This window comes from Thermobia domestica, chromosome 9 (assembly GCF_964235325.1).
Source record: "Thermobia domestica chromosome 9, izTheDome1.hap1.1, whole genome shotgun sequence".
Lineage (NCBI taxonomy): Eukaryota > Metazoa > Arthropoda > Insecta > Zygentoma > Lepismatidae > Thermobia > Thermobia domestica.
Window position 1 is genome coordinate 116,411,277 of NC_137462.1, and position 144,179 is coordinate 116,555,455.

At 35.7% G+C, this 144,179-nt stretch overlaps 4 protein-coding genes across 5 annotated transcripts; 3 read left to right on the forward strand and 1 right to left on the reverse strand.

The window, feature by feature from the left end:
• Window positions 1–2,602: 2,602 nt before the first annotated feature.
• LOC145694958 (uncharacterized) lies at window positions 2,603–12,602 on the forward strand. The gene is made up of 2 exons (XM_081771769.1): window positions 2,603–9,780; window positions 12,527–12,602. Exon 1 carries the CDS (start codon window positions 4,031–4,033, stop codon window positions 5,399–5,401), a length of 1,371 nt encoding a protein of 456 aa, XP_081627895.1. The 5' UTR covers window positions 2,603–4,030; the 3' UTR covers window positions 5,402–9,780; window positions 12,527–12,602.
• A 9,901-nt stretch (window positions 12,603–22,503) lies between these two features.
• On the reverse strand, window positions 22,504–24,180 carry LOC145660968 (uncharacterized). The gene has a single exon (XM_081726416.1). The coding sequence runs from the start codon at window positions 24,178–24,180 to the stop codon at window positions 22,504–22,506; it is 1,677 nt and encodes a 558-aa protein (XP_081582542.1).
• A 23,559-nt stretch (window positions 24,181–47,739) lies between these two features.
• Window positions 47,740–117,946, forward strand: LOC145694957 (uncharacterized). 2 transcript variants are annotated; one of them, XM_081771767.1, is made up of 14 exons: window positions 47,740–48,194; window positions 51,631–53,761; window positions 56,284–56,455; window positions 58,110–58,199; window positions 63,564–63,665; window positions 71,015–71,156; window positions 75,994–76,193; window positions 83,945–84,054; window positions 92,593–92,629; window positions 101,704–101,954; window positions 107,196–107,364; window positions 111,710–111,874; window positions 115,267–115,370; window positions 117,759–117,946. In XM_081771767.1, the coding sequence occupies exons 2-14, from the start codon at window positions 51,660–51,662 to the stop codon at window positions 117,856–117,858; spliced, it is 3,744 nt and encodes a 1,247-aa protein (XP_081627893.1). In that variant the 5' UTR covers window positions 47,740–48,194; window positions 51,631–51,659; the 3' UTR covers window positions 117,859–117,946. The 2 variants fall into 2 exon arrangements, with proteins under 2 accessions (XP_081627893.1, XP_081627894.1); XM_081771768.1 differs by having other exon boundaries at window positions 47,740–48,086.
• A 15,729-nt stretch (window positions 117,947–133,675) lies between these two features.
• LOC145660969 (zinc finger MYM-type protein 1-like) lies at window positions 133,676–134,467 on the forward strand. Its single transcript, XM_081726418.1, has one exon. The coding sequence runs from the start codon at window positions 133,676–133,678 to the stop codon at window positions 134,465–134,467; it is 792 nt and encodes a 263-aa protein (XP_081582544.1).
• Window positions 134,468–144,179: the final 9,712 nt, after the last annotated feature.

A 144,179-nucleotide genomic window follows, 5' to 3' on the forward strand; every position in this document is an offset into this window, starting at 1 on the left:
AAACTCCGATAAACAAAATGTATCCTTACGCTTGTCAGAAATACGATTGGCTAGTGATGTATCACTCCCACTCCCCACGGGGAGGAGCAAATTATACACGTCCATTTTGACAATACTGTCTCGTGTTGTCCAGATACTTACAGCAGCAGCAGAAAAGAAAGAAAAGAAACTCGAAATATTAAAAAAAGTATTTGAATTTCGCTCGTAAACAATTGTTGCTTAGTGAGTAAAGGTTTTCCTTGTTGGTGTTTCACCACAACACTCGCGGAACTGGGATTCATGCCAGTTATCTTTCAGACTTTAAAAGCAGAACAGCCGTCCACAGTTGAGTTGGCGCCATAATTACTGCGCATGCTTAGTGTTTATTTCTATTGTTTCATTAACCACACTCGATTGCAGTATTATTAGATAATCTGTTTTATATTTTTGTCATTTATAATAATATAGGAGTTTTATATGAAGCTCCATAGTAAAAGTAATAGTGCAATCACATGAACTATTTTGCGAAGGAGTACAAGCGTCGGTAGGACAACAGGAAATCAGCGAGATGTAGTTTCACATGGCTTTGTTTATCGCAGTTTAGAGCTTATGCCGAATAATGTTTAGATAAACGTTGGGCGAATGGACGAGAAAACATATATATATATATAGACAGTTAACTGACAGATAGCGACTGGACTTAACGTAGCTTGGAATGTCAGCAAACTCAGCGAGAGGAGCAACGTTAAGCTTATTTACTTTAATATAGAATAACCCGAAGGCGGACAAAACTTCTGGAAACGTGTAGACACTATTTAAACTAACCTCTGTAACGTGGCAACCTTACCAATATAAACATCAATTCCTATAACAAATAGTGTGAAGCACTGGTAAATACCATCAATCTATGATATACGAAACTTACTTAAACTGGAGCTTTAACAGTAGATAATGAACTAATAAACTGATAATTCGGTTTAATACAAGACTTAGACATCACAGCAGAGAGAGAGAGAGATTAACACAACGTATGACTTACATGATGAGAGGGCTGACTAGGACTGTTCGAGGCCGCGCACGGGCCGGGCCCCCTTGGGAGAAGGTTCCTCCCAAAGGAACTCTTTACTCGGACATCGTGTCGTGTGTAAGATACAATCGTAAACTATACAGTTTAATACCCACAAATATCATTTTGTACATCTGGAGAACACCAGTGCTTTAATTTCGTTATCTCAACTTTAATTAAACCACTATAGCTCTTAAGAAGAAATAATAGTTTCCTTTAGTACGATCTTGTTCCGTAATAGCTTAACTGAACTACATATATATACATTAACTTCCCACGGTTCTAGTTTTAAGATTCAAGCTTTCCAATAAAGAAAGGTTAAATTCACTTCACTTCGATGTTCCAATGCAGAACAGTCAACGTAGATAGTCTGAAAGTTAGTCACATTACCTGGAATGCAGCTACAAGAGAAAGGAAAATGTCATTATCACTGCATAACTCCGAGGGCGGACAAAGAAATCACCGTGTGCTTAGCTGGCCTCCCCTCTTTACATTAGAATTATTTGCCTTTCATCCACAACTCAGGAAGAATAATATTATCTTCGGTTGCTTGACTCCCTCGAGAATACTGTTATGCAGAATAGAACGATGAAATAACTTTCCATACTTCAAAGAATTGAATTTCTTTCACCAAGGAAAGAAAGCACAAAACACAAGTTTTTTCCGGCGTGGGTGAAGTACACAGTATATATAAAAGGAGTCATTTCACCGCATCGCTTCTCTCTCATTCTCTCTGTAGGAAATTTCGGTGAAGTCTTTACCAACGCTTGGTTGAATGAAACAAGAATAGCTTACATAAAATACAAACATTAATGAACAAAATATATACAAAAGAAAGAAACTACAACATTAATTCGAACTATAAATCAACACTAGAGACTGGCCTCATTCCGTGATGCCCCTATGCCTGTATATTCTCCTACCCTGTGCGACTCAAAAGAAGAAGAAGAACATTGGCAAAACAGACTCAAGAGCAGTTTACCACGAAAACCACCGTCCAAACACAACAAAATCTGCATAACAACGCAATGTTTGCGAAAGAATAATAAACATAAGAACACTTTAAATTGCACTATTATAAAAATACGATAATAATATGAGTAATATAATCCAAAATTCACATTGAGCCTATTAGCTTGTTTGTAACAAACAAGGTATGTTACATATGTTCAAAAACAAAATGATAATAGTTTTATCATTCACAACTTCCAGTTGTCCTTACACTTACGCCTTAGTGTTATAACTTTTAATTATTATTAAATTTTTACTTTCGGACAGTAATAGGGAAAAGACTATTTGAACTTATGTTTTGGCCTCTGAACACTGCATTTACGGATGCCGAAATGGAATGGAAGAGAATTAAAATATTGCTAGTAGCTCTATAAGTAAAATAGTTTCTAGGAACTATAAGCCATAATGTAATAATATAGTATCAGTGCTATAAGCAGTATTATTTGCAGAATATTCGTGTGAAGTCTTGCTAAGAACACTAAAAACTATTATTTGCACTTGGGACAACTTAGTTCTCAATAATTATTGAACAACGATTTTATGAACTTTAGTGTATCTAGTGAGATACAAAACTACTTCAGTGTATATTAGTAAATTTACTAAGATAAATTGTTTACAATGTTCCGTTTTCAGTAGAGTGGAGAAGAATATAAAATCAGTTTCTCTTAGTCAATGGTATTGTAATAAGTAGCTTAATGGATAGAAGGCCAATAGACAATTACATTCATGTTGATATACATTAATTATTTATATACAGAAACAAGTGATCATGATTTGGATGTATACGCTCAAGAATATTGCTGTTTAGAACTAAGTACCAATTGCATGTTGCAATGACTTGAGAGTTGGAAATTTGGATGAGATATTTCCTGAGAAAGAGCAAGGGACTATTATAAGTTAAGTATGATGTGTACAAAAAGCTGCAGCTATTTTAGTTTACAACTAATTATATTGTGAAAGTGCACCTCATAGAAATTGTACAAAGGTTTCAATATTTTAAAGTGTGCTTCTCATATATTATTGAATCTGCAGCTATTTTATATTACAAATAATTATATTGTAAAAGTACAAAAGATAGAAATTGTATAAGGGTTCATTTCAATATTTTCACGGGTACTTGTCATAGATTATGAATAAATTCAATCGAAGTTCATCACTGACCTCTGGTTGAGTATAGTTTGGTTAGTTCACATTCTGTGAACAAGGGCGCAATTATTGTGATTTGAGTCCTCACAAAAGTTTCTTCCTTCATCTACTATTCTGTGTAAATATGAGGCAAAATAATTTTATTCGAGTCCTCCCTAAATTTTACAACGATTGTATAGTTTCTATTTATTCCTAAATATTGTTTCTATTTACGGGCGAAAAGTGCTGTTTAAAGGACACAAGCTATCAAGAAGGAGAAGAGAAGAAGAAAGTAAATGAAGAAATAATTTAAGTATTTGTATCATATCGAGATACTTCTTTTTTTCGTTGGTATGACAATTGTTTATCTGGTTGATATGATAATGTAGAAAGATGGATGAAGAAGGAAGAACATGGCGGATTAATGAAGGATCTGCGTTCGTTAAGTGTGTACAATAATTGGTGTTGCCAAGAAAATGATTTGAGTTGTGACCTAACGTCTTGTTTTTTTGGAAAGTGAATAGTTCATGAAAGATTTGACTTCTCAATAAAACACAAACAATTATTTAATTACGGGTTAAAAGACTAGATTAGTGTTACAGTGAAAACAAACACTAAGAAAAAGTGACTACACGAAAAAAAAAATTTGAAATTCTGTATCACAACTCCTGTTTGTGGTGAGATCTAAGCCTTTTAATCTATTCTTATTCTTGCAGTTCTCAGTGTTTGTGTGTGTGTTTGCCAATTGTGTTTCTTATTTTCTAGTTCATTAATTTTGTGGTTTAGTTATAAGTTGTAAATTTCTTCACTTGTCCTATAACATGTTTGTATTTACCTAACAACCAAAAAATGGCGGAAGGTAATGATATGGAAATCTCCATACCGGTAAAAGATTTAGAACATAATGAAGTGAATATAGAAAAAGGTATTCAATTAGATACTACTGGTTATCAAAACATAAACACGAAAATAGATACGGTTACATGTTCAATTGAAGAGCAGTCAAAACAATGTTCAGTTTCCTTAAGAGAAAATCAGAAGGAAAATAATGACCTTATCAATAGGTATACTTTACTACATACAGGTCCTTTTTTTGTCTTTATTAAATCAAATAAAGAAGATTTAGGTCGTAAACATTTAATGTCCATCAGTAGGAAACTCTATCTGGCAGGCATAGAAGGCATTACTAATTTTCAAACAATAGGGAAAAATCTAGTAAAAATTTACTTCAACAACGGCATGAAAGATAATAATTTCTTGTTACATCCCATCCTCAAAGAACAAGATTGGAGTGCATTTATACCCAATCACGCCATTTATACGATGGGTGTAGTTAAAGATGTTGACCCAACAGTAGAAGTAGATGAACTACTTCAGGAAATCAAATGTGATGTACCAATAATTTCAATAAGAAGAATCTACAGATTTAATGAAGAACGTAAAAAAATATCAACCCCGACTATAATAATTACATTTAATTCCCAAAATTTACCACTTGAAGTAAAAGTATTTTATCTTAAACTGAGAGTTGATCCATACATACCGGCAATTAGACAGTGTAAACTTTGTCTACGATATGGTCACACTGATCGCACATGTAAAGCTAAAAGACACTTTTGTCACAAATGTGCACAAGATCACCAATCCCAAACATGTAAAAACACGGTCAATTGTTTCCATTGTGGTGAAGGTCATGATGCCTTTTTTACCGACTGTCCAGAAAGACAAAGGCAAAAGAAAATCATGCTGATTATGGCACAGCAGCATATATCCTTCAACGAAGCTAGTGCTCAAATAGGTAAAATCTCTCAAAATAAAGGGATATCACTCTACAGCAAGGTAGTCAAGGACTCACCAATGAATCGTACGGAAATCTCAAATAAATTTAGTATTACAAATCCTGAAATGCAAACAATGAAGTCTCCTGTAATAACCAGCTCTCAGATAGTACAAAGGGATCACTTCCCTCCCCCATGGAAGCGACGTAGAAATGCTGATAATTCAGTAACTGCAACAAGTCATATATTTTCAAATGATAGAGTATTAAAAGGTATAACTCTAATGTCAGCAATAAAAAAGAGCAACCAGCGCTTGCTCATACAAGCAAAAATTCTGATAATAAAAATATATTACAAAATTGGGATACTAACTACAAGTTTGGTTCCACACAGGGACACTTCCCGAAAGATAACACGTACCACTCTAAAGATCAGCGAGTAATCTCTAATCAGATAGGAGAAACAAAAGGTCTCAAAGGGAACACTAATTTGGATTATTCGAAAAGATTATGGTCATATTCGAAAAATCAAACCTCTCAAGAATCTACAGAGCTATCATATGAGACAAATGAAAAAACAAATTTTCACATAACAAAAACAAAGATAGCTATAAAACAAATTTTAGGAAATATACTTACCTCAATCAATGGTGACATCAATAGTGAAACAATTGAAAAACTAGCACAACCTCTCTATAATCTGCTCATCTCCATACATGATTAAAAAAAAGTTTCAATTCTAGACATAGATTATAGTTATCTTTCCGATATGTATATATAATTTATTTAAAAAAAGTGTTCAATACTCGATAATGGATAGTATTTTTAGGAAGAGTTTGGTAATAATTCAATGGAATTGTCAGAGTTATTTTACTAAACAATATGCTATAAAACATATTCAAACGTATGAACCAGATATTTTGTTTATCCAAGAGACATGGGGGAAACCCAATATACCAATTCATATTAAAAATTATGTAGTATTAGAACATTTAAGATCAGATGGTTATGGAGGTTTGGCAACCATCATCCATAAGAATATTTCGTTTAAACAGATAAATTCACAATTTGCTCATACATATCAGAATATTCAAATGCATGGCATTGAAATAGCGAACACAAAATTTTTAAACTTATATGTACCACCTGATGTTATTCCTAATAGTAAATTCTGGACTGATATTTTTCAACATCAGAATAAGTTTGACTATATCTTAGGAGACACTAATACACAATCTTTTCTAACTGGTAGCACAAAAATAAATAAAGCTGGAAAAAATTTTAATCAAGCAATATTAACCTCTTCGTATTTATTGTTAAACGATGGAACTCCCACTAGAATAACATTAGAGGGTGTGAGTGTTCCAGATATTTCTTTATGTAAAATTTCACTATTTATTCAAGCTTCATGGAAAGTACATTACGATTCATTTGGCAGTGATCATTTGCCTATAATCATTTATACGCATCCTATATCTGTAAAAAGACATGATCAATTTCTTCAGGATAAGATACACTATTCTATGGTAAACAGAATTGAAACTAAATTAAATTGGTCAATTTATAATAACATGATATCCAGAAATTTAAATCAGGACAACATAAGACAGGATAATTTGAATGATCTGAATAACGTAATAATAAGGTCAGTTGCAAATACAAAATCGGAATATCTTACAGACAAGGCTCAGGCTGTCCATAAAAAATATCATAAAAAACAAAATAGCAAACCCATTTGGTGGAACATTGAGGCACAAAAAGCTATCAACATGAGACAAAAAGCTTTTCGGAATTTCTACCAAACTAGAAGCAAGGAAGACTTCCTTCAGTACATAAAAATAAAAGCAAAAACCACTAGAATTTTAAATCAAATTAAAAGGAGTTGTTGGATAAATTTTTGTAATTCACTTACGTACCAAACACCTAAAACTACAATATGGAAATTTTTCAGAAATCAGTTCAATAGATTCAATAAACAACCGAATTCTAATTCAATGCTCGAGCAACAATGGATAGAAGATTTCCACAGAAATCTTACCCCAGATACGTCTCACACGGATAGATCATTTTTACAAGCATATTTCAATTTATCAACCTCATCGGAACTTGAAGAATCTTTTACAAAATTAGAATTAAAAATAGCATTAAATAAACAAAAAAAGAATTCTGCCCCGGGCATTGAAGGGATTCATTACTGGCACTATAAAAATTTAACAGAAGAAGGAAAACAAGTATTACTTAACGCATTTAACCTAATTTGGGATACTGGAAACATTCCAAAATTATGGAAAAAATCTTTAGTAATTCCTATTTTAAAACCTAATACACAATGTAACATAGCTAACAACTACAGACCTATAGCATTATTACCATGCAGTCTTAAAATTTTTGAACAACTTATATTGAACAGACTACAGTGGTTTGTGGAACATAATCAATTACTGCCAGAAAATATGTCGGGGTTTAGAAAAAACAGCTCAACTTATGACGCAATAGCTCCATTAATTCTAGACATTTGGTGTTCCTTTCAACAACAAAAATTTCTAATAGCTATCAGCATTGATTTCAAAAAAGCATATGACTCTGTTAACTTAGATATATTAATACAAAAACTAGTACGACAAAAAATACCAACAAAATTTACTAGAACAATTCATAACATTCTCTTTGATAGAAAAGTCCATATAAAAATAAATAAATACATGACTAAGGCAAGAACTACGTCCTTAGGACTTTTACAAGGAAGCAAATTAAGTCCATTATTATTTAATTTATTTATAAGAGACCTAATATATCAACTAAAACAAAAAACCAATGTTCAAGCTTATGCTGATGACGTATTAATTTGGGAAGCGTCTTCAACAGTTGATGCGGCGGCAGAGAGATTGAACAAAGCGTTGGAGATCCTTCAACAATGGAGCTTCCTAAATGGTTTAGATATCAACTGGGCCAAATCTTCTTACATCATTTTTACGAAAAAAAAAATAAAAACAGTTCCAAAATTCAAAATTAAGGATTCTTATCTAAATTACACGAAGCAATTGAAATATTTAGGACTCAATTTAGATCAACAATTAACATGGAAAGGTCATTTAAAATACTTACTCAATGAATCGCAACTTTATATGAATATAATGAAAAGCCTAAGTGCAAGAAAATGGGGCATAAATCCTGTGATTCTGAATAAAATAATAAATAACACCATAATGGAAAAAATACTATATGGAAGTATATTTTATTCTCAACAATTATCACAATTCTACGACAAAATTCAGCAATTACAATATGAAACAGCGAAGATAATTTTCTCACAACCATCATATTGTCCAAAGAATGCACTTTTAGAAATTTCTAATAATATTCGTATTGAAATACAAATATATAAACTTGCTGCGAATTATTTACTTTCAAGAATGGGCAAAAACTCGACTCTATTATTCAAAGACTTGGACAAATTAATAATAATAAATACAAAGAAAAACACGCCATATCAAAATAGACTTCCTTGGATATTTCATGTATATACTGAATACAACCAATATAAGACAAGTATATCTAAAGTTCCTTCAATAATTCCATTTATATTTCAGTATAAAGTAAACTTAATTAAAATACCATCAATAATACCTAACTACATACAATTTCATTCAAAAGAGAAATTGCCAAACATACATAAAAACATATGGAATTATTATAAATTCCAGTTGTCAGATGATTGCACATTCATCTTCACCGATGGATCAAAACAACAAAATAACCCAGTTGGTGCTGCGGTTATCATTCCTAAGTTCAAAATTGAAAAACAATACAAATTACCAAAAAATACGTCAATATTTGAAGCAGAAGCGTTTGGAATCCGTCAAGCTTTCTTATTAATCAATACGCTACAAATAAAGAATGCATGTATATGTACCGATGCTTTAAGTTTTATAACAGCCATAAATAATCCTAAATGGTCAGCTTCTACATCATGGAATATCATGTTAATTAAATCTAGCTATTTCGCTCTAAAAAACAAGAATTTTCAAATCCATCTATTTTATACCAAGGGTCATGTAGGCATAAAATTTAATGAAGCAGTAGATGAATTATCAAGAAAAGCGACTACAACTGGCATTATATACAACATAAAACTTCCATTCCACAATTTCAAGTATATAGTTAAACAACAACAAAAAAGGAAAATAGACTTATGGAAAAACAAAATCAGACTTGGTCCTGGAAAACACTATTGGGAATTAATGGAGATTAACGATAAACCGTTATACAATATCTTAGAAAAATGGTCAAGATACAAAACGATATTACTCATCCGAATGTTTCTTCATACAATATTAACTCCTATAAAATTACATCAAATTAAAAAAAAGAGAATAATCTATGTTGGTGTGAAAAAGATCATGGTTCGATCAATCATTTGATATTTCAGTGCGAACTATTTAATAAAAATAGAATTATTTTTTGTCAACAAGTAGTAAAAATTATGCAAACTCTGCCAGTTAACATTAGTATGATATTATATTCAAAAGATGTTGATATATTAAGCTATCTCATCACATTCATGATTCAGAACAATCTAAACTTATAAAAAAAAGGAAGATATATAACAATCAAGGAATTCATCAGATATTATTACACAATTCTGCGAAGATAGTCAAGAGCAAATGAAAAAAAAAGAAACAGTCATATAGTGTTCAACCTTAAAAATTAAACATACTATTTAACAATAAATTTTATTATCTCAATTTCAGGATATAGGCAATCAAGGATGCAAGATCTGTGCCTTCAAGAAAAAAAAACCTCGTTTGAGGTAGAAGGAAAGGTAAGAAGATGGATAGAACAAAGAACCATATTGTTGTAATTGGATGTATATTATTTTAATGTGAAAAATAAGGCATATGTGGAAAAGTATATAATCTAAAAGTGCATAACTGTGGTGCAATTCATTTGTGATCTCGTGAAATTTATAAGTATTCAAAATATATTTGAATCAGGGAAGGTGAAGAAATAATGTTACATTTTTAACTCTCATTTCAAAGTTTGAAACCAGCTGCATGTGTGTACTTGCTTATTTAAATATATTGTTTACGTAATGAGAAAGTCAATAAAACAACAAGCTAAAGTTTGATGTGCGAAGATTCCTGAACTAGAACCAAGAATGTTAAAACCCCTTTTATGTAACGGGAGGATCATCTGTAAAGTAGGCTAGGCACGTGGGTTTGAATTCATCTGACCATCTTTGCTGAGCCTTTTTTTTTTTAAATTTCTAGGTCTAGTCGGACAAGTTTTTCCATTTTATATATACAAATTTGACGGTGTTAAAATACTTAGACACTAGATATTGTATAAAGAAAAATACTTTTTCCTACATTTCTCGTAATGAATCCCAGTACAATTATTCTATAAAGAAAGTTCAGGGCCTCTAAAGATTTTTACTACATTCACTTACTACCTACAGTGTATTACCCATTTGTTTTTCATTGATTTTGTAATTTACACTTTTATAGAGGCAAAAATAAAGTAATTTGTAATACAGTAAGTCAGTAATGTTTCAAAAATTTAGTATGCAAAATATCCAAATAGAAACTACACACTTTTTAAAAGAGCAATGTATCCTTAGAGATATATGAAATTTATAATCCCAAATTATCTTTCTATCCAGTGGGATGCACCTTATATTTCAATGTTCCACTGACGTTTTTGAGTAAATTAATACAAACATTATATTGATCTATTACCTTACCAATCTAAGGGTTTCATAATTTTCTTATGATAGGAACTTAGTGTGCTTCTTGAAAGGATTATTTGATATTTTGACGCATTCATAATTTACACTATTACAATCCTGGTGAACTTCCATATATTTAATTTTCTCTGCATTTACTTTTAAGCCAATGTCGTTGTAAACGTTAAATAAGGCTCCTTCATTTCTCCATACAGTTATTAATAATCTATCAGATTTACATAATCAGCATACGCCATAACTTGGTGAATAACTTCAGCTTTAGGCTCTGGTTGCTACGTTTGAGTTTCCTTATAACGTGCTCCAGAACAAAGTTGAATAATAATGGCGACAACTCATTTCATTGTTCAGACTATTCTCGACGTGGAAGTTCGTGGACAGAATTTTTCTACTTGGACTTTACTTTGGGATTCATTTAAACACATTTTAAAAATCTAACTAGCTTTTTCGATATTTCAAATTTTGCAAGAATGTCGTATAATCTTTCCCTTTTAACCAAGTCGTAAGCCATTTTAAATCAATAAATAGTTGGGCTCAATCTTGCTAATAGAATCTTTGACATGGTTTTATAAGAAGTTGAATTATTACAATCAGTTCGGTCGCCTTTCTTTTGAATTGGAACAATTATTGATTATTTCCATTCTTATGGCAATTCCTCCTTGTTCCAGACAGGGAGAATCATTTCATGTATCTTGCTGCACAATTTTTCTCCTTCAGAAAAAAATAACTCAGGTGGAATTTCGTCTACACCTGCATACCTGTGTATCATTAATTTCTTTATAACGAATTCTAATGTTTTCCTAGGTTCTGGAATATACAGTTCCCGGCCTCTAAAATATATGTAATGATTACAACCTTTAATCAGAAAGATATCTATTCCAATAAACATACAGCAAACAACAATTCGGAAGGTATCAGACAACAAATTTCTAACATGGACCACAGATCTCGTAAGGCAATGAAAACTTGACTCATAAACCCAGCATCCACCGTGACCCTCTGTGACCTTCTCCTACGCACCGCCCAACAAAACCCATAGTCATCAACTCTGACTCATGATCCATGCCCACCTCTCAATTGAATAAAGAGTTTACGCATATAATAAAACAAGGCTGTGAACGTATCACTAATCGGAGTCTGAATTTCTATGGTTAGTCGCTTAAGTACCACTCTGTTACAATACCGGTAGATCTTATCTTTACGATATAAAATGGTAAAGTGTTTGTCATGGGCCATATTACGATGAATTTCAATTTAATTGTTGTTTATAATTATTTCCTTGAATTACAAATACTTTCAGTAGAAATTAAGATGAAATTTGAAAGTTTCAAATGAAGGTAAAGTATGCAAAGGTAAAGGAAAAAGTGTAAAATTCGACTGTCTGGAAAGCCAAGTTGTAAATCCTATTGCTACTATTGCAATTATAAACATCAATACCCAAAAGTGTCTGAAGTTTTATTTCCACTTAGATATAGGGTCAATTGTAGTATTGTGAAACGGAAAACCGTACTTTAGAGTGTACAGCAAAAGTTGCTTGGGTTAGAAACATGAAAAAAAAGCATTATCTACTTTACACAAACATCTTTGAAAATAACTCAGGTGTTTTTAGTAACCACATTTAGTATCTCTGGAGAAAATGAAAAGATGTGCTTCAAAATAGCCCCTGCATTTGGAATGTGTGTTAAGACCGTGGTATTTGTTCTGGTTAGGATTGTTGTGAACATGAATGTAACACTCATTCTTATTTTTTTTACATAATTTACTTTTTTATTTTTAGCTGTTACGATGAATTACAGGCCATTTAATATTTATATTTTTATTTAAGCCGGAGCTGGGAGCTGCAGGCAAGAATATAAGTATTGTAAAGTGAAACTATGCATATAAAATTTTCATTAAATGTAAGCAACAAGTTAGAAATTAATTTTATGTATAAATAATAAAACCTGATTTAAAATATATAGTATATATAATGATACTTAGAACGAATTATACTACATTTAGCATAACATTAAGATTATAAGTGAGCAACGTTATATTTTATAATATTTATTGTCGTTATTGATTTAGATTTTTTGGTGGTTTTGTGGCATGGTTAATAGTTTAAATTTTATTATATTTACAGTGATTTTTTACCGATTAATTTATTTGAGGTTGTTGTGGTTTTGACGTTGAGTTTTAACTAATTATATGAATTTCATAAGCTTTATAGGTGATGATTTAGTTACGCGTATCCTAATATATTTATGGGTGCGCAATTTCCATTGTGTCTTTTACTTGCAAAGGTTTGAAACGATGTGTAATTATTGAGTGAGCAGGAATGTATAAAAGTATTATAATATGACAAAACAATGTATAACACACGATATGTAAAACTTCGTTGACTAAACTGCTACTAATAGTTTACAAACTTACTTTGAGATTTGAATATGCGTTTTAATTTTTAAGTTAATGTTTTGTTCGTTTTTTGCCACAAAATATAAAACTGGGAGCATCATGGCCATGAAGACCCGGCGGTTTCGGCTGGAGAGGCGCGAGTGAATTAGCTTGTTTAATCAACTTTCACCTATAGCCATGCGTGGGCGAAGGGTAGCAGTTTTGAAATTTAGATACAAAGTGGCAGTTACCAAACATGTAGATATTATGTGATTAGGACCCTATTTTTGACCATATATGGTCGTAGGATTGAAGTTAGACGTACCAACACAGACACAGACCTATTAAACTGGTGAGAGAAGGCTTTGAGATTTTTAGATACGAGGCTTTGTTAAAAAATTTTAAAATTAACATTGTTTTTATTTTGACTTAAATGCGGTAAATGGACTTGAGAGCCGGTGATGTTTTTTTGGCTCCCGCATGTGTCAATTTGCGAAGAGAACCCTGGCCGTCAGAGAGTGTATGTTCTATTTTAAAGCAGTGGCGTAGCCAGGACGTGTGTTTGGGGAGGCCCAAGTGCTGTTATAGGTTCATATAGAAAAGTTACAAACAAAAATATATAAACAAAAATATATAAAAAATTACAAACATCAAACTACCAAAGTACATTGTCAGACCTCTTTGGGGGTCCCGGCCTCTCTGGACCCCACTTTCCTACGCCAGTCTATTACAGTGTCTTTGGGAAATTACTATGTTTGGAACACTTTGTATATGAATTTAAGTTACTGGAAATTTACTACGGCAATCGGTATATTGGGACGTTACTCTATATAATACAACATATTTTATTTATTAAATGTAAGTTTATTTAGCCTGTATGACAATAATCCACCTTTTGTTAACACCATTTTTTTATATTTATAAAGCCATCATTAAGCTACCATTAATAAAATGTATATTATTATTTTTTTATATTTGCAGTTTATATTTTCATTATTTATTTATTGTTTTCCCTCTTTTTTGATTATTGTGTTTTCTCCAGGAATAGACATTTCGATCAGTTTTTCAATGCTTTTTCATTAAACATACTGTACAACTTATTTAAAATTATAAAGATTATATTAAATTAAATGAACATGCCAATAAACATTAACACAAAAATACTATATTACTAAACAATAATAGAAACCATTTGTAATAATTTCGGACGTGTTGCCTGACAACGGTTCAAACGGTAATATCGAAATTCGCACTACGTGTGTATAATATAGTGTAATGTATGTATGCACCTTTTTACACAAACCTCCTTATTCGAATGAAACTTATTTTATGACCTTTAAATACCAAACGTAAACATCTGATGTAACAAAAAATTTTATCTAAAATAGCATACTTATATATTCATACACATGAAAACATTAATATAGCAAAATAATTTTTACAACAAACATTTTGTAAAATAATTATGACATTAATTATATATTAATTTTTTAAAATACTATATAGTGTAATTTACTAAATATCAGAGAAATACTGAAAACATGAATAATTATATTGCTCAGTTGACAAAACGGAATATAATTGAAAACATTTTAAATAAATTGAGAATTATGGTAACTGACGAAATATTTTTTAAAATTATTATCTAAAACCATTACTGAAACATTTTTTTAAAAATTAATAATGGAAACAACATGAATTTACATTTTTACCAAATTATCAATGTTAATGGAAACATAGAAATGGGAATCAGTACTATAGCACCGAGTTTTACATTGGCAAAAACGCGATTATTGGCTGATACAATTTTTGCTTAACCTTGTTTTTAGAAGACTATTGGCAATGGCAAAGTAGAACCGTACTAATTTATTTTAGGGCAATAATTGCAAGCAAACATTTTAAGATGGATATACTATTTACCTTTAAAATTATTAAACACTTAATATTTTTTCTAATTTAGTTTTTCCACTAGGCATTTAAAAATAAAGAGGAATAATTACATTTGAACGTGAGCCGCTCTCTTATGGCCTTTGGCATTACGTTAATATGTACATACGTTATAGCAAAAAATTTACGTAAAGATGCCACTCTACGACAGCCGTTTGGAATCTATAAATAGCACTAAATCGCTTATAATTCCTAATTGCAATTCGGTTAAACTTAAACGCGTACTGCGTAAAGATACTTTATACGTAATAATTTTTGTTAGCTCGATGAACATTATTAATATTCACGTTCCTAGTTAATTTATGCCTGATTTCATTAACAAACCAAAAATTTTCTTGTGATTTGTTTTTAATACGAAAATTTTTAAATTTAATTTAAATTTTGTTATATTGTATTATTATTGTGTGTGTTTATTGACAAGTACTAGTTTAGAATAAAATTTTTAATTAATAAACATAAAAACAATTAGTTAAGCAATAAAATAATTCTTTGGTTACGAATATGCTATTTGTATGAATGATGTAGCGAAAGTTTTAACTATTCCTTCCTTCGTATTGAAGTAAATAAAAACTTTAGTAAAATTAATTAATTACATTTTTTACCTGTATAAATGGTTAAAACAAAACGAAATAAAATTTGTTTTTATGTGAGTTGTTGAATAATAGACTTACGAAAAATTATGAAAGCAAGACTTTTTAAAAATGCTTTTCACACTAAAATAACTGTTTTTATTTTGATATATACTATTTAATAAAGTAATTGAAATATACTAAAACAATATATTGATATACATATTAAAGTATACTAACGAAACTTATGTGGCTTATCTGACTTTTAATATTTTATTATGAAGGTAAAAATTTAATAACTAAAAATTTAATGTGTACATATACATTTATATCTATAAACTACAATGATACCTGACTTTTTATACATTTTGCATTACACGCAAAACGATTAATATTTATATATATACTTGCATTGTATAACATAACTAATAGCCCTTTAAACTTTTTAATCAACATAAATAAGTTAAAAAGTGGTTAAGTCTTGCAAGGTGCTACTCTGTGCGTCACTGACTGACAGGTCAGGATGTGTTATTTATAAAAATGTAAGTTAGTGAATTGGTTCTGAAAACCAAAGGCGCTAACTTACAAACTTTGAGCTGAAGTGTGCAGGGTTGCTAAATTTCCTGACAATTTAAGTAAATCGCTTTTACACTAAAATTTTATATACCACCCTAGCTGAATGCTTTTTGCATTCCACGTATGACACGTTCGAGAAAATTTTCAGATCCCATTGGGGTGTTAACATTTAAAACTTTAAGACATTTTAATATATATATATATATATATATATATATATATATATATATATATATATATATATATATAATGAAAAGAACAGTAAGAGATATACCCTGGGGATGAATTTTAATGTTACAGCCCTGCATTTTAATTTTATCGATCATTTGATTATATTAATGTTGCTCATATTCACATCATATATGAGATGTTAATATTTACAAAATTAGTAGGTTTACAAATATAATTTTTGAAGAGCACCGGCCGATATAGATGTGCCGCCTAACTCACAATTGCACTTGTTACTATCAGTACAATGTAATAACCACGAATATTATCGTAATCAGATTTATTAACTTTATTTTTGACAAATTTAGTTCACCATTGTCTAAGAGTTATTATAAAAAATTAAAAGTAATGTTTATTTATTTATTTTTATATCTAAAACTATCAAACTAATTAAATTTGAATGTAATGGGGGCTTGCGGTGGCTCAGTGGTAGAGCGTTCACCTCTGGTGCTAGGGGTCTCGGGTTCAAACCCTGCTCCCGCCAAGTGAACTTTGTGGTGGACAAACACCGTGTGCGTGGGTTTTCTCGGGGTTCTCCCGTTTCCTCCCACTTTCTTCATTCCACCATTTCATTCATTACTCATTATCACCGTCTCCTTTAGCCTAACCGGCATAACCGTGGGACGTAAAACTCAAAATTTCATTTCATTTTCATTGAAAGTAATGGCTAATACACAATTACCAATACCGGACGCGTTTCCCGCAACATGAGTTATATTGGCGAGGTCAATGTAACGCATGTTGTGGGCAAAGAACAGGTCGTGGAAAAACTCAGGTAGCCATAGATAAGATATAAAGAAAACATACTCCGGTGTTATTTAAATATAAATGCTGTCTGAAAGCAATCCCGAATCGCCATTTTGTTAACATTATTTTTTGTACTTTTCTTTAAGCTATAAATTACATTACATTAATATCAAAATTCAAACATTAATTTTGCTGGTTATGTACTGGCCGAAACAGAATTTAGAAATGTAGTACGCAAGCTAAAAGTACTGCATAGCTTGGGAGCTAATAGGGCGCTAGTTTAATTTTATCGTTTAATTTTGAAAAGTAACGACGCCCCTAAGGGGATGAAATATTTATATATATTAACTCTTAAGTCTTCTTGACTTACAATATTGTTTTTTAATTTATTTAAATTTTAAGTTTCATTATGATCACAGCGAATACATGTTGACTTTTATGGTGCACATCATATATAAAGATATTCATAAATAACTTTGCTAGACAACATTAATTATCAATTACTTTCAATATGGCTTCAAACTATTTTTAATTTACATTTCAACGCTAAATTAATATTTCATTACGAATTTAGCATATTTTTACCATTATTCAGTAATAACACCAAGCAGAAATATTTATTAGCTAAGGAACAATGTTTTTATACCCAATATTTAAGGTTCGTAATTAATTGTGATAGTTACTAATATTTCTCTAAATAGATTTGTGAATATCTCTAATTGCCTAATATTTCTTTAAATATGTAATTGCATGGGAACAGCTATACATTTATATAAATATGAAGGAAAATGAAAACTCGAAACAAGATTAAATAATAAAATTTTATTATGAAGTCTGGTACCAAAGCTGGAAACAACTGAAAAGAAAGAAATACAAAACAATCACCCTAATAAGAATTTGATACAAAGATTCCATATCCATAATGGGATAGCTATACTTTTTAAAACTGGTGGAGCATTATTAAAATTTTTAAGTTTGAATTCGCGTTTTAAATTAATTACCTGTTCGAAATTTTTAGTCTTGTCTTTCCTTAAATGTCTTTTGAGTTTTTGAAAAATTAAACTGATGAAGTGTTTGTACAAAGACGATGACGAACATTTATCAACGTTTAAAGATACGCGGATCGATGCACAATGTACTCCAATAAGAAATATGGTTTAAATGTTATATCATATTCTTTGTGGACTTCTCGTGATGCGGAAAGTATCTGATAACTTCTAGATAAAGTTAAAAAACAATGACATGGCATAAATTGAAATATACTTTTTATGCCAAAAAGAACAAAAAACATACTGAGTAATTCCTGGCTAAATCAAGCCAATTTATGAAATATACTGACAAGTAAACCTTACGTTTGGGTGAATCGAGTTGCTGACTGAGACACATATGAGAAAGTAGTACTAAATGTGGTCAGTATTTCAGTGAAGTTTTAGGTGCGAAGCTCCAGGGGTTTAGGAGATACACCTACCAGAACATCACATGGAAGTACAGAATAGTCTTCATACAGTTGGAGGTAAAAGCTCTGTAAGACCTCTTGTAACGACAAAAGATAAATAACAAATATATGGGTACATATTAGGACTAGGAGGAAGTCATATAGTAAGGGTATATCTGACGGCGGCCATCTTGAAATCCGCCATTTTGAATTAAGGTTAAGTTTTTAAAATAGGAATAGGATCATGTGATACATGATTTAAGGCGCAAATTTAATCAGAAGAACAATGGTGACGTTAATTTTGATTTACGCGCAATTGGTAAAAAGTTACAGGGAAATTAAATATTGTTGCTGCATATGTATTAGTCCTTTACCCCACCTTGTAAATTTTGTTTTAATGATAATAATTAAATAAAAAGCAGATGGATAAATATTAGGTCTATGGTAAGAGTTGCCTTGATGGCGGCCATGTTCAAATCCGCCATTTTGAATCAGACAAAAGTTTTAAACAAAACGCATAACAGTGACACCTTATTAATAGCAAATTTTACCATAAATCCAACGGTATAACCATTTTTGCTTTATCATTAACCAGCATTTGTTATCGCATAAACAAGTTGCTAATTTAAATAAAAATGACCAAAGTGGAACTGAGTCATAATTGAACTTGGGTCTTTGGTGTTTTCCAGAAAAGTCCTCAATTAGTACAATCAATATGTAGTTCAGAAAAGAGTGCATGACTTGCACAAATGCTCTGCTCACAGTGAGCACACCTGACACAGGCAATCGAGTTACACTTGACACATTTGTCGTTAACAATTCCGTCAAAGCAGTAGTCGTAAGAAGCGATCCATTTAACTTTGTGCTGGTTAATGATAAAGCAAAAATTGTTAAAAATGGTTATGGTAAAATTTGCTATTAATAAGGTCTCATTGTTATGCGTTTTGTTTAAAACTTTTGTCTGATTCAAAATGGCGGATTTGAACATGGCCGCCATCAAGGCAACTCTTACCATAGACCTAATATTTATCCACCTGCTTTTTATTTAATTATTATCATTAAAACAAAATTTACAAGGTGGGGTAAAGAACTAATACATATGCTGCAACAATATTTAATTTCCTTGTAACTTTTTACCAATTGCACGTAAATCAAAATTAACGTCACCATTGTTCTTCTGATTAAATTTGAGTCTTAAATCATGTATCACATGACCCTATTCCTATTTTAAAAACTTAACCTTAATTCAAAATGGCGGATTTCAAGATGGCCGCCGTCAGATATACCCTTACTATATGACTTCCCCCTAGTCCTAATATGTACCCATATAATTGTTATGCACCTTTTGTCGTTACAAGAGGTCTTACAGAGCTTTTACCTCCAACTGTATGAAGACTATTCTGTACTTCCATGTGATGTTCTGGTAGGTGTATCTCCTAAACCCCTGGAGCTTCGCACCTAAAACTTCACTGAAATACTAATCACATTTAGTACTACTTTTTCATGTGTGTCTCAGTCAGCAACTCGATTCACCCAAACGTAAGGTTTACTTGTGAGATTGCACATCAATCAAATGATCAAGTTTTTTTATTTTTATTTTTAGCGCAACGGTTATCAAGAATTTCTATCTATAAAATATAATACACACCAGCATCCAAGTCCTTGATGGGATAATATTCCAGTAGAGAACTCCCTATATTATTTTAGTAATTCAGAATAAAAGCAATTTTTTATCCAATTCGCATCTAGTATGTTATTTGAATAATACATTTTAAATTCCGATTGTAACTCTTTTATTGGCTATTCTCATTTCAGGTAGCAAGAATAACATACAATACACGCTATGAAGTTTCGTTAATATGAGAAAGGAAAATATCTGTACAGTATTAACTGTTATAGTTAGAAATTTGTTACATGTCCAAATATATTTTGATTATTATTCAGTTTTATTGTATTTCTTTTTTCAATAAATAAGATCTTGTAAATATTATTATATTTGCTCTCTTTTGCTAATTCAAACACTTGAATTAAAACGCAAATCCGTGGCTGAAAATACCAATTTATAACAACTTATTTTTGTATATTTTTACAGCGTTACACTATAGCCCACAGTTCGAATATGTCTAACATCTAGTCTAGTATTTTACCAAAATTCACTTAAAAACTCCATCTTGATATTACCTTTTTTATAATACGTAATGAAGGAAACATTTACACCTTTTAAATAATATACATGTAAATTATACAAGATGGATCCTTTCTTGTATCATATTTTTCCTTGCTATGACAATTAATAACACATATCATAAGATTGTTATGTTAACAGAACGTCAATCATTATATCAGAAAGAAATTAATTCTATTTTCTTTTTATATTTTCTTCTTCCTTTAGCTAGCTTGTGCATATTTTAATAAAGCACATATTACCCGTAAATACAAGTAAAGATGTTAAAAATACACAATGTCATTATATGTCACCCGAACAATAGGACTTTTTTGTTTACAATAAATAAAAAAGAATCCTGGATTACATATTGATTTTCTAATTTTTTGAGTCACTCTCGTATATATAAAAAGTACATTTCATATAATTATGTATAATATTAATTTTATATTAACAACATTTTCTTATTTATTCTAATTCTCATACTTAATTTCACTTTAAATATTCGTACAAATCAACGACGTAAATAGAAGGTACAATTTTTAAGTCCTTTCGAGGCCATTAATACTTATCGTAAGTTAGAAGTTAAAAAATATATATTATTTTCTCGGGCATAACTAAGAATATTTTGAAAAAAGATATTGTGACATTCATATAATTGTTATTTTGAAACGAGACAGGATCAAATACATTATATATTCAAACAGTATTCAAATTACAAATTAAATGTCGACAATGTTTAGAACAAAACAAGATAATCAACATCACAAATAAAGAATTTATCATATTAAGAAATAATTTAAAGATTAAATGTCATTCATGTTAACTTTGGATACAACTTCAGAAGGAACCAGTGTCTTAACTACCTGCATCCACTTATTTTAGTATATTTTGAAGGACGCCATAACTTAACTTCATCAATATTGCATAAACCCAAAGGTTTTCCAGTTTTCATGTCCATTAATTCCAAAACTTTAGGATTAATTTGTTTGATACATAAATATGGTCTTATATGCTGGACTTTTACCATATTAAGAATTAGCATAGTTATCAGAACTTTGATAAGCTTTATCCATATTCTAGGTCTTTTGTTATATATCGTGAAATTCTTAACACTGATATTTATTTATGATGGACTGTATCACACAAACGCTGGTTCGTTCTTTAATAATTCGGTTTAATAATATTGTTAATATTTCTTACAATTCCCGAGTTAAAATAAAATGCACATTGAACACTACAATGTTGCAACTATAGGCTACGCGCTCACTCACACACTGCTGCTATGCACAGTTTCAATAAGCACCTACCCTTTCTTCTTCTTCTTCTACAGCTAACAAGTTACATTAAACAAACATCTTTAAACAAATCTAAACAATTTAAATCAACAAGTTAGGACTAAACATAGCCCCCACCCTTGAACGATCTAGTTCAAGATACACACAAAAGATGAATTAGTAATATATTGGAAGAACTGCAAAAATTGAAACAATATATAAATGGAAAAGTTCTGTTACTATAAGTGGACCTGTGTTCGCTCAAGTTTTACCAACGATGAACAATTGCCAATAATGGAGGTATCAATATGAACATGCATAGAAACTATATGTTTTCTTTTCTCTTGATTGACTAACTTTGAATCCACTGTATATTCATTGTACTCTGGTAGAATGGGTTTTTTGAGCCACTCTGGACCTAAGAACTATAAGTGATGTGCAAGTAAAACAGAAGGTAATAAACCTCGAGAACCACAGTCTGCTGGATTATTCTTTGAATCCACTTTGAGCCACTTCACTGATGGCAAAAGTTTGAATCTTTGCTAAACGATTCGCGACAAACACTTTCCATCTGCTTGAATCCGAATTCAGCCACAATAACACAACAGTAGAGTCAGAATAGGCAATTTCATCACGTAATGAATTTAATATGAGATCCATCATTTTAGCTAATAGCAAGGCACCACAGAGCTCTAATCGGGGCAAGGACACTTGTTTGATTGAAGCAACCTTCGTTTTTCCCATAACAATGTTCACACTCACTTGGCCGTCTTGAGATACAGACCTCATATACACCACTCCACAATAGGCCTTTTCGGAAGAATCACAGAATCCTATTAACTCTCTTCTCGTAGCTTGAGTGATAGTGATACACCTGTTGATTTTGATGTTTTTCAATAAAGAAAGCTCTGAGTAGTAATTCCTCCATTTCCTCAAAATCCATTCAGGAACTGGACTGTCCCATTCTAAATTTAATTTCCAAATTTCTTGCAATAATATTTTTGCAATAATAGTAGTTGGAGAAATCAAATCTAATGGATCGAACACCTTTGCACTTTCTGATAAAATATTACGCTTAGTTACAACTGACTTAACTGACACAAGATTGGCATTATATGAAAATACATCATTTGATGGATACCACAGAATTCCTAACGTTTTCACTGAATTACTACTATCAAAGTCTAAACTACTCGTTGCTTGTTTCAAATGGGAGGGTACGGAGTCCAAAACGTTGGGACTGTTGGATGCCCATTTTCTCAGTTCAAAACCTCCTTTCTGCAATAATGCACTGAGTTGTTCTTGTAACTGAATTGCTTCACTAACTGAGTCGGCACCACTGATTAAGTCATCAACAAAAAAGTCTTGCATCACCACAGCCGCTGCGATAGGAAATGATTCTTCTCCATATTTCGCTAATTGCTGCAAACTTTTCACTGCTAAATATGGTGCTGAAGCTGTACCATAAGTTACCGTCACAAGCCTGTAATCTTTGATCGGAAGATTAGGTTTCTCACGCCACACAATTCGCTGGAAGTCTCTATGTTCTGGTTGGATTCTCACCTGTCTATACATTTTCTCAATATCAGCAGTCAATGCCACATTATGTTGTCTAAAACGCACAAGTAATGGAATTAAGTCACACTGCAACCTAGGTCCGACAAGTAACTTATCATTCAATGACACATTAGATGACGTTTTACAACTACCATCAAAAACTACTCTCAGTTTTGTTGTAGAACTGGAATCTTTCAATACTGCGTGATGAGGTAAATAACACACTTCACTGTTTGGTTTCAATATTTCACTTTCTGGAATAATCTCCATACGCCCAAGTACCTCATACTCGTGCATAAAATCTACATATAATTGACGCATTTTAGGCCTCTTCTTCAAACGACTTTCTACTTGCTTAAGGCGTTTAATTGCCACTTCACGTGACTCGCCAAATCTTGCACTGTTGTCACGAAACGGTAACTGCACATGAAACCTACCTGTCTCATCTCTTTGGTGGGTCTTCTGGAAATAAATTTCACACTGTTTTTCTTCTGGCGACATTATTTTTTGTGTAGGAATATCTTCCAATTCCCAAAATTGTTGCAAAATTCTTTCACTGTTGCACTGGATATGATATGTTGACGCTGTGAATTCTTTACGTCGCATTTCGTAGTCGCCAATAGAACCAAACAACACCTATCCTAATTTGGTATTCACTGCTACGGGAGAACCATTAACACCATTACACACACCCGCCAATAGCAATTGAGGGTAAATATCTGCACCCAATAACAGATCGATTCTGTCAGGAACATTAAAATTCGGATCTGCTAATGTTAACTTGTTAACATGCGACCACTGCTTGCTTTTATGAATATACCGTTTTGGTAGCATACCTGTTACCTTTGGCAACACTAACGCTTCTATAGAAAATTCTGATTTAACATCATAACTTGATGTAAACACAATATTAACAACACCTTTTGCCCGAGCAACATTACTGGAACTCAATCCCGAAATATGTACATACACCGGCTGTTTTTGTAAACCGAGTCGTTGTATGCAGTTTTCTGACACGAAGCTTTTTTCACTGGCTGAATCTAACAAGGCTCTCACAGATTGTAAATTACCATATGAATCCTTCACCATCACTACTGCAGTTTGTAATAACACTGCATGTTGCACATTAGTTTCACTTGAAAAATGAGTCCCCACTGAAACACCTGAGTTCTGTTTATTTGGAAAATGAAGTAAAGTATGATGACGTTTGCCACACTCACGACACGATGCTGATTTGCAACTGGACAGTTTATGATTAGATTGTAAGCAATTAAAGCATAATGCTTTGTTTTTCACTAAGGAATGACGTTCGTCAACTGACAGCGAAAGAAAGTCATCACATTTATGCAAAGGATGATTTTTGCTTTTGCACTGGCAACACGAAAATTGAGCTGAAGCATGATGCGCTATTGTTGATTTTTTATTACTCTTGTTTCGCTCACTGGGTGGGATTGATTTTGCATTGGAAGTGCTACTTGCTAATGCGCGACACCTATGATCTATGAATTTCACCAATTGGTCAAATGTTGGTAGTTAACTGTCTGACAATGAAAGCTCCCACTGTCTAGCTTCTCTGTTATATGAAATATAAGCAAAGGATCCCATTCGTTTACTTTTATGTCCAACACTGATAACGATCGCACACACTCAACACTTGTATCCAACAACCGACGCAACGCGCCAGCTGATTCTTGCTGCACTTGACCTTGACTTACAAACCGCCGCAAGATAGACGTGAATAATTCTCGTTTATTTTGATACCTTAAATTTAACAGGTCCCAAGCTTCTTTATAGTTATCGTCAGTTATTTATATAGATTGAATAAGTGTTGCTGCTTCACCTTGCAGACTAGTTTTTAAGTACTGGAGTTTTTGTGCACCCGTCAATTTCTCATTATTATGCACTGCTGCGATAAACAAATCACGAAACGAAAGCCAATCATTTAAGTTCCCGCTAAAGCATGGCAATTGCAATTTTGGAAGTCGAATTTCTGTTGTGTTTTTTGATTATTCACATCACTAGAAGAAGCGTGAGATATTTTACCCTGCACTTCCATTAATTTCACGTTAAACTTTGTAAGTCTATCTTCAATAGCAGCAAGCTCTTCTTCTTGCACCAAATAAATTTCTTCTTCGGCACACAAGTTACTGGCTAGAAACAAAAGCTCATTTGTTTCAAGTGACAGTTCACTCACTTTGTTTTTGTAGACTTGAACTACACTAATATCTTCCTGTTCTGTGATATTGTTTATGCAGTTTTCAGCACGAGTGACCTTGCCTTTTAAAACACGCTTTCGGGAATTGTAAGTTTCCATTGTCGCCCACACAGTTTTTTCTTTCTTGTTAACACACAAGTCCTAGCACGTAGGTCACATAAAACACATAAACACGTATTAACATCTGGGTCGGAGGACCAAATCTTTATGATGGACTGTATCACACAAACGCTGGTTCGTTCTTTAATAATTCGGTTTAATAATATTGTTAATATTTCTTACAATTCCCGAGTTAAAATAAAATGCGCATTGAACACTACGATGTTGCAACTATAGGCTACGCGCTCACTCACACACTGCTGCTATGCACAGTTTCAATAAGACTTACCCTTTCTTCTTCTTCTTCTACAGCTAACAAGTTACATTAAACAAACATCTTTAAAAAAATCTAAACAATTTAAATCAACAAGTTAGGACTAAACAATTTATATTATCTTCATAGAATTAAAATAAAGTACAAATAACAAACAAATCATAACGGTATTTACAGCGAAATGAAATAAGAATCAATTGAATATCTTCTTTCGGAGGCCACAATATTACGTTAAGTTGCATGACCAACGAATTCGTTTAATTTGCATTGAAAATCATAAACCGGAATACAGTCTTGCGCGTTATTTACTTCTATAGTTCACTTCCGGTATTCCGAATCGAAATACGTATGTATTCACATTCTATGAATAAATTTAATTTTGGAAGGGAAGTTATGGGGTATACCTAATTCTCATTATTAAAATCACATAGTTATTAATAGTGAAGAATAGAGCACGTTACAAAGCATAAACGTCCAAATTTAAATATTTATACGAAACAAAAGTGTAATTTCTGGTTACAGAAGAAGTCCGGAAAACAAACCTGTTACGACTAGGAAGTACAGCAGATTATAAACTAAAATTTTCCTCTTTTGCAAGATAGAAACGTAATGGTAAGCACTTTCACGAATCGGATTATCGTTCTCAGATAGTCCTAGTAATTTAGTAAAAAGATGTATTAAATACGTATACTATATATTTCATATAATAAGGCATATGGCCGCTTTCCCTAAATCTTGAAGTCTCACGCTATGTTTCATTAGTAAGAAAGATTGTATTTAACCATTAGTGCATTATAGGAATAACTACACGAATATCGAAATGGTATCTGCTCAGATTTAGAACAAGGGTGCTGCTTATCCGGTTAGTTTCATTATTCACTCACGAAAACAAAACAAATGTTGTTACGTAGTCAACTTGAATTTCAAAAACAAGGCGTACAGGTGAAAACTAAGGCTATAGAACTGGTAGGATCTTAAAAACCTTAGTGGGTGGTAATCGGAACTGTCCGAACAATCATATCCTCTTACTAGTGACATTGTAACTTAACTTATGTTGAACGACGTTGCCATAGCTTTGGTCCCCATTACACTGTGATTAATGGCTTACACATTGGGTTCTTTCTTTCTATATAGAGAAAGGGAAAATAAACAAACACTGACCAATTTGCCTGCATATATATAAAATACCAATTTGCCTGCATATTTAGATCATTCCGTCTCAATGGAAAAAGAAATATTTTGTTGAAAGCAGGTTGAAAGTGTCAAATAACAGCAACATCAAGCACTCTGAGTTTCCAGACTACTTTTTTCTTCGCCAAAACATTTGAGACATTCCATTCCATATTCATATGACGGAGAAGATAAGCTTTTGCTCACCCCCTATTTTTGCTGAGAGCTGCCATCCAGTTCGAATTTTGTTCCTCTCCAAAGGAAGGAGGAAGATTTTTCCACTCAAAGTGTCAAATAACAAAACAACACAAACCATTCGGAGTTTCTACGCTACTTTTGCTTTCTTTTTCACCAAAACCTTTCTCAAGTGACGGAGAAGAATACTCACCCCTCAGGTCGAAAATTGTCAGCTAGCTTGAATTTCTTGGCAACATCGGATTTCGGAGAAAATATCGGTTTCAGTCCATGTAGTAGGAGGAGAAGGTTAATAGGTCAATTTTCTATACCTCTCCCCAAGGTTTTTAAGAAGTTTCTAAAAGTTTACCATAACGCCAAAAACAAAAAAATCAAATTAATTAACTTGAAAACAAACACCTTAACATATAGTCACGCAACAACAAATTAATATATTTTGGCACAGGTTGATTATACTCCGACTTCGTACCACAATATAATACTACCGGAAGGTAACGTTACAAAATTTTAAACAAAGTTTTAAAACAAGACCGGAACAACTATTTCGAGAATCGAGACAAGACAGCTTTATTTCTCTTCTACACTAATCATGTTAAACTTGAACTCGATCAAAGGAAGAAAAACTTTTGTAGTTAGTAAAACGTTTGTTCTCCTTTCTCAAAAAAATAAAGCCAAACTCCAATCAATCAAGTAAATTGCCTAAATTATACTGTTCTATGTCTACTGCTTTTTAACTTCGTTAATTAATGGACTCGAGTTATACTTTAGTTTCGACAAGTACATAATTTCGGCCTTTGCTTGGATCTAAGTTTCCCTACGAATAATAAGTGTTTCAAGCTTTTTTTTATTACAATACAGTTTATTGTAAAATATGTATTAGTCAAACTCAAGGATATTTGCCCCCACCTGCTCCAAATGACGCTCCTGAGTATTACATTGATTTCATTAACAGATTAACTATCACTACGTTAGTAAATCAAATAAAACACGAGCATTTCATTTTTTATACCATGAGTACCTGTATGCCGGAGAGAAAATTATGTCTACATGATTTTAATATCATGGACCAATTGTAAGGAATTTATATGTTTGTATTTTAAACAAAAAAGAAAGAAAGAAAAGAAATAAGTAGATTATGAAAACTATACTGAGATTACAATATGTATAGTCACTAAAAAAAGTTTTCTAAGTATTATGCTATACATTGCAAGGTCAAACTGCAACATTCCGTAAGAATACATATTCCGTAAGAAAAAGTAATTAAGAAAATGATAAACAAAAATAACCAAACTCTGCTCATAGCTTTCGAATCTTATCTAAGGCCGCGCCTCCATTGTATCCGAATGCGACTGCGAACGCGAATGCGAATGCGAACTGCGAATTCATGTGCCTCTACTACATCCGAAGTTTTGTGAATGCTTTTGCTTGAAAATTCATATCTTAAAGTTTTCAGAGCAATAATAATAATAATAATAATAATAATAATAATAATAATAATAATAATAATAATAATAATAATAATAATAATAATAATAAGAAGAAGAAGAAGAAGAAGAAGAAGAATGTATTAATTTCCTTTGTGTGCAAAATAGAGTGAATGTCGCAAATGTCGCTCCTGTTATTATTATGCTTCTGTGGTAACCGCTATGTTCACTTTAAAATAAATAAACTAAATAAAATTAGAGATTGCAAAATCAACCAACTTTCTACGAAAATTTTCTCCATGAGTAAAAAACCCGTTTTTGCTATTTCAAACATATTAGTCAATAATTATATGTATTCGTAAAATCATTATTTGAGGAACAAAGAGGAAATATAAATTGAATAAAAAGTTGTGGTTCGTGTATTAATTAGATCTTCATATTTTAAAGAGAAAACAAATAAAATTATAAATATCTTCCACTCCAAGTTCTTTACTTACATCTGCCCATAATTTGTTCACGACGTGTCGTTTGTGGTAATCTGGATGACCTTGCATCCACAATGGAACTTTATAAAAAACACAATTTATTAAAACATCAACATCTATTTCCATTATTATTTTCATTTTTATCTCCGCACCTCGCACCGTCGACTACTTTCACGCAAAAAGAACTTTCTTCTCTCACGTAGCGCTCAATTTCTCTGCAGACGACGCTCCATTCGCATCAATTCGGACGAACAATCCCAACATGTTGGGATCGTTCGCATTCGCATCTTTTCGTCGGTTTTCGCAATTCGCAGGTCGGAAATAGTCGAGGCACTCCAATTCATTTACACGTGCTGGGAAATTCGCATTCGCATTCGCAATCGCATTCGGATGCAATGGAGGCGCGGCCTAAGAGTCAGCTTTTAAAAAAAGTAAAATTCGTGAGTGAGTGAAGAAAAATTCAAGAGAAGTTACAGTTCAACACAAATATAGTCTAAAAAGATGGGTAATTCAGAAACAAAATTTCTAACGAAAGAAAATTAACTTCAAAACCGAGCTTTCCAAACTGGCAGAAAAATACTGCCTCGTCATTTTTTCGTTTATCGTCCTTCTCGTGTCGGATTTTCAATTCTTTGCTAATAAGTTGTTAAACTTACTTCTGGTAGATAATTTCCCAAAATTTCTACAAAATATTTTCGGGGAATTAGACTCGGGTTTCTGCGCCGAAGACACGAAAGCTAACCGTATAGTCAGAAGAAAGGGAGCTATTTCTTGAGATCATAAAATGTATGTTTATTCATATTCCGAGAAAGAAAAGTTATAATAAAGTGGCATTCGCGTTCATCTACATTAGAAGTAACTTTATTCAAATAAAGACTTCCCATTTTTAATTTGTTATAAACGCATGCATATATATATACAAACAAACAAGAATGCTCCTCACATTTTTCAATCAGCATAATAATAGTAACCATACTCCAAGTCATTTTTCTTTAATATAATTCAATTTTCCACACAAAACAAGAGCATGGATATTTTGCACAAAATCATTCGCTACCTTTTAACACACGACAGCGCGGCGCAACTTGTACAATACGAATGTGGTTTTCCAGCCACGAGATTCTAAGGTCGTTACGAGTTTAGCTGCCCAGCTATAGAATCGAACTCGCATTCTTCGAGTTGGCTTTTCCACAGCCAGGATTGGCTGGTTTCAAGTTCGGCTTCCCATAGCCGGAATCCAACGTTACGTCTCAACTTGACGACCCAGCCTAGGTATGTTTCAAGTTGACAGCCCAGTTCTTCAGGATTTTAAGGTAAAGTAAACTTATGACGTTTCAACTTTAGCATATCGATGATACGATTTTACTACGATAAATGCTTCCGTCTGAAACTAGCCTAAAGCCATAGACATATCATAAAGCTTCACAAAAGTCTTAAAATGTCGTTCTAGAAAGGGCATCCCTAAGCTGTAAACACTTTTCAGTGCCCGCCGAAGTTAGTGAAGCAACCTGCTAAGAGAAAAGAATATTTCGTCAACGCGGTGTTTTAAATCTTCATATGTGAAGAGAGGGAAATGGATAAAATTTATTAATTGAACGTTTTGAGTAAAATTATAGGTCCGTATGTCTAGTCATTTATTATTGATCAGACTCCAAGCATATTTTGGTTTTATGATTTGTTCATTGCTTATCAGAGACGTAATGAAGCGCATACGGGAGTATGCGGCCTATACCCACCTAAACTTTTTATAATCCAGCCTATACTCACTTGAAATTTACGAAAGAATGAGCGTATATTTGGGTGCGTTTACGGCAAGTAGTCTTACGTATATGCTGTACTTTAGAAAACGATGGACCGTATTCAAGCAGTACACCACTGTTGCTTATGGAAAACTGCAAACAAGTTCTAATGTTATTAGATAGGGAAAAACGCAACTCTAGGAAAAAGTAGCAGGTGTTTCATTTGCAAAACCGATTATCGCAAATTTTTCGTTGCGTTGCCACAGACCCAGTGGTCGAAGTGGGACAGTATGCGGTTGTATGCCTTACCGCTTCTGGTTTTTCAGTGATGAAGGCATATCGTCTCTGGTTATTTAATGATTTAAACATACCGTCACTGGAAAGTAGATGCTAAACACCTTTAATTTTTATAGACCGCAATTGACGAATAGCTTCGCACGTAGAAGGATTGCATTTCTTATGTATAATGCTGCTTGTAGACGATCCAAGAAAGCTTGAACAAGACCATTCAATATCTCAAATTTACACGTTCAAAGGGGCATTGTTTAAGACACGTGAACAAGAGTCTCGAATGGTCTTGAAACAATTTTACACGATCATAGAAGTATTGAATCATGTTTTATATACTTGTTGATAAGTGGCAGTCCAAAACAAGTGACTGAAACTATGAAAAGAAATAACAGCGAACCTGTGTACTGATTTTTTTTCAGACATGCGCATGAACAGCTATAACATTAGCATATCTTTCCTAACTTCCTGCAGGCATTTGGAATTTAATAGGTTACCGGTTTATTAAATTACTTAGAAAAGAGGTCAATTGATTTTGTAGCAACCTCTTCGAATTTTCACTAAGTATTTTGCCACTTTTTAAATTAAATGTGGGTTAGGTTAGCTTAAGTTAAAAGTGTAAAGTGCTGCTTAGATATAAAATCCCTGTACTAAGCTTTTTAAAAATCTGATTCTTCTAATGGCGTACTGATGGCAGAATCACACTCATAATGAAATAAACAAATTGTTTCCCAAAATTGAATTACGAGGCAATGACTACCTTTTGATGTTATTTATGCTATGGCATCGAAGACTGTTTAAAGAAAATGCTGAAAACGCAGGATACCAAACGAAGCAATGATAATATATTTTTTTCAGCTACTCGACTTGCCGCCCACATCTACATTAGACTTTCTTCACAAACCTATCCCATGTTTGGTACTAGTTAAGAATAAGCCGTCAAACAAATAGTGATTTTACTGTTAAAATGTATGAGTGCATATGAAAGAGGATTGTTTGGGATAATAGTTTGCACTGCCGGAACATACCTGTATAATGTAGGAAACAATTATGTTTAGAAGTTTTAATGTTACCAGTATCAAATCATTACAAAGGGTATAGTTGAGTTCAAATGAATGCATACGATATCAAGGGTTTGTTACACTATTCTCATGTTTCTTGAACTATAACCTCCGTCGATGACGAGCCTGCTCCCGACGGACGTACTTTCGCGTAGGCCCCTTTCTATGTTCATGCCCTGACACTGTTAAATAGCATTCTCGATTTTAATGGGGTTTGCACTTTCGTATATGTGGCATATGTCTGGATGCGCATTTGTACAAGTCCTCGTAAAATTAACCTGCACGCATGAAAGCAAATCGTATCTCAAGAAAAAACTCCTGAAATACAACGTGTGAATTACGTAATAAAACAATTGCATATTTTATAATAGGATAACATGTAATAATTTCCAGGGTACTTCAGTTTGCGAGCATAATATCAATCTGTACGAATTTTTATTATCCCAGATTAATAAGAGTACAAAACGTTTTATTAAATCAAGAAAAGTTAATTATATTTTTTTATTTGATGGACTCTTCTTTCTTAAGAGTCTTCATCCCGGCGAAATTAAAATACCACTAATTTTACAGTAATTATGTGATATCTTCAAATAGATAAAAGATAATTCAAATATGGAACAAAAGCGCCCTAGACAATATTATTTTGCGTGAGGTATCGTTATCACAAGTCACCTAGTGGCTTTCCGTTTTCAGCTGTTTAGAAACGCGAAAATAAATGCCGATTTTCAAAATGGCTCGAAATCGAAAGCAGATAAGTGAGTCGTGATAACGGTTTCTCATGTAAAATAATATTGTCTAGGGCGCTCTTGTTCCACATTTCGATTATCTTTTATCTATTTGAAGATATCACATAATTACTGTAAAATTAGCGGCATTTTAATTTCGCCGGCAAGAAGACTCTTAATCTACACAAGATATTCTTGTATATTCTCAAATTAATACTTTTCATTGCCTCAAAATTTAACAACAGTTGCAAGCATTGTAACTATATAAATCGTGTATATTATCAGCAGAAAATACTAACAATATCTTAAATTGCAGATATTAGCTTTTATCTATTATTATAAGCACACTTTGAACATCAGATAATTATGGGGAAAGGGTAATAAAAAGATATTTATTCAACAATTGCCGGTCTGGCTAACGACGCCATCATAGTTGTTTTGTATTTTCCTGCACTCAATTCGAGCGCAGATTACCTATTGAATGATCTTGAATTGGATTGTTTAGAATAGGATCGAAACAAAATCTTTGTACGAACCTATTGAATTCAAGACAAAAATTAAGTGCTGATGTCTATTTGATCAAATAGTCTTGAATGGTCATGAACAAGACTTGTTCAAGCTTTCTTGGATCGTCTACAAGCAGGATAAGTAATTTCTAAGTTGACAACACCGATATTTTTATTATCTGTTTCCTAATTTTTTTGTTTTTAAAATGGTGCGTCCTAAAATAAGTTTACGTAATTTATATTTTGATGTCCATTTTGAATTTCTTCTCTTTTTATCTATATATGTGTGTGTCTGTCGTCTTGCTTTAATGCATATAAATGTGTTTTGAGCATGGGTGGATTTAGGGGTTGTCTGCTGTGGGGGCGTACCTTCCGGGGGTTTGGCATAACCCATAGTAAAGTGGAGAGACCAGAAGTTTTTCCTGCGGGAAATTGTTCATATCCTCATTCGGTTTTTCAGCATTTTCGTGTATACTTCTCTATAATATAACATAAAGGGGATACTTTTTAATTATTTTTTTCAGAAAGTTGTTAGCGGGGGATCAGTTTTTCCATATCCCTCCTCGTTACTACAGAGAAGTTCTCCAATGGTTTTCAGTCATTATGTAAATTGAAATGCAATGTTTTAGGCAACATACCGTTACTATATTTCAACAGTTATAGCTCGTCCAGAGTTAAGTCTGTACTGTGGTTGCTTATGGACTTTTACTTCTGGGTACTTACCCCCTTAAAGAGAACAGATTTCACTATTGTAGTTTATCTTAAAAAATGTTAAATATTTACCGACGACACAAAAATAATTTTCGCAACTTTTCTTTTCCTTATAAAGTATTTAAGGTTGGTGTAAAGCGACAAGCTTTGCCGGTAGATGGCTCTGCAGTCTCCGTATCTCTGTCATGTATTTTTTACCTTTCACGAAAATTCACGTTTTCTCTTACAAGTTTCCACCTAGAGACTTCAAATTTTTGCAGGAGAAACTTCATAACCTATCGAAGCCAACAATCCGTGCCGATTTTTTATTTAGAAATTTGTTCATTGTTGAAATAGTTATATTATTAAATATTTGGATATCCATTTCAACAATGAAGAAAATTCTAAATAAAAAGTTGGTACAGATTGTTGTCTTCGATAGGTTATGTGAACTTCCTTCTCTAAAAATTTGAAGTTTCTTGTTTGAAATTTGTAAGAGAAATCGTGAATTTTTGTGAAGGGTAAAATGTACATGAGAGATATACGAAGAATGTAGTGACATCTCTCGGCAAAACTTGTCCCTTTAAACCAACCTTAATTAGTTTTAATGGCTAGTTTTTTTTTTGAACTCGAAGAGGGAAGACACGATAAATGTAACGGCTGCTAAAACGTTGCCGGTGCATTTTCACGTGACTAAAACTGTCTGCTCAAAGATACCGTTGCCAACTGACGAGAAATTTCACCGTAGTGTCAACATACATTTATGCGCTCATTAGTATTGTTACTTCCACTAGTCTGAAGTACAAAAGAACAACTTCGATCCCCAACGGGAATCGAACCCAGGATCCTTTAATTACAAGGCAGCGAGCGTAACCACTCATCCATGGGGGCGCTCTGAATAAAAGGCATTAATAATTTCAGAGGATGGTCTGCGGGCAGTTTTTTCAAGTGTTTCAGTTTTATTAGGTCTATTATTATTATTATTATTAATATTATTATTAAATCAAGCTACAGTGTTAAGCCGTATCTTTGCAAAACTATTAACTTATTTGTATTAAACATAAACGCTATAACTTCTTAGGGCAAACGCCGATTCATAAAGTGTTTCTCGGAACATCTGAGTTCGATTAATTATATATAGGTCTATGTATTCCTTGTCGGGATGGAAATTTCAGCGAAAATTGCTACAAGACGCATTTCATATTTCTTTTATCTTTCGTGCACTTAAATTTCTTTGGGAGTTCATAACTGACAGATTTATGTTGGGTTTCATAATAGCATTGGTTTCAGAAACTACACCAGGAAATAGAGAGACAGTTTGGTGCGGATGGCGCGGTGGCTCAGTGGTAGAGCGTTCACCTCTGGTGCTTGGGGTCCCTGGTTCGATCCCAGCTCGCGCCGTGTGGACTTTGTGGTGGACAAACACGTGCTCGTGGGTTTTCTCGGGATTCTCTCGTTTCCTCCCACTTTCTTCATTCCACCATTTCACTCGTCTGTCCGTCTCCTGTAGGCTCACCGGCATAACCGTAGGACGTAAAACTCAAAGATTTCATTTCATTTCATTTACAATTTGTTGCGGTGGGTGGGGCAAATGGCATACCTACCTACTGTATCGTGTGTTGTCGCGCTAGATGACTCATGTCAGATTCCAGACGAGTTATTCTCTGTTGTGTCTTTGCTATTGTGTAGTGTGTAGCGGAGTGTGGTGGTGGTCTCTGAACAGTCGGCTTTTCGTGATTGTGTTCATTTACTTACTGTGCTGTTCTGAGAACAAAATCGCGCCGTCTTCGTGTGCATAGGTGCGTGAGTTTGTGTTAATGTATCAAAATGAAAGAAATTACAGCCAGCACTTCTTTTAAGCGTAAGAGTGGTCAAGTGTTGAAGAGCAAAGAAAGGGCTATTGTTAAGAACATGTTTAATTATTTAAAGCAGAAAAACCCGTGTAAAAGTTACAACAGTATTAGGGTTCGAGTCTTGTAAATCCGTGTTCGGGATAAGGCAATTTATAACAGTATGAGGGTTCAGCCTTGTATGTACCTGTTTGGATAAGTTATTAATCATGGTTCTGTTAGTTTCTAACGTCCTAGGAGGAAAGGTCACGTAATTATGAGGTCGAGTTCCAATTCTTACAAGGAAGAAAACACACTCACGGTCATCAGGTTCGGGTGCATTCAATAACCACAAGAAGGCTGGGTCGTGTGCCCACCGTCACTGGAGAGCCGAGCACTTTACGGCTATATTGATAATACATCTCTCATCGATGATTTCGAAAAGAACACTTGTGGGGGGGGGATAAAAGACAATGCTGACACCGGATGGTTGCAGAGACAGAGAGAGAGAAATGTACCTTTGCACTGTGCCACTTTCAATGTGCTTTACCTGTAACCTAATAAAATATTAAATCTAATTTTTATCCTGTTCCACAACAGAAAAGAACACGAGAAAATACACACAATAACACTATTTAGTAGTTGTTGCCAGGTTTAAAATAATTACACTGAACGAATATATTTGATGTATATATTTTCAAAGTTTAGGTAATTAGAGACATATTTGTACACTTCACACAAAATAGATTTTGTTACGAAAATTATGGCCCTAGGCATCGATTCGAACACGCACGAAACGGTAACGACAAAAATGCACGGAAATCGCGATTACGGAAATTCAAAGAATTTCATGAGGATTCTGAAGACACTATTTATATTCTTCTTTTCACCATCACTGGAAAAAATATTTCTTGCAGCTTCCAACAAGAAACTCCTCCTGTATGATAGTTCCATTTTTGTTAGTACTGGACTTTTGCTACGTTTTTCGTGGGTTTAGTAGAAAATTATAACTCAGAGGCCTTTACATAACAATATCTGGCTTTTGACTCACTTTTAGTTGAAACATTACTGAATCGTTCGTCGAGTGCTCTAATCTCTTTTGTTATCCAAGTTGCACTCTCCGCGCCAAATCGTGGCTGCTCTCTTGGCTGACACAATGGAGGTTCATTGATACGTTGTTGGAATAAAAAATAGTTCGCACAAAACATTTAGATTTTATATAACTGCTTCGATAGTAAGAAGCAATTAATTAATTATCACTTGATTGAGAGTACATTAATTATATTGAGACACATAGTAATGTAAATAATTAATAATTATTATTAAAAATGCACATTATGACGTATGGTCCACTGCTGTTGCTCAGGAATTCAGTTTTGTGTAGGTGTGAATGAGGGAACGAGCAAATACCTTCCCAAATATGGTTCGGCGAGACGTGCTGAAATGTCTTGAGGAAAGGGGCACCTTCTAGGTAGAAAAATTCCATTGTTTCGCTCTTCTGCGCAGTGTTGCCAACAAGTTGGTACAAAAAGTCGCTAAATAGGAGATGAAATGACTCCAATTTTGGGTGAAAAGTCGCTAAAAAAATTTTCGTGAAGTTTTGCCTCTTTTATAATATATATATATGTGTGTGTGTATAAAATACGTGATCAATTCAAGCCACAATACTATATACGCTAAAAGAACGTATATGAAAGACTCATATACAGGGCCGGATTTAGGGGGGTGCAAAGGTGGGAAGTTTTGCAAAATCGTTAGTTTAAGTCAATTTTCTAAAAGTTGAAAGAAAAGGATTTACCGAGAACAGACACTTAGCGCATGGCTAATCATAAGCGTTCGCCACGCGTTTTTATTACTCATGCGTACACTTGGAATACGCTGACCATGTATTTAAATGTGGGTGGCTAATCACAAACGCGAAAGCAATAAAAAACGTGGAGAAAACGTTAGCTCGAGCGTATTTGGTGCGTTTCGGAACAATAGACCGCCTGCTGTTTAAAAGATGTCTAAAGGAAGGGGAAAAAAAGGAAAGACTTGTTGCTAGGCAAGGGGATTTTAGCAAGAAACAGCTATTTGGAAGATGCTTTGTGCAGAGTATTGGAACTCTGCTATTATAGACCTGGACCTGGCAAAAAAGACCTGGGGACCCTGACTGGTTCGCAGTATGATTTATAGCTCTGGAGAAAGTAAAATTACCGAATAGCCACTATGGTCGCGCTCGCTACGGATTGTAACTTTTAGAAAACGCATTCTCAAATAGCCTAACCCTTAGCATTTCCAGGGCATTTTCTCACTCACACTACAGATGCCTAAAGGCATTTTAAAAAATCCAACTGAATTCAAAGGTACTGATAGTTATTGGTGCACTCCCCCTCAGAAAATCCTGCATCCGACCCTATTCATATATAACGAACAATAATTTCACTTTATATATATATATATATATATATATATATATATATATATATATATATATATATATATATATATATATATATATATAACTTCATGATCAATTTTGCTTCAACGAAATCAAAAATAAGTTTAGAAAAACGAACTAAATTCAAGGTCTAGGAAAAACCTTACTTCACTTCTACTCACGCTTCTGCAGATAATCTGTTTGCTATCGTTAATGAAATATGTGTGCTTCTAAACGGAAGTTCTCTAAACTAAAGGATATTAAAAGCTGGAGTTGGTTCCCGTTAGAAGGTAAGAGATAACAGCACTGATTCAAGTAAGCCAAAGGAAAATAAACATATATCTAAACTGATTCGAGTTAATAGTACTTATTTTATGATAAGTTATTCGCAGTAAAAAAGTCGCTAGATTTGTAAATAAGTCGCCAAATCGTCATTCCAAAATCACCAAAAAAGTTGCTAATCGGAAAAACTATTTTTTGTCGCTATTCTGGAATGTGAATTCCCTAGATTTAGCGACTTTTCCCCCAAATTGGCAACACTGCTTCTTCGAATATCAACTGGCTAGGTATTAGTTCCAGGAATTGACATTGAAAATACGAGGGTTGGTTAAAGAATACACAACTTTACTGTCACAAAGTATAAAGCCTGTCTCAGACGGGACTGAAGTAAAGCTGCGATTCACGATCTAAAACTCACGACCTTACTTAACGATCGTGTGAGAGGTAACTTGCCCTTAGATCAGGTTGAAATTTTCTGCTGTCTTTATTTGGATCCTGACTTGGAAGAAATAGAAGCAGTTTCTATTTTCTTCTAGACTTCCATACAACTACCAATCAGAAAAGAGTAGCGCCTGACGACATTCAACTTTTTACTCGCTGTAATTTCTAAACAATGCTGCCTGGACAGGAGAAACATTAAAGATATTAATTGAATCATATGAAAAATATGAATTTTTAGATAATGTGAAGCACGATTTATATTATTTTTAATAACTGCAAAAATAAAGACCTTATAGAAGGTATGCAGTGAAGTAAGTAGTGTTCGCCCGAACACAACAGGTGTGAACGAATGTAATTGCATCTTACCAAAACTGTAAAATGTTTTTAAAAAGCATGCAGGTTTACTTTTGGCGCACTACTCGAAATAATTATTCGAAAATTAGAATTCCTTTACTTATTTCGGAGTATGTTTAGTACAACGGGTCCAGAAGCACGTAAAAAACACAAAATTTACAGGAGAAATGAATGATGCAAGTACTTAGACGTAACATAACGTAACCAAATCTAAGCTGACCTAACATAAACTAACCTAAACTAAACTTATATTAGTAGAAATAAGCGAAATTCTATGATTTTTGGAACATTATGCGGGACTCCTACAATAATATAACATAAACTAAACTAACCTAACCTAATTTAAATTAACCTACCCTACCCTAAACTAATCGAATGTGAACAGAAATTACCAAATTGTAACATTTTTTAGATAAAAGAGCTGGACCTCTTCTGCTAAACATAGACCCTAATTTCCTTCTTATTTCTTTCTAAATGATTTGTGCTGGGCGACATAAAATATCCACAATGCGTAGTCAAAATTCAAGGGGGTATCATAAGCAATTGTTGAAAAATTATAATTCTTGTACTATTTGCCTATAAATACAGCGTCCGGATGCATGCTTAAAAACTACAGCCCAAAAAACACAAAACAACCTGCGCTAGGTCGCCACTAAAAAACACGAATGCTATCTAACCGAAGCTGGAGGGCCCGAGTGTTAGCGAAGGGGTGCGTCAGTGAAGGTGGGTATCCGCTTAAGCGAGGGTAGTGGAAACGAATGGGTTTTGGCAATGATACGAGTTTCAATAGCATTTGTCATGGTTTCATACCAGTAGCATTTCACTTGTAAACAAAATACAAATTATGTACACTTCTGCAGAAATTCACCGCCGGTGGAAATTAGTTTCTATACAGGCATCTTTCATATGAACTCGCATATTTTATCCGTCGTAAAGTATTTGTAATAATTTTACACTAGTAATTCTACACATATAAACATAAAATTGAGGTGTGGTACGTGAAAAGTAAACCAGCACCAGAAACAATGAGAGTTAATTGTTATCAATGTTTGTGTGGCCTTCGTACAATTTTAGGGAACAGTTCTGCAATACTGGCTTTATTTTAGCTTTCCGCGCCTGATAACTGTCCTCATTTACACATGCGGACAAGTCATTTGATTTACAGTTCTACAATCTGGTGGATACAAGGATCTACAGACCTTTCTTCAGCTGATACAGACTCCCTCTTTTTTGTAACTCGCTGCCGAATTTTCGGAGTTACTAATTTCAATAGCGTATGGAATTCTGGATAGTCCACTGTGTTGATTTTTTTTATAGGAACGAGGATATTCTGTATGTAGTTCATTATTCACCATTGAAAATACGGTGCTTTACTCTGCATTATTGGGACGAAGTATTCACTCCCTGATCAACAGCTTCTCTTTACTCTTTCTTTCTCGTTTTTTGGAGGAGGGGTGGGCGGATTTTGTGTCAACAACGGAGCAGATATCACTGCTAGGGCTATTTCATCTTCGGATGAACTCATATTCTGAAATAGATAAACAATAATATTTACAATTACGACAGTTGAATTGCCCTGTGCGTAACACATTCTTCAAGTGTTTTTGTCTATTTAATACACCGACAACGATAGGCTCTGCTGGTAAAACCTACCTAGTTTTAAGGATCGTCTGAGACCACTACATTACCTCAGGATAAAAGAAATTGTATGGAAGTTTGAGTTAAGTAACACTGTTAAGTTGTAGCCTGGATTGAGGCCTTAGTTCAGATCCGTGTGAGACAGGCTTAAGTTGGGTTGGGTTGATAATGATGATATGGAAGGAATTGATTCTTTGGAGTGCGATTGATTCAATGTGGTAAGTTGTTTATTATTATTATTATTATTATTATTATTATTATTATTATTATTATTAGTAGTAGTAGTAGTAGTAGTAGTAGTAATAGTAGGATTCATTGATTTATTAATCGTTGTGGTGTGGATTTCTTTTTTTAACTACTTGAGTTGGCAACATCAGTCGGCAGTTTAATAGAGGCGCCATCTGTTCTGCATTTGTTTTTAATGCTTAACTTGGCATCGCTGTTCCCATGAGACCAACAGTCGGACAGTTTAATTGCTCTACCTGACGTGCATGGTGTGCGTGTGATAAAGTGGTTTCTGGACAAACTTACGTGTGAAGTGTCGTGTTTTAGTGCGTGTGCCTTGTACAGTAGTGACATACACGTCTCGTTTAGAGGCAACTGTAAACAATGGCCGCCGCTTCGGGCGGGAATGATGTAACTTTTGACTCTACTACTTCACTTCCGACGTCAATACCGATTCCACCTTTAGCAGACCTGCACCAATCTCCTAGCCCCGCTATGGAAGTTAGAGTTATTACCGACTCACCTAACCCCCCGCCAGTCGAACTCACGTACAAACCGCACCATATGGCTCCTTACGTTATACACATTACATCCCAAAATCCCGCCAAGCCTGGGGGCAAAACTCATCCCATAGCTCTGGGACGGACATTATTTAAGGCAAATGTGGCTGGAATACAGCATTTCGACACCATTGGGCGAAATCTAATTAAAGCTACTTGTGACACCGTCACCAATGCCAATGCTTTATTGCACCATGAGTTACTGACACAACAAGGATGGAAAGCGTATGTTCCCCGTTATGCTGTTACCTTCATGCGTGTGATTGAGTGCTGTGTGACGGACAATACTATGACGGATCTTATGGCGGACATCCAGTGTGGTGGAAGAAAGATTACTCATGCCAGACGCATCGAACGTCAAGTGGGATCTCAACAACCTGCACCTGCTTCTTCTGATACAGCAGTATTCACATCGGCGTCTTGCCCAACAACTACCCTTCCCTCGGCTCAATCTTCTACCAGAACTCCAACCACTACGGTCGTTTTGACGTTTGACAGTCAAATTCTACCATTGGAATGTACTACTATCGATTCAAGGTCACCCCGTATGTTCCTCTCACTAACCTGTGTCGTAATTGCCTTCGATACGGGCATTTAGCCAGGTCGTGTAAATCAACCAATAGATGTCGCCACTGTGGCCAATCCCACGCCTCTGACAAGTGCACCAACGCGGTAGTGTGTCTTCATTGCGGTGCTGCACACTCTGCTGATGACCCCACTTGTCCAGAACGGAGGCACCAACAACGCCTTCAGGAACTCATGGTCAAATCCAAAATATCCTACAATGAAGCTCGCCGTATGCTCCCACGGCACACCTCTTATGCCCAAATGGCACAAGGAGCTCCTACTTCGGATGTTGCTTCTATTGCACCACCTCGCTCTCCAACTTTTCACTGATCTGCCACTCCTAGACAACCATCGACTTCTCCCAGACGATTATTTTCTTCAGCGACCTCTTCTACAATAGCTGCAGGACGCGCCACATCCGTGGGCATCCTTCCAGATGTATCGTCTTCCAAAAGACGTAAGGGTCTTTCCTTCTCCGCCGTATTGTCTCCTCCGCGACAAAGCGCATCATCTCAAGAGCAACACGTACCACGTAAAGAACTTGCAAATACGAAGCGCTCTTCTCGTTTGGATTCTACACTTATTACTACGAACCATTATAAAGCCATTCGCGATGTCCTTTTCCAACAACTACGAATCTGCTTACTGATGTCGATTTACAACCAGCGTTGACCACCATATCTCGTATTCTCGGATGGCCAGACAAAAACTGATTAAAATATTACAATGGAACATTCGGCAGGCACGAGGAAAAATTTCAGCTTTACGGCGTCTCTGCTCTTTGTATCAACCCACAGTCATTATGCTTCAAGAAATTTGGTCCTTCCCGAAATTCCACCTAACGTTACCTGGTTACAACATCATACAAGAGAATCGCCAGGATTGTTACGGCGGTATAGCCTTTCGGATTCGAAGAGGATTGTCATATACGGCACTTACGGGATTTCCTCGACCACCTTCTATGTTCAACCAAATCCAGGGAGTTCACATTGGTGCGATCAATTTCCTGAATATGTATGCTCCACCTGACCACCCTCTTCCAGCGCCATACTGGATTCAACTGTTCGAGAAATTCCCAAGGAACACTATCATTGATGGTGATCCCAACACCAGAAGCCTTCTGTGGGATGAGATCACTAACGACGCGGGTACGGAGTTGGTTACTGCCTTAAACCGTTGTTCTTACTTAATAGCAAATGACGGTACCTATACCCGCATGCCCTCACTACATGAACGGCCCAGCGCTCCTGGTATCACACTCCTCAGCTCGCAACTGTACCTGGTTCATACATGGCAGGTCCATGGCTATACCTACGGCAGTGATCACTTCCCCATCCTCTTGTCTATTCACCTGGCACAAGATCTTTACCAACCGCTCGATATGGAACACCTGCTACCGAACGCCATGCCTCACGTACCTCGTCAATTTCAGACAACTACGTACGCTCAAAAGATTCAAGAACACATACGGGACGAGAATCCAGCTCCTTTTCCACAGACCGCTAGGAGTTTGCAGGTTGCAAATACCTCCGCAGCGCGAGCTGCGTCCACGATCTCGACTCTTCGTCGTCTCCGGCTCGTACACGCCGTACGCCTCTTCGAGATCCACCCTGGTGGGATGTCGAATGTCAACGCCAATGCAACTATCGGCGACGCTGCCAAAAAGAGTACCTCCGTCTTCGAACCAGAGACTCTTATATCCAATACAAGGAAGCACATGCTCTCTTTCGTCGGCTCCAACAAACCAAGAAAAAGAACCATTGGGTGCAGTTTTGTCAACGCCTTACATTATCTACTACTCCTCACCAGTTATGGTATTATATCAAGACTAAAATGCATGGGCACTCGACACATCTCTTCCATTCGACTCTAACGCCGACTGGCTGGACGCCTTTTATGCGATGGTTACGCCGGTCACTCCCCTACCAGATCGTGCCATTCACCAGTCATGCCTATTTTCATCTGTTGAGGACCATTCCATCTTGCGTCCCATCACATCTCCAGAACTACATCGGGTCCTTTCTACTGCGCCATCGACCGCTCCAGGATATGATAACATCACCTATCAACATCTTCAAGCTCTTCCTGATGCAGGATTGGATCGAGTTTTACAATTATATAACAACGTTCTTCGCACCTCCCACGTTCCGCTTACTTGGAAACAACACCTGGTCATACCCGTTCCGAAGCCTCGTATGCCCTCTGGGGACCCAGCTAGTTATCGACCCATCACTTTACTTCCCTGTATTTCTAAATTATTCGAGAAAACCTTGCTTCAGCGCTTACTGTGGTGGGCTGAATACTACGACATTTTTCCTCCGACCTTAGATGGCTTCCGTCAAGCACGTAGTACACATGATGCTCTCACCAGCCTCGTCACGGATATCTGGTCCACTTTCCAACGACGAGAATATCTTTTGGCAGTACATATTGATTTAGCGCGTTTGGATGTCCTCATTCACGAACTCTCTGCTCTGCACGTTCGAGCTGGGTATCTTCGTTTTTTTCATAACTGGCTTATTCACCGCCAGGTGTCGGTGAAGATTGGGCACCGTTATACTCAACCCCGGACAGTATCGCAAGGATTACCACAAGGCTCGGCTCTTTGTCCCTTACTATTCAACCTCTTCACCGTCACCCTGCACAGAGTTACGAGTGCAAATTCGTATTAATCAGTATGCGGATGATTTTTTATTGTATGTCCGCACTCCGACTGTGACACACGGAATTCATACCCTTCAGCATGCTCTTATCACCCTCAATACCTGGTGTAAAGACCATGGACTTACACTTAACCGGACGAAAAACAAGTATATTGTGTTCTCTCGCAAACGTCGCAACGTCTACGAACCTTTGCATCTTCCAGAAGTTACGCTTTCTCCGGATACTCACATCACATACCTTGGAATGACCCTGGATCATCGACTTCATTGGAATCTACAGATTGCTTCGTTGGTTACCAAAGTTCAACCCGTCCTCAATTTACTTACAGGATTGAGTACCAAACAGTGGGGCATGGATATACGGGCCCAACTATGCGTCTATCGTCAATGCCTGGAGGGAAAACTTCTTTACGGTAGTCCAGCCCTATCGCCCTTACCCCGAAGACTTAGCGCTACGTGTCTCCAGCTGCAAGCCAGGGGACTCCGTACTATATTCCGACAGCCTCGGACCGCACCGACCCTGGCCCTTCTAGAAGAAGCAGGTATAATTCCATATCAAATCTATGTCTTCCATATAGCTAAGGTATTCCTCTTGAAGCGTATGACTATGATAACCTCGCCGATCATTCCCAAAACGCAATTATTATACTCCCGTAATCGCCAGAAACGCTTACCTTATCGCAACCAACTTCCTTGGACTTACTTTGCCTACATCAAACTTCAACAATGGTGCAACTACATTCATCGAGGACCTAAACTTCCATATTATCTCCCTACCAGCTCTCTTTAACTACCTGCCAGACTACATTACTCAGCACCACCCAGAGTCTTTTTTCATATATACAGACGCCTCTAAGCAGTACCGGGCAGGACGACTGTATGTAGGTATTGGAGTCTACATTCCTCACATTAATATGCGCATATCCCAAGCGTTACCTGGCTACACGTCTATCTTCCCTGGGGAAGCAATGGCACATCGAACTGCACTCCTCCATGTGCTTCATCTACGCTTAAGGGTCTTCACTACAGCGAAATTAAATTACCGCTAATTTGAGAGATTTTCTGTCATATCTCCAAAACAAATAAAAATATTCGAAAAGTAGAAACGTAGTGAACTAGACAATACGATTTTGCATGTGATACCGTTATTACAACTCATCTATCTGCTTTCGATTTGCAACTGTAGATAGATTTAGCATTTTTTGCGGGTTCTGTAAATAGCGGCATACCAAAAGCAAATAGGTAAATTATGGCAAAGGTATCACATGCAAAATCGTATTTTCTAGTTCACTACGTTTCTGCTTTTCGAATATTTCTATTTGTTTTGAAGATATCACAGAAAAACTCTAAAATTAGCGGTAGTTTAATTTCGCTGTAGTGAAGGCCCTTAATTAATACCTGCATATGTAGTGATAGTCAGAGTGTTCTTCGATGCCTCCAAACCAGAGGTCGCCAGCTGCCGGACAATTGGATCTTCCATAACATCTTTCAACAAGTACATCAACTACAAGAACGGGGAGATCAGGTAACCTTTTTATACTCTTATTCGCCCTGTAACATACCTGGCAATGAAACAGTGGATGAACTCAGTAAACGCGGGGCTTTCCTACAGCCTCTGAACCTCAAACTCCCGGCCAGTACCTTTCTACCACAACTAGAAGAGCAAAGACATCGAGAGTGGTATAATTTCCAACGTCAGACACGAGGAGGACCAGGTAAATATTACTGGCAGATTGAACCATCTCCTACTACCCGTAAATGGCCATATTACCCCTCTTGGACCCATGCACATCATATTTTATATGGTCGCCTACGGCTATATACCGCCCAAACTCCCTTACAGAAGTACCGCCAGGGCCTTAGGGATACTCCTCTCTGTTATTGCCTACAGGAGCTTGGCACCCTAGAACATCTCACTTATTCTTGTCCTTTTACGACACGCTACCGCCCTGTTTTTCTTAGCTCCCTGTACGCTCTACTTGGTTATGGACCTTTTCCTATCAGCACCATACTATCGCTGAAACATACTACTGTTATCTATCATCTCCTACAGCTTTTCCTTCTCAACCACCTTGACCTCTAATTGGCGTCCTGTGGTCCCAATAAAATACATCTACGCCATGCCACTAATCTAACCTCGTTGTAGCAAGCATATACACCACCGTGGCTTGTTCAAGGGATTCCCCGGAACATTGAACGGGTGGGACCATGTTCCTCCCCCCCACGAGAGAGAGAGAGAGAAGACCAACAGTCCACTTTTAAGTCTGGATAAACTATAGATAGCTGGTCTGTCGAGACAAAATCGTAATTAAACATACCGCCCCTGCCTTTTTCACCACTTCGAACACTGCACAATCCATTACGGAATGTGCCTTATGTGTGGATAACAGTTGTGATTTGGGAAGAATGTGAAATTCACTATTTAATGCACCAATTTACCCACAGACTTTAATCAAAACCATGTAATCATTCTAGTCTGTGATTACCGGCGTTTAATAATTGTACTATATAATAGAAGTGAAATATTTACATTACGTAAAGATATTAATTTAACACATAAGTGTTGAAGATTTTCAATTGAACATTATATATATAATACAAGAAGTCAAGTACGAATGTAGCCTTCAACGCTATCAAGTTAAACACGAAATTCTGGTTTTGTTTTCGTAAGGAGTTGTGATTGTTGATAAGCTTTATTTAGTTTATTAGTATATTAGTGTTTTAATTAAGGGAAGAGAATGGTGTAACTATTTTGGAGTGCAGACCCAGTTCAGGTATCAGCCTTGCGAAAATTAATATAATTTTAATTCTCAATGTGGAATAAATTTTAATACACCATGACCTGTTACTCTGTCTCAAAACGTATGTTGTCACAGAACTGTATGTTTCATGCACTAAAGCGGCTGTTTAGTAGTGATAATCCTTCCACTAACTGTATAAACGTTCTCAAAGACATTTTGCACGAAATTGAAGTTTTTTCCCCCCCTCAAAGTATGTCCAATATTTTTAGGTTTAAAGACATTGGTAAATGTTTAGCAGACGGGGTCCAGAAGCACAGAAAAAATTCAGAATTTAGGGAGAAATGGAAAATGCAAGTACTTAGGCTTAAAAGAATCTAACCTAAAGTAAACTAAACGACTTAAGTTTCTAGAGTTACCCCTCCAGTTTTAAACCTACAAAAAAGCAATTAAAACATTAAACATTGTTAGGTTACGTTGGTTCAGGATAGGATAGGGTACGGGTTCAGCTCTTGGTTCTAGCCTAGAAGGAGTTGAGCGATTGGAACGAAACTTGCAGGATTGATAGTCTATTGTGCAACAACCAAACCGCGAAAAAAAAATCAAATTTTCAATTTGCAAATACAAAGCAGGAACGAGGGGCAAATCCACAAAAATTTGTTCAAATTGGACAAAACTCATAAATATTAATCGAAGTAACGTATTGAAGACAGAAATAATTTTTAAAATTTTTCTATTGCTATTTGGAGGACGCAGAGTGGGCATATTACTCCGTAAAACCCAATGGTTCGGCTCTTGGGTCTATCCTAGAAGGAGCTGAATCATTTTAACGAAACTTGCAGGAATCATAGCCCATCAGACAACAATAAAATCGCGAAAAAACCAAATTTTCCATTTGCAAATACAAAGGGGGAACGGGGGACAAAACCCCCCAAAATTGGACAAAACTCATAAATATTAATCAGAATAACGTATTGAAGACAGAAATAATTTTCAAAAATTTTTCTACTGCTATTTGGAGGGAGCAGAGGGGGCATATACCTTCATAAAATCCTGTGGTTCGGCTTTTGGGTCTAGCCTAGAAGCAGTTGTGCGATTGGAACGAAATTTGCAGGATTTATAGCCCATTATTTCTGTCTTCAGTACGTTATTCTGATTAATATTTGTGAGTTTTGATCCATTTAGACAATTTTTTCTTTTGGGTTTTGCCCCGCGTCCACCCTTTGTATTTGAAAATGGAAAATTTAAATTTTTCGCAGGTTTATTGTTGTCTGATGGGCTATAAATCCTGCAAGTTTCGTTCCAATCGCTCAGATCCTTCTAGGCTAAACCCAAAAGCCGAACCATGGGATTTTATGGAGGAATATCCCCCTCTGCTTCCTCCAAATACCAGCAGAGAAATTTTAAAAATTATTTCTGTCTTCAGTACGTTACTCTGATTACTTAACATTTATGAGTTTTGTGGCACACTGGAACAATTTTGTAGGGTTTTTCCCCCGTCCCTCCTTTGTATTTGGAAATGGTAAATTCAATTTTTCGCAGTTTCTTTGTTGCCCAATGGACTATGAATCCTGCAAATTTCGTTCCAATCGCTTAACTCCTTCTAGGCTAGACCCAAGAGCCGAACCATAGGAATTTTATGGAGGAATATGCTCCCTCCAAATAGCAGTAGAAAGATTTTATTTTATTTTATTTTATTTTATTTTATTTTATTTTATTTTATTTATTTATTTATTTATTTATTTATTTTTTTTTTTGTCTTCAGAACGTTTTTCTGATTGATATGTATGAGTGTTGTGCCATTTGGACAATTTTTTAGGATTTTGCCCCTTGCCCCCTTCCCCCGTCCCTCCTTTGTGTTTGCAAATAGAACATTTAATTTTTTCTCGGTTTTATTGTTGTCTGATGAGCTATGAATCCTGCAAGTTTCGTTGTAATCGCTCAACTCCTTCTAGGTTAGACGCAATAGCCGAACCCTTTGATTAGTTTAGAATAGGATAGGTTTGGTTAGTTTAAGTTAGGTTATTTTGCTCGGTAAAACTTTAGGTAGACTAGAACAGTGACTTGAACCACTTCTCATAGAAGTTTCAATTATCGGGTTAAGTTGCAAAGTTGGGCGTCCGTTTCCAGCAAAATTTTTAAAATTTACAGGAAAGATATGGATATGTTGATCGTTTGTGTGCTTGATAATATATAAGACTCTCGAAAAGTCTTTTCATCTGTTATATATAAGCGGTTATAAACATGGGACTATACGGCGAGCGGAGGGAACTACTTGGCGCAAGGTAACTGAACAGTTGCATTGTGGGAAAGAAACTAGCATTTATGTTATTAAATGGCGAATGTACAAAGGCAATGAACTAACAGTTTTAACATTTGTGAAGCAATACGTTGATAACCAGCAAAATCTTTTAAAAGTTTGTGAAGAGCAGTGATCAATGAACCTAATAACAAATTGTAGAAAGTGTGCAAAGGAGATAACAGCGAAAAAACGTGGAGAAAGCGGACGCCCAAATTCGGAATAAATGAGAAGTGTTTTGTGTTTTTCACCTTATTCATCTGTTTGATAGGTCTTTGCTTCTTCACCTTCCTGCTCAAGTGAAGATTGAAAAATTGTCATTAGTATCAGCTTTCCGTCAATAATTTTACTGTATGACTTTCTCCCAGTCATTTCAACAATATCAATATGAATATGCCAACATCTTTCTGCAAGATACCAGTACCTCTTTTCTTTGAGATGGGAGACATTTAAAATTATTTGTTGTTCTTTAGTATTTTTGTAGGGAGGCACAAAATTAGAGGTATCGTTTTCCTCCCATACACACTGCTGTGTTCATGGTATAAGGGATAGAGCAATAAGAACAGCACCGTAAGTTTAGCCGGAAATATATCACCTAACATGGAGCCCCGATCCCCAGCTTGCTGACTGGAAGCTCTACTGATTGAACTGCAGGTGACACGACTAGTTAGCTTTCTTCGTTATTGAAACCTTATATCTTGAGATCCAAGTAACCAGCCATCTGCCGACATTTACTTAAGAAAGTGGTCCACTACATTAGAGATATTTTGATAGAGGTTTATTTTTTTATACATGTTCATATAATAGTGTAACATTTCGATGTTTGTCATTTATTATTTATAGCTTTCTCACGAAAGGTGAGAGCGAAGGATGGAATAATCTTATAACATTCTGTATTTGTTGGTCTTCCTTCATCGCCGAAAGTCTTGAACACATACTATGATAGAGATCAGAACATTACGATATTTTCTTTAGCATAGTAATTTCAGTAACGTATCGGTAATGCTTTCTCTGATTTATCTATTTCAGTTGATAGTATTGGATTTTTTAATAGCTTTGTACTTTATCGTCCTTGACATACTTAACCGCTTTAATGAAAATTTCCTTAGTTGATATAATTAGATGAAAGTCTTATTAAAAGTAGTCAAAAGTGTATTTTCTTCCTCATTTCAGTACCTGAATATCTTACACATTTGTTGAACATGGAAGAAGCTAGTAGCTCGGACTCAGACAGCGAAGTAGTTGTTATTGAACATAAAAATGCCTTAGGGAAAAGTGGTAAAAAGAAGAAGCCTGGACCAAAACGAGCTAAGTTGAAAAACACGCTTGAAAATACTGAACTAAGTGAAGATGATTCAGATAATAGTGAGAAACAATCATTCACGAAATCCACGGGTAAAACTAAGAAGAAGAAACCTGGCCCAAAACGAGCTAAGTTAAAAAACATGTCTGAAAATACTGAAGAAACAGTGAATCTTTCAGAAGGAAGTGATAAAAATGATGATGACTCAGATAATAGTGAGAAACAATCACTCACAAAATCTACAGGTAAAATTGAGAAAAAGAAAACCAAAACATCGTATCAAAAACGTCCTTCCAAGGTACGTAGCAAGGCTTTCATATCATCAGATGATGATGATAGTGACATAGAATATGTCCCAGTGCCTGCAAAGAAAATAAAAGTGGAAAAAGTCACAGACGAGAGTGAAGTTGAGCAGAGTACAAAACCTCGAAAGCAGAGAGGAAGACCAAAGAAAAGAAAGCCGAGCGGTGACACCGAAACAGATCCACCAACCAAGATGCGAACAAAGATTAAAAAAGAAAAAGTTTCAGATAACAGCGATGATGAGATTGCTGTTCCGAGAAAAATAAAAGTGGAAAAAGTTTCTGATGAAAGTGATGATGAGGATAAAGTAACAGATGAGAGTGAAGTAGAACAAAGTGTGAAAGCTCGAAAACAGAGTCGAAAATCAAAAAAGATAACGCAAAGCACGGACACTGAAACAAATCCACCTTTTAAGCTGCGGAAGAAGATCAAAACGGAAAAAGTATCAGACAATAGTGATGCTGAATTTACTGTTAGTAGAAAAATAAAAAAGGAGAAAGTTTCTGATGATAGTGATGCTGATCCTTCTGTGAAATTCCCAAGCAAAAAAGGAAGAGTTAGAAAGGTTTCCGAAGATACTGATAGTGATTCTGGTGCAAAATTTCTAGCGAAAAAAATTAAGGTTGAGAAGACCTCTGATCAAAGTGATCTTGAACAAAAGTCTCGAAGCAGAAAAAGTAAACAGCTGAAATCATCCGACGAGAGTGAAAACGATGAACCATTGTTCAGTAGAGTCATATCAAGGGAATCAACTAAAATTAGGAACCTTGATCCTAAATTAAAAGCGAGGCCAATAGTTAAGTTATGCAAGATTTCTACTGATATTCTTCAGTATACTGTAAAGAAGGAGGTAGAAGACACTTTCGAATCATCTATGTCCAAACCTGTTGAGAAATCATCGAAAGTGGCTGACAGTTCCAAAATTAGTAGTAAAAAAAATGTTCCAACGGCGGCCATCAGTAAAACACGAAGAAATTCTGACAGCAAACAGCATACAAAAGTTGTAGATATTAGTGAAAAATCAGATGACGAAAGCATTAAATCAGAACCAGAAGTTGACTTGGAAACCAATCTTAAGAAAAAGAGACCACCTTCAAGTATGTCTGATGAACCTAAAGAGAAGAGAAGACCTGGACCTAAGAGTGCCTTGCGAAAGGAAAAGAAAACTGAGAAGTCTGTTCAGCACATAAAAGCTGTAGATGTAAGTGAAAAATCGGATAACGAAAACGATAAATCAGAACTAGAAGTTGACTTGGAAACCAATCTCAAGAAAAAGAGACTACCTTCAAGTTTGTCAGATGAACCCAAAGAGAAGAGAAGACCTGGGCCCAAGAGTGCCAAGCGAAGCGAAAAGAAAACTGAAGAAAAGTCGGTTAAAGTGAGTGATACAGATTCTGTAAAGAAGACTAATAATGACGTCAGTAACAACGACAAGACAGTTGCAAGTAATGACTCTAAGAATACTGCTAATGAACGTGTTAACAAAGACGAGAAAGAAAATGTGACACCAGAGGCAAAAGATAGCAAGGCAGACGTTATCGAACCTTTGAAGTCTAGCAGCGACAAGAGTGCAAAAAGTAAATCTCAATTAGAAGATAAAAATACAAAGGAAGCTAGTAAACAACAAGAAGTTAAAAAAATTCCGGAAGGGAAACCGTCCACAGAAACTTCTGCTGTTTCAGCTGCTGAATCGAAAGGGTAAGAGGATTATTTGTACTTTATACCAAGGTATTTAAAGTAGAATGTTTGTATGTTGGTCTCATATACAAATCCATACCGTTGAATCGTTTAGAGTGAAGATTTGAAAGTAGTTAGCATTTGGGTTGACTTCAAAAAAATCATGTGTAACTTTGATTAATGCATATCTTGAAGGAGAAGGGACGGGTTAAAAATATACTAAAAATAAGTTATGTCAGACAGATGAAACTCAGTATATAAACTCCTTATTTAAAGAAAGTTGACAAATGTCCCAGCATTCCCGAAAATTTCGCTTCTAGAGGGGAAAAGGGGTAATTTATACGATATTTTAATTTCCCATTTGGTATGTTTGTCCAATATACAATCTACACCGTTGAATCGTTTAAAATGTATATAAAAATTTTTGTAATATCACTTGGGTTGACCTAGGGTCTTTATCGTGTTACTTTGATTATAAAATGTATATCGTAAGGAAAGGTTTAAAAATGTGCCAGAGTTGGAGTATGTCTTAGGTTAAATGAAACTCGGTATATAAACTCCTTGTTAAAATAAGTTAGTATATGTTTCAGCGTTTTCGAAAATTCTTTTTCTCCAGGAGGAAAGGGAGCAATTTCTGTAGTTTCTATTTTGTATTCACAAAATGACGAAATTGAAAAACAGTTGGACTTTATAAAATGAATTTTTGAACATATCACTGGAGTTGACCTGGGTTTGTATGATTACGCTTCGATTGAAATGCGTATTTTAAAAATGGACAAATCATATAGTGGGTAGGATGGTCCGTATTTTTCAATTTCCAGGGTTTTTGCGTCTCACCTCCTAAACTAATTCCATATCATACCAAAATAACGTTTGAGAAAAATTATCTTAATTGAATAATATGAAATAGTACCCCAAACGAGCTCAAGTTTTCAATGCACTTACAATATACAATTAAAGAAAAAGATATCTTGTAAGTCTAGAACGGCTAGAGGGAGTGAAGGTAGAAGTGTGTCTGTTACTGTCTAGTAATACCATAACGACCATCTTGGACTCAGGTCTAACATTTTTAATAAGAAGGGGTCATATGATACATTTTGAGGTGCTTTTGGCAACAAATGCACGTCTGACGTTATTTCCAACTTACTCTCTAATCATTTTTATAGTTATTATCTTTATAATATCTGTTTATTATTAACTTACAGTTGTCTTCCCAAAATTACAAGGTACCTTTGGCTCATATTGTGTATTGTAAATCCATTCAAAATTTGGGGTCGCTTGGGGCACTATTATTTAATATTCGGTTGAGCTAGTTTTCTCATGAGTTACTTTGGCCTGATATATAATTATTTTAGAGGGGTGAGACTCAAAAAAACTTTTAAGCTGTAGAATAAGTGGCTACCGTAATACTGGGATTTTATATTTTTGACAGAGACTAAGGGCAGAGACAGAGACTACACCTTTAAAATGAGTTTTTGAACGTAGCATTTAGCTCCAGCTGAGTTTTGTAATTTCATTTCGAACCATCCAAAATTCGTGCGTTGGATATAAATATAAACAACGAATAGTTTTATCCTATGTATACTTGTATTTTGTGCATGACAACTGAGGAAAATGTAACAATTTATAATGAATGTCGTGAATATTTAACTGTTGAATTAAATTTTAAGAGGTGCTTTAAAATAGACTTTATTAATCTGCTGATTTTTTATTCAGCTCTTTGAAATTTGAGTGGCATGTTCACTATATCTCTAGGCAGAAAAGAATGCGATAAGCATTGATAGAAAATAGGCACACGTGAGGATTCCAGTTATTTAAGATATTATCTTAAAATTAACATGCTTAATCTAAGTAGGTAAATAATAGAAACAGCAATTTGTTACTACAAATGAGTATTTTCCAAAACTTCATGGCATAAATTTTGTAATTTCTCAGTGTTAAATGACTGTTATTTTCGTTTATTTTTATTTTATCTGTTTATAGAATTATTGCCTCCGAAACTTAGCTTATCGTAATTCTAGGGATAGTGGCGTCCTGTCCCGTGGCTGTGAGAAGGAATGTTGGCAGAAATGGTCGTAGATTTGTTGAAACTATAATCCATAAGATAGAAGTAGAGTATAAAGTCTTGCACAAAGTTTTGTCCCGTTCGTAAGAAAATTTTTGATAATTATTTCAGTAAGGCTCTGCTTAACTCCAAGCATTTATCAAAACTTGTAGAATATTTATACTAGAGCAGTTAAGGAAAAAGAAAGTGTCTTGAATAGAAGATAAGTTGTTAAAAGCAGCTTACACATGTCCTGTATTGGTCTGATAATTGATAATTGTGGAAAATGTCAAAGCTGTCAGCATTAGAAGTGGAATTCTTATAATTTCGGACTCATTACGATAAGACTTAGTGTTTATTCTATCATAGTTTATCTCTTTTGTACGATTTTTATAATTACGAACTCATTACGATAGTATTTATTCCATCACAGTTTATCTCTTTGTGCGATTTCTTTAAGTATTTCTTCTTATTATAAAAACTAATTTTCCATATATAGGGAGAAACTTGGTAACTTAGATGGTAAAAAGAAGGATAAAGAAGATCTTGTAGAAAGAGAAAAGGAAAATGAGGAGGGTGGTAAACAGAAGGATAAAGAGGATCCTGCCCTAGAAAAAGAAAAGGAAGATAAGGAGAAAGCCGCCATTAACTCTGGATTCTATAATATTTCCGTAAGTACTCATGTAAATTATTATTTTTAAAAAAATAGTTAATCTTTTTTTTCGCATTTCATTACATTTAGTAAAATACGAGGGCCACTATTTACATTTTGAGCCTTGGCAACACTGATTGCAGTGTGTTGATTTTTTTTTTTTTTTTTTTTGCATAGAAACGTGTTTGACATAGTTGATCATAACTTACTTCAAATGTTTTGTCAATAGCTTTATTTGTGTTGTTTACGTTGACTTGAAGATTGCGTGACAACAGAAACATGGAATTAACTCGTGAAAATTTTCGTGCGATGATTTATTACGATTTTCGACGTGGGTTATCAAGACAAGAGTGCATCGATCAACTGCCTTCCACATTTGGCGATGAAGCCACATCCCTTGCCACTGTGAAACGCTGGTATAACGATTTTACTCGTGGCCCACTGACGAAATGAGCAAAGGTCGTCCAAAATCAGTTGTTATTCAAGAAAACATTGAAGCTGTGCAAAACCTAATACTGCAACATCGTCATGTGACATACTGTGAGATTGAGGTAATCGTAGGCATTAGTTCGACCAGCATATATAAAATATTACATGATCATGTAGCTGTGAGAAAGGTTTGTCCTCGCTGGATTCCACATATCGTAATTTGACAAAATTTCAAAAAGAAGCTCGCGTTGATTGGTGCACACAAATGCTCAATAAATGTAATGGCGTTGCTTTAAGAGACGTATATAAGATTGTAACAGGTGACGAATCATGGGCATATGCGTATGAGCCGGAACGTAAACAGCAGTCGACTGTATGGGTGTTTCAAGGTGGACCAAATTCAACAAAAGTTGTTCGCGCGCGAAGCACATCGAAACAAATGGTCGCCTGGTTTTTCGGGAAAACTGGTCATGTGGCAACTGTGCCTTTAGAGGAATGTAGAACGGTCAATTCTGAATGGTACTCAACAGTTTGTTTGCCGGAGGTCTTCGGTCAAATACGAAAAACAAACAAGCGCCGTCGGATCATTCTTCATCAAGACAGTGCGAACTCTCACACATTTCGTCTAACAACCGATTATTTGAACACTCAAAAAATCGAATTGATGGGTCATAGGCCGTACAGTTCTGATTTGGCACCAAGTGGCTTCTTGTACTGAATGTCAAGAATAAATTGCGTGGACAACGATTTTCGTCAGCGGAAGAAGCCGTTGATGTGTTCAAAAACTATATTATAGAGGTGTCTCAAGAAGATTGAAAAAATGCTTTAACAAATGGTTCGAAGGAATGCAAAAGTGTATTAATCATAAAGGAGAATATTTCGAAAAACAATAAATCAATTTTTAATAACAAATTACTGTTTTTTTTTTCTTTCTTTTCATTGTGAGGCTCAAAATATAAATAGTGGCCCTCGTATCTTAGTAAACAAATAGAAAGCACCAAAGTAATAAAGAAAGAAAGAGAAAAAAACAGGTTTCTGGGTATTTTTATTATTTAAGCTACAAGAACCATATTCCCATCGCTTAATTGGTTTAATTAAAGATTTTGTAAAATTTTCGCTTGAAAAGTTATATTTTAAAAAATAACGATTCATTTAATCCATTCAAGATTTTCTTTGACCAATATTTTGTCAATTTTAACTAACCAAAATGTGATTATAATTGGATTTTTCCTTTTATTTTTTAGTTAAAACACAAAGGATCTTTGTATACAAAGCAGTTTATTATCAGAGAACTTAAGAAAGTAGTGGAACCGCTTGAATTAGAGCCAATTAAGGTAAGTTGTTGATGATCTACGAGAGTAGTTTTTAAAGTAAGGATTGTTTGAAGTAAAAAAAAAAAAAAAAAAACAAACAAATAAATACGTGTTAGAAAAGGTAAAACTGCAGGGTGTCTACTCAGGGTGTCTACTGGTCATGAAAGTCATGAAAGTCATGAAAAAGTCATATATTTTGCTTAGTGGTCATGAAAGCCATGAAAAAGTCCTTTATTTACCCAACTGGTCATGAAAATCTGAAATCTCAGAGTATATTTTTATACTTCATACTTTTATACCTCATACTGCATGTACTGAAACAGTTGTATCAGGTCAGTAATTGTGAGAATTTCCCCCACCAGTTAGTGCTGGCTAACTGGTACTTTACTGTCTTCCTAGCTGCTACCCATTTCATCTTCTAGTCTCTGTAATATAGTAACAACTTTTTACTGTCCAACCTTTTGGTCTGCTATTTCTTTACTTCTAAGAAATGTAAATTGTGTATTTTTGGGCCTTTAGACTTATGAAAATAATATTATTCGTTTGAGTTTGCAGATTTTAAATTTGATGATCTATTTTTTTAAAACGAATTTCTTTTATAATTTGTTTTGTCTTTGGGCAGTTCTCTGAGTGCTTAATTTCAGACAAATTTCTGCTAGATGGATAATTATACTCAGAATTAAAACTTCAAATACAGTATAGAGTGATTCACTGGTAAGAGCAGGCCCATATTTAGGTAAGTGCTATTCTGTGCTCGAGCACAAGGCGGCAGAATTTTAGATTCTTTCTTTAAGATTCACAATAAGTGATATTTAAGAACCGCAATTAAAAATTTGTTTACCGCCTTTTAAATTGCTCTTGCATTTTAAAATTAGTTGTCAGCTAATCGACATTATGTACATTAGACAAATAAGAACATAATGTGATCTTCATCTTAACCGATGCACCACTGATGGTAGGGGTTTATTATTACTAATGGTAATTTTTTATCGCCATGGTCATGAAAATTTGAACAAAAAGGTCATGAAAAGTCATGAAAAAGTCATGAATTTACTTTCTGGTATTCCAGTAGACACCCTGCTACTGGTCATGAAAGTCATGAAAATCATGAAAAAGTCATATATTTTGCTTAGTGGTCATGAAAGTCATGAAAAAGTCCTTTATTTACCCAACTGGTCATGAAAATCTGAAATCTCAGAGTATATTTTTATACTTCATACTTTTATACCTCATACTGCATGTACTGAAACAGTTGTATCAGGTCAGTAATTGCGAGAATTTCCCCCACCAGTTAGTGCTGGCTAACTGGTACTTTACTGTCTTCCTAGCTGCTCCCCATTTCATCTTCTAGTCTCTGTAATATAGTAACAACTTTTTACTGTCCAACTTTCTGATCTGCTATTTCTTTACTTTAAGAAATGTAAATTGTGTATTTTTGGGCCTTTAGACTTATGCAAATAATATTATTCGTTTGAGTTTGCAGATTTTAAATTTGATGATCTATTTTTTTAAAACGAATTTCTTTTATAATTTGTTTTGTCTTTGGGCAGTTCTCTGAGTGCTTAATTTCAGACAAATTTCTGCTAGATGGATAATTATACTCAGAATTAGAACTTCAAATACAGTATAGAGTGATTCACTGGTAAGAGCAGGCCCGTATTTAGGTAAGTGCTATTCTGTGCTCGAGCACAAGGCGGCAGAATTTTAGATTCTTTCTTTAAGATTCACAATAAGTGATATTTAAGACTAGCAACCCGCATAGTTCCGATGCACCACTGATGATAGGGGTTTATTATTACTAATGGTAAATTTTTATCGCCATGGTCATGAAAATTTGAACAAAAAGGTCATGAAAAGTCATGAAAAAGTCATGAATTTACTTTCTGGTATTCCAGTAGACACCCTGAACTGGCAACGCTATTCACAAACCGACAATGCTGCTGCCTCTACCTTCACACAGCAGTTAGATTGATTCCTGCCGTTGACATTGTACAGGTTTGAACTTGCTCAGTTGCTACAGGATTGTTGAGAGTATCTGAACTGAAGTTGTGTTTGTGAGGTGCGTTAAGAAAAAGGAGGGGAAAAGTTTGAGCAACGTTGTGCAATAAAATTTTGTGTAAAGCGTGGCTGAATCCGTTACTATAACAGGGTGTCTACTGGTCATGAAAGTCATGAAAGTCATGAAAAAGTCATATATTTTGCTTAGTGGTCATGAAAACAATGAAAAAGTCCTTTATTTACCCAACTGGTCATGAAAATCTGAAATCTCAGAGTATATTTTTATACTTCATCCTTTTATACCTCATACTGCATGTACTAAAACAGTTGTATCAGGTCAGTAATTGTGAGAATTTCCCCTACCAGTTAGTGCTGGCTAACTGGTACTTTACTGTCTTCCTAGCTGCTCCCCATTTCATCTTCTAGTCTCTGTAATATAGTAACAACTTTTTACTGTCCAACTTTGTGATCTGCTATTTCTTTACTTCTAAGAAATGTAAATTGTGTATTTTTGGGCCTTTAGACTTATGCAAATAATATTATTCGTTTGAGTTTGCAGATTTTAAATTTGATGATCTATTTTTTTAAAACGAATTTCTTTTATAATTTGTTTTGTCTTTAGGCAGTTCTCTGAGTGCTTAATTTCAGACAAATTTCTGCTAGATGGATAATTATACTCAGAATTAAAACTTCAAATACAGTATAGAGTGATTCACTGGTAAGAACAGGCCCGTATTTAGGTAAGTGCTATTCTGTGCTCGAGCACAAGGCGGCAGAATTTTAGATTCTTTCTTTAAGATTCACAATAAGTGATATTTAAGACTAGCAACCCGCATAGTTCCGATGCACCACTGATGGTAGGGGTTTATTATTACTAATGGTAAATTTTTATCGCCATGGTCATGAAAATTTGAACAAAAAGGTCATGAAAAGTCATGAAAAAGTCATGAATTTACTTTCTGCTATTCCAGTAGACACCCTGTATAACTTATGAAAAGTTTCAGCAGACATATAAAGAACATTCCCTATCCAGAATACAAGTGTTCAGATGACAAATGTCCTTTATAGAAGGGCGAGAGCAAGTGGAAGACGAATCTCATGCATGAAGACGTTCAATCTCAAAAACAAATGGCAATGTGGAAAGATATATTAAATATATTAAAATATATTATAATAAAAGATATATTAAAATATATATATTAAATTTGACGTCCTACTTCCCATTGAACAGCTGTAAACATGTCTTAAACTCATGATTATCAATAAATTGTGCAATATTTCTATAATAATACCCTCCTAAAATCTGATTTAAAACTATCAAGATTGTTTTTGTTAAGCTGTCAAAGCAAAATCTGAAATTTGTCACAAAAATTGGAATATTTCGAACATTTCACACAGAATTGCACAGAATAACATGGCGGACTTTTCAGTACATAAACCGGTATGTGTCTTTATTGGAGCTAACTCTCAGTTGTTTTGTTAGTTCAAACAAACTGACGGACCTCAATTTCTCATTTCCAAATCCTGTGATAAAATTGATTGATGATAAACACTTCAAACGTAATCAGTACTGATCACTACCGTCCGTCCATCAACAGTCTGATCTCACAAGAGACTTTACTCTTTTCACATTGCCATTTGTTTTTGAGGTTGAACGTCTTCACGCATGAGATTCGTCTTCCACTTGCTCTTCCACTTCGTCTTTAGCACACACACACATTTATATATATATATATATATATATATATATATATATATATATATATATATATGTGTGTGTGTGTGTGTGTGTGTGTGTGTTTGAGTGAGTGAGTGAGTGAAAGAAAGAAAGAGAGAGAGAGAGAGAGAGAGAGAAAGGAACAATGTGCACTTAAAAATCCTTAATTTTGTCTTTTTCGAAGTCAGTATTTTCATATTTAAAGTCAGTAAAGTCATTAATTTTGATCTCAAAACCAGTTTTGCACCCTTACGCATTTTATAGGCTGTTAAATACCACAGCATACAGTCGTATGTCACACTCACCTTTTTTCTTCAACTCACCGTAATATACTGGAATATTTTCTGGCAAGACGCTAGAAATATCTAAGTCAGTTCCAGTAGACCCTGTTTATGATTCTCGTCGTGCAGGTGCCATTACCAACATATTCGATTTTTTTTTTTTTATTATAAATATGAAACCAAAGCCAAAGATGACGTTTTCTAGTTCCAAACTTTATGAAGTTGAACACAGAAAATAATTCCGGCCGTTGATAATGGAATTACATATTGGTTTCCTGGATTAGAATTAAACGCATCAGCACTGAGACTATATAAGACGTGGACTTAGAGCTTTACGTTGGCTCCGAACTATATGAGCCTCCACTGGAAATCGAACTCGGGTCTTAAGCTAAGCATATCTTTAAACTCTAGTTCTAAATTGGGACTTGCATTTCTTGTGACGTTTCAATGTCCATTCAAGTTAATTGTTCAAATGGTTGTGGTAATGATTATGAAGATCTTATGACATAAACGTGAAGGAAATATTAAAAACATCATTGCAAATCATTTATTAACATTTAGGTTTAACAATAAGAAAAAATGTTACAACAGAACAGACTGTAGTGTTTTCAAATTTATAACTTGCGTGAGATAAACTATGAAATAACTACGGCAGTTTGTATAGTAAAGTTATGCGAGATAAAATATAAATCCAACAAGTAGAATTGTTTGTATGTAAATCAGTGGTTATGCTTTTAACATTCGTAGACTTGTAAGTTTAAGTAGCCCTGAAGAACATGTAATATTAAGCATTAACCGAATTATTTGTTTATTTATTACGTATCTGAAACAAATAGAAATTAAGTATAGTGTGAATCACATTCTTTGAAAAACAAGAAAAACCTTATTAAAATTCCTGATGAGACACAAACAGTTGAAATTAAACGAGAATGTGAGATATGCACAAATAATATAAGATTCACACATCTTTTACTTTATCCAAAATCCTTTATATAGTATTTGATTAAAATGGATAGTATATTGTACTTGCATAGTGTGGTTTCCTTCGTGTATGTGTTATGTAACTTTTAAGGGACACGTGGCTCAGTAGTAAAGCACTCATCTCTGGTGCAAGTAATCCCTGGTTCGATTCCGACTATATAAGTTTGTGGTAGACAACGTGTGTGCAGATGATTTCGGAGTTCTCTCTCTTTCCACATTCTCAATCCACGAATTATTTTACAGTCATTCACTTTCAGCAATTATTCGTCTCCTTTAGTCTACAGGGAATACCTGTGAAACGTTAAACCAAAAATAATAATTTTTTATGTCACTTTTATTAATTTTCATGTGAAGAATGTTTTACTGTACGTCTATAGACCGGATATATATATATATTTTCTATTTCAGTTCTGCCATAGTAATGACGAAACTACATTTTACATTGACGATGAGGAGGTAGCTAATTCTTTACGAAACCAGCAAATAAAATTCTCTGGAGACAGTGGTGACGTGAGTATAGAACTGATATAATAGCTTGTGAATTGCCTGAGAATTGATTCTAGCATTAGATAGAATTGCAGTGTAGGACGCTAATGCAATGATTTCAGAACAATACAATGATAAATCAGAAGTTTCATCAGTTGGTGTTAATGTTCACGGTTGCCAATGCTTTGAAGGTGAATCTACTCGTAGAAACAAGAAAAATTCCACTTTCCTCGGAATCTCTTAGTTTCAGATATACAGACTGCCGAAACCGTGGGAAAATGTAACTTTGGAAGTAAATATCTCCAAAACTATTAGCTATTAAGCTTAGTCACCATGTTATCGTCTTAGGCTTGTAATCTGCTCTATCAAAAAATGCATTATTCAGACTATTTTAGTGAAGCAGGGAGTGAGAAATCCCGGATATTTCATTATAATAGATAGATTCTATTCATCACATATAGAACGACAGTAACGAAAATTCTTTGACAGAACAGCAATATCTTAATCAGAATCAAAATAATGATAGCTTTTGGTGTGGTGTGCTTGATTGCAAAACTACAGAAGTGAGTGATTGTAGTGAATAAAGTGAAATTCAATAAAATCATCCGTTTAATGTTTCACGATCATACTTTATGGGCTAAAGGGGGTAGATATTGCTTGATATTTAATGATTTTGAAAGAGTTAGCACAATGACGATGTGGGAGAAAATTGGAGTGTGGCCCGGAGAAATATAGATACGACATTCTCCCACTACAAACTCACTTGGCCTCGAATCGAAAGAATCACCATTTGCAGTAGAAGTGAATGCTTTACCACTGATTCATCACGCATTCCTTCTTTCCTGTTGTCCGTAATAGACAAAAGATTGTTGACAACGCATGGAATGTGATGAATGACATATAAAAGCAACAAAACATGGTAACAAAAAGTTGAAAAAGGTGGAAGGTACCGTCTCGAAAAGCGGTAAATAAACTTTCCAGACGGATGATGGGAAGTACAACAGAAGTGCGCCGACAGGCTGCCCACAAAGGAACACATCATGAATTGTTGAAATGTGCAAAGGCAGCTGTGTAAAATGTATCCCTATGCACCACCATCTCACCTCTTGGAAACTCCATTCTGTATAAGTCTTGAATGATATTGTAAGGTTGCGTACCTGTACAATAGAGGCGAAATGAGAAATGCCTTAAAGACTGTTGAAACTATCCGCCATTGCCTTAATACCAATGGTATCGACGAATCTGTTGTTGCCTGTTATAGTCATATACACCTGACATTTCTAAGATCATCGCTGGAGCTGCAATGACATAGGCAACGAGGTCTTCGAGTGTTGTTATCTGTTTCTTATACTAGACGTTTCATCTCACTCCACAGAAAGAAATTCAGCGGAGTTAAGTTAGGCAAGCATGGTAGTCAATGTACAGGCCCACTACTGTCAATCCAACGCTGTGTGAGTATTTGGCTTAGGAAGTTTCTGGTATCCACGTCGAAATGTGCAGGTACACCGTCGTGTTGGAACCACATTCGCTGCATTGCTGATAGCACATCTTCGAGAAATTTCGTCGAGACTTCATGTAGAAATATAAGGCAATTGCCGCCACAAAAACGGGTAGCCAACGAATAAGGACCCATCAGGTGGTCCTGCACTATACCACATCATACATTTAATGAAAACTTGTGCTGATGGTGTTACAAAAGAGTAGTATGCGAATTTCAGCATTCATACATGACTTTCATGCCTGTTGAACATGTCTGTCCTCGTAGTTATTGCCTCGTCGGTCCGAAAAATCAGAGTTGGGAAGTCCGATACAGCAACAGTTTGTTGTAGAAACTATTGTCAAAATGCCTGACGATGGGGAAAGTCTTCCTCTCATATACTGCGCCGTACGTAACTTGAATAAGTGACTTCTTCCTTATTGACATAGTGAGTGTTTAGCGCCCGGTCCATGGTGCGTCTACTAGTATCAGAACGTGCCGCTATCGATGCAAGTACAGCGGACTCTCGTTAATTCCAACAAAAATCTATTTCTTTTGAAAACTATTGAAACGATGGTAAGAAAATTATGGATAAATTAAACTTCTGAACCTCCTGTTTCGATAATTCGAAATAATACATTACAATAATTTTAGTGTTTTACAGATTGTAAACAGAAGAATGCAGTTATGATCAGTTGCCAGTTATCCAGAGGCAGTCATAGGAAAGAGCGCCACATAAACAAATCTGTCTATGATGAAAATGACATCAGCGATGAAGTAAACAAACAGCGTGCGTCAGGCTTTTCTGAAGCTTCTGAAATGATTGAAAATTTAAGATGATCTGTTGAATGTCTATCGATGTTACTAATATCGTTTTGCACGCAAGAAATGAAATGGAAATTCTTGTTAGCATTACTGTACTGTACTGAAGTGTGCTTTCCATGGTATATATGGCTTAATTTATGTGCGAGTAAATGTTCGCATATAAATTTATATATATATATATATATATATATATATATATATATATATATATATATATATATATATATATATATTTCATGTAGGTGTAGTAGTTTTGTTGGATAACTGTATTTAACAATGCATATTTTTGGGTAATTCTAACTTTTTTCCGTGTCTCCTTGGACTTCGAATTAAAAAGACTCCTCTGTGCATTCTCTTCAAACGGATCCGTGTGCACTGTACGAACTCATCCATGTTCCAGTCGAAGTGGTGAAACAGATCCCGTCTTCCTCGAGGACAATCATCAAGTTAAAAACAGTGCTTGTGAAGATAACTTCCGACTCAGGAACGTTCACTATACAGATGTTTCGCTTCGTTTGTGCCTCTCTGTAAATGAAATGTATGTGTGTCAGCTCAGACGTAGAGTAGTCTGCTATTCTGACTACAGTAGATTTACGTATTTTACAGCGGGAGATCTAGAGGTGTATGACAGTTATAAATTACAAGGATTCACTGGCAAGCTGTAGTTTTACTTTTGTTACAAACTGGCTAGGAAGTCCCCACTGTAACACTTGAATATTTTGCGACACAATTAAACGACACTACAAGAAACATTTTCTGTGAAAACACGACCTTCGGGCGAAAAAGCACTAGTGCACCTATATAAGTTTTGCTACTATTATCGGCCTACAGTGAATATCGTTCCTAGTAATTGGCCTATGTACCTTCTGTACAGGGTTAAAATTAAACAGCTTCTCACTCCTTTCCCTGCTCCTTATGGCGTTATCCACAATCGCAAAAGGATACGAAGGTTGTAAGCATCATTGGTTAATGTTAGTAAATCATAACACTAGTGCTTTTATTGTCCTTCATGTTTGATTTACCCGTATCCCCATACTACGTATTGTTACCCGTCAGATATTTCTAGGCGGGTACCTGATGAACAGACTCGTGTTTTTTTTTATTTTTTTCGGATGGGATTCTTCCATTTCCTAACACATTCTTATTCCACGAAGTCTTTTAACCATTCTTTAATCATCTCCTGATTTAACGTAAAGAGCGTCACTATGGGATTAATTTAAAAAGAAAAAAAAAATGCTGGGCAAATAAGTAACTTCAAGATAGAGGTCAGAGACGTTACAATAGGAAATCCCAGGAAGTCCGGATTTAATCTATCGTCATGCTGGCCTGAAATGTGAAATAATCCATTTTTGAACTGTCCATGTTGTGTTTCGTTGTGGCCTGTGGGCCGCTTGTCACCGCACTTCTGTTGTATTTGCCATTATTCGTCTGAAAAATTCATTTACTCAGGCTTTTCGAGATGCATATCTGCTTAAAACAACCTTCAACTTTCTGTTCTACAATAATTTTATTGCGTTCATGTCATCACCTTCCATGCACTGTCAACAATCTTTTGTCTGTTACGGACAACGGGAAAGAAGGAATGCGTGATGAATCAGTGGGTAGAGCATTCACTTCTATGGTGCTACTTTTGATCCCAGGCCAAGTGAGTTTGTAGTGGGAGAATATCGTATCTATTTTTTTCGGACCATACTCCAATTTTTCCCCACGTTGTCATTGCACTAACTCTCAAAACCATTAAATTTCATAAATATGTATCTCCTTTAGCCCATAAGGTATGATCGTGAGACATTAAACAGAAATTTATTAAATGCCATTTTATCCACTACAAGCACTCACTTCTGTAGTTACAATACACTAAAAGTTCTCATAATCTTGATTCTGATTAAGATATCCATGTTCTGTCAACGAATTTTCGCTACTGTCGTTCTATACGTCATGAAGAGAACCTATCTATCCTAACAGAATATCCGGGATCTCTCACTTCCTGCTTCACTAAAATAGTTTGAATCATGAATTTTGGGATAGAGCAGATTACAAGTTTAAGACGATAACATGCCACCTAAGGTTAATGGCGTGAAACATGGAAAATACACAGAACAAGTATGTTAAATATTAACGTGTTAGTTGTTAAGTAAATCCAGTGTGTACTTGAAACAGAAGTTTTCTAAAATAATGAAAGGTGATTTTTTTCTCCAATTGGAAAAGTACTCGTGAAGTTCTTCATTATTTGTATTTTTTTTTTTTCTTCACATAATTCTTTGCTCTCCTGCTATCTTACTGACCACTTCTTCCAATTAGTTTTATCTTCAGCCACTGATGTATCTCTGCCTTTATAATGGATACACTATCATGTGATCCTGCTTTCCAAGATTGCACCGCTCGCATCGATGCTTCACAGCTGCTTTTCTGATCCTTATCTTTTTCTTCTTTCTTCGTACTTTTCCTTGCTAAATGATGAAGCGTCTACCTTATAGTGTACTGTGTTAATATACGTGCAGTATATATTCATTATTTGCTTATAGTAACTCGTATATTTGGGATAAAGAAATTCCAAAGAAAAAATAAAAAGTGAATTACTTATCAGAAAATAGTGAAATGACAATCACTGATAATATACACTATAACCATTTACGCTAAAACGTTTCATCAGGTAGAGAAGAAGAGTAGAAAGAAATGAAAGATAAATAATAATAATAAATAAGTAAATAAAAATAATACAAAAAATAGAGAGAAAGTTGTGGAAGTTTGGTAGTGTATTTTTCTTAGTGTCTGTGTATTTCTCTAAAACTATTTGTGCTAAGTAATTAATTACATACAGTAAAGGTTAAATTAATAGCAGCATCTCATAATTTTGCACGTTTAGAAGGTTTCTAGGGAAATTTGTACATAAAGATATAAATGCAGTGATTATGCCGAATACAAACCAAGTTAGATACGTTTCTTATATATGTACGGAGGTTGTTCAGTCTACATTTGGCCAATTTCGACTTACCTAAAAATTTAGATGAATGCATGGCGCCAGGTCCGTAAGTGCTCGATGTGTTTCTCTTGGTTCCTAACAATAGCCCGACAGCGTAATTTCCACTTTAATAGGCTTCTCTGAAGAACTGTGAGGGGAATCTTGTCCCTTTCCCTTTGCATAGCTTTCCAAAGTCCTTCCACAGTTGTCACACACCGTTTTCCCAGAGCCCGCTTCAGCAATCCAAATCCACAATAGTCCATAGGACTTGCATCTGGAGATTTAACAGGTACCTCATTGAAAGGTATCACCTGTATACCACTTGCCTCCTCTATCTCCCTGTAGAATGCGAGGGACGATCGTGAGGTATGTGATGAGGCCTTGTCCATGTGAATGCGCACCAGATTGGCGTCATTTCAGTACATTGTTGGAATCTCATGCTCGTAGATCGGCCGCATGATCTGCTCCTGAAAATACTGCGAATTTATTTTGCAGTTCTTCGCCATCCTACGAATCTTCAGTTTACCTCGGTAACAATAGTCAGTAACGACCATGAACTCTTTTGGGAAGGATTCTTTACAGACACGGACCCACCTTCTGAAGTTCTTGGCGCCTTTCTCTCGGCACATGATGGCTCTCGATTTGCCGCAGTCAGAAAGGTAAATCCATGCTTCATCGAGCGTTACGACGCACATCCACCTTTGTTTTGCCAGATGCCGTTCGTACAGCTTCCGGGCGTGGGCGTCATAAAGAGCCGCAACATAGCCTTCCCAAAACCGGCTTAGTTTGGGTGGCATTTTTGTCACAGAGCGGAAACCCACACACTTTGAAACAAATTAAACACAGCACTCACAACAATGGTCCTGTTTTGTGTATTGTCGTCCGCGCGAAAAACCGCTCCGTTCCCAGGAAGCCACTGCATAACACTACAGGACGCCACGAGCCAGTCGGGTGAGTCCATTCTGCCCAGGAGGGGGAAGGAACGAAGTCGGCCAAACGTAGGCTGAACGACCTCTGTAATCAGCTGAAAGAATTGAATCGTTTCTGGCGACGTGATTCAAGTAAGTTTACTCGGGCTATCAGTCAGCTGAAAATATTGACTTCCGACGTTTCGAATGCAGACATTGCATTGATCTTCAGGGATTGTTATGAAGAGACTCGAGATATATGGACATATATTTGTAGTAGCTATTTAGAGGCAGGGGTGTTGATGGGGGCTAGTTATCGCCTGAGGAAAACTCTAGTTCATGATTGGCTGTTGTGGTTACAAGAAGTGCCTTTGTTGAACATCTGTTTTTCGTACCTGAAAACGTCGACCAGATAGGACTGAGTTGAAACTCATTGTGTGTATTAAGATTACTGCTTTCACGTGATATGGCTTCCTTTGTTATTCTGTCCCAAAATTGTTACATTTAGCTACATAGCTAGTATTTGTATAATTACATTTAGCTGCTATGTTGAGAATGAATGTGTCTTCTTATACCTCATTTTGTTCAAATCGATGTGTCTCATATCTGGACAACATTATAATTGAAGAAAAGTTTAAGAGGTAATCATAAATTTGAGCTCTATTTCAGTAACTATATTGTGCACTGTCGTCTTGCTACTGTCATAATGACAATAGTGTCGTTGTAGTGTTACGAGGTTATATTTCAGTATCAGTTAGTTTTGTTCTAGTGTTACGGGGCTATATTTCAGTATTAGTTTCTTGTTCATGGATAACTTGATTATCGTACAACTGAGTTTTCGATTTACAAAGAAAATCATTTTTCTCCATTTTCTTGAAAATTACATAATTACGTATGATAAATTACGTACGTACGAAAATTCCTTACCTATATAATTTTGCTTAGCTCTATTATTTTATATATCTCGCTTTTAGACATTTTTGTTCGTTAAATGCTAATAATAATAGAGATTTTTGTTTTTACGTTTTTCTTTGCAAATATAATACGCCATCTCCTTAGACTCCTGTTGCTATTTACCTGATTTCGTCTTGTATATTTTATTTTACTTCCGCACTGGTTCTTTCTGAATATGTTACATTTGTATTTTGCGACTCTTAAGAATCTTTAATTTAAAATAACACTTTGTTTTTGTTTTCGATAGATTGAAGTTGAGGTTATAGAATGCAAGACGCCTTCATTAAAATTCCAGAAAGAAGTTATTAGGGATTTAAGAATCGCTCTCCAAACTAGATATAACAGTGAGAATAAACATCTTGATCTGTCCAGATTTTATATGGATCCAGGTAATGCAGTTTTTTTTGTATAGTAGTATGTAAAAGGTGACTGAGAGGTGTGGTCGAAAAGGTTGAGACCGCAAGAATTAAATTGTTCGATAAAAGTGACTGCAATTATAAATTAGTGTACAAAATAGCGTTTTTCAACTATCTACTTAAATTTTCCTTTTTAATTTATATCTTTATTCAATATTTTTCTGTGCTGAAATTGTTAATAATTATTACGATGATTCAGTTTCATCACAGATGCTTTCAAAACTAGATACAAATTATTGTCAGCTCAAAAACACATGCAGATTTGTTTTGAAAAAGGGAATCTATGTCACATAGTTATTGCGATCATTCAACGAGGGTTGAATCATAAACGTTCTTTTAGCAACAGTGGCTGGAGGGTTTTCCTGACAACGGACCTTAACAATCGAATGTTGCCGCTAGTAAGCACGTGTTTTCAGAAGGAAAGAAGCTGTTTTAGTCTTTCGTTTCTTTGTGTAGCGAAGTGATTTTTAGATTTAGTTTACTTATTTACATTCGTGTGCATTCGAGTATTATCTTCGTATACAATTCTATAATTATATTTGTATATGTGAGCTCTTTTTGTATATATGAGTTGAGTTGATTTTGAGTTTAACGTCCCGTTCATTAGCGAGGCTATATGAAACGTGGACCTACTGATTAACATGGACTCCGAACCACTTGAGCTCCCGCCGGGAATCGAGCCCGGGTCTCCCGTGCCAAAGGCGCGTACGCTAACCTCTTAACCAAGAAGGAGCTCTTTTGTATATATCATGTGCTAGTGTATGTATTGTATGTTTGTTTATGTATATACATATTTGTGTATATAACGAATACATACTTTAAATAATGTCTAGTGAACTGGAGGACGTTCTCCCTGCCAAACAGCCGAACTCATGAAACTCAGAAAATTCATTCCGAGAACCAAAAATTGTTTGCTTATCCCATTGAAGAAATACTTTTTCTTTACAAGCAGGTTTACTCAGTGACTTAATGATTGCCTCTTCATAGACACTGGAAACAAAATTTTGTATAATTACTGTTTATAGTAATGATTTGAATACATTCCTTCGTGTTATGTATATTCATCCCTGTAATGGAAAAGACGGTTAGCTTCAATCATCATCCTTATATCTGAATTGTATGTCTTTTCACTCGGAAAAAATCAATAGTAATTAACATTTGCAGACATTGTATATTCAATATATTGTGAGTTAGTTAGTGACACACTTTTTCGTCTTTAGTGAGAGAATGAGGGTTCGCTTCCCGAAAGACAGAATGTGGTTCGAATTCTACGTTGAACTGTGGAGCCACAAGTAACGCATGCTCGTGAAATTAGACGTTAAACTCAAAACAAGTTAGAAATTAACCTTGTTTCTGCGCAACCAAAGACGCTTATTATCACGATTTCATTATACACGCGGTCTCTAAGTTCGATTCTCGATGAGCCACTTACCTCGCAAGGTTCTGATCCAACAGGCAGTAAATCCCACCTCAACCTCACATAGCCTCGGCATTGAAACTTCACAGTCAAGCGGAACCAAGATCATTTATTTGTAAATATTTGTAGACAAATTCCTAAGAAATGTATAAGCCCCCAGCCCCAAATTCCAGATGAACCCGAACATTCAGAAGTGCTTTATAATTTATTTTTATCTTCATGATTTTTTAAAAATATTTTTTAAACTTATTTTTTTCCTCATAAGCATTTTAAAAAATGTTCTACTGTTTTTTTTTTTTTTTAAACACGTATTAAAGAGTACTTTCTTTACAATCACAAGCAAGGGCATATTTCGCTTTCCCTTTTTCTCTCTCTGTCACATACGCAATCACATACACAGCCTTTCCCCCTTTTCAACATGCACAAACTGGGACGACAAACATATCCTTTCATCCATCCACACAAACCAATATTTAGATATTTTCGTTAAGACTCAGAAGACAGTTCCAGCTGAGGACTCACCGGGGTGCACACGAAGTGGCAACAGAATACCACGTGCTTCTCCAGACGTCAATTTGTTTCTAGTTTTGAAACCACTTTAATTTGAGGAAAGTACATCACGTGTGTACAAGGTTGCAGTGAGGGCTGTCAAGCCCCTGAATCGAAAATAGATCGAACATAAAGCAGGATAGTAAGCAGGATATAATTTCTAACAATTACGGCTATTTTCAAACAGAAAGTAGGAATAATTATTATATGATAAGTTCAATTAAAATTTAAGAGTGAGACGGTGTGAAGCTGAGCTGGTAATTGAACCTGGGTCTCCAGTTTACTGGATTGGTGCGGTAAACAGTACACTGCTTAGATCACTCCCTTAACAGTAGTTTACTCCCATATCACTCCAGTTTTGTGTGTATATCAGTTTGAAACTGAAATCTGTCATATATGATTTACGTTCGAAGACCTCGTCATCAGATTGGTTAGTTTTGTATGTGATATTTTGTGTTCTCTAGAAAATTAATCAAATAAATTATAATATTATTCTGTTATTTTAGAACTATTTTGAAAACAACGGGAATCTGGCTCCCAAACATTTAAGGCCATATCAGGCATGGGTCTACAGGTTAACGTGCAATCCAAACCACACAAGCTATTACCAGGAATCGAACACGAGTCGTATATTAACTATATAGCCACGAAGAAACTAAGTGACAACATCAAGTAAATAATACACACATTGTGTATTAAATGTATACGATAACTCAAACGCTGGCGCGACATAACAAGCGCAATCGTATCAAACAATCTCGTAAAACAAGTTCACCCATCAGTTTTGTATCAACTTATGACTCGTGTATTTCAGCCTTAAGTGCTTATCAGTGCCTCCCCATTTTTCTTTTTCCAAAATAGTTTAGAAATGAAAAAAAAGTAATATTTATGTAATTTTCAATTTTAAAAAAACTACTTAGTAAACTAACCAATCTTTCTGAGGTGGTCTTCGTCTTTGCTTAGTTTACCGTCTAAAGTAATAAGATCGTAGTTGAATTGAAGGCTTATTCTTTCAGAGTGAAAAACATGCCAACAACACAAACTATAGCGCTAAGTGGTTTTGTAAGTACTAAATAATTACTTAGGGAATTTTACCTTCGCTATATTTTGAAAAATGTGTAAAACTAGGATTATTACTAATAAGCAACTGAAATATCAAAATTTCAGAGAACCTAAAATAAATTATTGACTTCAAAGTTGGGAGCTCAAAGAGTCAGAAAAATAATGCTTCGTCAAATGTCCGTTCACCGTCCATTTTGTCCGATTGTCAGTTCCTTCCGTCATAACCTGTAAGATTTGCCGCATATTAATTAGAATGTTGCAGATTACTCACAATTTAAATTTGTATTATGAATTTAATTCGTATTATTTTCTTCTTGCCTGGAAATTCAAGACGAGATATCATTTTCAGTAGACGAGAAAAGAAACCTTTAAGTCTCGTCTCTTGTTGTCCTGTTTCTTGAGGATTGCTACAGTTGCCAATGTGTAATTTATGTTTAACAAAACTTTGTGAACATGGTTATTAGTAATAGATTAATTCCAAATTATTTCACAGTGCACTTCACTAATATGTAGTTTCCGGATTAAGATGTCTAATATCGTCGCATTATTCGTATGAAAAGGATATGTGAAGTTTCAGTTGAGAAGTCTTTGAGAGAGAGAGAAGATTGGTTTACCGGAAAATAGGCAGAGAGCCGCGTATAGTTAGATGTTAAATTGTAAAGATTATCATTATTATCGGATGTTTTCTTTGTGTAGTACAAAATTCACTCAGGAGGTTTTGTTTCTGCGACGATAATCCATAGAGAACAAGAAAAGACGATAGATTCCAGAAGAAAGATAACTCTTAACGAGCAGGCTCAATATTGGACTTAGGAAGAAGTTGGGCAAGTGCTGTATCTGGAGCATTGGACTGTATGGATCAGAGACTGGGACATTACGGAACTTAGAGAAGAAATATTTAGAGAGCTTTAAAATGTAGTGTTCGAGGAAGATGGAGAAGATAAAATGGACAGAGAGAGGAACAAACGAAGATGTTTTAAAACGGATAGGAGAGAAGAGGATACTTCTATCCAACATCCTTCGTAGGAAGGCCAATTGGGTTGGACACATCTTGCGAAGAAACTGTCTTCTTCATACCGCCATAGAAGGAAAGATGAACTTCATACTCCATAGAAGGCAAGCGAGAAATAGGAAGAAGAAGAACACAACTGATCGATGAATGGAGAAACAAAAGAAAATGTTGGGAATTAAAAGAGAAAGCTGAAGATCGAAAATCTTGGAAGAAACATTTCCAGGCTTAAATCTAAAATTGAAAGAAAAATCCTCATTAGTCCCAGGATCTGCCAAAAGCCATAATAGTTAATAATAAGGGATGCCATGTATGTAAGAAAAAGTACTGTGGGTTCTTCCAGTGTCAGGAAGAGTCTGATTCTTCACAAAAGATTATACAATAATAATATAATGTCTTCACATATCTGTAGAAAATAACTTACAGGAAAATAGTTATATCACACTAACATAGAGTTAGGACAAAAAAAAATCTCCTCCCTTTTTAAAAGATCTTCACTTGCATCCATATTAGCAGGTATCGATACATATTTAGGCTTCAGGGAACTAAGAAGTGTTGCCGTAGTTCTAGCTAACGAGATGAGTATTACAACTCGTATACGAGAGTACAAGTTAGGTTGTATATTAATTCGTGGGAGAATACCTGAAGTTATTACGTGCTTACATATCTAAAACTTGCGAATTCGAAACAATGATAATTATGATTTAATGATTTGTCGTGCTTTCAGAATATGTTAAATATGTTTAGTATTGTATTCCATCTTTTTCTTCCAGGATTGGTAGATAAATACTTTTTTGCTTTATCCAATGGTACCATTATGGTAGGCGTTCTTAGTACCATTGTATCGTTGTCTCGTGAAACGTCAATGGAGGTGGTGTCATTGGACTTATCAAATAACAAAATTAACAACTTAAAACCGTTGTCAGTCTTGTCAATTCCAACCCTAAAAGTGCTTAATCTTGAGAATAACAAGGTATGTTTATGTTTTTAATGTAAACTTTAAATTAGTTCAATAGGTTTTCACATCGTTCTTGCGTATACTGTTGCGCATTTACTAAAAATATCCTACTATACGTCGAATTGTTGCTGTCACTGTTATATGGAAGAAGAAATGGGTTTAATAGGAATAGGATGGGTATGAATTCATTACTCAGGTAATACTACACACACTCATATCCATATTAGTGAACACGAACATCTTGAGGGTTCCAGTGTAGATTTTCGAAGTATATAAATCTTAAATTGTGGTTCTTTTGTGATTTGTCATGTGCATAAGAAAGATGTTCCATCTAGGCCAATCATATCGGATGGAATCAGCCTTTGTATTTGCTTTCAGAATATATAGTTCAATAATCCAACCATAGACAGAAATTTTCAAAAATGCAGTGAATAAGATTGTGATTATTAAATAAGAACTTACATCGCTCGTTAATACAAATAACAAAATTGGCGTCCTTTAATGTAGAAAATGTGTGTATCTCAGTTCCCTTACTTGATCGTAAGCCGTATAGAGTTTTGTTAACAGGACACAAAACTCTCATTATATAAGTGAAGAAATACTGAGCCTCTAGGAGTGCATTTGAAAAAAACATTTTCAGATTTCGGATACATTTTATAGACTGACAAATCAGCTATAGGAAACACTTCATCCCCAGTTCCAGCAACTACATTGCTGAGCAATTTTGAAACCAAGATTTTTGAAAACTCCAGACTTAGAATGTTACAATAGTATCGATTTGTGGTCGATAGATTTATTTATATGGGGAAGATGCTTAGAAATTCTGTACAATAGTCTAAATTCCATTTAACCTAACATTAAAAAAAAAAAAAAAAAGTTTACATTTTCTGGATTTGACCATATGTAGGAAATTAAACAAGTTCCGTTCCAAAGTGTACTGCATGAATATAGTTTAAATACTTATACACATGTTTTCTTCACATTCAAATAAAACGAACTTAAATTTAGAATAATCTCTTTCGCAGACTCTCAACGCTATAACGTTATTAAATTGACAATAATAGAAGATCTGAAATCAACTTTTTACTAAGCATCGGGGAAAAACAAAAGAAGAAAAAACGATTACAGTATTTGAGAGAATAGTTTCATCAGGTTGAAACTCTGCTCAAAATAGACATAGTAAAAGATGATACTAAGGAATAGAAAATACTTTTATTTTACTTGTTTTAAATAAATCACATGATTAGTGACCTCTAAAAAAGTAGAGGAAACTAAACAAATTATAAAAAATTATTCACTCATCCGCTGGATTGGGCAGATGTCTGTAGAAGTCGTACTCACGTTTCAGGGTTCTTATATAAGCATGACGAAACCAGATTAATAAAAGGACTCAGAAATCACAAGGCATAACAGGACAGTTTCATGGTGCCAAATACAACGGTGCTTCAATATCTGGTCTTTCAAAACACCTGGAAGATACAAAACATAACATTAATAAGGTGGAAGTGATCAAAAAATCTTCGTCTTTTATAGAAGATGGGCTTGAGAATTTTTTTTTTTTTCATTTACACGAGGGAATCAGAATTGAACTTAAGCATGGATATAAGTTGAAATAAAATAATTGACAACCACAAAAGAAGCAGCAGAGTAAAATGACCTACGTGTGTACTATGAAGATACACTGGAAGTCTTAAGATGTTTATTTTTTGTGTTTACTAGTTAGATATGTTAGTGTGTATTATAGTTTTTATCTGTGTAATCAATTCCTATCCATCCTATCCTCACAAAACTTTTTTTTTTCTTTCTTAAGTATATTTTGATAATGCTATAACAGTCATCAAATATTCGACGTTTAACATATTTTATTTGAATAGCATTCTAAAAAGCAAGGTGAGTATCTTTCAAACTTCTTTATGCTATTTATTTGTTCGCTTGCTTTATAAGCATTATATTGTGTTTAAGTGAATTCCACTAATTCTTGTTATAGTAATGTTCATTCCAGTTTGTTTTTAAGATATGGTTATGCATGCATTGTATAAAAAGAGAAGCTTCGGAGAGATTTGTGTGCATGAAAATGTGCATGATATTTCTGTTCAAGAGTAAAGAAAAATACAAACATGTCATATGAACACCTGTGCTAATGAGGTTAGCCAGCAGTACTCAAATTTTGGATAGCTAATCGACTCGTTTTTCGAGCTTCTCAAATTATTTTGACGCACCTCAAATTTCAATATTCCGTTAAATTAAAATATTGTAATCTGCGAATTTAGTTTTCCAAATATTCGCAAAACTTAATTCCATTATTTCCTTTACTTGGGTATGCATGAATTTCTTACACGTTTCAGTTACGTGAATTGAACCTGCAAATACGAATTTTCATGGGCACATGCTTAACCGGAAATGTCCAAAAGAACTCTATTGATGTTTAAATTTTAAATGTTTACTTCATTGTATTAGAATGGTAATTCTGTTGATATACTGTGTACAGTAATTGTCAAAAGTTTGAGCACACTGCTGATTTTACAGTTTCGAAGAAAGAAAAGAAAGACATGTATCCATACAAAACTCAGTTCGTTGGACTTTTACTGTAAAATAAACATCATTGCTGATACAACGAAATTAAAACATATGGTCCTGTTTCCACCGAGACAAATTTATTGAGTATGTATGCGTTCAATGAAATGCCGACACTTAACCTTGAGAAGGGCTTTACGAATTCCAGGCATTTGTTTAATTAATTTATCCAACTTTTGCGTAGCTTTGCGACTCCAGTAACTGAAGAACTTTCCAACGACCTTCAGTATTCAATGGCATCTGTTCACGGATTGTATTGTCAAGTTCATCTTGCAAGAGCTCGATAGGTAACAAATCCACTGAAAGTGGCGAATATTCCATTATTAGTGGTGAAAGCATCTTCTTTTAATTGCAGATGATTACTGCATAACTTGGAAGAATGTTTAGGATGGTAATTCTGTTGTACAGAGTTACTGCCCCAAATCCGCGCTCTTGATGGAATTCCATGCCTCCTTAAACGTTGTAAAACATATTTTTATCCATTATTCCATTAATTCGAACTAAATTATCACCTTGTTACCTGTAAAGCATCCCCAAAAAGTGACGTGACCTTCTCCTTTCCTTTCTGTAGGTATTACATGGTCGGAATGAAAGCGATCTTCGGGAAGACGACGCACAAACTTCCAGCATTTGGAAGGCAAAAAAGTTATAATTTAGATTCCTCGGTTCAGAGTACCCTCTTTCATGATTCATAGTTCCAGTCCGTATTTTATTTTATTTTATTTCTTAGGCGAGGAGTGTCTTTTTTTGTAATGTTTCCTGCTTGAAGGAATGATTTCTTTACCTCAATCGAACTCCGCAAGACAATAAATCTGAAGGCGTTGGGCCAGTCCTATTTGATATCTAGGGGAATGGCCCTTTCATAGCTCTAATGGTTCTTCCGGAGCGATTAACGTCTATTCCATTTACTTGTTTTTCCAGTGCACTTGTCCTTAAGAGAAGTAATTATTTTTGGACGATCAGTGCTCCGCCCAATCCTGAGGGATTTTTCGCAAAGAATTACTCTTTCCTCTCAAAATAACCACTTGAATACATGCTTCGACTCTTACTTAACAGTTTCTCTTTCGCATTTTATAGTATTTATATATTCTTCACAGTATTTAACTGGTTCATGCGAATGAAAAAAGTAAACTAGCACGTCAGAGATTTGCATCCAATTGTGCCCATATTACGGCACGATTGAATAGTACATACACAAGTGTTCGTTCTAGTAAAGAGACAACTACTGACAAGGGTTCATACACACATGAGTAAGTGTTGTTGAATCGATGCATCATCAAACAAAACAATACGTTAATTGTCTGTTCATTAGTTATACGTTTATTGCCAAGCAGCTTTCCTCAATAGATTTGTCTCGATGTCAACAAGACCGTGAATTTTCGCATCTTTATATGAACAACAATGAATAACTTTGTTTATTTTTCCGTAACGAATCCAGTAAACATGATTTCGTATGGAGACAGTGTTTTTTATTTAGAAAATTCTGAAAAATCAATAGTGTTCTCAGACTTCCGATAATGATATATATATATACTATGTGATCAAAAGTATCCGGACACCTGGCTGAAACTGACTTACAAGTTCGTGGCGCCCTCCGTCGGTACCGCTGGAATTCAATATGGTGTTGGCCCACTCTTAGCCTTGATGACAGCTTCCACTCTCGCAGGCATACTTTCAATCAGATGTTGGAAGGTTTCTTGGGGAATGGCAGCCCATTCTTCATGGAGTGCTGAACTGAGGAGAGGTATCGATGTAGGTCGGTGAGGCCTGGCACGAAGTCGAAGTCGGCATTCCAAAACATCCCAGTTGTTCCATAGGATTCAAGTCAGGACTCTGTGCAGGCCAGTCCGTTACATGGATGTTATGGTCATGTAACCACTTCGCCACAGGCCGTGCAGTATGAACAGGTGCTCGATCGTGTTGAAAGATGCAATTGCCATCCCCGAATTGCTCTTTAACAGTGGGAAGCAAGAAGATGTTTAAAACATCAATTTAGGCCTGCGCTGTGAGAGTGCCACTCAAAACAACAAGGGGTGCAAGTTCCCTCCAAGAAAAACACGATTACACCATAACACCACCATCTCCGAATTTTACTGTTGGCACTACACACGCTGACAGATGACGTTCACCGGTCATTCGCCATACCCACACCCTGCCATCGGATCACCACATTGTGTACCGTAATTCGTCACTCCACACAACGTTTTTCCACTGTTCAGTCGTCCAATGTTTACGCTCCTTACACCTAGCGGGGAATCGTTTGGCATTTACCTGCGTGATGTGTGGCCTATGAGCAGCCGCGCGACCATGCAATCCAAGTTTTCTCACCTCAGGCCTAATTGTCATAGTACTTGGAATGGATCCTGATGCAGTTTGGAATTCCTGTGTGATGGTCTGGATAGATGTCTGCCTCTTACACTTTACGACCCTCTTGAACTGTCGGCGGTCTCTGTCAGTCAACAGACGAGGTCGGCCTGTACGCTTTTGTGCTGTACATGTCCCTTCACGTTTCCACTTTGGTATCAGACACAGTGGACCTAGGGATGTTTAGAAGTGTGGAAGTCTCACGTAATGACTTCTGACACATGTGACACCCAATCACCTGACCACGTTCGAAGTCCGTGAGTTCCGCGGAGCGCCCCATTCTGCTTTCTAACGATGTCTAATGATTACTGAGGTCGCTGATAATCAGTACCTGGCAGTAGGTGGCAGCACAATGCATTTAATATGAAAAACGTGTGTTTTTGCGGGTGTCCGGATACTTTTGATCACATAGTGTATATATAACGTAAGGCAATGCAGGGACAGTTATTATCAATTATATGTATATTTTGGAGTATATATGTATTGTACCAGTATATACATATGGTTATCAAAATAATAGAAACACATGAAGTTGGAAACACGTTAGATGTCTGAATTGGCATCTTATCAGGCGGCGACCACAATGCCTTGCTGTTGGTGGTAGTGTGTTGTGGCAAACTGTTGCTAGTGAGGAGAGTAAAACGATAGTGTGCAGTGAACTGAGCAGATAATGATAGTGTGAAGAAGGCGAATTGATTTCCAAAGAAGGCAGATTGTTGGCGCTCGGTTATGTGGTATAAGCGTGATGAAGGTGGCAAGTGTGTTGAATTTATGGAGAGAGACAGTGTCCAAGGTGGTGACAGATTATAAAACTCACGGCAAAACTGTCGACGAAAAGGGAAAGTGGTTGGAAGAAAACCCTCAGTGACAAGTCCCGCCGACCATTAAAAGGAATTTTCATTTAGAACGGCCGTGCGATTGCGGTGCGTACTGACAGAGGAACTCGAAACAGTACCTTCCACAAGCTGTGTCCGCTGCGGGTTACATAGACATATAGGTGAAACCACCTGATAAGAGATCATCATGCTTCAACACGATGCCCCGCAAACATGCAGCATGGATCATTGATGAATAGAAACGTGTGGTATGGTCGGATGAGTCATCGTTCACATTATTTCAAACAAAGCGTTGTGATTACGTGCGGCGGATGCTTAAAGAAGCTTATGATCCGCGTTATCTTCGTCCAACCATGAATAACGGCGGCAGCTCTGTGATGCTGTGGGCCGCAATATCCTGGTTTTCAGTGAAGCCTGTGCTGAAGCTTACCGGTCGGTAATTACCCGTGATTATGTCGCCATTTTAGGAGGCCATGTGAATCCTACGTATGGTTGAGATATTTCCGAGCAGCAACGCCATATTCCAGGATGACAATGCGCCCATTTACACAGCTGGAGCTGTTGCTACGTAATTTGAGAAATATCAGGATAAAGTTGAACGTCTTCCCTGACCCGCCTAATGCAGGACCTAAATAGTTAAAAATTTGTGGTCCGTTTTCGAAGTGCGTATCTGGTGCAGATTTCCGCCTTCATCCTCTATCACTGAATTTTATAATGCACTGCATACGGAATGGTGTAATATCCCAATTGCTACCATTCACACCTCTATGACTTCATCACACGTTGCATGAGAGGTGTTGAGAGAGCCAAAGGTGATCGGATATTAATCTGGGAAATTTCAGTTTTATTCAGATCTTTCTATTATTTTGATGACCATTTGTTCATGTAATAGCAATGTTTCAAATATATCAGGATTAATCAGATGTCTGATTTAGAAAATTAGTTCTTGCAAGAACCTTAACATGTCTAAAATCAGATCACGAGCACGATTAGGGAAAAGATTGTTGCATTGATATAATGCTCGATATTTTTGTTCATCCTCTCTCCGGTCTTGGCTTTTTGTATTTTTAAGTATCATTTATTTGTAATGACCTTCGATCTAGTGTCACATTTGATTTAAGAAAAAAAAAGAACATCCTTTTTGTTGGTGCACGTAATAATAATATGATGAGAATGAAACTATGTTGGACGAATCTATATCAGAACTTTGTCCGTTTTTCTTTTGTTTTGTTAAAAATATAATGTATAAATTCAACGATATAATGTATAATTTAAGACTTTAAAACTTTCTGTTTTGGATATTATGGTCACGATGACTCAGTGGCAGCTCATTCATCTCTAGAATGCAAATTTTGTACGGAAGTAATGCAGGTTGTTTTTCACTATACTGTTCTTTTGTCTCATTTTGTCGTTTCACTGCTTTTTCCCAATCATCTACACTTAACGTCTGTCTTAATATAAAAAGTACAACTATGTTAAATTTAGGATTTCGTTTTATCCCCTTATTTAATCTGGTTCTAATTACCGTAAAAGGATTTTCTGTAGAGTGTCTAAGCATCATTCAAAATTAATATTGAAATTTCGTTCAACAATTTGCCGTATATTTCTAATCGAACTGTAAATATAGCATTGAAAGAGAGAACATATTAAATACTTCTCCTATTAATAAACGACGAACGTCTCAGTGCGTTACACTAATTCCTAATGATAAACAATCAGGCTGTAGACATTGCTACCTGCGCTATCGCTCACCTGCGTGACGTTAATAGGTGTCACTAGCGTGCATGCAATTTGCCGATTTATAACTATTGTGACGATTTAATTACATTGTTTCAATTTAATTATTTCAAAATAGATGATACTAAGCATTAACGTCATTTGATGTTTATTATTAAATCAAGAGTCGCAATCGTTACAGAGATTCGTTAATAGTGGTTTCTTTAGTGTAGTAGTCAGGTTTGCATAAATTGTATCTATTTTATGCTTTTTCAGATTCAAAACATTCGTCATCTAAAATATCTAGAAAAGTACAACTTGGAAGAAATCGTTCTAAGAGGAAATGAATTTTGTTCCGGCTATCCCAACAAAACATTATATCATAGGTAACATTCTTGTTTTAAATATTTGTACTTTTGTTTTAAAATATTTACAATTAGTTTTGACTTTACTCAAATTATTTAACTTTTGCCGATTAATTACATCGATATTTACTTGGTATCTACTGGATCGGAGAGTTACTCAAAACAGAATAAGCGATAAATGCACTACTACTCTCATACTTTCAGGAATGATACTTATTTTATTTTTCCTAGGAAAGACTACCGCATAGAATTGGTAAAAATGTAAATCAGTTCGCGCACATTGAATTGTTTGATTTTTTAATCTGTCATGCATAACCAGCTCAGAAAATTGACGCATATACTTGAAAATCCAGTCGATCGATACATGTTGACGAAAATGCATGATCTCCGTCAATGAAGAATCCATATGTAGAACCAGTGTAAGATCGATCTCTTCACTAAACAGTTACCTGTAACTGTTAGTTATTAGTCCCATTTTACATTTGTATACATCGCGACAAAACATAACCAATTTTTTCCTCGAAGGTCAAGATCTAAGGGTTTACTTGTCCCTACCATAAATCCTTCATTGTAACTAGATATCGGCGTTGCCGCACCAACTCAGGTAGAACTGTATAAAGCTCTCAGTATGGCTAACCCCATTACGGTTATCATAGTAGCCCGAGTCCGTGCAGGCATCTAAACACATTACCCCACAGAAATGAGTGCCATAAGTCCAGGCCTTCTAAAGGCTGTTGCGCCAGGAATTTAGTTATCATTATTATTATTGCTAATAACAATATGTAATATTAGTAATAGGCTTAATAAAGATTCTGTCTGTTTATCTGCTCTGCTTGTAAGTATATTATTTCTAACTTTAAGATATTGCTATACAGGTCAATATATAATTGATCAGTTTCTTTCTAATGTGATTCTTCACGTGTATAAAAACTGGACAAACTATAAATTAGGATACTATACACAGGAAATTAATAATGATAGCTTTATTACTCAGTTATTAACCTGCATACATTAATACATATGAGGATTTAGGTACTTAATAGAATGCTTTTTAATCATTCCTTTTTTTAAGAAAAAAAAGTTTTAAATTCTCATTATAGACAGATGGCCTGTCTAGTAATAATAATAATAATAATAATAATAATAATAATAATAATAATGTTTTCCCAGGACATTGAACAAAGTTATCGTGTCTTGCAAAATATTTTTGATGGAGACAAAGATCATGTTGTCATCGAGATAGATCAATCGTCCTCAGAAACTGAGGAAACCGAAAACGAGGACATATTTTGAACTCTTGAAGTGTTAAGTTACAATTGTTTATTTTATCTATTTATGTGAGAATTTTCAAAATAATGTTCAATCAGGTCTGATGTAGTGCTTTATGTGAGATTGATTCTAAGTTGCATGAAGGGCATAAACAAATAATAATAATAATAATATTTATAAAAGACTAACATTAGTGCATCACGCTAACTCCTAATAGTAAATCACGTTGATGCTCATTGCAATAATATAATGCAATAATTTAGATTTGAGCATTTATATTTATGTATCCGCAAGTTCGTAGAGCTCTTAAGTATTGACTTTAACCTATAGTTAGTGCTTGAACTTTTCGGGTAAACTGTAGCCGCCCAATACCCATTGTGTTTGGTTTACTCGATCCTTAGACCTGATAAACTCGTTTGACCCGTGTTTGGCCTGTTTGGACCGTTTGACCCGATAGACTCATTATGAGTTCGTACATGATAATTAGAACAATTTGTGTTATGATAATAAAGTTAAACAACACATAATTTACAATAATGACACATGGGATTATCAGGTCATCCCTATTCATACGGTTCAATCGGGCAAACCCGATTCATACGGGTAAAAATACAATATCGGTCCAACGTGCGGTCTACGATCTATTCTGTTTTCCGAGCATTACCGAAAATGCACAGTAGCCCGAAACGGCTCGGACGTAAAAACTATCATTTTATTATTATTATTATTATTATTATTATTATTATTATTATATTAATAGGAGAGAAAATTACTTGTTGAATGACGTGTACGTATTTTATCCCTATTTTAAATGGTTATTCTGGTTTTATATATATGTTTATTGGTTTGCAACACTCAGAAAGAATAGTACGAGACTTCATTGTTTACCCTGGCGACAGGGAGAGCGGCTAAGCTTTTGTAATACCGGCAACATCCAACTGGTTGACAAACCGCACGTGGCCGCTAACAACCATATAACAGTTTTACTGCTGATAAGAAAACTTGGTTTAGCTTTGAAAACTACTATATCAGTATTATTGGTAGTGGTTCTTATTTCTGTATGTACCGAAAGGTAATATATTATTATTATTATTATTATTATTATTATTATTATTATTATTATTATTATTATTATTATTATTATTATTATTATTATTATAACAATAATAGTGAAATCTGTCTGGTCACCATTCATTTCAGTAAAAAAAAATGCCTTACTCGCTGCTTTAGTAGTTACAATTAATCACATAGTCTCGAATTGGATTCGGATTGTATGTGATGAGTCCTCATCCATATGCACACGGACTTGATTTATTGCATTTCCATACAAACGGGGCAGATTTTCTGTATAAATTGGTCTGAAAATGTGTTGCTGATAAAATGTAGAGTAGATTTTGAAGTTTTTAGGCACCTTCCGAATCGTTAACATGCTTTCATAGCAGTATCACGCGACAACTAGAAACCCTTTCGAGATATACTTGCTTTGCACTGACAGATGCTATGACGGGTTTTTGCGTCTCGTGGGATGCACGTTACGGCTCTATTTTTGCCACAATCTAATAGATAAATCTGTGCTTCAGCGACTGTGGTAGCAAACTTCTACTTTTTCCTGGATATATGGAGTTCGTAGAGGCGCCTGCAGTTGGTCTTTCTCTCCCTCCGATGGGCCGCAATAAGGATATGTCCATGAATTTTTAAACACCATCCGAAGCTTTAATTTGTCACGTAGATTGCAGTTCATAGTTGAATGCCACATGCAATCCTTTTGCCATGTCGGAGGATTTTCTTGCAGGGCCGTTCGGCGCAACTTTCGTGCTACAGGTCATCGCAGAATACGGTCGCTTTCTACTCGCCTTACTGGATGAACTAAGTGCTGAAACGTCGTGGTGTTTACATCGATTAATTATGTTCTTGATGGTCGTTGACGTAATGGATCCCAGCTCCCAGCTCTGTTTTTGAATCTGTGTCACGGAAAATTTGACGTAGAAAGTGCTACAACGTAGCCTTCCCATAACCGATTCACCTTGGAAGCCATGATGCACACACACACGCGAACTAGGCGATACTAGTATAGGCCTTTGGTCTTCTCCTGTTACTTGAATCATTCGGATCCGTGGATTTAAAATTGGACACTCACAAAAGGATCAGCCTTCTGTATACTAGCTGAAATGCCCATTTGTGGAAAAGATTTGAATTTTATTTTCCTCCCTTAGGATACCCATCTCTATGAAAGTATAATGAATAATATTGTAAGGATCCCCACATCACGGCAAAAGCACGTCAACACAACACGTGCTATTGATTGTAAACACAGGGTGTCTATCGGTCACGAATGTCACGAAAAAGTCACGAAATTTAGCTTTTGAGTCGGTTTTTTTATTTTTTTATTTATTTATTTTTTATTTTTTTTTATTTTATTTTTTTTTTTTTTATTTTTTTTTTTTTTTTTACTGTTCAAATGTAAGTACAGGTTGGAAAATTTTGTTCTATAAAACGTCAAAGTTTACCACCAAAAATGTCTATGGTCGGCTTTAGACGCTACCAAATCGCAAGCAAAGTTTGTGTCTATCGCATGGATGAAAATTCGGCCTAATTCGCACACGAATTCGCTCTTAAAAATATTAGAAAATTTTATGATTTGGTAAAGAAAAGGTCACGAGAAAGTCACGAAATTTCATTTCGGAATTTTAGTAGACACCCTGAAACAGCCTAGTAGACAAGAAGCCGACACGAAAGACACCGAGGAACGCCGAAAGAAGACGGACCTCACGGAAGGACCCGAAGAGGACAGATAAAAGCCCGACCACCGAGGGATCTAGCATCCCTCGGTGGTCGGGCTTTTATCTGTCCTCTTTGGATTCTTCCGTGAGGCTTCTTGTCTGCTAGGCTGTTTACAATCAATAGCACGTGTTGTGTTGAAATGTGCTTTTGTCGTGATGTGGGGATCCTCACACTCCCCACACTGCAAAATAATAATAATAATAATCTGGAAGATTATTTTGAGAAAAAAATACACAATTGTGATTAGAGATATTTGTAGGCACTACAACACTGACACATGTGGAGACACTGTATAGACACTAGAAAACACTATAAACACTATGATACACTGAAAAATCACTATGAGAAAACTTGTTGCGATATATAGATGAAATGGTAACAACACTGTAGTTCCGTCCCAGCTAAGCAGGATCAGTCTATCATTTCCCTCAAAGTGGGCAGAAGTGTCATCACTGTGATTAATAAATATATACAAGTTCACTGATTGTAGGTATCGGTAGAACATGTCGGTCATTAAAATCGGTGTTGATATTGACGTCGCACTCTGTATGTGTAGTTTGTATTGGCTGAGTTTCGATCTGAATACTAGGAGCAGGTGAATTGAGTCTTCCTAATGGTGAAGAGATGTGGAGTCGATTAGCTAAGTTTTGTTTTGTAACGTGGCTTATGAAAGGTGAGGCACATATTAATTATTATTAGAACGAATGAAAGGAGAAGAATCGGTTTTGGAATCTGTAAACTTTTCTTTCAAAAAAAGAAAAAATAGAGAATGTGAATTTTTGGTCACTCTGTATACTGTTGTCAAGAGCCTGATTTTATGAACATCCTGTATAAGGAGAAAAACTGACGTAAGAAGCATTCATGTACTTCGTATTGAAGAAGCGATGTTGGAAACAAGAAAGCATTGTATTTCGACCTTGTAAGGATTAATGACTTTTGAGACTAAAAACGAGAAAAAAATGTTGATCTTGCGTTTTGCGAGAAGAACGAAAATACTAATGCAGCGAAGTTAAATAACAGAATGAGATACAATTTATAGTTGAAATAAAGAAGTGGAATTTTATGTCAGTGCATCTTTTTTTTTTCTGTTTCTTCTGTTGTTGGTCTACGATATCTTAAGAACATAAAAGAACGAAAATGGGAAAAATTAATATCAAATTTTGTGAGGGAGTATAAGCGAGCCACACGTGGTAAAAGGAGTCACATCACGGTGTGGCTCAATAAGAAATTCTTAAACGGGAAGAGAGTGATCCATTTTAGCATTTATTAGGTAAATTCTCAGAAGTTTGTTATGGTGCTATTTTTGCATTTATGTTCTTGTCTTCTTAATTTTGTACTCCCTCAGTTTGGTCCCCTTAGAATGGATTCAAACGGTCCACCGCAAATTCTTGAATTCTGTGCTTGAATTTAGATGGTAATTCGACTCGATATAAATTTGAATTAAGCTTCTCCAAGATTCGTGCCGTGCCTTCGTAGTGAACGGTAAAATGTTCGGGTAAACCAATCTTTCTTGTAGGGTAATAAACTAAAACAATGTCCTCTGGATTATACGATGTCTGTCTATGGCATTTGTCATAGAATTTCTTTTGTCTAAGATATTCTTGTTCTAGGTTATTTTATTCTTTCTTCCTGATGATTTCTAATTTATCCCTGTCAACTTGTATATGTTGTTTTGATTCAAGCGCACATTCTGTCGGGATTCTAAGTTCGTAACCAAATAATAAGAATCTTACTGAGTATTTGGCCCCTTCTTGTACGTAAGTATTGATACCAAAAATAACGTGCGGTAACCATCTTTCCCAATCCGTATGGTGTTTTTGTACGAAAAATTTGAGACAATTCTGTATAATTTTGTTGGTTTGTTCTATCAATCCTATGAAAGCATGATTATATGCTGGTGAGTACTTATAGGTGAAATCGTACTTCTGGGCTAAATGTTGTAAACGAGTCGCTCCATGTACCGGGTGTTGGTCCCAATACAACGTGGTGAATGCTCCGAATTTGAGAATGATATCATATTCCAAGAATTTCTCTATATTTTCCGCGTGTATGGCGTCTACTGTTTTTGCGATCACGTAACGTGTAGCTAATTTTGTGGCTACTAGTATGCATTTATTTCTTCCTTCTTTACTTGGGAAAGGCCCGAGTTCGTCATAGACCCATGTTGTTGCTATCTCTCCTACTGGGTGATGTAGTAGTTCGGCCTTCATCTTTTGTGGTAGTTTCTTTAAACGCTGGCAATCCTGGCACGTACGTATTTTGTGAGCGACATAGTTTTTGAGGTACGGCATATAAAATTTCTTTATGGCGGTTTTATACGATTTTGAGAACCAAAATGCGGATTGGTCGCCTGGCGGTGGAAGGTTGTGAACTACAAATTGGCTAGCGACTTCGGTATACATAGAAGATATAGTAAGTCATAATCAGGGTGGTTTTGTTTCCTATATAGGATGCCGTTTTTGAGACAAAAAAATCTTGCTGATCTGACCGTGGAGATCTTGTCCGGTTCCTTTCCTTCTACAACAGAAATGATGTCTTTGTAATTGTCGTCTTTACGCTGTTCTCTTGCGATGTTTGGTAAAAGGATGTCATTTCCTGCTTCTATGATATTAACTTGAAGACTATGATTTAAAAGTATGGTAGTCTTCACCCTTTTCTCCGTTCTCCCCTCCTTTTTTCTTCTTTCCTAATATCTTGGGTTTGTTCGAGCCTACTGATTATATCTGCTGGAAGTTTGGACCCAGGTAAATACTGTATATTAAAATCATAATCAGCTTAATGAAAATGTAATGAAAGTGTAATAAAAAAAACAGTAATAATTTCTATTTTTGATGTAAATTTTGAACCCCTATCACCGTTAGAATACTTCCTTTAATCAAAATGACTTAATAAAAGCCCACCTTGAGCTAGATACTATGCGCAAAATTCATTTCAGACGGTTAAGCCGTTTTTTAGTGAGCGATCACAAACAACAGACAACATCATTTTTAATGTGGCGGCCCGTTAAAACCGGAAATTAGGAAACGCTGGGAGACGTGTGGGAAATTGACAACCTCATCGGCATTTCTCCCCTCGTCCCATGCCGACAGGGATTGAATTTGGTCTTAAACGGCATCGTGAGTCACTATTCATCTCAGCAACCCCGAAAACTGAATCGACACTAATTAGCCCTATTTGTCATTTCCGATTATTTTCACATGCGACCTCTTCTCACACTGTCATTTATTCTACACATCGAGCACGCCGCGTTGTTCCTATCAGGAAATCAAGAGCTCATTAGAATAAATAACGAGGAGCAGCGTCTTTGACTTTATCGTTGTCAGTTCCCAGGCTAGCTGACATTCCATTTTTGAATAAACTTGGGTTTAAATATCATTGGAACTGTCACCAATTAAATTATTGGCCCCGAAAACTGTAGGTTCAACGCGAACATCGGTCGTTTTCGATTATTTTACGTCATTCCCAGGTTTGTTAATGGTATCTGAACTCGGACTGATACAGCGTTAGGAGTGTAACTATTGATCTCAGCGACTCCAAAACTATGGATTCGACACTAATATCGGTCGTTTTAGGTCATTTTTGCATTTATGCCCTCCGTCAACGTCTAGTGTCACCTACAGGTGACACTACTTTAAGGCGTCTTCTTGTTCACCAATCGTCCACCAGAGGGTCCTAGTGAACCACAGTAGCACCAGCTACTTACCTATGTATGTTGCATCACTACACAACAAAGTTTCAAAGTCGACGTATTGTACAAGAAGACGCCTTTAAAATAGTGTTACCTGTAGGTGATACTGGGCATTGACGGGTTAACATTCCCCATAGGGATGGTTGAAGGATTTACTCCCACAGTTCTTTTCCAGACTGAGGCCGCGATAGTTCAGTGGTAGAACGCTCACCTCTGGTGCATGTGGTCTTTGGTTCGATTCCAGCTCGCGCCAAGTGAGCTTTGTCATGGGTGAACACCGTGTGCATTGGTTTTCTCGGGGTTATCCCGTCTCCTCCCTTTCTTCATTTCACCATTTCCTTCATTTCTCATCATCACCGTCTCCTTTAGTCCAGCCGGTATAACCGTGGACGTAAAACTTAAAAATTTCATTTTCTTTTCCAAATTATAATGTATGTACGAAGTTCGCTTGAAATTGCTCCATTCGTTCCAGAGTAGTGCTCTGGAACATACATACACATAAGGTATCCCAAGTGACATGTTATACAGTTTGTGGGTAGATTCGTTGGGCTAAACTAACTAAGTTTTCTCAATACCATTTGCGCGAATGCGGCGTCGTTTTAGAGATATAAAGTCAGTTCCAATCTTACCAATATACGTAGAACAAACAAAATACTTATTAAATTTGCTGTTATATACCTGACTATAATCTGCTATATATACTAGATTGTTTCTGGAAATTCCCCGGACTTTCTTTTATTTATTTCATTGTTTTATTTAACTAGTTTCCCGTTTACCATTCCAATTTCTATTTTTAACTGTCCACGTTTTTTCTTTTGTAGCGCTGTGGGGAAATTACTACCAAAGCTGAAGAAAGTGGTAAGTATATCTCTTGCATTGAAGAATTCATAATTTGGTTTCATTGTTTCATCGTTTGTGCATATATGTTATGACGGACAAATGTGCACCTGGTCAAAGTCTGAATAGATAAATTGGAGCGAGGAAATCATAGGTCATAGAGAATAACCGTGAAGAAATTTGAAGATATAATAGTTGTAATGTAAAATAAGTGGATATTTCGGAAGTAATAAGTATAAAAATAAATAAATAAAAAGTAAAATGAGTCAAGTAGAGATAATATGAGTCAAGCTTGTTGCGGAAAATAATAGAAACAAAATAATAATTGGAAGCATTGTAGAAGCTAACGAGATTATTTTTCTTTCTTTCAATGATTGGAGACTGTTAATCGTCGTACCCTTTCCCAATTTTAATCTCAACCAACAGAAGTAAAGTACGGTAACAAAAAAAAAGTTACTCTACAACATAATCTTAAATTTGGAATTAAATTTTTCCCTTCCATTGGGGAATGTCAGCTAATAGTAATAGGCCCCCATTGGGAAACCTGAAAGGAAATATAAGCAATATTAGTGGAAAATCTGCTAATTTGTAGTAAAATTACGTTTAATATGCTTTTATAAGTTGGGTTGAATTGTCTTCTTCCTTCTGGTTAATTCCAGTCCCAAACAGAAGGAGAATGACTAACTAGATTGAAGAAGTTGAGTCATACCGAAATTGGTAATGACTAAATTTAAAAAGAGGGGTGAGGGGAAAAGAATGCATCGTCCCTTTAATTGTATTCAATCAATAGTCATAAAAGAGAGTAGAAAGAAGATTATTATTATTATTATTATTATTATTATTATTATTATTATTATTATTATTATTATTAACATTTTTGAGAAAACATGCAATGTTTTGTACATGGAACTGCCTGTGAAAGTTTGTCAGATTTTGACAGGCATTATACAGGCGCTTGTAGGCACATTGTCTTTAGGTGATATGCATGTCGAAAAAGTATTAAACATCTGTTGGAATTTTTGCGCGGAAACACACGTTATACAGAGCCTATACATTAAAATGAGAACATTCAATGTACACGTAGTCACTAACAAGCAAGTAAATGAAAGGAATATGTGCATGTAAAGTACCTTGAATGGATTGTTGATAACATTCGCAGTACAGTAAGAATGAAAAGTACAAGGAAGGTGCCTGTTTATCAATATGTAATATACATGTGTGACATTCGCATTACATGTAAATACCATGTATTAGCATATAGCATGGAAAACACATGATGTAGAATATGTTATTTTACATTTATCATTTTCATGCACATGCGAAGTACCTCCCCTACGTGCGGCGTACAGGCAATGTACAGATGAACGGGAACATGCAATGATCATGATTGCCAATAAATGGATTAAACAGATACGTGTGGTGAACAAGGTGGATTGGTGCTAAACATTCATGTTATACGCATAGGAGACATGCAATATTTAAGCACTAGTCTCCAATTCGACATTCGCTATGCAAGGTCCTGACACGTATAATACATGGAATTATAACTGAATACATTGCCTGTATTATCTCCGTGTACATGCGAAGTGTGAACCCACCTAGATGCAATGCACAGGCAATGTGCAGGTAAATGGAAAATGCAATGATCATGATTGCCAGTAAATGGGTTAAACAGGTGCATGCAATAAACAACGTTGATTGGAGTAAATCAATAATGTTACAGGTGTAGGAAACATGTAATATTCAGGCACCAAGTCTCCAGTTTGTGATGCACATATGCAAGGTCCTGACATATGTATAGTATTGGAATAGAATTGGACACATTGCCTGTTTAATGCAAAGTGTGAACTCACCTACATGCAGTATACATATCTTATGCGTGTCCAACACCTGTGACACGCAAATTTTATGTACACTTAATACGATGTACTTTACATGTATATTCTAACACGTCCACTAATTCGCTAACAGCTGTATTTCACATGAATTTAACATGTCAATTACATTTTTATCAAATGAAAAGCAGCTGTTGTCAGATCCTCATGAGGTAACGTTTATGTACAGGCCCCTTATTAAACGGAAATATTTCACGATCCCATTAATTTAAAGGTAAGAAAAAAGTGTTAAATTCTCTTGATTAGGTAGAACCTGTGTTGCGAACAACGGATGTTAAAATATACTTTTTAAAAGAAATTTTGAAGTTCCTGGATGCAGCGTTTAGAAAAATGTTAAAGACATTCTGTGAGAAGTTAGGTATATGAACTGTGTTGTCTGTAAAGGTCTTCATAAATTTCTGTAAAGGTTAAATGTATTACTCTGCACATTTAACCTTTAGTCCACCGCCATATAAGGTCCTAGACACCGGAGTTTTTGAAGGAAGTGCATAGTTATTCCGAAATACCAATAACTCGTTCATTAGCTCGTCTAGAGACATGGAACAAGGAGCATAATATACACAACAGATCAAAAGGAAGCCAAAAGTAGAGAAAGGAGCGTTAAAAAGGGCATAACATCTATTTTTTGTATTCGCCTTGGAAACCGTATGTAGGTTTTGTTTTGTTCCCTGTAAGTTTTATTTGCATTAATTCGTAGCATAAATAAATACTGTAATTGAATACGGTAGACCTATATACAACATTTTATCTCACTATGTCCATTATTCTGTATTAAGGTATCATCATTAATAAAGAATGGAGAAAGAAATATTATTGATAAATACAGAAAAATGTATATGAATTAATGTATTCAATGATTGTTTGCTCGTTGTTGTTTCTTTCTGGTAGAATGTTATGTTGTCCCATTGGTCAGTTCAGATAGATTTCCACACTTCTGATTGGCTGTTTGAACGGGCCAATGAGAGAGCAGATAGGGAGATGAATTGTGTGTATATATACTTGAGTAGTTTTTTGTATCACTCATTCCCCCACTCTTCATATACATGTAGAAAAAACACACACTTTCATCAAAACGCTAACTACAAACTGCAAGGATCCCTTCAAAATATTTCAACCAAGTGCATACATAAAAATCCATTGTACCACCTGGCGAGACTTTGAAATGATGGAAGCGTTCTGCATCCAGACAGGACAGTCATTCGCCACGGAACTCCCAAAACAAACGCGACCAATCAAAGTAGTCATCCGAAAGATGCCACTTGACACTCCAACAGCCGACATACTGCAAGACCTGAAGGACCAAGGGTTCACACCAACCAATGTTGTCCAGATGAAGGGACGCAGTGACCCCTCCGGTAACAGACCCCTCTTCCTACTATTCCTTGTGACCCTACCCAAGGAGCCATCAAACAACAGGATATACGATCTAAAGTATCTCCTGAGCTACAGAGTGGCGGTGGAACCATACAGAGGACAGTCAATTTTACAATGCTACCGATGCCAACGAGTAGGGCACACCACCCAAACGTGCAGGGCGACTCCTCGCTGCATCAAGTGCGAAGACTCCCATCTCTCCACGGAATGTCCGAAGAAAACGAGGGACACTCCGGCCAAATGCTGCAACTGCGGAGGCGAACATCCTGCCAACTACATGGGCTGTCCCACGCTCAAGGCCGCTAAAGCCAAAAGGAAGCAGCCAAGCCGGACCCTCCCTCAAAACCTGAACCCAGTCGCGGAAAAAAAACAACACGACATCTTACGCTGGAGCAGTAACACCTGAAGACAAGAACACCAACCAGAAAAACAAGAGACCTTCTAACTAAAAAAGCAAGCAAAACGAAGAAACCAAGAAGGACAACTCCCAACCCAGAGAAGAAGACACCGAGAAAAAAGCACAGAACCATCGCTGGCAGACACATTCAAAGAGGTCCGAGAGCTCTTCTCGGGCCTTAATCTCCGTTCGATGCTAGAAAAGCTGCGAACAGGACTCCGAAAGGTGAAAAACACATCAGACCCACTGAGCAAAATCACCGTCATGTTCGAGGTCGTAGTGTCCATCCTTGACGATGGCACCGACTAAAAGAAGAAGCAACAGACAAGTCAAAGTGCTGCACTGGAACGCTGAAGGTATGCAAAAAAAGAAAATCAACCTGGAGGACTTTCTCCGCAGAGAAGAAGTGGACATAGCCCTATTGTCAGAAACCCATCTCAAACCACACCTTACCCTAAATATCCGCAACTACTCCACCATCCGTCCCGACCGATCCCTTGGAGGAACAGCAATTCTAATCAAAGACAGTATCCCGTATGACCCTCTCCCACCTCTACAATCCCTGGAAGCTACAGGGATCACCCTCCACTCAGCTAACGGACCGATAATAATAATAATAGCAGCCTACAAGCCTCACAACAACAACCTCAACGCAATAGATCTGCAAGCCCTGCGACAGCTAGGACACCGGATTCTATTAGGGGGAGACCTCAACAGCAAGCATCCGGCGTGGAACTCCAATGTATCAAACGCAAATGGAAGGATCCTTCACCACGCTCTCACCACCATAGACTTCACTCCCACGGAACCCATCCACTATCCGCGGAACGGAGGGATGCCCGATGTATTGGATATGTTACTGACGGCGAACCTGGCAATTCTAGATGAACCTCAGGTAATCCAGGGGCTCAACTCGGACCATCTCCCAGTACTACAAACGATAGCGGTAAGCTATCACTTCACAGCTGGAACTCTTCCTACCCTGCGCTCCACAGACTGGGACCGCTACAGATGTTTGCTCAGCGACATGATAGATCCACGCCGGACAATAGAAACAACTGAAGACATAGAGGCCACCACTGCGTCCCTCACCGCAGCCATCAACTCAGCCTTCGCCATAGCATCTACCACTTCAACAACGACTAATCCAGCACACCAGACCACTCCGGAAGAACGACGCACCACAGCCTTGATCCACCTGAAACGTTGGGCCCGGAAGCAGTGGCAACACACCAGAATTCCTCAGGACTCTGGAACCATCTAGTTTCCAGGGTCAGGAAAAGGCTTCTTCGAATAAAAATCAGAAACTGGAATCTTCACCTCCAGGAGCTAGAGGCACCCAGCAGGCAATTCTGGAAGTTAGTGAAGAACATCACTAGACCAGCAGCTAACTCCAGAATACCCACACTTCAAACTCCACAAGGAGCAATACATGAACCGGAAGAGCAGGCAGAACTCTTCGCCCAGACCCTGGAAACCACCTTCCAAATCAACACTACCAACACCTCAGCAGCCACTTCTGCAGCAGTATCCAGATCTTACCACCACACCCGAACATAAGACCCACTTCCTCCAGAAGCCCTCACGACACCGCGGGAAATACAAGCAATCATCAAAAGGATCAATGCACACCGGGCTCCAGGCCTAGACCGAGTGACGCCGCAGGCATTGAAGCACCTCCCGAGTAAACCCTAACGCCAGAATGAGAACCGGACACTACCCAGAACCCTGGAAAGAGGCAAAAGTCATCATGCTGGCAAAACCAGGAAAGACAAGAACAAACCCGGCCCACTACCGCCCTATCAGCCTGCTCTCACATACCAGCAAAGTGTTTGAAAGAGTACTGCAGAGACGACTACAGCAATTCAACGAGGAGCGCGACGTCATCCCGGACCACCAGTTCGGATTCCGGAAGGGGCACAGCGCGGAACAGCAGCTGGTACGGGTGGTAGAGAAGATATGTGACAGATTCAACGAGGGAGGCCACACCTTGGGGCTTTTTCTCGACATAGAAAAAGCATTCGACAAGATGTGGCACGAAGGCCTCATTCACAAGATGTTGCTCCAGGGAACTCCCCACTACCTTCTGAGGATCATCAAATCCTTTCTACATGGAAGAACCTTTCGTGTTGCCCACGCAGGACACCTAACACCCCCCAGACCTATCCTAGCAAGAGTCCCCCAAGGATCTTGCCTATCCCCAAACCTCTACGCCATGTACACGGCGGACATTCCCACAACCCCCAACACAGCGGTAGCAACATTTGCAGACGACACGGCAATCTTTGCCAGTCATGGAAACATCAGATACGCTCAACTATACCTTAACCGACACGCCGAACTTCTCCATCGATGGACTGTAGAGTGGAAGATTAAAGTTAGCCAACAGAAGACCTCCGTAGTAAACTTCACGAGAAACAGAAGAAGAGTTCACGTCAGGATTACCATGGCTGGAACACCCCTCCACAATAGAGAAGATGCCAAATATCTCTGAATAGTCCTGGACAGGAAGCTAACATTTGCACCACACATACATTCCATCGCCAAGAAAGCCAGCCAACGCCATCAGGCCTTGCTACCGCTACTCCTCTCCCTATCCCTCGCCCTGAAAACCAAACGCCACATCTATCAGATGAGCATTCGTCCCGTCATGATATATGCCCATCCTGCATGGCAACACGCAGCAAACACGCACCTCAGACAATTACAAGTCATCCAGAACAGAGTAGCCAGGGCCATCACAGGTCACTCAAGAGACACTCGCCTCGAACAACTGCATGAAGATTTGGAACTCCAATTTCTACATGACTACCGAAACCACAGAACAGCCAACTTCTGGAGGACAGTCAGAGCTTCGCCACACCAACACATAGCCACCATAGGAACGGCAAACCCAAGAAGACGAATCTACAAGATGCCGCACCCCTAAAGTGCACAACCAATAGTATGACATAGGAACAGCAAAAGAGGAGCGCGACAGTTGCGTCCTCTCTCACAACAAATACGCACGCAAAAACCGAACGACAATCAACAATACAAATGTAAGGCAAGGGCTCCGGCCCGGTACTTAAAGCAACAAGAAAAACCGCCAAGAAAGCTCTGCTCTGCTGTATCACTCAGTGTACGTCTGATGAGGATCTTGGCTAGAAGATCGAGACGTCACGTGTAAATGTGTTTTTGTATTAAATAAGTGCAGTCTTGTTCAGCAGTGTGTTTATTTTTCTGATTTTATTCGCAAGACGTTGACTATGATTGTGTGTCAGTAAGAAAAACCCATCACAATATCCCTTACCGTTTTTGCTTTATTTAAATCAGTTTTGAAACCGGAAGCAATCGTAAAATTCAACCTCTTCCGGTTTTGGTTTTAGTCATAGAATGTTACTTTGAAGCCCTGAATCGTTTGCAAAAACTGCTTTTCGATATCTCGTACTGTTTTTGCTCTGACACCTGTCGACAGACGGACAGATAAAGCCGTTCTATAAGACTTCCGACACTTTCGCGCAGTATAGTTTGGAAGTAATTAGAAACTTGAGGAGCACCAAAAGGTGTTAAAACTTCCATCTTTGAAAGAAGAACAAATTAAATTTAAAGAATATTCAAATGAATTCAAATGCTACAGAAGAAAAGATTAAGATAGATAAACAAAGAACTATTCTATTAGGCCTTGTTTCCATACTGTCAAACTAAACACAACAATACACAGAGCAAGGCTATGTGATAATATATATAAAACATACAATCAGGTAACAGTTTCAACACAATAACTGTATCTTCATCAAATTTCCTCCTTCTCTGATCAAGACTGGTGAATACAGAGCTATTGTGTTGAAACTGTTACCTGATTGTATGTTTTATATATATTATCCCATAGCCTTGCTCAATGTTATTGCGTTTAGATAAACGAAGAATAGGCCAAATTATCATATACGTTTACTTGTTTATGAGTGTATTCAGAATGCCAAGATATCAAAGAGATCGTTAGTATAAATATTGTTTGGTGCTAGTGTTCTGTTGTATTTCAAATGCAGAAAGTTTAACTCATAGTAAGTATTTACAATAAGAAAGTAAACTTAAAAAAAATACCAAATAATGTTGGACTCGAAGGCCAATGTATATATATATATTTTTTATTTTTTAAAAAAGTCTAACCATAAATGATAGTATTCATGGTGTTGCGAGTCATTAAACAATAACTTACTTGGTCATAAAAATTCAGGGAAGTCCATACCAGGATTTCAATGTGAACCCTGTTACAGCCAGGAAACTTCGGGGAAATGTGCCTTTGGAGGGATCTTGAAAGTAGAAGAATAATGTGTAGCAGAATCTTTAGGAAGGAAGTCAATACAATTCAGATTGGGTGTGGGGGCGCGGTGGCTTAGTGGTAGAACGTTCACCTCCGGTGCTTGGGGTCCCTGGTTCGATCACAGCTCGCGCCATGTGGACTTTGTGGTGGACAAACACCGTGCTTGTGGGTTTTCTTGGGGTTCTCCCGTTTCCTCCAACTTTCTTAATTCCACCATTTCACTCATCATCACCGTCTCTTTTAACCTAGCCGGCATAAGCGTGGGACGTAAAACTTAAAGATTTCATTCCATTTTCATTTTTTACAATTCAGATTGGGTTGGCTTGGCATAGAATATCGTACATAGGAGCAGTTTGGTTTCTGCATCAATGAATCTTTGGGTTCTTTAAGCAATGATTAAGTATGAACTATGTAGTTGGAACAAAGTGAATCCCGAAGCGGTCGTGGAAATCATCAATACCCTAAGGAAACAAAAATTAAACTATATGTCTTTTCGCTCACATTTCAGCGGATACTAGCAGTAGGAAGAAAAAAATTAACATACAGAGTAACAAAATCAAGCGTCTACCTGGCTAATTTTGTAGCAAATTTAAGTGTTGCCGATGTATGGAATTGAGGATGAAAGTGGTTATTTTGGAAGGCACGTAAATAATTTATGTCATGAGCAAAAATGTTCACAACAAATATACAAAAAAAAAAAAAAAAAAAAACTTTGTTTCCCTACTTTGCAAAACTTTATTTTACAGACAAAGAAATTCGAAGTCAGCGTAAAATGTGGAGAAATGTATTTGCGAAGGCAGCATAGAAGCTTCTGTTTGATTTAAAATTTGAAACGATGAGATTATGTTGCTACTGTATGAAATTGTCAAATTTGACTGGTTGTGGAGAATGCGTAAACTGTTCTCCACTTGAGTAAACGCATTTAGAGCAGTATAAACAATAGAGGAGGTTTTATTTTGTAGACAAAGGAGGTAAAAGTGGAAATATGTACAAAGTTTATTTGTAAGAGCGTCTACTTAAAATCATGTATGTAATTGAATAGTATTTGACTCTCTCTCTCTCTCTATAGATATATATATATAGAGTTGAGTTGTGTATAAGAGACTTTTTTTTTTTTTAATTGCAGGATGACGCAGAATTTATTGCTGAGGTGGTGACGCCGTTGCTTAGCAAACTGGACGATATTCTTCCAGAATCGAAGAGCACGTATCTTATATCTGAAGACAATATATTGCCAGTGAGAACGTTTCTGGAAAGTTACTACAGAAAATATGATTCAGAAAACAGAGGATTATTAAGTAATTATTATGATGTTAACGCCATTTTTTCTGTCAAATTTGCACAAATACCAAATTACATACCTGCTGACAAAGAAAAGTAAGTATAGGAGACTTGATTCATAAAGAAAAGATAATAAATTTTATAAGGAACTAAAAGCTACCATTCAAAGTAAAATAGGTCAAAATTATTTTCAAAAGTGAGTCCTAATAATGATATACATGTATCATTTGCGTCGAGGATATCACGTGACCGAAGCAGTTCAAGCCATTGAAGGTGCTCTCTAGCATGAGTATTATTTGTGGCAGTTTGTACCCTGAAGAGCATGTGTGATTTGACAGTTGCAATGATGACGTTTTAACGAAGTCTAGAAGTCTAATTTAAAAAAAAAATAAAATAAAAATTGTACGAGTTTCCGCTGGGCCGCAGCATAGAAAAAAGATAATTCAAGAAATACTGTTCAGGTTGCAAGAACTTGGGCGAGTAGCAAAGCTCTGAGAGGTAGGGAGTGTAGTTAAATTTACATTGAAGTTACAACATCCGGTCTTGACGTAATATCACATGGTAATTAGTCCACTTTGTACACACAACTTTATTGATAAAAGACGTTACGAATCATAGCTGAGCGAGCGAAGGGGGTTAGAAGCTCCGCAGGGCTCGTTTTGTTCCACCTTTGGCACCATGATAATATCACGTGACTTTACGCCATGCTCGGGTGGTGCAACTTCGATGTATATCGAACTTTACCCATCTAGTTGATCGGAAGCCGTAGATTCCGTGGTTATCCGCGTAGCAGTATTTGCAAACTCGACGACTAGCACCTGGAAATTACCAGGCGAGCTCGATATTGTAAGGATCCCCACGTTGCCGTACCAGGCAATAACCACGTGTGAACTACATGTGTTAGTAATAAATAAAAACAAACAGACGACGGTCCCGAAGAGGAGTCGATCACCATCGCCAACAGTCGGAAGGACGAGAATCAACGATGGAAGCCGACAAGACAGAATAAAAAGGACCTGCACACCTCGACCAACATCAATCTTCCCGGATTGATCACAACACCTAAAACCCTTCTCACGACGCTTGGTCACCGGGTTCCTTTCCTCTTTCTCACGACGCACGGTCACCGAGAGAGAGATACCTAATCTACACCCCTCTCACGACGCTTGGTCACCGAGAGTACCTCACCTCAAAGCCCACGACGCTTGGTCACTGGGCTCCTATCTAATCTTACCTAAATATTAGTGGAATTTCTTATTATAATTTGTGTACATAAACTTTTTATAATAAAAAGGTGAAGGGAAAAGTCCAAATCCCGAGTACATTTTAATTGCTCTACCCAAGAAATTTTACAATATTCACAATCTAGTTTAGATTATCATTTTCGCGACCTCGGCAAAATCGTCGGGAGCTGATAGAATGTGCATCATGAATTGCTCACGTTAAAGAAGCAAGTGGATATGTGCAAGAGGCTCCTTCAAAACCCCGTGACTGTGTTCCCTGAAGAAAATAATAATGTTCGAAATTTTTGTGAAGTCCTAACGTGCATAACCAGTTGTTCAACAAGGGCCAGATGTTGGAACCTGTCGCCAAGCGTAGGCGTTTCGATTATAAGGTGATACTTTGCTTCTGGAATTATCAGCGGACAATTCACTATGAGTTCGTTCGGGAGACCGAATCATCATTGCCAATCTCTCCAAACAATTGAAATGAATGTGTTTCATTATACTCTTCAATCAAAAAAAAAAAAAAAACCCTTCATTCTTGAATATAAAGCCAACCTCTTTGCAGCAAGACCCTACACAACTTCGTACCTCTCACGACCCGGAATAAGCTCCAGGCACTCGATGGAATTGAACTGATGCTACACCTAGCATGTAGTCTGGACCTCGCACCCTATTATAATCACTTTCCAATTCATAGCTTACTTCCTGGCCTTACGGTGCTTCAACAGCCATGATGATATGGAACTGCAGTGCAGGAATTTTTCACTCGAAAGACAAGAACCAGTATTGACATTGAATTGAAAAATTGGCCGTAAAGATGATTTAACAGTGCGGCCTATACTTTCCACATTTGTTCAGCAATAGCGTCATGATAATTTACTGCAAAGTTTCGCTCTTTATAATTTTAATCGAATGAAAAAAGAAACTACAAACTAGTTTGAACACTATGGAAAAGTTACATATTCAGCTGCGTCTTTAAAGAAAAAGTTGTTTATATTTACGAGGTGCATACTGAAAGTCGTGAGCAACATTTTTTCAGCCTTATTATTATTCAGCCGTAATCTTTATTTTCTAAGTGAAATCAAATATATCACCTTTCTTACACTTTTCCACATAGTCTCAGTTTTTTGAAAAATAAAAAAAAAAAAAAAATCCCTATCGTTCTGCAAGTTTGAAAATACCCTTGCGATAGAATACCGTTCCAGCTGCCCGTAGACACTGACGCACTGCTTGCCGAATATCCTCCAGTGTGTTGTAGCGATGGCCTCGCATCTGTTTCTTTACAAACCGAAAAGATGGTAGTCGGAAGGTGTCATGTTGGGGCTGTAGGGAGGATGTGCAAGTGTTTTCCACCCAAATCTCCTGATCTGCTCCATAGTGACACATGCAGTATGCGAACATGCTTTATCCTATTGAAGGATAATCTTTCCAGGACGTTTATCACGCAAAGCTCGAGGAAGCTTCAAAAGTGTCTGGATGTAGCGAGCAGAATTTATGGTTTGTCCAGGCTCAAGAAAGTCAAGAAGGTCTGTAGATTGAGATGATATACTTGGTTTCACTTACAAATAAAGATTACGGTTGTCAAAAAATGTTTCTCACGACTTTCAGTAATACCCTCGTATAAGATAGCTTTCTGGGAGCATCAAAGCTATAGGTTATTAATTGGTTTGTTCGATTAAAATTTAGGGTCGCGTTCAACATGGAGACTATATGAAACGTGGACCTACATCTTAACGTAGGAACTGAACCACTTGAGCTTCCGCTGGGAATGGAATCCGGGTCTTCTGCACCCAAGGCGCTTACGCTGACCGTATAGTCACAAAGGGGTTCTGTATGTATATAATTCTTAACAATGATTTTATATCACGTTTATAAGTTATTTTCGTAAGTTTGATAGAAGATATTCATTTCTAAGGATTTTCAACAAATACAAAATGTAAGGAAAGATAAAAATGTGTAAAATTCGCAATAATTTCCTGCCGAAAGAAGTAGTAAAATTAGGCTTTGAAATATTGCATAATATCGATCTACAGGGACTGAACATTGGAGTACATGTTATACGTTTTTCTTACGTTCTTTAAGTAAGATAAGTAATTTTTTATATAGACTTCTTTAAAGAACAATGAAGGGAGATGGCTAGTCTACCCTTGGTATACCAGTTTAGTGGTCGAACTAGCTATGTTACATGAGATGGAACTTCCCTTCGGGTAAAACACTCATCCGCTATGATTGCAAAGTTGAACCTTGAATCTGCGGACAACCTATATATTTTCTTAAAGGGTTTGTCGAGCAAGTTCCAAAACAGGTTTCAGTTCCTTCCGGAAGTGACCCCGCCCTTCCAGGTGTGGAAATACATAGAACAGCTTGACCTATATGCCTTATATATCAAAGTGCTCCGCATGAGTAGTAGATTAAGAACACAATATGCACTGCCCAAGTATATACTATATCAAGATAATAAAACCAAAAAAGTGATTATTTCACTATAAATATCCTATATTAGAGGACCTATAAAGTTGCGAAAAGCATATCCGTAATATCCAGTTAACAGCAAGTTATTTGGTATCACAACTAATGTGACACATTGTTATGGCTAGATGTGACACATTTGATGTTTCAATTTCTATATATTCCTCGATTTCACATATATACGTTGTCGGATTAGTACATTCATTACATATTGGTGCTCATCTAGACGAGTTGTTTGATAGGACACACAAAAACGTTTAATAGTTTTTGAGTTACTAATTAGGTGAAACCTGGTCGTAGTGGTAATTTGAACTTATTTACTCTATCAGAAAAGCTCTTTCTTTGCAGTTATATAGACCCGATTGGTCATTCTTCAGGGTTTAAGCCCTCTCGCCACGACAAGGCTCGCGTAATGAGAAGGAAGAAGGCTCTGGCTGGATGTTGTTTGCCAATCGGGTCTGTATAGCTACAAAGAAAGAGCTTTTCCGATCGAGTAAATGAATACAGGATATTTATAGAAAAATAATCAATACCTTGATATAGAATATAAGTGGGTAGTGCATATTATATTCTTAATATACTAGTCATGCGGAGCACTTTGATATATAGAACATATACGTCAAACTGTTCTATATATTTCCACCCCTGAAGGGGCGGGGTCACTTCCGGGCAAAGAACTGGAACCAGTTTTTGGAACTTGCTCGACAAACCCCTTCAGGAATTATATAGGTTGTCCCCAGATTCAGGGTTCACCTTTGGAACCATCCTGGGTCAGACAAAATCTGGGGACAGTCAAAGTATCTATTTTTCTCACCTTTAATGTTAATGTTCTTGTAACTGTTATATTCTCATATTTTAGTACAGTTATTTTCTGCGGGTTGCGGACAAGAGTTCCCGTTGTTGTAGTTACAAGGGGTTTATAATATATATTTTATTGCTGTTGGAGTTTATACTGTGTGTATATATATATATATATAGTATATGTAAGTAGGTAGATAGATAGATGTAGATGTATAGATACACGTTGAACTTTTTAATGACAGCTTTCGCCTCAGTCTATATCTCGTAAGTATTGTGTGATTATATCTTAATTGAAAAATACTAGACAAAGATAAATGGATTCAAACCATAATAATGATATCATTTCTAGAAAAAAAATGTACATCTAAGTATTTCCCAAGACTAACGATCATTACTGCTCTACAAAAATGTATCACATTGATGGTGAGATTCAGATTTGTTAATGTGCTCTTGAAGATGCTAATGGAATATAGCAGTCCATTAGCTCTAATAATGCTTTGAAATAATGGAAGTGATAATCGAGAACAAAAATAAATAAAATAAACACTAAAAAGTGTTGTTCTCTGTAAGAATAATGTATGAATAGTTTGCTCTAGTTCACCACTAATATGACGTCTTTGGAGAAAGTTCGATACTTAGCTTCTAATTTGAATCTCTTTAATGAACATAATGCATTACAGCTTAAGATCATATACCAAACTTAATACTATATGCAACAAATCATAGGGCGCTAATAACAGTATTTGTTGAACTCAAGGTTTAAGTAAAATAATATGATTAATTTTATAGAATTTGGTGCTATTTGGGTTAAATAAATCTTAAAGCCAAGTGTATATTTCAGGAAAAATTTCTTCAAGAAAATAAACCGAAATCTGTTAAAGATAACAGACACACGTGGTCAGGAAGAGACATTGCATTATGGGAGGTGTGCTGTTGTGTCAGTATTGTGTGAGTTACCACAAACACAACATGATCCGCTGTCTTTTTGTGTGGATCTTTTACATTACACAGTAAGTATATATATTTCAGAGAAAAAGAATGTTTATATTATTGTTGAAACAAAGCATTGCTGGTGAGGGGAGATCGAAAAGTAATGCACATTTCTGCAAGTTGGCAGGCAAATAGTTTAAAGTTCAGGCTATGAATTGGTGTAGTCGGCCATTTGTCGCCTTTGTGAAAAATGTGTAGTTAATGATACTGTGTTTTATTGTCGTCTACAAAGTAAGACCGACGATGTGTAGTTGGAGTGTTTTGAACCAAACTGAAAACTTCAATTGCATTCAAGAAAAATGGTGGATTTGCATGTTACTGAATGCATAGACCGCAGCAGCATCACCAAATGGTGCAAGTTTGAAAAGAGCCTGGCAATCCTTACTATTTCGTTTCATTCTGGTCGACTTGCAATTGCATCAACAACCATCCATCACCAGAAGCATTCAAGAAGCAATTCGGAATATTTATCTTAGTCATTTATGAACAATGGAACAGAAGTTAACACTTCCGATGGTATTGTGTTCGTTATTGTGTGTGTCAAACTGTACCTTCGCAAAGTTAGTACGCAGCAGGTGCCTATAAATCAGACAGGGACAGAAGAGTTATCAAATAGTGTGACTCTTAAACCGCTTTCTGTACTTACATAATGAATGCGATTTCCTGGAACGTATATTGACGGAGATCAGTGATGGGTGTTTCTCTGCACTCCCAAACACCATGAGCAGTCAAAAAGTTCCCGGAATTTTAGTTTTAGCATTTGTGATGCAATCACAATGAATCTTGTAGAGTACAGTCCTTAGGTTGTCTAATTATGAATTTGACAAGTATGAATAGATCAAACAGGCAGTATACTAGTAGTGCACTTGAACGGAGGAGAGAGTGCTGATCTATTAGCGCGATGTTGCAATGCGAACAACGCGCAAACATCAAGTTCAAGTGCAAATTGGGAAAATCTGCTTCAGAGAGTTTGATAGCTTTGAATCAGTTTAGCATAATCAGATTTTGAGCTCTTCGCAAAACCAAAAATAGACTTCTTACCCATTTCACCACTGTAGAAGAGATCGAAACCAACGCGATGGCTGAACTTCGGAAGACCAAAAGAGAACTTTCGTAGATGTTTCCAGCAATGACAGGAGCAGTGGAGCAAATATGTTTAAGCGTATTTACATTCTAATAAAGAGCTACAACAAAATTCCGGGAACTTGGTGACTTCCCCTCGTACATTAGTTCAACATAGTATGGGAACATTCCGACTCTACAACTTCCAAGAAATTTAGCCATTCACTCTGTTCAAGAAGTCCTACAGACAGTATTCTGGAACGTGCAAAGCGTTTTCCTGATGAGTTTATATCTTCAAAGATCAGGTAACTGCAACCTTTGTGTTAAACATATTAACAAAGTTGTATCGTCCCTTTGCATGCTGGAAAAGATCACATCATTTCAAATGCTAGTCTGCTTCACGGCAAGCTTTTCCCCTTTGTTGGCTAATATGTTCGCTTCGAAATTTCTCAATTTTGCTGGACGTGCTCCAACACCTAACATGCAATTTGGACATATCTCGTTCGGCTTTCATCTCTGATTTCGGAAACGATTTCTGTGCGTCCAAGGATTATATTCGACGGAATAAAGTTCAGTTTATCCTTTGGAGATGGTGATATACTCAGGAAACTACCCTTATCAACGAGGAAATACTAAAACTAATGCCAAGCAGAGTTCTATGTCTCGGATTTTATGTTGAAAACTTTTGCAGGAGAAAATAAAGTGAGTTACTTTTCGATTTTTTTTTTTTTTCATGTATGTACTGATGTACTGGTGGAAAAGCAGTTTAACACGACTTCATATACATTGTCTGATTCAATCGAAATTCCCACCATATTCTGAGTAAAAGTCTATGCTGAGTGAAAGGCCATACTCGTAGTAGTTTAAAGGTTACTGGAAAACACAACGAGAATAGTTGTATGGCTCACGTCTGTATAGCTATGTCAGTGAAGCCAGTGAACGTCTTATTATACGAGTAGGTGACTTCAAGCGTGGTCTGTAGTAAAACTGCGAGAAGCTGGATGGCAGTTTCGTAAAATTGCCTGTAGTGTAGGTCGAATGTGCTTCCGTAATGTATCGCGGTGTGTCTGGACAAAATGGTCAAAAAGATGTCTGCGTGTGTCACCGTGGCTCCCATTACAAACACTAAACAATCGATTGTTAGAGGCAGGTCTAAGTTCTCTCACTATTACCCCTGATATGTGCTCATTGCTGAAAACGTCATAGGTGGTATAGGGAGAGACTGCAGTGGCGAGACAAATTGGACGGTAGTGGTTTTCAGCGTTGAAAATAGTTTCTGTCTCTCTCAGACACTGTGACTGTCTTATGCGTGTTCGTAAACGTGTACAGGAGCGGGAAAATCCATCATGTGTTCACACTCGCCATATAGGACCTGCACAATAACTTTAACATTTAGTTTGCCTATTGTTTTTATTCAGGAGAGTAGGACAAGTGGTCGTGCGCTCGTGTCATCTTTAACCCTGTCCTTTTTGTACACACTTTTCAGATCGATCTTCCAGCATGATAGCATAGTTCACCTACCATGCTCCATTCGATACGTACCTTCTATCCTAACTTACTAGTCTATCGCCGGACATAGTTCTGTTGGGTACGTGTGAGACATGGTGGGACGGTGTCTGACAGCCAGCCAGGCTTTGGCAATGACCTCCCAGCTACACCAAGATACATAGTTAGTGTGGAATATCGTATTCAAGACAGACATTCAGCATTTGTATGACATCACGAAGGGATTACATGCGCTATTAATGTGAGCACTGTATGCTTTCTGATTGCCCTGTATACGTTCGGGATACCCTTCCATATTGCGATCACTACCACGTGCCATCTGTACCAACTTTAGTGATGTATCTGAATTCCTACTGCATGTTGTTAGACACATTTACATCAAATATATAATTTAAGTGTGAAAATGCATGAATATATATATATATGTGTGTGTATATTATATATATATATATATATATATATATATTACCGAAGTTCATGTGAACTGGATTCCACGTTAAGCTTAGGTCCACATGTCATATAGTCTCGGTGGGGAAAGGGACGTTAAACTCCAAACCAACCAATACGTCCCAGTGAAGCACTTGACTTGCACGTTAGATTACGCATCTGGAGTTTAGAATATAATAATGTAGAGGATATCTTTCGGGAAATTTTGTAAGAGATTTTAAATTCTAATCTGTGAGGCTTATCCAGCAGGAAAGTAGCTACAAAGTTTAACTGCCTCAGATTGACTTCATTTTTCGTTTACGAGTAGAAAGTAATGAATTTGTGCACGTTTTGGACGACCTAAGAGACTTATCATAAAAACTGTAAAGTAATACCACATAAGATCTGCACCACACCGGATGGCACCACCCATCAAAAGTTTCAGTCAATATTTTTTGTTTCTATGAAATACGGCATGCCAAACATCAATCATTGGGATATTTAGGCATATTCCGCATAAGCACTATTTATCTAAACAAATTGAATACATCATCCCCAGTAGTGTTTACAACATTGGACTTAAACTGCTGAAAGTGTAATTATGCCCTTGGAGGGGTGTATCAAGATTTTATTTTCCAATAGACATAGATGAATGTGACGTCTCGGTAGAATGATTGCTGCTGGAGTATATTGTACGAGCACGAAATACGCTGCTTTTGAGATCAAGTTGTGGGGTTGCAATGAACCTTTAATTGTTTTCCGTGGCTTAATGATTCAGGAACCCTCTATAACATTCTAGATTATAAAATTATACTGTATCTTGAATTAGTGTTTCTTTCATGACGATAATTTAAGGCGTGTTGTAGCGATTCTTTGGCTGTGGTGTAGACAGAAGTGTCTGCGTACTGGATTTGTCCGCTCATAATTTTATCAAATTTTAGTGGTATATCGAATCAAGACACGGACGATATTTCCAATATCTGGGCCCCAACTATGTTATGTACTTTGCGTAAAATAGCAGAGCGTAAAATCTGCAGTCCTTCAGATTGTAGAAAGTTTACCTTGCAGGGTGGCTGCTATGATCGCAGCACACGATAAATTTACGAGTTGATATCGCGCAGTATTCCCGTAGATGTGTCAAGGTAGGCCCAGTTATTTACTTTTGTGTTTGAAATTTGTATTTTTAAAAGAATTATTTACTTATTTCTACGAAGTTAAAATGAAGTCTCCAGACTGGAATTTGTTATTACAATAGCATTGAAATAGGAGATTATGTATAAAGTTAAGCTTCTATTAGAATTTACCTCATGTTCTTGTACCATTCTTTTCATAGTGGGACCATATCGTAATTACTTTTTCTTTCTTTTTAAGGATAGCTTAAAAGTAATATCAGTATGTGGCGTATACCGAGAACCACGTATAAAGAAGTCCATCCATTCTTTCAATAGAATATTTGTTCTTGTACCATCAGGTTCTAGGGATGTTATTATTAATGACATGTTGATGGTGACAAAAATGACAACAGAACAATTGGAGGTTTGTATATCATGTATTATTTTTTTCGTTCTTTATATCAGTATATTCTCTTGAAAGTATTTTCCTTTTAAATAATTATCGCTATATATATATACCCATTTCCAACAGAAGTCAACACATGTATTAAATAAAACTGCCTTATGCATTGTAAGGAAATGATTCATGGTGTTACGGTACGTTTTCCACTACCGGTAACATTAGATACTTCGTATCGGTATTGTATTGTTGTGGGTTGTTTTGATTATGATACAGACTACTTTTGATAACCCTATTGCGACCCAGTACCGACAAAAATATTAAAATCTACATAATGTAAATAATGTAGTAACATGACAATTCAGACGATGTGCTTTGCACTCATTTTATGTTTGTGTTGCTAGGCCTAAGGAATTACAATACGATAAAATGAGATAAATTGTTTATTATCACGATTATAGTTAATAACCAAATTGTTTCAAGTTCCAAAATTATTTGTCATTGACTCAGGAAGAAATTTATAGATTACTTTTGCTTGCTTAACTTTAGGCCTAATGTGAACTCAAAAGTAAACAAAGAACCTATTGTTTATATTTATAGTTCTTTAAATTGTTTCTCATTAGAATTATAATTATTTTGATAAACGTGGGAATACAGCAATGTTTTTGTAATGAGCTTACCTGTTTTATAGTCACTTGTAAAGATTTACATACAATAATTCCGGCATTGATTAGCATATGTTATCGAGTGGATATTAGTTTATACGGACTTCCGCCATTTTGGTATGTGTCAAAGTTGGAACAGCCTAATTAAATTTGCAGTGTTAAAGAAGATAATGGGATTTGTGAAAATAGCATAAATTAATCCTCTCTTTTAGTTAAAACTGATTTTGCATTTTATGAGTCGAAAAATTAAATAAATATGTATTATAGTTAAATCCAGCCTTGGGGGGGAGGGGTGAGTAAGTTGTACAGAAGAACCCCAAGTAAGAAATGAACGGGTAAGAGTCCCCTTCGAAATATTAAGAAAATTGTGCAGGAAAATTTAATATATAGGACAATTAACCATTATAAAAGAAGATTTGGCCTAACCTAGCACATATTTGGATAAAAATGGGACTCTTCCCGTGAAATATAGGTGGGTGTGACTGAATCCTGTCGAGATGCTGATACGGCCTGGTTCCGGAATAGGAATTGCTTTAAAGTAATAATCGAGTCCAGGATGTGTATATTATGGTTGAAGGTAATCTAGAAACCAAGAATATGCAGTCCAGGTAATTTCAGCACTGTGTAAAAAGGTGATTCAGCTGAAATATACAGGTTAGTCACTACAACCTCCATTTTGTAGACTCCAGAAGTTTCGTCAAGGAATCTAGCTACTTGGAATATTTGTGATTTTTTGGGATGAGTGAACTAAAATTTTGAATCATAAATAATCACCAATTTATGAACATGTTTGCAGTAATGATAAATATTAGTTAAACAAACCGCTACATCACACAGATTCAAACAGTCTTTGGGGGAAGGAGAAATAAGTAATGAACGTTAACTTAACGTTTCTAATGTTCATTAATCTTCTGTCTTTCATAATTAGCTGATGCTATGAGATCTTACGGTGAGAATTTTGCACATCGTCTAAATGTTTACATATTGTAAATATTTTACCCATATTCGTTATCAATGTTGCTGATGGTACTGAACATACATGCTCTTAATGTCAGGATTCTTTTTAATAATTCCATGAGCGTTGCTGGTGAGACTTACGGGTAAATAAATTTGAATATAATGAGGAAGAAATTATACAAAATAATCAAACCCTCATTTGCATTCTTTTAAAAATTATTTAAATTTGTTATTCCTGATAATACAAATAAATGCTGAGGTAGACTCCAGTTATAGCGTGCAATTAATATATGTCTGTTTTTTTATTATTATTACTGTTATTGTGTGAATTTCTTATATGTAACATGGAAGTTATCCGTACTCTTGAATATGAGATACGTTCTTAAATATCTTACGATATTTGTGATTTCAGTATTTGTATTAGGTTAGGTAGGATTAGGTTTAAGTTAGAAGTTAGGTTAGGTTTAGGTTAGCTAGATTGGTATGTTTAATTTATGTCGTGTTGTCTTTGTTGTTATGTCAGATTTACTCGTTGGATAACTGAATAAATGTTGAGTAAAATGAAATAAAAATATAAGGCTTCTTTTCCTATGTAAAGGGAATGTGTTTAGTGTTATGATAAATATGTTGAAGCCATGAGTTGTGCATTATAAGAATAATATTTTGGTGTTGCTTGCTTATCAAATGGAGATATAAGTTTAGCACGCTCAACGGAATACGGAGTTAGACCTCAAATGTATATTGTAGGTAGGAATAACAATGAGGATTTCTTCCTTTTTCACTTTTTGTTGTTGTTGTTCTTTGAGATGACTCCTTATGAAAGAAAGGAATGTTATTGTTTAATAAATGTGAAGTTGAAATAAAAGATGTGCAAATATTTGAATTTTTTCTTATTGGTCAAATTAAATAACCTTACATTCTTTTATATACAATTGATTGATATTTCTTTCATGTTGATGTGCCATAAATAAGTTTAACGATATTATTCAACTGAACTAAAACTCAAAGGTTTCGATGCTGGGTGTCGCTTCAGCAAGATCTTAGAATTAACACACTGAAATTTCGTGAATAGTCAGATGCAATAAAATTTAACAGTCCAGAAAAAAATGAGTATCATAAACATTCGATAGACTTCGTCTGGTCAAAATTTGAGTTAACCCTTCCAAGCCATTATGGTTATTCTGTACTGGATTGGGTTGGGGCATGAATGGTGATGATGGCCACACTACTCTTCAGGTACCGATTCAGTTTAGTATTGAGAAACCAACAACTATGGCCTACAAGGAAAACTTCATGAGTAGGAATGTTTTTTCCAAAATTAATTTAACTTTTTTTATACTAGATATATATATATCGAAACAAACTATTTCAAAATTGGGTATAAAAATAAAAATTCGATTTAAAAATAATGTGATATCAATTTTAAAATGACGTCCCGAATCCAAAATGTTTTTCTATGGAAATGAGACTAAGTTTGCAGTGTAATCGTTTAATTACGAAGTGAAGTTCAGGATTGGTTACTATGATTTCTTATAATAAAAAAAAAAACGCGTTACAATGGTTATATTTTTAAGTAGTCGATTAGTTTTCCCACTAAAAAGATTGTTGCCAACATGTAGAACATTTGAAAGGATATGTATGTACTACGTTCGTGTATAATTCTCCATATCCCTAACTTGTTTATTGTTCCTGTCAAAACGTGCTCTAGAACCATGTTATATTTCCCGTTTCTTAAAATATCTTCTTGTGTTAATTTTATACTATTCACCTTATAAATGCTCTCTTTTTCTTCAGCTATCATTTCGAACCGACCAACCAGAAGACATTCCTGAAAATAAAGTGTCGTTGATCAACGAAATCGTTGAGAAAACAGGAATGAATGCGGAATGGTCAGAAAAGTAAGTACAACACGTTTTCTACTGGTTACAACTGGCAAGGAAATGTTCTTAGACTCTTGTGCTAAGCTAAGCAACAGCATATCGTATCCGGAACTCGGATAAAGCATTTCATATTCTTCATACACCATACAGACGATCTTAATGTGAATAAACGAATGTTTCTTTCACAGAAACTACTAGTGAACCATACACAGGACCATACATAATACAGGATAAAGAAGGAAAGATGATGGAAGTGCTGAGGCGGGGGTTGAATTTTTATAGATTACAATTGTCAAAATACAGGGCCTCTGATAACGTTTAGGACCTGCCGATGGCTAGAATATTCCATGGGGTATTGTGAATAAATATTTTCTGGGCACATTTTATATGCCAAGATTCCTACACGGCATTGTCTAGAAAGAGTTTCAAAGAACGGGAAAGCACTTATTGATAGACAGTTATTTCAATAACAATATAATTAAACGTAAGTCAAATGCAGATATTTCGTGTCGTTAAGTGAGAACGAAATGAGCTGTAAATCGTCCTTGTGTTTCATTAAAATATGTTTATTTATATGTTGTCGAAAACATTACAATTAAATATATGTGTGTTCTCTTTACTGCTGAAGTAACTGCTTAAGCGTGTTCTCGATCATGTGTTTCACCGTTCGCTTTGCCTTGAGCTTATTTGCACTAACCTGGAAAGCGCTATTATAAACTAACAAGATGCCTTTGATAAACAAACCCTTATAAGAGACATTCTGTTAAAGATGCCATCAGCTACATAACGGGGTGTGTCATTGTCTACTAGATACCGGATCAAGTCGGCATTAGGGAAAGGAATGTGCCAACACAGCAATCAAGAACATTGCATTGGCGGAAGTTGCACTGATGCACTCTTTCCTGTACCCCGATCTCAATAGCCATTTCCACCAAGGTATGCCCTTTCAATGGCAAACAGATAGAAGTCAAGCCGACAATAATAAGCTCCATTCTGTAAAACATATTGTGGGCAATTTACAACCCTTCTCTTGTACTAGTTGTCAGGATGAAGTAATACAGACTTGTTTGTGTATCGAACATTAATCTTGTATATTCCTATTTATTGCATGATTTCAACTGTCCATATTATTAAGACTGTATATTATCACCGAGTACTCAGCATATTCCAGTAGAATGTCCGGAAAAGTCTGACCTCCGATAACATATAGGACTGTTGAATAACATCAGTCTGGTTTTGAGAGAGTACGCTACACTAAATATACCAATCAATCAATCAAACGCAATCAATACCACATAAATTTTCAGCTGGACACAGCGTCGTCTGAAAATGTTCGAAAATGTTTGTAGGTGTTCTGCGTTTTCAAAATTATGCATGAGTAGATTCCTCCTATCCTTCCCCAATGTATACTCTTTAAATGATTATTTTTTCACTAGGCGATGACCTGAAATGATTTCAATTCAAGGATTAGTTTTGACATGGTGACGAGACTGTTAAACAAACTTTCTGTTTCATACAATAGATGAATTACATTTTTCAGTTTCATCTTTTATTAACTATGTTTTGGCTTTGTCATTTTTTACTGTGTAATTGGATGGATAAGTATTCTGAAGAAAATTGATATTTGCTATATGAGAATTGATCATAATAGGTATCATTAATAATTTATATTTTAATTATTCATTACACTCATAGCAAATAAAAATACTAGAACATGGTGATTCAGTGATTTGCTAGCTCGCTTCTGCTGCGAAGAATCCCTAGTTCAGTACAATTCACGTGAGTTCTAATTCTCAAGGGACATTCCTTTCTCTTCTTCTATCTTCATTCTTCCCTCTTTGTTATTCATTTCTTCTCATTATTCGTTTTCTTTATAGAGCATAATTATGATACTAAGCTAGAAATAATTATATATTATTACTATTGCTGTTGCTAGTGCTAGTGCTTAAAATACATTTAGTGTAAAATTTTGTCTGGCAAATTTAATGTTTAAAAATTAACAGCGATTGTAACAGGGGTATTAAAATAACGGTATATTTTACGTAGGATCAATTGTGTAAAATATTATTAGTAAATAAAAATTCTCGAACATCAAAAAGCTAAGGAGTGCTTCAAAACATTTCTCCGATTCTGTGTAATTTTGTTGTTTTCAGGTATGAGAATATTTATATGTTGTTAATAGATGTGCGTCCCATTGTATCAATCAGTAAACATACTAAATGGTTTTCTTGTATATTTTCTTTTAGGTGCTTGAACAAACTCCGTGTGTGTGATTTTTCTCAGTGTTCTCCCGTTTCCTCCCACTTTATTCATTCTACCATTTCTCATCATAACCGTCTCCTTTAGCCTAGTCGGCTTAACCGTCAGACGTAAAACTGAAAGATTTCATTTCATTTTTTCTTTTAGGTGCTTGAATGATACAGGATGGAATCTCAAGGAAGCTCTTCATGTTTTTGAGGAATTACGTAAATTAGACATAGTACCTGAAATAGCATTTTTTAAGTGATATTTTGCACCACATGTTAACGTTATGAAAATAAAATAAAACAATTCATGTTGTAAATATTTTATAAATAAATTAATGAGTATATTAATAGTTTTTCTTTTGTGTGAATTCCCACTCCAAAAAATAATAAAAAGAAACTTCTCTCATACGACATGGATAGGTTGTATTTTACTGGTATAAGAAATAATTTTAATTCCCTTTATTTTCGAAAACACGGTTCTTTGAGCATTAGCAAATACTGAATTAAAATCAGAATGAAATTAGCAAATAACAAAACTTAGCTTTCTTCCTGTGTAGTTTAACACAAATTACTAACATTTTATATTAAAGTTTAAAAAAATTGCAGTTGATAATTTAGAAAGGCAATAAATAACACTAAATACAGCTGAAATTACGTTTTCATAGTTAGAATTGTTGATAAGTACCTTTAGCATAAGCCCGTATTCAGCACACACCTTCAGTTATTCTTTTAAGTTGAAAGGTTTTCGTAAAATGAGTAATTAAACAGGTTTTAGTAAAATGCGTAACCACTAGTCTACAAAAACCTTATTTCAGTCAACTCATCTTTGTCAAGGAGGGTCGAAATTTAGGCATGATATATTGACGCGCAACTACGTGCAGATTGTGCATATGTTTTCCTTCTAATCACTCTTAATTACGTTTGAAATTTAGAAGTCACTTCCAATTATTTAATCCCTACTTCACAAATTACATCGTTAAGATATTACTAGTACATTAGCAGGTTTTTAATTATATTAGCAGGTTTTTAATTATAAGTTAAATTTAATTGTAATTTCTTAAATAGATTTCTGTAAAATTTTAAAGTAATTAAATCTGAAATTATGAAACAAGAAGAGGGCAAAAGATGATTTAACCTTTCCCAAAATTTTAACTTCAGTATTAATTACTTCCGTAACAACTTCGGTATTGAATTTAGTTTGAGTTTTCAGGTTGTAGAGTTTATAACTTTAGAAAACAATAAGTATCTCGCCTGCTCCAAAGTATTATTCCATATAGCCATTGGTTCGGAATTTAAATAGCATCGCAATATTAAAAAAGAAAGCATCATAGGTAATCAACCCGAACTTAATCAAATAACAATTTAAAAAAAAAATGACTTGGTTTAATTGAAGCGTCACTTTGTCATATCGCAATCACAATGTGACTTGAGGCAATTTATGTAGAAAATTAAAGCCAAAACTAGTAATCGCGAGTGACTCTGAACCAGTGAAAATTATAACAGCAGCATACCTGAAAACCTCTCGAAAGAAACAAATTTAAAGGCAAACATTTAAATTTACTACCTCCACTCTCTTTTTCATGCGTTTTAACCTGGTTGGTGAATGCAGGAAAATAGCAATTAAAAAGTTAAATCAACTTTCAGAACTTTCAATTTTTAACAGTTATGAGCAATATACAATTCAATGAAGAAAAGTAATAACAATTCATAACTAACGATTTATTTCTGTCAACAGAATTTTATCATAGGTGCAGAAATGCAGTTTAAAGTGTTAAAAAAAAATAATAAGACTTATAGGACCAAAAATTGTGTAACAGTTCAGTGAATTATAAGCTTGAAATGCGAACTCCCGTTCTTTGTTAAATTTACTGATCTTTTAGATTGACTCAGTATGAAATGTTTGGCTCAAAAATTTCGACATGTAATTTAAATATATTAGTTAAGTTATTGAAACGTGTGCATTCAACACCAAGTAACTATTTCTACAGTTTTTCAAGTAACACCACCAAATCAAGCTCTTAAATACTTAACACTTCTAAATCGGAAAAAGTTCACCTGAGATATCTGTTTCACGAGACTTTTCTTCTAGCATAAATTTTGAACTCTTTTTCCTTATGCATTTTAACGAAAGTAAAATGATAAAATCTCTGCTCAATGACAATATTGATTATGTTCAACAATTAATTTCTAACTGTTTACAATCTTCCATGATGATGAGAGAGGTAACGATGAGTTCAATATAAATAAAATAATAGTTCAAATGCTCCCTTCCCTTCCTTAAAAGCGAAATTTTGGAAAATGTTAGGACATATGCGCACTTATTTTTAATGAGAAATATGTATACAAAGCTTCATATCCCTAGTTTGAGAGGCTCTGAGACTTTATTTTAAGTATGAATTATGAACATCTTTTTCTCTTAGTATACACCTCTTAATGAAAGCAAAAAAGAAAAGAAAGAAAGAAAATCCAGGTCAAAGACATTGTTCAAAAATTCTTGTTACAGGGCTCAGTTGTCTTTTCCTTATGATTGTGCAGGTAAGGTTGATGTCATTTTTGTAATATACTACTTGAAATGCCCGTTCCTGTCAGGTGAAGATTAGATTTATTTAGTATATTTGAAATATATATTTGAGCACTCTTCCTCCCCTTAGGATATGGCTATGAATCAAGTTGAAATATGAGAAACCATAGTCGACTCAATTCACAAATCTATATAAAAAATGAAAGTTACTGTGTTTGTGGTTTAATAACTTTTAAACCAGTCGACCAATTTTCAACATAGATCAAACCTGGGATGTTTTTTATTATTTCACTTTGACGGTGCAACTTAGGAGAAGAAGGTGGAAATATATATATATTTAAGAAAGATCGAAAATGGCCGATATTAGTGTAAAATCCAGTTTCCAGGTTGGATGAGACGAACAGTGACACTTCCGATGGCGTTTAAATCCAAACTCAGGACCGCAGCTTGGGGAGGGGGAGGAGGAGATACATGAAAACGATCGAAAATGGCCGATATTAGTGTCGAATATAGTTTTCGAAGTCGCTGGGACGAACAGTGACACTTCTGATGCTGTTTAAATCAAAATTCAGCCCCCCATTGTCCTTTATGTCCAAATTGAAACGTGTTCTTCCCGTCCGAAGAACGGGTAATTTGCTAGTTAATTATAAATAGTTTAATTATTTTCTCATTTTGGCTTTTTATAAATAGAAAATGGGAAGTTAAAATATGTAGAATTTGATCTTTTTCCTCTCCTCAAAATCGAAATTTTCGAAGGTGCTGGGACTAGTGTCAACTTGCTCATATACCGAGTTTGATCTGCCTATCTTAAGTGGGTTCGAACATATATTTTGATGTGATCAATCCAAAACTTCTGGTGGGCATTGAGGAATGAAAGTGGAAATAAAAGTTTTTTTCTTCCTTGGGACGTTTCATTGTTTTCGAAAGACCGATTCTCGATGTCTCTTAGCATTTCTCCTCTGTAGAAAGCAATATATAAATCGGAAGTACTAGTAAATTTTTTCCACTTCATGTTTGAGTAGAGTAATACGGAGTGTGATGGAGTTTTTACTTGAGACGTTAAATCGATTCCAAAAGCGATGCCGATTCGATTCTATTAACGTTTTTAAATTATGGCGAACAACGATGAACTGAAAACGCTTTATTTCTAGCAAATTCGGTTTGATTAGGGTTTGATGGAAGAAATGAAATCTACCTTTAAGACGCGATTCAGCTCCAAAAAATATCGTTTGTGGATATCTTAACATTTTGTCGACAATGAACAGTGACTTTCAATATTTAAGCAAAGCATAGCTTGAAAGTCTAAAAATCCTGCTGGAGCCAAGTAATAGGCCTAACTATGTTCATTTCAGACGGTTCAGCGACTTTCCTGTGATAGCGAGATATTTAACTTTAAAATTCGTGTTTATATTGAGAAAAATATTAGTCATATAATTATATGTATATTTTTTTTGGGAGGAGATACATGAAAACGATCGGGTTCGAAGTCGCTGGCACGAACAGTGATACTTCTGATGCCGTTTAAATCAAAATTGGGGGGGGGGGGTAATGTTCCACGATTCTACGTTGAGGCTAAGGGAGGCCGTGATAATGATGGAATGAAAAAATGGAGAAAACGGATGAACCCGGTGAGACCCATGCATACGGTTGTTGTCCATCCCAAAACCCAATATGCAAATCTATTATACAAAATGTCCCCATTCCCCGATTAGGAACAGAATTTGTGATAACATTTGGATACATGGATATTTATTATTAATAAGGAATTTGTATACCGAATTTCGTCTTCCTAACATGAGAAGGTTCTGAGATGCTAATATTGCGTAAGAACTTCCTCTCTTACTGTAGGATACGGATTTAAATAAAAGTAACGTGATAAGAATCCGGCACGAGGACAGTTCTATTTATGTTCAAAAAATAATTTCAAATGGTTTCTCTGGTATATTATGTTACAATGTTAATTTCATATTTATAATATAGATATAAATTATTGTTGGTTCTCTTGAAATTTTATTCGAACTGCTTTCGTCGACTATATCTGACTGCTTAATGAACTAATAGAATAAATACCATGACTATTGAATAGGAAATTACAAGCTATTCTAGCGACGAATCTGCAAAATTATACATCTTAGTAAACTAAACCCGCAATTTGAACGAGTGTATAATATTAAATATATTTTTCCAATATCTAATATTTTCCAATAAGACTAATTGTTGTGTACAAATTGTTATACTAATATTTAATATTATTATTAATTTCATTGAAGCGCGCATGAGATAACTTCTACTATTCGATTAGACACTGATTTGTGTATGTATGTCTATTTTCCAAACAAAACATGTAAAAAGCCATCGAACGTTGACTAAGCATTTCTATTGCTTCTGAATCACACCTATTTCTGGGAACTGAAATAATAAAAAGTGCAGTAACTATGACGGATGATTGCACGTGATTGTAGGCATAAAGCCAGGCTTCAATAACTTTAAAATTGAGATTATGAAATCATTGGAAATTAATAATTTATCTGAAGATTCAATATTGTATAACGCATTTATTTGTAACAGTTTATTTAGAATAAATAATTTCTAGCTGATATTTAACTGTATAACACCATGTAATAGTATTCTATAACTTCAGTTTCGTACCGTATCAGGTATCAAACATGGTGATTGTATTATACATAATACGCATTTTTTATTTATTTACTAAAATATTTACGATTGAGCAAAAGGCCATTTTACACTAAAACATTGACAATTCAATAAAGTTGGCTAAACTTTGTATTAAAGTTATCCCTGCATTCGCCTGGTGGAACTGCAAAATCATAAGTCAGAATGCTTGGTATCGAAATACGAATGTGGGGACTTCCACTTACGAAGCGTCAACGTTAAAAACTAACTTAGGTTCACTCGGAAAATATTACCAAAGTACTTTCCGGAATTATTTTTGTAAAATGTTTACTATTTTCATGGAGCAAAGAGTGAATATTCTACTTGGGTTTAGAACTATCGCTAATTCCATAGTTCATGGTTTATGTTTCACCATAAATCATAGTTCTAAACACTAGTTCATGGTTTACGGTTCATGACAATCCTCGCCCTCACACACCCAATATCCTCAAACAATTCCTGGTCCAAACCGGGGTGGTGCAAATTGACCATCCACCTTACTCGCCAGATCTGAATCCTCGTGACTTTTTCCTGTTCCCACGCCTCAAACTCGCGTTGAAAGGAAAGTTATTTGACGATATTCCAGACATGCAACGAAACGTGACGACTCTCCTGAGCACCATTCCGAAAGAAGACTTTAAAAGTTTCCAGGACATGTACAGCCGTGCTCAGCGTTGCATAGCTGTGAGAGGGGGCTACTTCGAAGGACAGTAAGTTTCATTCATATTGTATCTACTTTCTATTTACCGGATCATTCACCGAATTTTATTGTCAGAGGTCGTAAAAAATAATTCCAGATAATTATTGACTTACCCTCATACAATATATATTCCTATTCCTGATATTCCATTATTAAGACCTTTTACTGCCAAGCTTACGACATCAATTGTACGAACCTCGTAAACTTCAGCATCCGAACCAAATGTTTTTTACAAATATAGAATTGTTTCACCAACTATACTCATCTGTGAAAACAATGGAGATCAAAAATTTTTAAGTATCGTAGCAATATGGCAAAAAATCAACACTTCAAGTTGTATTTCAATTAGATCTTCAAACACTATATAACCAAGATTTATTGAATTCAAGTCTAGCACGAATTCTATGTTCTGATTTCATCAGTTTTCGATAAAGCAGATAGTCAACAATGTCGACAACATATGACAATACAGATTTTATATGAAACCTTAAATCTAACCATTCGTACTTTAGTCATAGATATCTAAATTACCTATTTACTAATTATTAATTTTAACTTTTACCTGTTACTCTTACAAGGGAATGAAGGAAGAATTGATATCGAGTTGGAACTTTGTGCATACATCAATCGAAAGAACTAATGATGCTGATTAAGAATCTGTAATAAAAAGTTTCCACATAAATGTATTGAAGGAGTTATGTCACTTTTCACAGTTTTCGCACTTTTTCGTTATTTCAATTCTAATCGCTACCAAACTCATAAAAACGACTAATTTACGCACTAGAAATCGTTTAGAAATGTTTTCGTTATTCATATTTGCGAAAACATAACGTTTGGAGCATAACAGAATCAAATGTATTAGTTGACATAAGATGTGCAGTAATGATATTTCAGCACATACTCAGGGTTATCAACAAGAAAATGGTTCAAGCAAAAAATATCTTTGCACCAAGAGCAACGGATTCTCGCAAGTTTCTCACAATGCTTACAGATGGCGACACCAAACCTGAAACCAAATTTGCTTGGCGAGTCAAAAGCAGGATATTCACCAGTCTTATAACCAGCTTTAATAAATGCATATTGATACAACCCAATGTATCTTGGCGAACTCATCTGATTGTGTAGAATCGAATCAAATATAATGCGTGGTCTCGTTGAAATATTTTATACCCGTCAAGTTCGAGTTTCACATAGTATTCAAGTTTCTTCAAATAACGTTTCCAAAAACCTAACGGCTGACAGAATCGCGTGCAGTTTTTCGGGATATTCTCAACCTTCACCATTGCGCCATTTGGCAAACACGCGGCAATTCGCATGTGGTCTGTAAACGGATCCCAATGGTCAAGTAGAACGATATTTTCACCGTTCGGTGAAATCGCTGCAGACAGCAAGTCTTTAACAAACTTGTCGCGGCCGTCACTTGTCATGATGCCTTTTTTCGATGCATCAAGCACTAGATCTTCAGGTTTGATCATTGTTTCCCACACCCTTGACCCAAATTTTCAGCTAGACTCTTGGAGTGTTACCATCATTTTGTCATGAACAACTCCGCTCATCGCAACTATTGGCAACATAGTGAAAGAGTGGGTTGTAGCATTTGTTGACTGCACAACTTTTTCAACTCTATTTTGGCCCTTGAACGCCAGAGTGCGATTTCCTGTCATTTCATATTGAACAGCACTCTGATCGGCGTTCAAAACGTTTGCGGCAGCTATGCGTTTTTCATTGATTGTGTTGCTGATGCGGGTCGCAAATTTGTCTGCTTCCGTTTCAAAAGCTCCTGATCTTCGAAGCAGGGCTTCGTCACGTGACTCGTGATTCGGCGGCTGGTAATTCCACGGTTTTTTTCAAACTGCTGTACCCACCAAGACGAAACCTCGAACGAATGAGCGAAATCAAGTTTGGCTGCATTTTTCATCGCACAGATTCGTATGTCGTCGTCGTGAATTGGATGCCTAGCCGCAGCAGTTGCGTTGAAATCGGCAAACGTGTCGTCGCTTATTTGCTTCAGCTTTAATTCTCTATTGCCACCAGATGCGAATTGCCTTTTCCACGCACGAATGACAGGCCAGTCTGGTGTCCAAGAGTGTTTCTTACGGATGGCAGTGATTTTTCTGCATTTGCATCGCGGTGTCCATGCACAATCAAGAACCATCTTCATCTCGTCGTCTGTGTATTTCCGAGTGTCTGAATTTTTCGGACGACCTGCTCATGTAGATGGTTCATAATTAGGGTCTTCATCCAAAATCGAACAGCTCCTTCGTGATGTATGTAAATGTACCACTGGTGTATCACCGTCAATCACGCGAAAGTCAGTCAAAACCAAAGTTTCTGAAATGACATCGCCCTTTTCACAGCCTTCATTAATCATGTCACTAATGGCGGATGCGAAGTCAATTTCACTTGACGTTTGTTCAGCGGATTTGATCCGATTCCGCTGGATATAGTCTCTGACTTGTTCAGTTACAATTGCCAAGACGTTGGAAATATTCATTTGCGGCATTTTGCACCTTGACCTAACAAATGAACATCATTTGAGTACACATCAAAACAAGCACCTTGTTACCTCGGCGAGAGCACACTGACAACTGTTCGCGTGTGTTTACAGCCCGAAGCTAGGCATGGGAGAATCGAAGTTGTTGTGCACTTTACCGCATAGATGGCAGTACCACACAGGGACTTTATTATGCTTGCAATATGGCTTATGATGCTTTCTCACCATGCATTTCACATAGATGATTAGCTTTAGAAGGTAGCAAGCTCTGAGAGTTGAGTTCATCGTTTTCTTTTCACCTACCTAACTAATTTCAAAACAACAAAATCTAGCAAAATGTGAAAAGTGACAAATCGACATAACTCCTTCAATACATTTATGTAGGGAAACTTTTTATTACAGATTCTTAATCAGCATCATTAGTGCTTTCGATTGATGTATGCACAACGTTCCAACTCGATATCAATTCTCCCTTCATTCCCTTGTTAGATACACAATTGATTGAAAAATGAGGTTGAATTGTCATAGCTGTCATTTTCACTGAACTTTAGACATATACAACTTAATTTAAATCCGTGGGATATATTAACATCTTATATTACATGGGAACGTCTGCTTACAGTATTGTTTCTATCGTTTTCCAATAACAAAGCATTGGCATTGACGAATTCCATAACTATATATACTAACCCATTGATAAGTTAAACCCTAGCTATTTTATTCTTGAAGGACAACTGCTCGTAATTCTTTGTCAATACCAAACTATTAGCATTCAATATTACCTGTCGTTTCTTCCTCGATTATTTTCTTGTGTCTATCCCCGGATTTAAACATTCATAGTTCTTATTCATAAATCTTCCCTTTCCTTTAGCAGATCCGCTTCGTCTATGTTCCACTTGTTCTCGAAAGGGCTATCAGGCATTCTTCCAAAGTACATTTCTGACGGGACGGTTTTAAGCCTTCGTGCTCACAAAGATTCAGTTTAAATTGTACTCATAAATGCCAATTCCTGAACTTTTTTAAAATCAAAATAGAACTTTAAAGAGTATTTTAAAAGTCATAAAACGCTTCGCTACGTTCCTTTCAGGACATTAGGTAGATAGCTTGATATGTTGATCCCTAGGGTAAACAAGAATTTTTCAAAATAATCTGATAAAAACCAAAGTGATATCTGAAGAGATTGACACGACAAACCCAAACTTAGTAGGGATCATACAGCTTTTCCGGAGTTCCTTCGCCTGACAATATTATCATTCTCTCCAAGAAGCAAATGCGAGTACATTAATTTACCTCAATTAAAGCATACCAGTCGATTAATCATTCAATTCGCAATTGACCGACTTTCAAGCTTAGACTCCAAACGTTCCATTACAGGTTTGGTCTTTGGCACTCATCGCAAGAAAAAACAACATAATTGATAAGTTTTCCAGGTAATTCTCACCAACGTTCTTTCTAGAATTCTAAACATCAGTATTACCACCAGTCAAATATTCACAATAATATTCAGTTATTATAAATCTTTAGGAACCAAAATGTTCCAAGAATTAACTCTGATTTTAGTATTTTTATAACAAAAATCCATTAGCTAATTTTAATCTATGAATCTTTCCGCCTTTCTAGTATGTTAATCAACATTTAATTTTTCATCCTTTTGTCGAAGAACTTTCAAAGACTCATTAAAATTGGAAGTTTCCACAAGTTTACTAAAACCTATTTATTGTCAACCTTGTTCTTAGATTAGTCCAAACATTTTGCTCCAAGTCTGAGAATTATAGATTCTCCAAAGAAAATCACGGACCTTATTCTGTACGGTTTTAATATGTTAAATTGAAGCAACTTGTATCATAGATTCAATTTCAAGTGGCGTTCCGAATTGTGAATCACCCAACTTAGAGCTTTACACGTCAAATTTTTGGATCAAAAAAGTTTAAATATTACCAGTGTCTTAACTAAGGAATTGAACTTGATATATGAATCTGTCAGCCTGTTGTTTTTTAAAAAAAACGAAGTGACTCAACTCTTAATATCGTACTACGATACGACACCCCCGTGCTTACCCCTCTGCATGAACAACGAACTTTTTGTTCAAATCTGAAGTCGAAGAATGTCATATTTGTCGAACAAAGATTCGATTTATTTAAGTTCTGTTACTCGAGACTTCACTTGAATGTATTTTTGTAGGCTTCGAATCAGGTTAGACAGGGGCGTCTGAAGAAAACTTTCTAGGGAGGGGCCATCTCCATGTTGCTATATTACGTGTGGTATTTAATATACTTGGTTTGCTATATTACGTATACATTTTCGTGAGACAAAGGGGCCCGGGCCCCACCCTGCCCTCCCCTTCGGGCGCCCATGAATATAGGTTCTATTCTTGAAAATCAGGAATGAATCTAGAATAGAAATTTGACCCCACAGAATTTCTTCGCCACCTTTCTCTTTTATGTTGGTGAATTTCGAATAACCATATCTTTTTGGATCCATTTTAATTTTATTACCATCTATATCTAAATAGACCTGTCTTATTCTTTCGAAGAATGATTTATCACGAGAGAGAAACAAACCCTTTTCTATAAGCTTTATCATCATCTAGTACCTCCATATGCTTATTTTTATCCTTATGTTCTATTAAAATATCATCGAAATATACATAAACACCTTTTTCAAGGTATCGAAAACTTGCTTAATACACTGGACATAATACTTGGTCCAACTTGAAACTCCTTCAAATATTTGAATAAACTTACTGAAACTTTCAAATATTTGAATGAACCAATAGAAGTCACAATCTTGTGAGATCTTGATTGTCATGTAAGGATAAGTTTACGTTCTAGTACGACATGTAACAACCGTCTAAATTTGCTAGGCAGACCCATTAGGGAAGTAAGATATATATCTAATCGGAAAATATATTGTTTAATCATTATCCACTACTCGATAAGAGCCATTTTTCCTACGAACCATGTACTCCTATAATTTGAATGGTCCGTCTCCTTCAAGAACCCATGTTCAGCTGAGTCCTTAACAACACTCAAAAATACGTTTTTCTCTCAGAATGCGAAAAGAGTAATCTTTGGAAAATTGTAAGTACAATTTGCATTTATAATCCTTCAAGCAACCCACAGTGTTATTGATAACATCAGCATATTCATTTTGCAAGTTCCTAACAAATGTCTTGATGTCTGAATCAAGCCCATAATCACTCATCAGATTCTGAGGATTTTCTTGGATCATTAAGTTCATTGATTTCTTAAGTTAAACGCAGAATAGAAGTTTTAATTATATCGAAGTTTGATCCAAGTCCAAGTTTCAGTTTAAGAAATCTTTGAAAAAACTTCCAATGGAAGACTAACAATCTTCAGTATCATTAACCGGTTCCAGGTTCATTTCCTGGAAATATCACCAAATAACACATGAACTGAATGGTTTTTTGAATGTTCAGGATCACGTTTTCTAGTATAAAGTTGAATCTTGAGTATCATCTTTTCATGTGCGATCGGCAAAATTTTCTCCATTACTTTCCATAGTTGTATGTTCTTTCATATAAGTTCGCTCTAGGCGTGTCAATTTTCTCAGATTAGAATTCTGAATTCTGACGAATTCTAATTAACATTCGAAGAACACACTTCATCATTGACATCCGAAGCTTACTCAACTAAATCAACATGGTGCCGACGATTCAGGCTCAAACCCCAGCGGGGTCACTCGTTCGGAAAAAAATGTAAGTTTCAGCGCAACCATCCTGAGAGTTTTCCTGAATTTTCCTCATTCACACCAGGCAAATGCCAAGATAGTTCTTCGCATAATGATTCCAGGCCACTTCATTCTTTCCGAACTCCTCGGGCAGTGTGATCGCCAAGTGACGTCATCCTTTATACGTGACAAGCTGGCATTGCCATAGATGTCGAAAGGTTAGAAATATAATTTCTAACTAACTCTATGGCCTATGGAACCCCGAGGTCCAATGCCGCCTTCACAAAAGCTCTCCATCGACTTCTATCCTTAGCTAACTGGATCCAGTTTCTATTTTGTGTTCCTATTTCAGCGAGGTTCATCTTAATATTATCCTCCCATCTGTGTCTAGGTCTTCCTGACGGTCATTTTCTGATTGGAATTCCAGTTAGAACTTTGTGAAACCGTTCCTATTTTATTCGATTCTGGCTACACAGCCTGCCCACCTGAGCCTTCTAGATTTGATGGCCCTAACAATCTTCGGTAAACCGTATAAATTATATAATTTCTTGTTATGAAGTTTCCGCCATTTCCCATTCCCGTTTCTCTTGGTTCCGAATATTCGCCTCATGATACTCTCAAATAGTTTCAGTCTATGTTCTTTTTTCAGAGTGAGTGACGATGTTTCACAACCATACAGAACAGGCATGTTTATCAGTAGAGTACCGTGGTATTCCGAAATGCGGATGTCAAATTTAGTCACTTGTGCGATACAATACTATTGCAATCAGCAATACAAAGCTATTCCGAGGGAAAATACAGGGTTATAAAAAATGTAGGGGGCAACTTCCCCTAATTGGTCTAGTGGGGCATACAGAAGCAAATGCGTGAATTACATAAGAAGCCAATAAGCAGTTGTCTCAGCTCCTTCTTACCACTACCGTTGTGACGAGAAAACTCGGCCCCACCGTTGTATGAACATTGTTTCCAGTATAGTTCCTTTTATTTCATTCTCGTGGGCAGCTTCTTTCTCAACATTGGGAGGAGGGCAGATTTGGGGGAGGACATTTGAGGTTTATTCTGGGAGGAGGGGAGATGAGACTCATATTACGGTAGATGAATCTGATTTCTGAGGTGGATCTCTTGTATATTGTATACCATGCGATGTAGAGGAAATTGTAGTACATATCAGTATTACAAATCAGTGTCGAGAACACATTCTGAAATCTGAATACATGCATATTTATAATTAATAAGTTTCTACTTACACATCCACAATGATCCCCATTAAAATTTTAGGTCACTTGTTTTGTAATAATATAAATAATGGCTACCCCAAAACTATGCAAGAAAGTCAATTATACTCTCATTTGAGCAAAATTATGATCATAGTTGCATTATAGGAAGCGTTTGCAGGAATTAAATAGTTGAAAATAGACTAACAATTAATGACAATGAAATATTAAAGAATACGACTCTTTTTTAAAAATGAAACAAGTCAAGGAACATCAATTTCATCTCACTTTCCTTTGTGGCAGTCGGACACAAATCATTACAATTTCGAATCGGATTGTTGGGGGAGAACAGTCTCCCTGCTCCAAGATTGGAGGTGACATGTCCCCTCAAATCCCCGGGATATGTGCCAGTGACTGAAGGGCCCAAACAATTATTGCGAGGGGCGGGGAGTGCTCTTTTGGCCTACCAGATCGGTGATCGTGATTCTACAGAATGCTTTATATTTATGCTGGTGTGTGTGGGCTCCCTCAAAGAGTTTCTGCCCACGCCACTGGACATACTATGTATTTGTGATGAAGATTAATGGTTTGCCTTTAATTACGATTGCAATTACGATGCATTTAATTACGATTAAAGTATAACTATTTTTATACTGTTATTTACATAAACTACATGCTTCCAAAACGTATTGAATTAACCATTTCTATTTTGTTCTATCTCCTTGATGTCAGCGCTCGTACGTTCTGTACTGAAACTACAGCTTAATTCAAAATATATAGAGTTGGAAATACTTGAATGCGCCAGCGTATGCCTAAAGCAAAATGTAGAGTAGCAATGGATGAAGAGAGTAAGTCAGCAAGTAGTTGGACATTCGCATTCGACAGAAAGCAGACGAAAACCCCGATGCTTGCAGTTGACCTGGAAGCCCAAGGAACATAGCATACAAGAGGAAAGACACAAAATGTGTATCTGAGTGACGCGCATGCGTAAGTTCCGTTTGTCAAAGTAATGCGAGAGAACGTATCCAGAAAATTGCCGTGTATGTGAATTAAATCTGTCGTATTTGTAGGTTCGTGTGGAGAAGTAAAAACTTGTGAACCAAAGTTTAACAACTCATTAATATAAACTTTGCTGAAGATTATTCACTTATATCATCATAAAAGAAACACGAAAGGCTTTTTGAAACGAACAAAAATATTTTTGAAAATATTCGTCATGGAAAAAAACTTAAATCATTTGATAACATTAAAATCTTTGAGCGACACTAGATGGAACTGTAGATTGGAAGCTATTCGTGCAGTTTTAGAAAATCTTGGACCAGTAGTTGACACTTTGACACTTGAACAAGTACCGTAATTGCGGGCTACTTGGACCCATACCAAAAATTCGTTTAAAGTCCCATATGCAATGCAATAATGAGTGAGTTCAGAGTTAGATCCGTTAGATGGGATCATAATGCAGGCGTACACACATTGAAACTAGTTCTGTGGTAGACTACGATTGGGCAGCATCGGTGAGAAAGGTCGTTGACGAAAAGAGTGTATTTATTGACCGCCAAACTTTTATGTGTGGACACTATTTGCAAGGAAGTGGAACCAATGCTAAGTAAACACATAAGTAGTTATATATAGGTTAATGAAACTGACATTGTAAACTTTCTCATATACAATAAGATGTGTGCGTAATTGCATTATTTATGAAGTGTGTACATATGACCTGAAAACCATGGATATTTTGTCTCACAAAATCTTTTGTTATCTTTATCCCACCCCATCTTTTGTTATCCTTATCAAGGAAAAACAAATGTCTGTTGTCACATGTCACACAAGTAAGGATTTTTCATTATTTCCTTAAGGATACCGGTACAAAATGGTACATCAATATAAAAGATTGCCTGCAGGTCGAAAATATGCTGATTTTTCATAACAGCTTGAAGAATGTTTACCAGCAATTCAGTCGGGGAAAATGTCGCTAAAAGAAACAGAAGCTCACTTCAAGATAAGTCGTTTCACCATAGAAAGAAGATTAAAGAACAGGTCAAGGCAGAATCCGGGCCATCTGAAAGTGTTCACTGAAGAAGAAGAATTAGCCTTCGCTAGTCATCTTGATAAAGTTTATGATTTCGGATTCCTCGTTAATTAACTTGATTTCTGATTTATTGTAAAGTCCTATTTAGCCATGCATGGGAGAACTGTCATTGCTTTCTAAGACAATCTTCCCAGTCGAGATTGGGTGAAGTTATTTTAGAAACTGCACCTCCAGTCAACGACTAGATTTAGGGCTCGTGCAGCTGTAGAAGAAAACGTAATCAGCTATTACAGTCATTATATTTGATAGTGCCTCTTAACATGTTCTCTTTGTGGCTTGCAGTAAATAAAAAGTGTTGTTCTTGGAACCCCTACGTCCTACTTAATCTCAGAGCAGATTTAAATGGTTTTCTGTAGGAAAATATGGGGTGGGTTCAAGTAGCCCGAACGTGAGTCTTACTAGCACCCATTTTTTTTTTACAATAATCGTCTGTGCTTTGTTTTCAATATATGTAACTAAAACTCCTCGATATGTACAATAAAGCCTGTAGTTCCACTTAATATGGGTTATGACTATAACTTCCAAGTTTTCGTGGATGAAAACAAACTGAAAGAACGAATTTATTGCAAAATTGGATCCAAGTAGCCCGCATCTACGGTAGTTGAGGAAATAGATCACGATCAAATTTACGGCCCAGACGCACATTCCCTTTTAAAAAATGTTCATGACTTTTTATTTCTGTTTTGTCTTAAACTGATGAGACGTGTTCTTGAATACACGAATCAACTGTCCATGCACTTACAGAATACACGTGCCAATTTTTTTACTGTGAAAAATTTGTCGCAAGCCACTATCTCCAGCCTTCAGTCCTTACGGAGTGAGTTAAGTTTCAATACTCTGTGGACAGAAACAGAAGAAATTGCAGAAACCATTGGATGCGGTGCACCGAACGTTCCACGAAGAAGACGAATCCCACGATCATTGGGTGCTAGTGATACTTCTTCCGAGTGTGAGACAGCAGCTGAATATTGCAGACGCGAAGTGTACTATCTCGTTATTGATATCCTTGTGGCAGATATTAGCAAGTTCAAAGAAAATGATATGCAGGTTCTTCATTCACTCCACGACGTGTTGAACCAACACAAGCCATCAGCAAAAAGTATCACAATTGTCAGCAACACCTACAAAATCCCCAAAGTTGAGCTGACATCAGAGTTAACAGTTTTCTCCAATTTGTGTGCAGAGAGACAGATTGAAAATGATTTTTCATCGCGTCTAAATTTGTTTTCAGAATTGAACCTTTACGAATGCTTCCCAAACTTGAACCAAGTTTATAAAATTTTTCTAACCGTGTCTGTAAGTTCCGCAACCAGTGAATGCTCCTTCGTGCCTGAGACGGCTAAAAGCATTAGCACTATGGGTCGAGAAAGACTTCGTAGTTTAGCTGTGTTGTGCATAGAAAGGTCTTACGACATTAACGTTTCTCAGATTATTGACAAATTTGATTCAGAAGCAATATTTCGAGGAAGGCTACTGCAGCTTCATTAACAATTCAACTCCAGTTTCCATATCATTACATTTCGTTTCATGCTGAGCTCTAGCGGTAAGTGAATATTAACTTATTAAATCAAAATTATAAATGTGATATTTACTGGCTGATAATTGGATTTCCTAATATTGAGATTTCCTTGAAGCAGTATTTCTTTCAGAGGGTGAGCCGGGGCTTTCCCTTCCCACAGACACACACTCAAATGCAAAATATCCTTCAGGCAAATTTTCATAGAAAATCAGGATATCAAGAAACATGTTTAACTATAATACCCCTTTTTACTTTTAAAATACCCTCTTTGGAGATTTTCTCTGAAAGAAACACTAGTAAGAGCTGAGGTAAACGAATACATGGATATTGTGCTGATAGGTTGTGCCAGTTAATTACTCAACAATATTTAAGGCTCAGGTCAATATGAGGGATTGGGCCAAGATCAGGGAAAGATTGGCTAAGCGGGGCTTAAAATGGGCCGGAACACACCAGTTCTACGTTCCAGTAAATCAGTGTGGTGTCCGAATTCAGATCCTGTGCTGTACTTGTCTCGCCCCAAATTTATAGTGTTTTCAGTTTATTCTCGTGATATTTTAAGCAGATTAATATTCTATTAAAGCACGATATTAGAACTAACCTAGAACTTTTCGTTCTGCACCATTGTGTTCCGCCAAATAATTCTAGGGAAAGGCGTTCATGCTGTTGATTAAAACATTTTTTAGCACAGAGGCAAAGGTTTAATTTTAGGCAAAAACTGACGTAAAGTTAGGCTGGATTTCTACCTGAGTTGTATTTATATCATTCCCACACTCCAACTATACAATGGTGATCCAAAATCAGAGAGGGCTTCTCAAAACTACGGTGCTAAATATTTGGTTAAAACATTAGAAGCAAATATGTGGTTGGTTTCAAAAACTAACAATTTAAGATCGAAGACTAACTGCTCAAGTGGAAATTTGTGATGGATCCTAAGGGAACGAAAAGATCCAGAAAAGATAATACAATATGGTGTGACGAAATTAGGAAGCAGCGTGGAGTAACGTGGAAACGAATTGCCGAAAATAGATACGTGTGAAAAAGACTTGGAGAGACCATCCAGCAGTGGATTGACAAAGGTTGGGAATTACATACATATATATATATATATACAGGGTGGGCCATTTTAATCAATCCACGGAAATATCTGAAAAATGGTAAAACATAGAAGAAATGTTTGAAGTACACGTTATATATTGCTAAGGGGGAAAACCAATTCCACCAAAAGTACCCCTTCCCACCCCCCGTAAATGGGGGTAACGGGGGGTAACTTTGAAATGTCAAATAGGAACATGGGTCGAGTAATACGTCGTTCGAAAGGTCTTGGAAACTAAGTAACGCTGTACCAAAAGATGTTTCATATGAAGCACCAGTTTCAAAATGGCCGTCATGATATAGTTCGGAAACTCCAGTACCCGTAGTATGAAACCATGGAAGGTAAATGAATGGAACAAAATTGAAATACGTAAATATCATAGAGCATATCGAATGATATGATCCCTGTGATCCCAGCGGCTTCCGTGAAGGGGTCTTGTGGGCTAACTTCAAAACTTCAATGTTCGACCGGACAACGGTTCGGGCGTACGCTTGACCTACCCAATGCTGTTTGGAAGGCAGACTTCATGGATAGAGAATTGGTGCACTGAGTTAATACGGATGGCCACAGTTACATTTTGATTAACTATTAGCATTCATGTCATATTGTGAGCTTGAGGGACGAAACAGTGTGTACGTATATCCCCGAAATGCTTTCCGAATAACCAGCAGGTATTGCATAAAAATTTCTGTGGCGACGGAGATTAGCAAATTCATACGTTTGTAAGTTCCAGCAACTGCATTATTCAACAACTTCTTTCGTATAACGTTCCTTCTGTTTTCGCATCAAATCATACTCAGCCATAGAGATATGCGTTGCCATTCAAATAAAATTTCGCCTTTTTTTTAGTTACTACAGCGTCATCCTTACAAACAAATGTTTCAACCACACCATACCTATTTGTAGCGTAGCCTTAATTTGCGAATTAAAGTAGAGTTCTCATTTGAACTTTCACAGTTACATTCCACCCCACTCACATACAGAGCGCAAGAAGAGATTATTTTGCAGGCCTTGGATTTCTCTCTATACATTATGGCAATTTTACTCTAACATATTGAAGTTAGCCCCCAAGATCCCTTCAGGGAGGCTACTGGGATCACAGGGACCACACCATTCGATATGCTCTATGATATTTACGTATTTCAATTTTGTTCCATTCATTTACCTTGCATGGTTTTCATACTATGGGTATTGGAGTTTCCGAACAATATCATGGCGGTCATTTTGAAACTGGTGCTCCATATGAAACATCTTTTGGTACAGCTTTACTTAGTTTTCCAAGACCTTTCGAACGAGGTATTACTCGACCCATGTTCCCATTTGACATTTCAAAGTTACCCCCGTTACCCCCATTTACGGGGGGCGGAGAGGGGTACTTTTGGTGGAATTGGTTTTCCCCCTTAGCAATATATAACGTGTACTTCAAACATTTCTTCTGTGTTTTACCATTTTTCAGATATTTCCGTGGATTGATTAAAATGGCCCACCCTGTATATATATATATATATATATATATATATATATATATATATATATATATATATATATATGTGTGTGTGTGTGTGTGTGTGTGTGTGTGTGTGTGTGTGTGTGTGTGGTTGCACGAATGTTTTGCCCCCCAACCATATTGGCCAAGTTACTCTTATGTAAATTAACAGTCCGAATTGACAACCCTGCTGATGTTTCAGTGCATCAAAAGGTGTGTTAAGGCTCTGTCTATATTACGCAATTCCTGAAAACAATGAAAAAAAAAGTTTGAAGTTATCGTGATAAAACCTTTACTTACATGCACCTGGCAACACTGCTATTCATTTCAATAAGACTACTTAAAACAAGAGATATACAAGAACAAATCTCGAACTATACAAGACCTGGAAATGAACATTCGCAGAGCCATTGTGAACATTAACACTCCTACTTTTCGTAAAGTTGCTGCCGAAGTTTTATCTTGATAATTTCACTTTCTTTTTCATTCTTTCAGGAACTGCATAATGTAGACAGACCCTTAAAACACCTTTTGATACAAAGGTTCAAAGGGTTCAAAAGTTCAAGGTATTTTTCTTCCTTTTCTTCAGAAGTTTGGTTCCTGAAAAAAATAAAAATAAAAAAAAATTAAAAATACGAGAAAAAATGAACATGCACTGCTTTTTTTCATTTAGCATTTTCTATTTTCTTTTACCACCAAAATTCAAGAAGTTCTTTGTTTTTTTATTTCTTTCTCGCTTAGTTTAACCAAATTCCCTTCCTTTTCCATGTCATCGTTCCATTTTCATGTTTCCCTTATTTTTAGGGTTTCTTCACATTTCAAAATTAAATGTTCTAGTGTTTCATCTTCTTTGAAACATAGGTGGCATTTTTGGTTCACATCTTTAATTTTTTTCAATCTTACCTCTGTTTCAAGGCTCCCTGACCTGGCTTTAAAAAGCAAAATGCTCCGTAAATCATATAATTTATTTTCTCATTACGCATTTTAAATGTGTGTATTCCTTTCAAACTGCTCTTCTTAACTACTTCTTCATACCACTTTTCCTGTGCTTTGTCTTTAATTGTTTTTTCGGTGATTTTTTCCCAATTTTTATAATTCTCTTCTCCGTGCCAGCGGGTAGTTTGATCATATTTTCTTTCTAATTTCCTAACTCTCCTCTCTCCTAAACCATTTTTGTTCTTCCCTTTTCTCATATGTTTAGTGGCTTCATGCACAACTTTTACTAATATTGTTGCTTCCATAAATTTGAATCTTCCTAGACATGTTTTTTACTCGTAACTTCTCTTTTTTTTTAAAAAAAAATCACTCCATTCCATCTCTCCTGTTATTGTTACATTTGCACTTAATTTATTTGCTCCTAAGGCAAACATTTCTATTTAATTTTGTGCTTGTAAAATATTCCTGGTTTTATCCATTAAAGTTATTACTTCATCTGCATATGTTACCGCCGATACTCCTACTTGTTTCCAAAGTATTCTTGACACCTCATATCTGTTGTAAGACCACATTGCTTTATTTTAAATAATTGCTGTATATTTTTGTAGTTTATTTTTAAGTTTTTTTCTCATATTCAAGTAAGTATTGTTCTCCTTCTTCAAGTGTAATTCCTAAAAAATCTATTTTCTTAGTCCTGTCTATTACTATGTTTCCTGCTTGAATATGTTGATCCTCTATGTCTCCACTAAAAACCATGAACTTGCTTTTTTCTTCATTTATTTCTAAATAAATTTCTTCTCCTTTACTGACTACTGTTTCTACCATTTCCTTAATATCTTCAATATTAGTCTCTATCAAAGCTACATCGTCCGCAAATAGAGTAGAGATTTTTCTTACTTTTTCTTTTCCTTGCAATCTTAATTCTATCCCTCTGTTTGTTTTGATCAACGCTTCTTCCACTTCGTGTATGTATATCAGGAACAGAACTGGTGATAGAGGACATCCTTGTTTCAAATCTTTGTTACTGCCAATCCTTTTTGATTTTAGGTTTCCCATTTTATATCTGTATTTGTTCTTATATAGTTCCCTAAGGAGCATAATAAATTTCTTTGGGATTCCTAGGTTTTTCATTACTTCCCATAGTATTCATTACTTCCCACTTTCTCTTGACTGTATCATACGCCTTTTCAATATCAATAAATGCTACTATGAAATCTTCTTTTCTTTCTCTGCATATTTCTATCAGTTGTGATATAATGTAGATGTTATCTGTTGTTCTTCTATCTGTTCTGAATCCATTTTGTAACTCACTTAATATTTTGTTTTTCTTTAGCTAGTTCATTAATCTATTTCTTAGAATAATTGCAAAGAACTTATATATGCAGCTGGTAATAGCTATTGGTCTATAATTTTTATGTCATGTTTATCTTTTCCTTTTCCTTTATATATTAACTTAATCTTTGTTTGCTTCCAACTTGGACGAATGGTTCTTGATTCAAGTATATTACTCATAATATTCTTTAAACTTTCCAAAGATTTATTATCTAGATTTATTAATATCTCATTTAACACCTCATCTGTTGTTGTTGCTTTCCCTCTTCTTAGCTTTTTCCTAGCCTTCTCTATTTCCATATTTTCAATATTATATGTTAATTCCTGACTTTCTTCTTCATCACTCTTATTACTTATTTTTGCTAATTTATTTATTTCATTTATCCGTTCTTCATAATTTTGCTTCAATGCCCAATTTGTTAAGTACGTCTCAATTTCCGTCCTGTCTTTCAGCATTTCTCCCTTTTCATTTCTAAGAATGTTTTCTTTCTGTTTCATTTGTTTTTGTCTAACATATTTCCAAAATCTTTTCCCTGCTTCTCTCCCTCCTAACTTAATTTATTCTGCTATTTCTTCATTGAAACTTCTTATTTCTTTCATTTTAGCTATGTGAACATCTTTCTTGCCATTTATATATTCGTTCCATGCTTGAATTACTTTTTCTTTCCTAATTTCTCCTTTCCTGAATTTCTTTAGTTTTAATCTACGGGTTCGGCTTTTTTCTTTTCTTATATTAATTTTTTTCTGTATCTTTGGTCCAATCGAATTTTCTACTTTCTCTATAACCTTTCTTGCCTTCCTTCACATTTGTGACTTCAGCTGCAGCACTTTTAATTTTTCTTTCTAGATATTCGTAGGTTTGTTAATTTATGTATTCTTTTTCTAACTTCTCTTTTTATTTCTTTATGCGTTCTTCTTTTTCCAGTCTTCTAATGATAGGTTTGTTTTGATCTTTTTTTATTTTTCTTGAGTAATTTCTCTTGCCTTCTTGATCAAATCACTTCCTACACTGCAAATTCCCTCTTCATCAAGATCAAATTCTTTAACCATTTTCCTGCTTTTTTCACTAACAAGAAAGTAACCTATAGTACGGTGTACTAGCTATTTCTCTTTTGAAGTATGTCTTCTTAACTGGTGTTTGTCTCATGTTCATTATTTCTAAATTAAAATCCTCTACTAGTGAGTATAAAAGATGTCCATTTTTGTTTATTTCCTTTTCCGTTTCTATCAAATGTGCATTTAGATCTCCTCCTATTCTATAATCTACATTTTCTTTTCGTATTTTATTTAAATCTTCATTTACAAATTATATATTTCCGTGTTCCACTCTAGATTTTTTCCGGTCTCCAATATATTACACCTATATAAAATTCCTTTTTCCCCCCAATTTTACGTTTATCCATATATGATAATTTACGGCGTTGGTTTTACATCTTAATTTATTTTCTATGACACTTATATTTTTATTTAACTTCAACTCCTCCTCCTTTAATATCACCAGTCTTTCTATTTCTTCCTCCCCACTTTCCTAACAGCACAATTACATAGTACGCATATTCCTATCATGTTTCCTCAGGTACATGAGAATATGTCCAGTATGTGCCTTACATACTTCTGAGATGGCAAGTGATAGTCACATTCTATGTCCGCCCCTAGTCACATGCCTGACATGTACACCTTGTCTCAAAAAGGTTGAGCGCATTCTTTACTGGTGTTTTGAGGCAATAATTTTCTAAGTCCAGCTTCGGGTATCTTCGGGAAAAAGTAAGCCAGGTTCGAACCTCCAAGCCAGCCTTTGCAATCGGGAAAAAGTTTGCAGATTTGTTTTTCTTCTTTTAAATATAATAAGACTTGTTACCAAGTGTTTAAAAAAGCAACATTGATTGAAATACTTAATGATACAATATTTCGAAATCTTTTTTTTTTTTAATGTCAGCACATGCTTGTTTGTCATTTAGCTCTCCATACGTAATGGAACATTTAAATACGTTAAAGAATCTTTCCATATGTAAAAGAATGCTCAAAGTTAAGAAATAGAACATAATTATCGCCTGAGTACTAAAATAAAAGTCAAAGTAGAACAGAAACAGCGTTTGTAATGGATATGAATGTCATAATTATCTTGAGATCCGTTATACATCGCTAGAAGCATAGTTCTAGAAGTCCTTGTGTTAGCTCATTGGTAAGCTGTCGGATTTCAAATCTTAAGGTTGAGAGTTCGAATCCCGTCTAGCTTAGTCCTTTTTTTAAAATTATATTTTCCGCAATGCATGAAAAATTATATAAAATAATTACATTAGAATACATAAGTTGTGTATATATAACATAATCATTGCAGAACATAGTAATTATTATGTTTAAAATATAACATCTGAGATAATTTTCACAGTAGGTCGGTATTATATATGAGGATGTAAATACAACTTAAGAAACTCGTTCAATAGCAATAAATAAATCATGTAGTGTATTTATTTGCAGCTATTTGTCATATAGAGGGTAATTCTCAACATTCATAATACAGAATGTCATTTATGTTCTTGAAAAGTTATTCGATGCATAAACAGAAGGTATAAACAGAGAATCCAAAGTCGGAACGCTCACAAAAAAATTCATGAACCCCAAAGGTCACGTGAGCAGACTGGAATTGTCCTTATGAAGCATGCCACAGCAGAAAGTCTTTACATAGATTTTCAATTCAATTCCTGATATATGCTTTTGCAATGTGGAAGTGGTGATGCCTTCAGTCGCCCTCTCTCGCTCGCTCGCTCGCTCACTCTCTATTTATACAGAATATAAAAGTGGATTTATGTGTGTATTTCAACATAATTCTGATATATCTAGAGCAATTTTAACTATATTTCTTACAGTCTGGAAAAAGAGTACTGTCGGGATACATAAAAAAATGCTAGAAACGGGTCGATATTAGTATCGAATCCATAGTTTCGTGGTCGCTTAGGTGAATGGTTCTACTTTCAATTCAAGTCCAACTAAGCTCCCATTAGCACCCAGGATGGTTACGTAGCGACATAAAGATATCGAAATCATTCGATATTAGAATCGAATCGTAAGTTTTCAACGCCGCTAACAGTGCAGCATTTCCCATTAGTCCACAATAGTCCACATTTCACATTAGTCCCATTGCCTAGAGGGCAACATATTTGCAGAGTGCAAAGTTTAAAACTTGAATAATATTTTATTTTTTTCCGTATGAAAAAGTTATAAATCAAGAGCAAATATACTATTTCACGAACAATCCTCTTTTACTATTCTAATATGTTTAATAATAGCGTAAGAAATCTAATAGTAATTCAGAACATGTTTCACAGTTGTTATTTTTTGTTACATAGTTGTAGCATATGTCCTGGCATTTTTTAAAATTATCTTTTTTAAGCGGGGGGACGGGGGTGCATTTTCTATATATTGGAAATTGGTAGTGGGTTGATTTGTAAAAATAATCGAAAACGATTGATATTAGTTGAGAAACAAATTGAGTAATGCAAATTAAAGTTCTTTTTGAATTTTATACCCACTGCTTTCTATTTATAATTGCTGAAGCTGGTGTTTAATATATGGAGCGTTCCGAGCATAAGGCAATCAAGCCATAAAATTTGTATCCTAAACTTAATTACATGGGCATTTTCAATTAGTACAGCATGCTTAATTATATAGAAAATTAGTTTCTCTCTCTCTCTCTCTCTCTCTCTGTTTTTTTTTTTACGTTGGTCTACTTTTCCTTGATTTGAAACTTTCAAATTTCACCCTATTTTCTACTGAAATGTGTCTGTAAGGCAACAAAGAAATAATTATATATGATAAATTTAAATTCATTTTAATTTGGAAGATGAGAAACACTTTGCCATTATATATCGTAAAGGTCAGACCCACCAGTATTGTAACAGAGAGGTGCTTGAGCCATTAACGGTAGAAATTCAAACTCCGATAAGTGATAATTTCACAGTCTTGTTTTATTACAAGTGTAACCTCTTTAGCCAATGGAGAGGAGGACGTGGGCCATCGGTCAGAGTTGATGTCGATGGGTTTTGGTGGGTCGGAGTTGGTCACAATGGTTCAGAGTGGTTCATAGTTGGTGGTGGGTAAGAGTGGATCACGATGGTTGATGGATCAGAGTGGGCCAATGGGGCATTTGGGTGGCGGGTGATAGTGGGTCATGGTGGGTCGTGGATCAAATTTTCATTGACCCACACCATCTCTGGTTAAAATTGTACTAAAGATAAGAGGCACCGAAGATGCATGTCGGCTATTATGTTCAAATTTTGCTCATGGATAGTACTCCACCAGGAAGCAATAAATCTGAAACGGTTCACGGTATCACCTTCTAGAACTCGAGATGTAGGGGTTTGTCTGATTGGCTAAATTAAGACGTCAATGATTTATCCTTGAACAACCAAGCTTTTTATGATCGTTTCCGTGGGGAAGTCAGAAGAACACGTGCCTAGTAATCGTAATATTGATAGTTTGCGTCCACCCCGGGTATTTGTTTTGTGTTTTTTGATTCACCTAAATATAAACAAATCACACATATAGGCATTTTGACATATTTTGGGAGAGTAATTTTGTGGTTCGTTGGCGTTTCATCGCGTCTCTGCTGCTGGTAGTAAAGTTTTCAAAATGGAACTTGGGCCACCACGGATCGTCGCTGCGGGGCCACCAATTTCTGGCGAGAGGTCAATAGTTGACCATCTGTAGTCCACCGACGCTTACAGCTTAGAGTAATTAACGATGTCTTTGCCTTATAGAGTTCATGACTACCGACGTCGGCAGTCAACTAGCTTTTAGTATTCCTTTACTAACCATCTATTGTTCATGTTTGTAC

Bases quoted from the DNA above. Each gene is read 5' to 3' on its own strand.
- LOC145694957 (XM_081771767.1), top strand. From the start codon at position 51,660: ATGGAAGAAGCTAGTAGCTCGGACTCAGACAGCGAAGTAGTTGTTATT. The intron at 107,365-111,709 runs GTAAGTATATAT...TTTCTTTTTAAG, and splicing joins TGGATCTTTTACATTACACA to GATAGCTTAAAAGTAATATC. The intron at 111,875-115,266 runs GTTTGTATATCA...CTTTTTCTTCAG, and splicing joins TGACAACAGAACAATTGGAG to CTATCATTTCGAACCGACCA.
- LOC145660969 (XM_081726418.1), top strand. From the start codon at position 133,676: ATGAGACGTGTTCTTGAATACACGAATCAACTGTCCATGCACTTACAG.
- LOC145660968 (XM_081726416.1), bottom strand. From the start codon at position 24,180: ATGCGACGTAAAGAATTCACAGCGTCAACATATCATATCCAGTGCAAC.
- LOC145694958 (XM_081771769.1), top strand. From the start codon at position 4,031: ATGGCGGAAGGTAATGATATGGAAATCTCCATACCGGTAAAAGATTTA.